The 144,179-nt window shown below is 43.4% G+C and overlaps 1 protein-coding gene across 1 annotated transcript; it reads left to right on the forward strand.

The window, feature by feature from the left end:
- The first annotated feature begins 52,960 nt into the window (after nt 1-52,960).
- KDR (kinase insert domain receptor) lies at nt 52,961-115,185 on the forward strand. The gene is made up of 30 exons (XM_086962638.1): nt 52,961-53,207; nt 66,258-66,333; nt 67,034-67,230; nt 70,029-70,150; nt 72,455-72,623; nt 73,418-73,557; nt 76,305-76,476; nt 77,795-77,909; nt 78,005-78,168; nt 79,854-80,010; nt 84,382-84,505; nt 85,783-85,891; nt 88,089-88,436; nt 89,486-89,632; nt 90,108-90,239; nt 92,263-92,369; nt 92,785-92,920; nt 94,681-94,785; nt 95,608-95,721; nt 96,662-96,750; nt 98,714-98,864; nt 100,116-100,204; nt 101,150-101,272; nt 101,409-101,520; nt 101,631-101,730; nt 105,267-105,372; nt 106,169-106,314; nt 107,679-107,775; nt 107,867-107,955; nt 113,296-115,185. The coding sequence occupies exons 1-30, from the start codon at nt 53,135-53,137 to the stop codon at nt 113,471-113,473; spliced, it is 3,987 nt and encodes a 1,328-aa protein (XP_086818764.1). The 5' UTR covers nt 52,961-53,134; the 3' UTR covers nt 113,474-115,185.
- The last annotated feature ends 28,994 nt before the right edge of the window (nt 115,186-144,179 follow it).

Consider the following 144,179-nt stretch of genomic DNA (forward strand, 5'->3'; position numbering starts at 1 on the left):
GAAACCACAGAGCCTGCTTCGTTGACCCGCCGCTGGACCCGCACTTCTGGGGCCGCCCTGAGACCCTAACTCGCGGACGGGAGGTCTCCCCGTGCTCCTGCTCGGCAAGGAGAAGAAGCCCGTCCCCAGCCGCCGCCGACCGGAGAAGCCCAGCAGCCCTGCCCGCGGCAAAGAGGAGCCGCCGCCTCCTCAAACAGCCGGTAAGTTGTCCGCCATTTAGCCCGTCCCCAGCCGCCGCCGACCGGAGAAGCCCAGCAGCCCTGCCCGCGGCAAAGAGGAGCCGCCGCCTCCTCAAACAGCCGGTAAGTTGTCCGCCATTTTCCCCCGCAGTCTAGCCTGCACCAACCCGTCCCCTGTGAGCTCGTCTCTTCAGGGACCATTGGGCTCTCCTGCTGACTTCGCTGAAAACACAGAGCCTGCTTCGCTGACCCGCCGCTGGACCCGCACTTCTGGGGCCGCCCTGAGACCCTAACTCGCGGACGGGAGGTCTCCCCGTGCTCCTGCTCGGCAAGGAGAAGAAGCCCGTCCCCAGCCGCCGCCGAGCGGAGAAGCCCAGCAGCCCTGCCCACGGCAAAGAGGAGCCGCCGCCTCCTCAAACAGCCGGTAAGTTGTAGTCTGCCAGAGGGTGGTTGAAGGCCAGGGTCCGGTCTGAAATGCTGCCCGACGGTCCCGGTGTGTGAGGGGTAGCATCGATGCCACTGCGGCGGGTCACCCGCCGCGGCCTCTCCTTCTGTGCCCTCGCCGATCTCGCAAGCCACATCTGCCCTTCCTGTCGGCTTCTTGCTCTCTCTGCCCTGGTTTCTGCCCTGGTTTCCCCCGCCTCTCTCGCTCCCCTTCTGAGCCCCCTGTATGTGTAGCGCTCTCCCCTACGCCCTTGCTTCCTTCACCCCTCTCTGTCTCGTTCCACTTCTGATCCCGTTTGCACATCTCCCTCCTGCTGCCCTGTTTTCCATCAGACCCTCTATTCCGCTCCACTTCTGACCCTGTGTGTGTGTGTGTGTGTGTGTGTACGTCTCCCTCCCCTAGGTTATGTCTCCCCCTCGCTATCTTGCTGCACGCCTGGTTTCCGTCTCCCCCTCGCTTTCCCCCTCGCTTTTTTCTCCCACTTCTGAACACCTGGGTATCTCTCTCTCTCCCCTGTCTCTCTCTCCCCCTCTGCCCCCCCTTGTTACCCTCCCACTCCCTATCTCGCTCCACTTCCCTGTGTGTCTCTCTCTGCCCTTGTTTATTTTGTGTTCAGCACTCTGAGTATTCATGTGTTTTCAAGCAGTCTCCCTCAAGTACTTCTTTGCCCCTAGACTCCGGGTTGCTCTCTATCGTATGTGTGCTTCTCCTTACCCCCACCCCTCTTGTTGCACTCTCCCGTGTGCTTCTCCACATGGTTTCCTATGTCCACTGTGTTGCTTCCCCCAACCGCACCCTCCTCTCCCCCATTGTTACTTCCCTCACCCTGCCCTTAGTGTTGCTTCTTCCCCAACTTTTACCACCCTGCGTGTTGCGTCCACATCCTGGTTTACTTTCGCATGTGCCCTCGCCGATCTCGCAAGCCACATCTGCCCTTCCTGTCGGCTTCTTGCTCTCTCTGCCCTGGTTTCTGCCCTAGTTTCCCCCGCCTCTCTCGCTCCCCTTCTGAGCCCCCTGTATGTGTAGCGCTCTCCCCTACGCCCTTGCTTCCTTCACCCCTCTCTGTCTCGTTCCACTTCTGATCCCGTTTGCACATCTCCCTCCTGCTGCCCTGTTTTCCATCAGACCCTCTATTCCGCTCCACTTCTGACCCTGTGTGTGTGTGTGTACGTCTCCCTCCCCTAGGTTATGTCTCCCCCTCGCTATCTTGCTGCACGCCTGGTTTCCGTCTCCCCCTCGCTTTTTTCTCCCACTTCTGAACACCTGTGTATCTCTCTCTCCCCTGTCTCTCTCTCCCCCTCTGCCCCCCTTGTTACCCCCCCACTCCCTATCTCGCTCCACTTCCCTGTGTGTCTCTCTCTGCCCTTGTTTATTTTGTGTTCAGCACTCTGAGTATTCATGTGTTTTCAAGCAGTCTCCCTCAAGTACTTCTTTGCCCCTAGACTCCGGGTTGCTCTCTATCGTATGTGTGCTTCTCCTTACCCCCACCCCTCTTGTTGCACTCTCCCGTGTGCTTCTCCACATGGTTTCCTATGTCCACTGTGTTGCTTCCCCCAACCGCACCCTCCTCTCCCCCATTGTTACTTCCCTCACCCTGCCCTTAGTGTTGCTTCTTCCCCAACTTTTACCACCCTGCGTGTTGCGTCCACATCCTGGTTTACTTTCGCATCTCCCAGCCCTCCACAGTGTTGACTTGAGGTTCCATTTTGCTTCTGCCTCTCATTGCTTCCACTTCCCCACTCACTTTTAAGAAAACAAAAAAAGCTTGGCGCATTCGATTTTCCTTATAGTTTACTATCCAAACTGGATTGGGAACTAAAAAGAATAAGCTCCAACACTATTTTGTAGGCACATGTAACTAAACAATTATTTCTGGTTGCTCCGACAGAGGCTTTTTTTTGTTTTAAAAACTTTAACCATGTAGCACAGCATCGGGGATGCTGTGCAGCATAGTTGAAAACCATTGGCAAAGCTAATAGGTGCCAATCCTAGTTCAACTTGAGTCTATTGGTGTGCTCCGAGATTTATTATAACTAATGTGCTCTGGTGTTCAATGGACATATTACAGAACGGAGCCGTTGTAAAAAAAAAAGAGAATGTGGGCACAAGAGGATGATATTTATTTTATAGTTTGTCATATTAACGAACTGGTCATATGTGAAAGAAAAACATGGATTGAACATTTCAATCTGGATTGATCCAAATGCACTATCAGTATGTTTGATTCATAAATAATATTCAAATACAAACTTAATCTGTAGCTCAAAAGTCAGTGTTTCTATGACGAAACACACATCGTGTCTTCACGATTTCCATTTTGGGAGATAACCATGGGAAACTTAGTGTGACAGTCAAGAAAGGCACATTTTATTCTACTACATCCCTTCATGGACATCGCATAGTTTTTCATACATCCTGGAAAAATACACACTGTTCAATTTTATATATGTAATAGAATACTTAAACACAAAATTTCACAAACTGGAATAACACCTCCGTAGTTCGCAAAAAATAAACACTGAAAAAATTAACCACTATTCGTTACACCCACACATGTTTCTGCTGTTCAAAAAATGTCATAACCCCAAGTCCCCCTCTTCGCTCTCCCACCAATGCACTCAGGATTCCAATTGACAGCACAATCCGAAATTCAATTTGTATTATCAGGTTATGGGTTTCTCACAATGCTTTTCTGCAACTGCGCCTTTTTAAAGGAGTCCATACAATTGTTTTTAACGTACAATTGGGCACATAGTACAAACAATGCCACACCATGCATGTGTTACCTTAAATAGTGGGTAAATCCTATTGAGCTTCAAATAGGTGACTCATGAACATGATTTTTCAAACAATATCTCTCATGCTTGTACCTTAGCTTAGTTTATATTATGTGTGTGTGGGAGCAGATTCAGACGTCATGGTTTTGAATATAGTGACATAGAGTGGTGCAAAGAAGAGTCAGTGGCGCAGAGTAGAATGTTTCAGAGTAGAGTACGTCAAGTAAAGTGGTGCAGTGGCGTAGAGTGCAGTGTGCGCTCCGTTTGCAGTAGTGGCTTTCTCCGTGATGCAAGCTTTCTATGTTTCCCTGTATCCTGTGAGCTGTTTGTCCCGTCCGATTTGTTAGCGTCACCATCCCGTCGTGTATGGACCCCGTTTCCCGGTGTGCCCGTGTCCTGTGAGCTCAGTTTCCAGTTGTGGCTGTCCGGCTTTCTCCGTGATGCAAGGACCGGCAGGTAAGCCATTTTGTATTTTTTGCTTGCATTTTCTCTTTTTGTGTTTGCTTTCTATGATTCCCTGTGTCCTGTTTGTCCCGTCCGATTTGTCTTCGTCACCACCCCGTCGTGTATGGACCCCTTTTCCCGGTGTGCCAGGTAAGCCATTTTGTCTTTAATTTTTTTTATGCTTTGAGATTGCGTTTCAGTTTTCTTCACTATCTCTCACTATACTACACTCTCTCACTAACTCTCTAACTCACTACTCAACTCTCTCTTTCTCACAGCAACACAATATCACTACAACAGTAACAATCTCTCACTCTAACACACTACTCCAAATTCACTCTCTCTCTATCTCACTACCTCTTTATCACTATATTACTATATCTATTTCTATCTCACTCTCACTACCTCACTATATCACCACACACTCTCAAAAAATAACTACATCACTCTATCACTACCTCACAACTTCACTCTCTCTTTCTAAATTACTAATTCACTCTCTCACTACCTCACTCTCAAATACACTAAGTCACTTACACTCTTTCACTACCTCACGATCTCACTACATCACTCTGTTTCTATCTTAATACCTCACAACATCACTAACACTCACTACTTCACTCTCTTTCAATACATCAATCTTTCACTATCGCACTACCTCACAACATCACTCTCCATCACTACCTCACTCTCTATCTACCTCACTCTCTCACTACATCACTCACTCTCTATTTCAATACCTCTCTATCTCGCTACCTCACTCTCTCCTAATGCAATATGTCTAATGCAATATGTAACACATATGCAAACACTTAAGCTATTAACAATAGAAATGACAATAACATTTACTTAGGGATAAAAAAATAAAAAAAATAATAAGCAATGCCAATAGCTCTACCTATAATATTGCCGAGACCATTGCATTGTAAATGCTTGTTTAACGCACTGTTGCGTACTTTGGATATGAACACGTTCACTGTATTTCTCATGGATGCACTGGGAACCGCCAAAAACTGCGAAGCTGTCGTGATTTTCCCTCACGCCCCGGCTGCTGAGGTCAGGTGTCCTAGTTGTGACTTTCCCCGGTGTTAGAGGGGACACAGCTTGGCCGCGCCGCGCCGGATAGGAAGTTTCCGTCTCCTGCCAGCAGAGTAACTAAAACCTCCGCTACTGACGGACCCCGGACGTCTAATTGGAAAGTAAATCACAAATGAAGTCATCTGTCCACTAGCGCGCGCAGCAGACTGACAGGAACACTGCAAATATACTCTGACAAGGGTTGTGTTTTAATTATAGCTCGAATATGAATAGTGTATAATTTAAGACAAGGCGCTGTTTCTCAATAAAAATAAACTTCACAGCGTGACCCGCTATGATGAGGCACTGTGTTTTAGTGTTCGGGAACACTATCAAAGAAATAAATAACATGTTTTCCAGAATACTTCTGTGCTGAGCGCAATCTTTTCGTTTAAGTAAACACGTTTACACAACAAACGTAATTTTTTTAATGTAAATTAAATTCTACTTTTGCAGGGAATTAAAATGTGAAAATCGTGTCTAAGTAAAATGTCATACCCTTTAAGATTTTACTGTACCTTTCAGATTTTAATGTGAGGCGCTATAAACATCATTTGTTCAATAAACCATGTATCAGTTTTTTGAACTGCCACTAACTGCAAGATTCTGGAAACTATAAGGCCATTTCAGTGTTATATATTTTGAAAGCTTGTTGTTGAGGACGTGACAGGACCCCACCCGCTGGAACACATAATTATGTTTCATGAAATCTATTGATCTGTCTTCCAGCCTCCATCTATACGCGCAGCTATTCCCAATTAACATGATATCTTTAGAGCCAAATAAATACCTAGGCGAAACATGAGTATAGCCTTAGCTGCCTGAGTTATCGCAGTATGCATATCAGTTCATAATCTTTAGACTTTTCGGTTCTTGTCATTATAGAAACGAACCAAAACACGGTAAAAAGTGCCTTGTTTAATAGTGAGGTTCATTATAACGTTCCTTATAAATTATCAACAAAACAGTGCTCAAATACTCGCACAAATTGATCCATTTATTTTTAATTTTTAACAGAACGTATATTTACAATCACAAGGTGTCTCTTGTTTACTGACGGACACCGAAGCCTTGAATACTATGCGTGGCAGTGACTTTTGGGGAATATGTCGATCTGCATTACTATTTATGTAGCATAAAAGAAGTGCTAGCTCCTCAAAATTCCGCCAGGCGCTTAAATTTTACTTAAAACTTTTTTTTGCATCGAGTGTCCTGAAATATAATATTGGGTGTTTAATATTGTTTTCCTTTAAATATAGTCTATTAATTACTAAACTGTGCCCTCTGCATAAACACGTGCATATCGTATATTGTAAAAATATTTCAGTTTTAATCAAACTCTTTTCATCGACTCACATTTCAGATTTTATGTTGTTGTTAAAAAAACACAGGCTTTGCATCACTATAAAAAGCACTGGGGCATATTAGCAAGAACCTCGTAAAAATTATCGCCGTTTTAGCGGCAGGAAACTGCCGCTAAAACGGCGATAATGGGCTTGCAAATATGCGTCATAGAATTCCAATAGAGGCCCAGGTTAGATGTGCAGGACATCTAACCTTGGCTTCTATTAGAATTCTATAACGCATATTAGCAAGCCCATTATCGCCGTTTTAGCGGCAGTGTCCTGCCGCTAAAACGGCGATAATTTTTACGAGGTTCTTGCTAATATGTCCCACAGCTATCTTGAGGCACTGTTTGCAAACAGCTCTCCCGGGGAATCATCCATGCCGGGCAAATGCTTAATATGGGCTGAGGAGTCTATGCTATGATAGCTGCCAAATACATTCGCCATAACCACATATGCCAACAGTGTGACATATTTAGGCTATAGAAATTGTTATTTCACAAAGAAGCACCACAGGTGAAATGCAATCGCATACTGGACCAACTTCTTGTACCGCCATACAATATTTAGGTTCAGACTGGGCAGCTTAGGTTCTCCATATTTCTTAAAAGCACACGACCCATATTAAGAATTTACTGTTTTGAGATGAAGCAGAAACATTATTAAATATTCTTGGAGTTAAAACATTTGCCCCTCTTATAAAAAATAGAGTGCAAATTGTTCTGCTCAATTGTTCCACGTATGTAAGGTGCCAGGGAATACTTGATGATATGAAGAGGGTTGGCTGGTTGTTGTTCTCCACTCGTAGACTTGCTCTGTTGTACACAATCCTCTGTCCACGCGCTTCCTCATCTCGGACAGCCATGTTCTCCTCTAGAACGTCTGCCAGCCTCGGTCCTGCTGATTGGGTCACCTAGGCGCCTGCCTGCCATGTTGGTGCGCTCCCTTCACTGTAGAAACGCACCACTGCGTCATCATTTCCTCTCAGTGGTCGAAGTAAATTACAAAATGTTTGGGAACTGTGATGGTGTGCGCAATGGGGTCGGGGTGAGGGAGCATTCGGGCGCAGTCAAAGACATGACAAAAAAACCCCTAAATATTCTGTAACTTTTTTCTGTCTTTCACCTTCAGGTAACTACATATAAATCAAGGAGCAGCTTAGATGGAAGATAAATGCAAGGTAAGTTAATCAGTGGGAAATGCACGATCGTACATTTAGAAACCTCTATTAGTTAACGCACTACAGAGGTCTGTGTGCCTAACCAGAGAGCCACAGAACTGAATCCCGGTTGGTGAAGTGGAGAATAGTTACCTGAGTATTTTTAGTGCTAGGAGATTCCAGTCTGTGATAGAAAGTACTGTGAATATGTATGCCATTATTTTAAACTTTCAATGCGCACAGTACAGTAGGGGTCGGTGGTGGGAGTAGCTGCCGGGCGGTGATGTGGGGAGGGGGAGGGACAGGGTGGGGGGTAGTAATCTATGGATTCCGAAGGATTACAGGTAAGTAAACGTATAAATAAATAAAAACTAATTTCGTTTCGCGTACTGCATCGCATTTGGGGATGCAGTGCGTGCAACAAAATGTGTTTTTATTTATTTATATGTTTATTTACCTGTAATCCTCTGTAATCCATATATTACTAATTACGAATTTCCCATCATCCATCTGAATAGGAAGTGACGTTATTGGTTTCCTGCTAAAACATAATTAAAAGAAGAAGTCAAGCATGAGGACTTGATATTCCTTCACCCATCTGCAGAGGAAATGACATCATGGCACCCTGGGCTCCTCGACCCTCTCAGGACCTACTTAATGAGAGATGCAACACAGACACACGCAGCCGGTATGCTGCTAGTGCACCAAAGATGCTACAAAGACAAGCCCCTCTTTGTCCGTCCGCACCTCGACCACGCAGAGGGCCAGGAATCCTGGTCTGATCACCACCCAACAATACTCTGCAACACTCCTTAGGTCACTGGATGCCAGACGTTCCCCCAACTGCTGCCGCGCCACACCTTACACCACGGTAGGCGCTTTCACCTGTACCCACTGCTGGTTCTCCAGCAGCCACCCACCCACACCCCCCACAATAATACTAACAACACCCCCTCCCAACACACATACCACACAATAACCAACAACGCCTACTCTCCCACCCTACACCACGTGCAACAGCAAACCCTCACATCAACACCCACTCGCATGCGTGCCTCTCAACAATCACTCCACAAACACACCACCAAAATATGAGTCCTTCTGAGCAGCGATGCACCTGACATCCTATCCATCACGGAGACCTTGCTGAACCCCTCATCGGCTTCCGACATTGCTACGACAATCCCAATGGGCTACACGATCGCTCAACAGGACCGTCTTCACAAGTCAGGAGGAGGACTCGCTATCCAAGGAATCCATCAATGGCACAACATCCACAATAGAATGCCACCTCATTTCTGGAACACCTACACTTCAAGTTGCAAATCTCTCAAAATATCACACTGAACAGAACCCTCGCCTACCGACCATCCAGGTCACATGTCACCTTTACCAACCTCATCACCGACTTTGTCACTCAGCTCATCATCAGCCCAAGAGCCCACATTCTCCTCAGTGACCCCAACTTTCACCTGGAAGACCAAAACAACTCCTGCTCTACAGCACTCCTCAAAAGCTTGAGCAACATCTGACTCACCCATCTCATCACAGAACCAACACACACCTCAAGACCTCAAGACCCTCTTTACCACAAGTGACAGCATCAAATACAACTCTACCACCCAGCTCACATGGACCGACCACTCCTCAAGTCAACACCTCTACTAGGTTCAGCACTCCAAGTGACATCTGGGGCAAAATCACAAAAGCAGACGGGCTCAGCACTGATAAGCCTAGCCCTACAGACAGCCTTAGCACAGATATCAACAACTTCAACAACTTGATCAAGAACTGGGCAGACTCCCTTGCACCCATCAAACCCATCAAGCATAGTAGATCAAACAAGCTGGTCAGTTGTAACACAGAAGACCACTGAGACACCAACAACACTGTGAACAGCTAGAAAGGAAATGTAGAGCAAGCCACAACACCACTGATAGAACTACCCACAAGGCTGCACTCAGACATTATCACCAGCAAATTAGAGGCACCAATAAAAAAAGCACTAGTGGACTCCACCGAAGAAAGCTCCAACAGCTGCAAGGAGATCTTCTTGATCGTCAAGGATTTCACTTTGCCCTCAGCCACTGTCAACAACTTTGCTGCCTCCCAACTACTTTGCCACAAGCCTCTTCCACAGCAAAATTGCAAACATCTACAGCAACTTCTAACACCAACCCAACTCTAAAGAACTCATCGCTAACCTACCCAACACCAACTAAGATGGCCACCTGAAGAAATGTAATTTCCGCACCAGAAACAACACAGCAGCAATCATATGGACCATCCACACAGGAGGACCCAATGAACCCCTACTCCCACCACATCTACAACCTGAGAAAATCACCAATCAGCATCACCCTGACCCACATCATCATCACTTATAAAAGGAAGAGTTCTCCCAGTATATTTTAAGGTCCAGAGGGGGGAGAGAGAAATAAACTAAGCAGAGAGTACCTCTGATTAGACCTATATTACTTTGTCACAAGAATCTATCAAAGAGATTATAAAGATGGATGCTATAGAAAAAGAGAAAGGACTTTAGTTACTTTGAAGACATTATTTTATTATTTTTCTTTTTATCTTTTTTGTTTTTTCAATTTGACTGTTTATACATAAATACAATTTATTTTGCCACACGGAAACATAATCATAAATAACAAGCTTTCAAAGACAAAACTTTTTTTGTGAATTTCATAAAGTGCAGTTGAAGCGAAACACCCCTCACAACTTATCATATCCTATTACCATTCATTCTCTCATACATACCTTACATACCTCTACATTCACTACTTTTTCTAAAAGAACAAATATAGACAAATGAACAAAACTTTACATAAGATTAACCAAAAAGTGTCTGAGGTGGACCACTGTAGATGTAAGAGACAGGGGTCCTACCACTTTAATCATAAGCCGATCTATACATTGTTTTCCAATCAGCAAAACATTGTCCAGGTCTTTATTGTGTGCGGCCTATGTACGTTTCGGTGATGATAGATAGTTAGATCACCTTCTTCAGGGCCAGGGAAAAAGACTAACAATTATGGTAACACATATATACAAAAGTTAAAAAGACGGGGAGTTTCTTCAATTTCTGAAAAGTAAGAGAAACATCTGTAAACATTTTTGCTTTGTTTATTGGTATCAGACCAAAATTTTATGCTAAACAGTTTTATAATATAGCATCCTACTATTAAGATCGTCTGTTAGATCAATCTATGTACAAACATCGTAAATTTGACCTGCTATAGTATGAGATCTCATAAAGACTTTCTAAAGACAAAGGTCTGCAAAGTAAAGGAATGAGAGATGACAGAAAGCCAAAGCTCGAGAGGTTGAGCAATAGAACACCCAGTGGAGTCTGGGTAATGGTAGACTAGGTATGATTATAGTGCTGAAAAACCCAGAGATGAGGTTTAGATATCAGATTGGTGAGTATTACTTAGGTAGTGCTAAGGTTGTAATATAGATATGAGGTATTACCTATTTATATTGATGCGAGTAGATCCTAGTTCTTCCACAAAGTGGACTATAAAAGGAAACCTTTTGTCACAGGTGTAGTTACATCTGAAAATAGTGTCAGACTTATTAGAGTTCTGTTTTTAACTTAGACAAACGAAAAGAGATATTGCCAAAAATTCTAGAAGAGTTACCTGAGTGTGGAAATGAGCTGCTGTTATCATTAGTTCCAGGGGTTTAGTGGAAACCAGGTAGATCGTATTATTTAACGAATGAACTTTCTGTTATGGCTTCTTCTCCTATTTCTACATAAAAGAATTGTAATAGCTAGTGTTACAGACCACATTAGCAAATGGTGAGCATTTTAAATTAGTATAACTGGATTCTAAATTTACCTGGTCATAGTTATATTCTTGTTCAAGGACCAGTTATTTGCAAGAGTATCTTCACACCATCTAAAAAATGTAATGGAATAACACAATTTTTTGTTATATATATGGAGGCATTACCGTGGGGTCAACGTATTATTACACAAAGTGTAAATTGTTATGGTATCTATTTTTTCGGTTTGTAAGGCCTGATTGGCACGTTTACTTAGAAAACCTATATCACGTGTGCTCATGGGGTTATCTGTACTAGTACTGTTTTTACGTAATACGGGTTCGAATATTTTTAGATTTCGCTATCTTGTCTTGTTTGAGAGCAAGCGCGTCTAGTCTACGCACTAAATGCGTTGTAGTAAGACATGCGATGCCCGAAAAGCACTGTACACACGTTAAAAACAATATTTCTATGGCATCTGAAAAGCACTTATTATACGACGTTTTAAAACGGCATAATTCCCTATCTTTAAATTAGTTTTGGTTGCTGCGCATGGGCATATTGCCGATAAGTGCACCAAGGAATATCTGTCGACATGAATAAATATTGTGTAAGAGTTACGCAATAATACGCTATGTTTAAGTATTTGGACCTATCCTGGGGAGGTAAAATAAGAACCCTCCCTAGTTCGGTTTTACAAGAGCAACAATGGTGCCTATGTTGCCATTAAACGTGTGCTGCATACACGGAGAGAAACGCTTAATACTACGCTAACAAACTAGATCCAAGAGGAGCTCCGTTCTCTTTAATATCTCCTTACCGTGTTTAACACGACGTGGTCTGTAACAGGGGGTTCCTTGCATTTGCGCACCGTTTCCAAAAAGCCGGGACAACAAACGCCGATATAAATACGAATTTTCCCGTGGAGTCAATGCTAATTAGATGCAGGTGAGATTGAATGCTCCAGCGTGTTTAGTGAAAACAAGGAAATAGGACTACTGCTTATTCAGCGCGGGTTGGAAAAGTAGATGTAGGACAAGTGCTGTGTTTACCGTGACGATTTTGGAAACATAGTATCAGAAACGAGCTATCCTGTTGCAATTTTGAACATAGGTGTTATTACTAACTTTGAAGATATATGTTGCCAATCGGTTTAATTCCGATGAGAGTCCATCTTTATAATCTCTTTGATAGATTCTTGTGACAAAGTAATATAGGTCTAATCAGAGGTACTCTCTTTGCCACATCATCAACACTTCCATCACGTCCACCACTTTCCAGGATGAATGGAAGTCTCCTCAAGCAGCCAACAGCCTATATGAATCAACTGAGTAAATTCAACGCCATTTCACTGTTCCCCTATCTAGCCAAGTGATTGAGAAGGCCATTAACAAACACCTCACAGACCACTTCAAACGTCATCATCTAACAAAATCAGGATTAAGAAAGAACCAAATCACCGAAACAGCCCTCATCATGGCCACTGATGACATTCAAAACATCCCGAACTGAGGAGAAACAGCAGCCCTCATCCTGCTCAACCTTTCTGCGGCCTGCAACACTGACTCCCACAACACCCTCATCAGAAGACTCCACGAGATAGGTATACAAGGATCCACTCTCAAATGGATCTGTTCTTTCCTCACAGGAAGATCCCCAGGGGACAGGCTGCCACCCTTTATATCAGAGACCAAGAAAATTATATGTGGTGTCCTAAAGTGATCGTCACTCAACCCCACTCTTTCCAACATTTACATGACACTGCTCGCCAACATCATGCGATCAAAAGACATCACCGTCATCTCCTATGCTGATGACACCCAACTCATCCTCTCCCCCCCGATGGACAAGACGAATACCAGCAAAACCAACTTCGCTAACTGCATAACCATGGTAGCAGACTGAATGAGAACCAACTGCCGGAAGCTCAACTCTGACAAGATGGAATTCTGTTCTTCGGCAACAAAACAGTTAGAAATGGGGTCTCTAGTTGGCAGAGGTAAGCACCCTGTCCAAGATGGTACCACCACTCTTTTATAAGGGTAGGTGTAGTACACACTAAAATGTTACCTGTGCTCACCCTCTGGTAGCTTGGCACAGACCAGTCAGGCAAATCTAAAGAGGCAATGTGCTAAGTATTTGTGCGCACATACACACACACACACACACACACGCGTGTACACACACACACACACACACACACACACACACACAGTAACACTGTGTAAACACTATAAATGTGCTCCACACCAGTTTAGACAAATAGTCAATATTTGAGTAAAACAATACCAAAACGTCCAAAATTCAATCTACACAAGTCAAGATATACATTTTGCAAGATTAAATCAAAATGCAGTTCTTAGAAGTCATTAGCTCCAAATGTGGCTACCTGGTCGCGCTTGATGGGGGCAAATCCAAAAGTTTAATCCGACCGCGATGGAGCGTGGTCCCAGATACAGGAGTCACACAAACCCACTGACAATACCTTGGATGCATCGACACTTGTGGACAATACGTTGAAATCCGGAGGTGATGCATAGCTGTCGCAGGCAATGTTTCGGTTCTATATTCCTGCAAAGTTGTTGATGTGTCGATGTCAAGAGCGCTGTGCATCATTCCGAGGTGTAGCTGTAGAACCCCCGGCTGAAGGTGATGTACCATTGAGAAGTCATACCAGGGATGCCTTGGAGTCCAGAACGGTGCATCACCAGACGTCGTTGAAGCGGTGTATGAGACTCACGCAGTAGCAGTTCTTTGGAGGTGCTGGTGAAAAGCAAGGCTGCATTGTAAGTCGAGACCACTGCGTTGCACACTCTGCATGCGGTAACTACGGCTTCAGGGCAGGTAATGGCGATGCATCTGCAATGTTGGGGCTGCATTTCTAAGTCAAAGTCGATGAGTCGTGCACTCAGCAAGCGGGGACCAGAACTTTGGTGCAGGCAGCAGCAAAGTGTAGATTTTGCAGATATGCCCTGGTTTCGAAATGATGCATTGAAGTTGATGCATTCATTTTTTAGGTTGCAGCACAAACACTCACTTCCAAGGGCCCAAAACTGGATTTGGCACCACTTGACAGAGCAGGACTCACAGCAGGGGAACCCAGGTGCTGCTAGCAAGATGAATGTGATGTCTTGGATATCCCAGAGACTTCCAACAGGAGGCAAGCTAAACACACCCTTGGAAAACCTTTAGAATTGCAGGATGTGGAGAGCAAAGTCCAGCCCTCTCACTCACATATACCATTATTCACGAGAGGAGTAGAGACACGGCTTGTTCCAGTGCAATACCCCTGACGAAGGGTCCTGCTTTGTTGACCCGAAATGCATTGGGTACTTATGAAAAACTGTGAACAGCATTAACCATTGCACCATAAGATGATTATTATGCCTGCATATGATGTTGAATTTGAACGTGGATCTGAATCAAGTTCTTTGATTGGATAACAAATATTGAACTGAATAAAGTTGAACTTTGTGAAGAAACCTGAGGGAATTTTCTAAAGGTGCCATTTTCAGACCTGCATTTTAAAATCAATTTCACTCTAAGATATGTTTTTAAATTCTGAGTCCAGAGACACCAAACACACTCTATCTATCTTTTACCAATTGGAAGTTACACTTGTGAAGGGTTAAAAAGCAGCTCCAAAACTAACCTATCGGAGAGATAGACCTTGCTGTAGTGAAAAATGAATTTAGTAGTTTTTCACTATCGGGACATGCAACACTCAAAAGTACATGTCCTGACTTTTAACTACACTGCACCCAGCCCATGGGCCTGCCTAGGACCTACCGTAGGGGTGACTTACATGTATTAATAGACAAGGTTTTGGCCTGGCAAGTAGGTGAACTTGCCCGGTTGAAATGGAAGTTTAAAACTGCACCCACAGGCTCTGCAGTAGTAGGCCTGAGACAAGTTTGAAGGGCTACTTATGTGGGTGGCACAATCAAAAACAAGTTAGTAGCATAGAAAAACATATGGGCACCTATGGGGGCCAAACCATAGACTAAGAAAGTGGTATAAGAGGTAAGAACCAAAACAAGACTAATACCCAAGGATGAAGAAGCCCAGGCGAAGCAAGAAACCACCAAAGGTCATTAGCTAGGGACCCCAAGGTGCCTGGGTGTAGAGGGGTTATTTTCTTGTTTCTGGACCCTTTCCAACGGACCCCGAAGACACCAATTGGATCAGGAAAGGTTGGAGAGCCACCCCACTCATGGATACCCAGGTAACCAGGATACCTACACCAGAGAGCCCAGGTGCATAGGGGTTAAGTGGTGTCGGAACTGCCTGTTGAAGCCAATGGTGGATCTTGGAAATCCAGCAGCTGCAGCGACTCCTGGACCAGAAGGGTGGAACCCAAATGTGGATTCTAGATGAGAAGTACCTGAAAGCAGAGGAGACAGAGTCGAAACCACCCGGAGGTGTCCAGCAGGAGCAGGAGCACAATGCCACCTCTTGTCAGAGTTGCACAACGGTCTTGATAAAGCAGCTGTGGAGACCAGGCAATGATGCAGGAGCACTAAAGCCATCCACAAGCTGTCCCTCGACGGATGAATAGTGCAGGAAGGTCAGTGGCCGGCGGACCACCAACAAGTCTTGGCAATCGCAAGAGTTGGTTTAAGGGAAAAAATGCTTTGATGCAGACCAGCAAAGCCTGTGGGACTAACCTAGCAAGGGTAAGTCAGGGCCAGCCCTCAGCATACAGGAGAGCCAGCAGGAATTGTTGGAGCCCCCTCGAGGACCCTCTATCAGCAGGCACTGGGATTTGCTGGGAAGCCTCAGCAGTACACAGAAGATGGAGGCTGTTGGACTTGGCCCTTTTTGAAGGGTCCTCCCTGAACTTTTTGCCTTCCTCCTGTATTTTGTCTGACCTGTTTTTGTTGGTTTTATGACTCTGGGCACTTTACCAATGCTGTTCAGGGTTAAAGTGCATATGCTCTCCCTATGGTAAATTGATGTATGAATTAGTGACTCCATGATCGGCTGATTTGGTTTACTTGTCAGTACAGTGCACTGAGTGTGCCCAGGGGGTCGTAAATCAAATGCTGCTTTTGTACCGCTTTTGGCCGCCATAAGTGTGGCAGGGTATGCTCAGACGTGAGTCCCTTGCTCACTTTGCCACTGGATTCAAGCAAGCCGGGCTGAAGACGGCTGGAATGCCAGAAAACGGTCCTCGGAAGCTTGTTACCGGTCCAGGGAAGGCATGGCTTGGCAGTTCGGGCTGGACTGTTCCCATGAGGCACAGGGTCAGACTGATTTGCATATAGCCATGTCTGAACTGGGGTGGCAGAGTGGGCTAAAGAACGGTGATGGATTAAACCCAGATCTTTTGACTGGGTGTGAGTGTTTGATTGGTTCAGATGCTTCGTCCATTACCACCCCCTTTTGTACCGCTTTTGGCCACCATAGGTGTGGCAGGGTATGCTCAGACGTGAGTCCCTTGCTCACCTTGCCACTGGATTCAAGCAAGCCGGGCTGAAGACGGCTGGAATGCCAGAAACTGGTCCTCAGAAGCTTGTTTCCGGTCCAGGGAAGGCATGGCTTGGCAGTTCGGGCTGGACTGTTCCCATGAGGCACAGGGTCAGACTGATTTGCATATAGCCATGTCTGAACTGGGGTGGCAGAGTGGGCTAAAGGACGGTGATGGATTAAACCAAGATCTTTTGACTGGGTGTGAGTGTTTGATTGGTTCAGATGCTCCGTCCATTACCACCCCTTTTGTACCACTTTAGGCCGCCATGAGTGTGGCAGGGTATGCTCAGATGGGAGTCCCTTGCTCACTTTGCCACTGGATTAAAGCAAGCCGGGCTGAAGACGGCTGGAATGCCAGAAACCGGTCCTCGGAAGCTTGTTTCCGATCCAGGGAAGGCATGGCTTGGCAGTTCGGGCTGGACTGTTCCCATGAGGCACAGGGTCAGACTTATTTGCATATAGCCATGTCTGAACTGGGGTGGCAGAGTGGGCTAAAAAACTGTGATGGATTAAACCCAGATCTTTTGACTGGGTGTGAGTGTTTGATTGGTTCAGATGCTCTGTCCATTACCAACCCCTTTTGTACCGCTTTTGGCCGCCATAAGTGTGGCAGGGTATGCTCAGACGTGAGTCCCTTGCTCACTTTGCCACTGGATTCAAGCAAGCCGGGCTGAAGACGGCTGGAATGCCAGAAACCCGTCCTCGGAAGCTTGTTTCCGGTCCAGGGAAGGCATGGCTTGGCAGTTCGGGCTGGACTGTTCCCATGAGGCACAGGGTCAGACTGATTTGCATATAGCCATGTCTGAACTGGGGTGGCAGAGTGGGCTAAAGAACGGTGATGGATTAAACCCAGATCTTTTGACTGGGTGTGAGTGTTTGATTGGTTCTGATGCTCCGTCCATTACCACCCCCTTTTTTACCGCTTATGGCCGCCATAAGTGTGGCAGGGTATGCTCAGACGTGAGTCCCTTGCTCACTTTGCCACTGGATTCAAGCAAGCCGGGCTGAAGACGGCTGGAATGCCAGAAACCGGTCCTCAGAAGCTTGTTTCCGGTCCAGGGAAGGCATGGCCTGGCAGTTCGGGCTGGACTGTTCCCATGAGGCACAGGGTCAGACTGCTTTGCATATAGCCATGTCTGAACTGGGGTGGCAGAGTGGGCTAAAGAACGGTGATGGATTAAACCCAGATCTTTTGACTGGGTGTGAGTGTTTGATTGGTTCAGATGCTCCGTCCATTACCACCCCCTTTTGTACCGCTAGTGGGTTTGCAGCACTGGTTGTGCCACCCACAGAAGCAGCTTGTAGAAGTGTGTCTCAGGTCTGCCATTGCAGAGCCTGTGTGCAGTCTGGTACTGCCATGCTGACTGGGAAAGTGCACCTGCTTGCCAGTCCCTAAACCTTCCCTTTTCTACATATTAGTCACCCCTATGGTAGGCCCAAGGACAGGGTGCATTGTAAGTATAAGGTAGGACAAGCCCTGATGTGTGTGGCATGTCCTTATAGTGAATTACATCCATTTTCGTTTTTCACTATTGCAAGGCTACATATTCCCCATAGGGCTGAATGGGCAGTTTGATTATTACATCTTATAATCCTAACTGATTCAGGGAACTAGGTAGAAATTCGAGTTTAGCATGCCTGAACTCAGAATGATAAAATACATCTTTTAGTGGAGGTGGTTTTAACATTCTGTGTTTGAAAATACCACTTTTAGAAAGTAGGTATGTTCTTGCCTAACTATCCAAGCCTGCCTCTGCTAGGTTGTTTATTCCTTGTCTGGAGTTTGAGTGATAGGGTGTTGGCGGATTCCAGGAGGCAGCGTGAGTCAGCACAGTGCTGAATAGAGAGATCTGCATCTAGATGGGTGGGAGGAGTTGCACCTGGGCCCTGAATAGGGCTGTGCCTTCCCTCTACATTGCTGGCTCCACCTCCTGTGATGCGTCTGATGTCCCTGGCCTACACTGTGAAAGGAAAGAAGGAGTCTTCGCAGCAGACACCGGCGCATCACCAGGAAGCGTGTCGCAGGGCCTGTTGCGGCCACATAGAACCGCTGAGTCATCGCAGGGCCCCCAAAGCACCTCGCATCGCCGGAGAAGAGGATTGACGTTACAGCAGATGCCGCTGCATCACTGGGAAGCGTGTCGCAGGGCCTGTTGCCGTTCTCATCATTGTTGAAGCACCGCGCATCGCCTGAGAAGAGGATCAACGTTGGTCAGGCGCCGCCGCATCACCAGGAAGCATGTCGCAGGGCCTGTCGCGTTCTGCATCGTATCGTACCAAGAAGAAGACAACATCTTTATTTCTTTACACCAAATCTTCGTCGCATCACGGTGTTGCTCGCCGCATCGCCACGGAAGCGCAGTAAGAAACTGATGCATCACCTCCCCTCGCAGAGAAGAACCGACACATCTCTGTCCCCTACGCAGCAGTAGGGAACCGACGCATCACCATTCTTGCATGTAAGGAACCTACGCATCACCTTCCCTGCAACACTTTTGTTGGATTGCGTTACGCAGTTTCAGGTACATTGACTCAAAGTGTCGCATTTTACATCCAAGAGAGAACTAAGCTAATTCTATAATTTTAATACAGTATTGTGGATGTTGTGTCGTTCGTGGTCTTGTGTTAAATCTATATAGAAGATACTTATTTCTGATATACAACTTGTGTGGTGTCCATCTGTAGTGTTGTCACTGAGTCACTGTATGTGTTCACAAATGCTTTACACACTGCCTCTGAGATAAGCCTGTCTGCTCGTGCCAAGCTACCAAGGGGGTGAGCAGGGGTTATTTTAGGAGTGTACCCTCTTACCCTGACTAGACTCAAGGACCCCTATTTGTCACAGGTACCTACCTATGCCAACCAGAGACCCCCAAATCTAACAGAGGCCAACGGTGCAGAGGAGGCAGGCAGGACGTTGGTCATGGAGCTGGGCAATGCTGGAGGCTGAGGCTACTGGGAGCTTGAAGGTTTTTTGTGAAGCGAGCCAACAAGCTTTGGCAACGGCAGACAGACGCTGAGCCCAGGGAGATGTTTCAGGTCGGCTGGCGAGGGATTACAGTCGGCCAAGTTGCAGGTAAGACTGGTCAGGCCTCGGGTGAGCCAACCTGGGAGATGTCTGTGTTGCAGACCTAGGATATGTCTATGGGACAACAAGATTAGCAAGCCAGCTGTTGACGTAGTGGTGCCTGCGGAAGCTGGGAAGTGACTCCTTCGCATAAAGGGAGATTCCTTCTTGATTGAATGCATGCAGAGTCCTTGCTGACTCAGAGGATGCATGGCCATAGAGTTGCAGAAACTTGAAAGAGTGTGGAGACAATGTTGCAGCAGGAATCTTTTCACCAAGAGCAGTCTTGTCTTTGGTCCTGGTTCGATCCAGCAGCAGAGATCCAGTGTCCAAAAGCAGAAGAGTCTTCAGACAGGTCTTGATGAAGTCCAGGACAAATCTAAGGACCCACCCTTAGGGGAGCCCTTAAGTAACCCTAAAAGGGGGAAGGAAGTCTTCTGCGGTGACCCACCTATCAGAGGGGGTCAGGGACGCTAGTCAGCTGGCCTAGCTAGTCAGATGCCTTCAGGGGCCCAGATTCCAAATAGCAGAATCTAGTGGCCACCTGTAGGAGCTCTGGGATCCTCCCTGGGGAGGGGCTGGACAGGGGCTGGACAGGGGGTGCCTTTTTTGTAGTTTCAAGCCAGAGCAGGAGCCAAGGGCTCCTAAACTGGTTAAAACTGGTTTATGAAAGGAGGGCACCAAATGTGCCCTTCAATCCAGTCTGGCAGCGCTTGGAAGCACCCCTACCCTACCTAATTCTAAAGGAGAGGTGGGCACACCTCTACTTCATAGGAAATCCTTTGCTCAGCTTCCCCTGCCCGAGTTAGGCTCATCAGCAGGAGGCATACCACAGTGTCTGAGGATGGCAGCAATGCAGGCTGGCAGGCATACCCTGTAAGGCTACACAGATAGGTATTGGGTGGTCCTTTAAGGAGCCCCCATTACATGGTATCTTTCAACTAGCACTGTAATCGGTTTAGTTGCATGATTCCAACATGTTTGATACCAAACATGACAAGGTTTGGGTAGCAATTATGTAGCTGGAAACTCGACTTTCCAGTGTCCACTGCTACCTTAAAATGTCTGCCCCACAATTATAAAGCCCAGAGAATGGAGTCTGAGGTTTTTAGGGGTACATCTACTCATGCAGGGGTAACCACACACTAGGGTTGACTTATAGGTTTAAAGTGTAGTGACTGTGAAAGGTGCATGCACCATTTCACACTAGCTGAAATGGCAGGAATGCAGACACTGTTTGCATGGACTCCCATGGGTAGCATCATACATGAGACCTCTCGTGTACCAATGCCTTGGGTACCTCAGTACCATATTATTGAGACTTACGGTTGTACAGCAGTATGCCAATTATGGGGTGTACAAAGTACTTACCATTAATTTTAGAGGAGTGAGCACTGCCACTGGGGTCCTGGTTAGCAGGATCCCAGTGAACTACAGTCAAAACACACTGACACCAGGGAAAAAGTGGAGGTATTTTGCCAGAAAGATCCTACTTTCCTACACGCAGTAATAGGGACTTATCAGTAAATCAAATATGCCAATCATGGAGAAACCAAACACCATTACATTTTAGACATAGAGCACATGCACATTAGCACTGGTCAGCAGTGGAAAAGTGCCCAGAGTCCTAAAGCCAGCAAAAACGAAGTCAAAGATGAAGAATAAAGCAAAAAGTTTTGGGTAACCATGCAAAAAGGGCCATTTCCAACAAAGACCTACTCCGAGAATTCCATGTGATGTAAGTACTGGTCTTATGCAACAAGCCCGCCTCAGGGGATTTAACCTGGTGGCTGTTGGAGCTAGGACCAACACCAACACCCACAGCCACAAACCACTCATGTAATCTAGGGATCATCCTAGATGACAATCTCAACATGACGGCTCAAGGTAACTTAGTTTGCACCTCTTTCATCCACATCCTGGACTACGGAAACACTATGCAGGAATCTCCAAACTCATACACAGAAATCATACCATATAGAATGCAGCTGCAAGACTCATACTCGACCTCCCATGCTGCACCCACATTACATGGCACCTCAGGAAGCTTCCCTGGCTCCCCATTCACAAGCAAAGCCAATCCAAACTTCTCACACACATGTAAAAAGCCCTACATAACACAGGACTACAATACCTGAACAGCCACATACACGATCACCAACCCACCCGACACCTTCGCTCTACCTCACTCTCACTTGCATACACTCCCCCATCCACAAAGGCACAACTTGAGGTCACTCATTCGCCGACATTGCACCCGACATGGAACGATCCCCTCAATGCATCAGAGCCTACTCTTCACTTCTTGAGGTCTGCAAGAAGCTGAAGACCTGGCTTTTCATATAAGCACCTTGGCACCACACACCTTGCCCAAGCACCTGTATACACTTTTGGGTGATTAGTGCGCTATACAAATCAACATAATGATAATACAACATAGCTGTGTCATTTTAATAAAGGAATTTTATAAATGGATGACGCTCGTCCCAGGACCTCAGGGAGCTTGAATGTCATGTGGACATGACCCCCCATTTAAATGCATCCACTTACAAATCAGCTTAAAAAGAGAACACATGCTTTCGATGCCCGCCGTTAAAGCTGGTGAATGAATCACTCGTCATTGGGCGTAGTCCATTTTATTTTCACATTTTTGTGTTCATTATTTGGTTTTTGTAGCAGGTTTAGTTTCAGTGGTATGATTTAGTGTGTGTTTCAGACTGCGCACCTATAAGACGCAAGGCGATATTCAAAACATAGTTACATTTTTAATGCACGGTAAATTCTTCTGCCTTTACGTTTCTCTGTTCCATGTGCTTAGAATCAGGGTAAATGCCACTGTGAAATACCGTTTAAATGCCTGAGAGTATACATTTATAGTAATGAGTATTAGATGCTAGGTGATTGTGAGTCCAATCTTCAGGTAAACAAGGACGGGACGCGTGGCTTAGTAAAGAGAGTGATTTACCTCTCATAGTATATTCAGCTCTGATATGGGGCCCCTTAGCTGGCTTCATTTTTTAGGTCGCGCCTGAGTCAGCGCGCATACGCTGCTCTGCGGAGCTTCTTGTAAGCACTTTAAACTTCTCTGTGTGGGTATGACTCCCCCTACTCATTGGGTTGGCTGTTACCTGTGTCATTTTGTTATTGTAGCCTGCAAATGGCTAAAGGCGGGTGCATGTCCTACCTGTTTTGCAAATGTTCACTCCCACAATGTTTTGCTTGCGGGAGCTCCATTCCTCGTAGGTCAGGTTACTGTTGAAAGTTTGGAACAGGCAGTTCAGATGTCTCAAATATCAGTGGCGATGATACTAGCAAATTGCCAAGGTGCTTAATGATTAGCTTCTGCTAAAGGCCTCAGCAGATGGGTGACTGTTCAGTGTGCAGCACTCGTAGCAGCTTCGCGAGCTGCAAATGGGAACAGTTTTGCAAAGTCTACTTAAATTGGAGATAACATTACTGCCGAGTGCACTGAATCTGAATAGTACCCAATTATAATCCCAAATAGGTCATTTTTAGGCAGTGAACTGATTTCTCTAAAAGACCCATTCCATCTTATTTGAGTCCAGACTAATCTTGTGATGGCTGGATGAGCCACAGGGCCGAAATAATGACACGAGGTGGGCCAGTCATTCCATATCATTTTAATCATATGGTGATAAAAAGCGACATCTACTTCGACAGGACCCTAGTACAATGTACTGCTCACTGTCCTTTGATGACACATAAAACCTTATGGCCGAAGAAGCTGAGCGTAGACTTTGCCCGGAATCGCCATTTTATAATTACATTCTAACTCTTTTAAAAGAGAAAAAAAAGAAACAAGCAGGCCGAGCTGAAACGGCTCCAAAAAGATAGAAGATTCAGAGTCCTGCAACATGGCGTACCCAGGACACATTTACTGGCCCTAATTACACGGGACCATTTCAGTAATTCCGCTCTCTCAATGCCCAATGGCTCACGCACGTGGACAAATCAGCAATCGACGCACGGCTGACCTGCGCCGAAGGCGGTCCTGGATGACCAGTTGCAGTGTCCACCAGTGCCCATGTAATTACTTAAGTTCTTACTCTAACCAGATGCCTAATATTCAGACCTTGGAAGTAAACAGCAACAACAACGGATGCCAGCGGAGTTCATCAAGGCAGCCTCCTGCCTTATGGCCCAGCCTGGGCCATGACTTACAGAGGCCTCCCTTAGAACGTGTTTTTAAGCCTTTACTTCTCCCATGGCAGAAAAGTGTTCTCAGTGCTGCATCACTGTTTACTTAGATTGTTTATCAGGTGGAAAGGCTTCTAAAGCACAGCACCCAGTATAATGTGCTGCATGACTAAACACTTATACGGTCCCAAAGGCGAGACCTATTGGCCATGCCAATGCTTGTTTTTTGTGTGCAGTTTTTATAGAGTGGCAACTCGACCACAGGTATTGGAGCGCTTTTTTGGTAGGTCCAGGGAGATGAGGTGATTTGCCCAGAATCACAGGATGGTGAGCCGGTGCCGAAACTCGAACCCTGATCCCCAAGCCCGTAGCTCTGGCTGTTACGCCACATCCTCTTGATGCATTCACTCGCTTCTTCCTACAGCCGGCTGAGGCTGACTGTAGAGAACGACCAACGGGAAGCGGGTATAAAAGAAGTAAGAACATTAATTTCTGAATGCATAGTGTCCAGGGAAGATCCACAAACCCAGCTTTATTGAAACTGGCTTTTGTTACTCTCATCGATCTTTGTGCACACACATAACCAGTGCTTGAAATGGGAAAATGGAAGTGCAGGTACTCTGGTACTCTAGTCTGTACCAGAGTACCAGCTTGTTTCTAAGAAGTGCGGATACTCCCCAATTAAAAGTATAGCATTTCTCTTGAGAAGTGCCGGTACTCTTCAATTAAAAGTATAGCATTTCTCTTTAGAAGTGCCGGTACTCTTCTATTAGAAGTATATCATTACTCTCCCTCCCAAAATAAAAAGGTGCCGGTACTCCGTACCAGACAGTATCGGCCCATTCAAAGCACTGTAACATGTCTTCAAAGTGTGTGTGTTAGCGGGGGTGGGGGGTAGTGGGGGGGGGGGAGGGGGGGTGTCGGTAGCCATGTGCTGTCCCCGCTGCAGTCACAGACTGTACCTGATGCGCGTCCGATGTGACTACCAATGGCGCAGCGGTCTAACGCAACTTGCGCCCCCCTGCAAACAGCATGGAGTACCCCCCCCCCCCCCCCCCCCACCTCTCCTCCCACACATACGCTCACGGGGCTATTGTTAACGCCGCTGCAATGGTGTGTCGGTGGCACGCGGACCGACTGGCAGCACAGAAGGTCCGGAGCACTTGTTGACAGCGCAGCCCCCCTTATCTCTGAACATGCTCTGCGATGGGTGGGGCGAGAGGGGGGCTTCTCTGTAATCACATCGGTGCCGCCTGAAGCCCGCGACGTCAGGACCTGCGGCGATAAATGCATCTTAATGGCAGGGCGTGCTTGTATGTTACAGACGCTGGTGTCTAGACTTCGGTGGGACTCGTGCGCGTTTATGGCACACGTGACCTGTGTGCCTCTCAGTACGAGTTCCTGCCAGCCATAGCGCTCGGGCTAGATAGGACAGGGCCTTGAGAGGAAATGCAGTGAAGTGATTGGCGAGACTCTTGCGGCTTGAATGTTATGGTCATCTATTCCAAAAGTGTCGCTAAAGACTTCCTGCGTCACTTCTATGGCGTGCCAGTGATTTCTATTGCACCAGCATTTGCCGTGCAGCAATCTGCGGCATCATAATGTTTATCATTTCCGGGGCAGCTCGGCATGAACAGTGTGTTGCGAAGGTATCTTATGTGAACCTGTGCTAGAGATGGCTGCAGGTAAAGACGGGGAACTTGTTTGCATGAAAGTGTGTATGCGGTATCTCCAGGGCTTTAAGTGGGATGAAAAAACTGTGTGTGTGTGGGGGGGGGGGGGGTGTTTCTCAAAGGGGCGTGGTCAGTGTAATTAGGGGCGTGGCCTTAAATCACTTTCGCAAAAAATCTGTGCTTTGCATAGTGTGCCGCCCGACTTGTAATTTGCTGTTTCCGTCATTGCATCCAGATATTTGATACAAGTAACCTCATACCTACAATAAGTAAGTAATATTGGCTTTGTCAATGGTTATTACTTACAGAAGATAAATAAGCTGCAACTATAACTTGTATATAATATTGACAAAGCTTCCAATTAAAGCCCTGGTGACCCTACCACAATGTTGCTGCTCCTGAGTTTCAGAAAGAGAAGGGAAATCCAGAAAGAAAATGACTCTTAAAGGATTTCCCTTCCCCCACAACGCTCCCCTGGCATGACGTCATGCTGTAGCTTCTCTACTACTGAGAAGTGAGCAGTGTGGGCAGCGCACATCCATGTGCCTGGTGCTGTCTCGAAACGGGTGTCTATCAGGCTTTGTTTTGTGCCCTGGCACTTTTACTGCAATGACAGCAAACAGCGGTCATTGCAGTGCGGGAAAAAAACGGGCTGCCTGTCAGGGCTCAAAACAGAGCCCGATAGAGACCCGTTTCGAGGCCCCCTGAAAAAAACTGCCGGTGCTCAGACCTCTTGAGACCCGGCCCACTTAAAGCCCTGGGTATCTCTGTCATGCAAACCTAGACAGATGTCAGCAGAGAGCGCTGTCTAGAAGGAGAAGAGGGCAAAAAGTCTCCATAAAAAGTATGGGGCATATTATCAAGAACGGCGATAACATTATCTAAAGCGGCGATAATGGGCTTGATAATATGCCCTGGAGAATTCCAATAGAAGCCCATGTTCACACCAGTCCATGTTCTGGTGTCAACATGGGCTTCTATTGGAATTCTCCAGGGCATATTATCAAGCCCATTATCGTCGCTTTAGCTGTAGTTTTTTGCCGCTAAAGCGGCGATAATTTGTAACGCCGTCCTTGATAATATGCCCCTGTATTCCTTTAACATGTGGAAGCTTTAACATTAAAGCGTCACATTATAGCACCACACTGACCAATACTTACTAAAGATGACAGTTGAAATCCTGATCAATTAGTGAAATAAAAGGCATGACAGTTGTCATGTAAACCCTAGATTATTATGGAGCAACATTATTGTCTATTAAACAAAGAAAGCACAATAGGTTTTTGCACAGCTGGTATTCTGCACTCATATTTGAAAATGCTTTCAATGCGAAAATGAAGTAAAAGGAACTTTGGTGAAATAGAATATTTGATTAAGATCATATAATTACAGAGAGGAAAACCCCCCCAAAAAACCAACGCAATTTATCCAGATTTTCTGGTTTCACTTCATTCAAATTCTACGTAGGTATCTATTTGTCTTTCCTTTCTTGTGTTAACACTTTGCTTTTACATCTTTGTGCATTTTTCTGTAGTTTTTATTATTGCTCAAACTCGACCCGCAGTTATAGGCATGTTTGAGCACCAGTTACACTGGTGTGAGTACCAGTTATATTACATAAGGTCACATTCGTGTTTTTAATGACACAAGGAGATTAAGGGGCAGATGTATCAAGTCTTTTGCGACTCGCAAAGGCCGAAATTCATTTTAGCATTTTTCCATATGTATCAAAAAATCGCAAAATAAGGAATCGCAGTAATTTGCAATTCCTTATTTTGCTTAAGCATTTAAGGAATCACAAATTTTGCGTTTCATTAAATGAGATGTATGTAACTTTTTGAAATAGCGAATTTGTGTTAAGAAATCGCAAATTACTACCAACTTGTAGTTGGTGGTAATTTGCGATTTTTTTTAAAAATGCCCTATTTGGCATTTGTGAGGGTGGCATGTGACACACATACATGCCCATAGGACACGTATGTGCGCCACATGCACACACACATGTAAATTTCAGGGGTGCAGCAGGGTGTCTTTGAGACACCCCTGCACCCTTGAAATAATTCTCAAATTGCGATTAGCAAATTGCGAATTCGCAATTTGAGAATTATTGCACTATCATTCCTATGGGCCAACAGGCCCATAGGAATGCATGGGAATTATTCCTTAATTGCGAATTCGCAAAATGCGAATTCGCAAATAAGGAAAAATAAGGAATCGCTAAAAAATTGCGATTTTGTACATACATTTCATTTTGCGAATTCTAAATAGCGATTCGCTAAAAATCGCTATTTAGAATTTGCAAATTGAAATCTTGATACATCTGCCCCTAAGTGATTTACCCTGAATCACAGGGTGTGGAACTGACAAGGAGACTCCAACCTAGGGGCATATTATCAAGACAGGCGATACAATTATTGCGGTTTTAGTGGCAGAAAACTGCAGCTAAAACGGCGATAATGGGCTTGATAATATGCTCTATGGAATTCCAATTGAAGCCCATGTTAGATGTCCTTCACATTTAACATGGGCTTCAATTGGAATTCCATAGAGCATATTATCAAGCCCATTATCACCGTTTTAGCGGCAGAACTGCAGCTAAAACGGCGATCATTTTATCGCCTGACTTGATAATATGCCTCCTAGTTTCCCATCTCCAAAGTCGCCAACTCTGGCGATATCAATACATCCTGGGTAGAGGGAGGGTGACAGACAGAAGGTACCTGAAAGCTTGGCTCATTATGGGTTGAGGTTCCAACAGGGCCTCGAGCTGAGGCAGAGACAGGCTTCAGGCTTGAGCCTGGTCTGAGCTTTCAGTGACTCACCCACTTCTAATCGTGAGGAACACCAAAGCTCTGCTGGCCACCAAAAGAAATACAAGTACAAATGAATACATAAATAATATATTACTACTAATGTGAAAAACCATTCACCAGTGCACAAAAAAGAAATAAAAAAAGAAACCCAAAACGAAAGACTGAAATCAGTTCAAGAAGTAACTGATGTCAACACTTTCTGGACACAATTATCACCCCTTAGTGCCAATCCCTCAATTCTATAGTGGTTCAAAACAGATGTGAGGAACACCCTATGTTCCTGCTCTGCAAATCTCTGTTAAAGGAGTACGATCCATAACTCCCAAAAAAGCCACAAAACCTCTAATTGATATTCCTGCAATCTTGCTAGGTAAAGGAACTTTTGCCACCTCAAAAGACAGCAAAATCGTTTCTCTAATCTATGTGCTTAAATACATTTTAAAAGCCCTATTGCTTAGTGCTGTGCTACCAAAAGTGACAAATGTTCAGAGGTGCTGAAAGAACCTATAAGTTCTAGATAAAGCAACATCGCTCTTTTGACATCCAAAAAGTGCAACAACATTTCTACCTGAGAAGAAGGTATAGGAAAAGCCATAGGAAGAAAAAGTCTCCTGTTTTCTATGAGCCAAGGAAGAAATCTTGGGTATCAATTTAGGATTTGACTCCAAAACAATACCACCTTTCAACGCTCTCAATATGGTGGCCAGCACAAAAGAAAAACTCCCAGCTCCTCAATTTTTCTTGCAGATGTTATTGCAACTAAAAATACCACGAACTAGGTCAAGAATGTCAATTCTTTAGTCTTAAGTGTCTCAGAAGGAAACACTTGCAAAGATTTTAGAAGCAATGGTAAGTCACAAGGACCAAAGAAAGGACATGTGACAGCTCCCCCGCTCCGTCCAGCAGGTCTCTAACTTTGCCCGTGTGCCCCTGTGAACTCTCGCTATCACTCCCCCTGCTCGCCACTGCCTGCCGCGACCCTGCACTTTGAAGCTGTGTCCTATGTTTAGCCTCTGTTGCTGTTCCTTTACAGCCCGTGGTCAGTCAGCCTTCTATTCCTGTTTTAGTTAGTTTTTTGTGTCTATTAAGTTGTCTTTTCTGTTGGGCCTATTTTTGCCTTTCTCCTGCTTATTGTAAAGTGATCCGACCCACCTCACCTTCCATTTCCCGCAGTTTCTTTTGCCCTGCACCCACCTCCCACTTCCCACTTCCCACCGCCCAGCGCCCCGCCCCACTCCCAGGACCTACTGCAGTGCCGAAGAACCGCCAAAGACAAGCTCGTCTGTGCCCATCTGCGACTAGACTGCACCCACCGCAGGGAACCCTGGCTATCCTCCCACCTACAGGTACTCCGTCACGGAACTTTGACATCTGGACCAAAGATACCACAATGACAAATGCTGTACCTCATCTCCTCGATCAATAGTGGGACCATTTACCTGCCACCGCTGCCTTTTCACCTGCAACTCAGGTCAGACTGCCCTTACAGAAACACACTCCACTCCCACGCCATGGAGTTCAACCACCTGGGAACCACCCCAATGCCTCCTGCTCAGCGTCTGATCTCAGCATACATGGCACCAAAATCTGGGACATATCAAATTAATTGGAGCCTCAGGGGGAAAGAAGAGGGTGCAGGCCGCCCCCCACTCAAACTGTAATAAACAACAAATGGCCTGTCCCTCCTGACACTCTTATTATTTCTATTTTGTATACCAGGAATGTAGTGGTATGCAACTTTTTATTACCACAAGCCCACTGTTTTTAGGCTATTCATAACTGTACACGTGTCAGAAGCTATCAAGGTACACACAAGATACAGATAAAATTGTCGCAATACCATCACCCACCAAAAGTTTAGTGGAAAAAATGTGGGAGAAAGAGTAAGCCCCTCACGGAAGCACCGCAAATGGGGTTTTCTGGCTAGCAATTGCCAGTATACCCATTTATTATCATCGGTAACTCACTCTTATAATAGTGGAAAGGAAAGACAAACACAAGAAAAAGACCGACAACATAAACAGTGCTTTTTCTTAACATCAGCCCCACAGTCTGCTGATTGTTCTTACCATAGCAAGTTAACATGAACCCTTGCTATTTTAGTGTGCACATACACCAAACCCCTAGTGAGAAATGAAAACGTGAATCTCACACAATTAAAATTGAAGAATTCACTGGCCACTCTGGATTTATTCTGGGCTGTGAGTTCTTCAAATTAAAAACGACTCACACCAAGCAAAATCTTGTGTGAATCATTGTCGCCAACATGTTTCGTTGCTCCTAATTTACGCAACTTCTTCAGGGCAAACGGGGGTTATCCACTTTAATTTCCACTCTCTTGTAAACCACACCTGTGATGGTAAAAACAACAAATCACAAATAAAATGAGCCAGGGGTTCAAGACCCTTACATACCAAGGAGCTGGATCGAGATAGGGGACACGGCTATGGCACTCAAGACATCTGTAGCATAATCACCTGGGGTTAGCGTCTTTCACGCGTACCTGCTACCCCACTGAATTAGTACATCTGTGTCCTGAAGGATCACGTGTCCCTCTGAAGACCCGCTATCGTCAGGTATTCTGTGCAAAAATACAGATACAAAGACCGAATTCAATCAAATTATGGCCATATCGCATTCGGCAATGCACCCTGTCATTGCTATCAATGAACCTAATTCAAAAGGGCGAAAGATCAAATACCCGCCCGTACTCAGAACAGCACACGTCCAGCAAATCAGCCATTTCCTGGCCGATTACCTTTCAAATCGTCCCGGTAGAGATACTAGCTTGCTACTCTTACCGCTTAGGACAGAGCCTCTTACCCACGCCGGATCGCCGGCAACTCTTGATCTCAGCCGCGCCCAGCCTGAACTTCCACAATTGATTATCAAGAGCCGAGGGAGGAATGGGATAAGTTATCAACGCTCAGAAAACGCCAGATTCGAGTAGCCCTGCATGGCCGTTGATGACAGAATATTTACGGGCTGGAGCAGCACCCCCTAGTTTGATAGTAAAACTCAAACCAACATTTTTTCTGGAGGACAGGCAATTCCGTGTGGATTTGAGCTTCATTGCGAACAAATGCACACAGGATTGGCTTATCTTAATTATTAACACTGCTAAAAGACTCAGTAAGGATTTACTTAAAGAAATTCTTGACTTGGAAGAAAACAAAGAATAACTCAGCACTGACAGATGCCAAGGAACAGTTAGACAGGATCCAAAGTGATTTGACTGATTACAAGTCCTATATGGTCAACCAGAAAATAAGGGGGCTTAAAAAGAATTTGGATATGTTCCCTCACGCATGGGCATTTCCATACACTGAGGACCAGCACTACGAAATACAAACAGATCAGTCCAGACAACCGAATTTCCAGAGGAGAGGGTAATATCCTCAACGAGGGGGGGAATAGACAACAGCGACGAACACCAAATGAGTGGGGTAGCAGGTACGCGTGAAAGACGCTAACCCCAGGTGATTATGCTACAGATGTCTTGAGTGCCATAGCCGTGTACTATATCTCGATCCAGCTACTTGGTATGTAAGGGTCTTGAACCCCTGGCTCCTTTTATTTGTGATTTGTCGTTTTTACCATCACAGGTGTGGTTTACAAGAGAGTGGAAATTAAAGTGGATAACCCCCATTTGCCCTGAAGAAGTTGCGTAAATTAGGAGCAATGAAACATGTTGGCGACAATGATTCACACAAGATTTTGCTTGGTGTGAGTCGTTTTTAATTTGAAGAACTCACAGCCCAGAATAAATCCAGAGTGGCCAGTGAATTCTTCAATTTTAATTGTGTGAGATTCACGTTTTCATTTCTCACTAGGGGTTTGGTGTATGTGCACACTAAAATAGCAAGGGTTCATGTTAACTTGCTATGGTAAGAACAATCAGCAGACTGTGGGGCTGATGTTAAGAAAAAGCACTGTTTTATGTTGTCGGTCTTTTTCTTGTGTTTGTCTTTTCTTTCCACTATTATAAGAGTGAGTTACCGATGATGATAAATGGGTATACTGGCAATTGTTGCATCGTTCACTTCACCATCGCAGGACCACCACTACCAGGACTCCTAACTCTTTCTTCCACAGCTGGATCAAAGTGACAGCTGGATCAAAGTGACACAGACCCAATGGATGGACACCCTCACACGCCCACCTTCACAACCAACCCCCCCTCAAATCAGCCAAGATGTGCAGATTCACCAAACATGCCAGGTGGTGCACACCAGCGCTCAGGACAATGCAACGCAGCTAAAAACAACTGGAGATAAAAGGGCACACCAGCAGAGACACCACAGACCTAACCACTTTCAGGTCCGTCCTCAACAAATACTACCAATGCCTCAAAGATGCAAAAAAAATATCACACTGCATGAAGCAAGCACCAACCACACCAAGGAACTCTTCAGCATCGTCAGAGAGTTTTCCTGCCCGACGGCCACTGAGAACACAACTCCCCTGTCACAGGATCTCTGCGACTCTCTAGCAAACCATTTCCACAACAAGATATTCACCATAAACAGGAACTGCAAACTCCAACCCACTGACCTCTGCAGCCTCGCCACCCTGACCATCCACTCATCACATGAGAACAGTTCACCACACACAACACCACTGCCATCATGAATTCCACCCACTCAGGCACCCCTACGGACGCCTGCCCCCAACGGCTCTTCAACTTTGGATGCAAAGAGATCAGCCGCCAACTCACCACCATCCTCAACTCATCCATCTCCACAGCCACCTTCCCAGATGCATGGAAACACACAGAATTCAGACCTCTCCTCAAGAAACCTTCTGCTGACCCCAGCAAACCCCGGAACTACAGTTCCATGTCATTGCTCCGTTTCCTCGCAAAAGTCTTTGAGAAGACCATCAACCGTCAGCTCACCGAACACCTCAAGAGAAACAACCTGTTCAACACCTCTCAATCTGGCTTCTGTGACAACCACAGCACTGAAACCACATTGATCGCCAACACAGATTACATCTGCACCCTCCTCAACAGGGGAGAATCAGCAGCCCTGATCCTCCTCGACCTCTCCGCAGTGTTCAACACTGTATCCCACCACACACTCATCAAGAGACTCCACCACATCGGGATCCAGGGGGACGCCTTCAGATGGATTGCATCTTTCCTCACGGGACAAATGCAGAAAATCCACCTACCCTGCTTCACCTCAGTACTGAATAGCACTATCTTCGGTGTCCCCCAAGGTTTATCGCTCAGCCCCATCCTCTTCAACATCTATATGACACCTCTAATCGATATCATGAAAACCCATGATCCTAACATCATGTCCTACACCTGACAACACCCAGCTCATCCTCTCACTCTCAGAGGACACCTCCAACACGAAGACCAACTTCTACAACTGTATGATGAATGTCACCGAAGGGTTGAAGACCAACTGTCTGAAGCTCAAAACTGGCAAGACCGAAGTGCTTATCTTTTGGAACAACACCTCCCCATGGAAGGACACCTGGTGGCCTGCTGAACTCGGACCTACTCCCACACCGATAGACAAAGCTCGCAACCTCGGCATCATCCTGGACAGCAAAATCACCATGAAATGACAGATCAACGCAGTCTCCTCCGCCTGCCGGCCATTTTTCAAATAGCCCCAATTGGCACAAGGTGAACGGTGACTCAAGCCCCTAGTCACAAGCCTACTGGACTATGGCAACGCACTATACACAGGAACCACCACCCAACTCATGACGAGACTTCAACCATACAGAACTCAGCAGCCAGGCTCATCTTCAAATGACCCAAAATGGACCCACATCTTTCCTGAGGAACCTCCACTGGCTCCCCATCCACAAAAGATGCCAATTTCAAGATGTTGACACACGCCTACAAAGCCCTCAACCAAGAACCAGAATATATCAACCACCGCCTGAACTTCCACCAACCCTCCAAACACCTTCGCTCCTCCTCCCTCACCCTTGCACAGACATCTTTGCATCTGCAGAAGCCACACTGGAGGCCATTCCTTCTCCTTCTTTACAACCAAGTCCTGGATCGGCCTTACCCTCCACCTCCAGACATATCCCTCCCTGGCAGATTTCAGGCAGTGTCACACACACACTCACCAGAGCAATACCGACACCATAACCACAGATAGAGGGGAATCTCCTGACCCTCAGACATTACTAACCAATTACAAAGAGGTGTTTCGGCAGCTAGAGGGGTGGTGAAAGAGGAAAGGTAGCTGCATAAAAGAGTCGAACATTCCTTTTTCCGATGCGGTCGGCATCTGACGATCGGAGAAGGAGAATCATGCTATGCAAACTACATTTCCCATGGGGGAAATCAGAAGTAACCAAGTAGGCCTGAGAAAGGACATACTCACCGGGAAAACCTTCTCTGTACTTAAGTTCCCTGGTATGGCAGGACGCCACTAATTATTTGCTTAAGTAGCTATCATTGGATTCTGCATTTTCCAGTGTTAAGGATCGATAAGGGTGCACTTGCACCAAAACTCTTGTTTGATAGATTCCTGCTGATACAAATAGTGAGGAAGACTCAATGTGTTTGCCAAGTTTGGCTCAGCAGGGGATCTCTGTGGAACCTTTCTGCCCCTACTTCCTAGGAGAAGTGATCTCTGCATGTGCAGATTTTTGTTGATTTATTTATTTAGCATTTGCAGTGCTAAATGATCATGCGAATACCTCTTTCTCTTAGGGAGGAGGCGATTGCTCTCATGACCTTGATAAAACACCAAGGGGCAGAAGATAGTCCAAAGGAAAGAGCTTGGAATTGGTATAGATGGTTTTTCCAAATGAAATGGAGAAAGGGTTGGTGGATAGTGGCAATAGGGATGGTGAAATAAGCGTTTTTCTAGTGTAGTTTGACTAGCCAGTCTCCCTCTAATAGTATATCCCGCAAGGGGGTCGATGCCCTCCATCTTGAAGTGCCTGTAGACCAAATATTTATTGATTTCTCTTAAGTTCATCACAGGTCTCCAACCCTTGTCCTTTTTTTTACAAGAAAGAGTGTGCTTATAAATCTTAAGGCTTCTAAGGGGACCTCTATTATAGCACCTTTATGAAGCATGAAGGAGATCTCTTCCTCAACTATTTTTTGTTGATCTAGAGAGATAGGCATTTCTCTCTGGAAAGAGGTCTGTGTAGGTGTATGAGTGAAATGTATAATAAACCCCCTGACGGTTTTTAAAACACAAAGTACAATCAGTACATTTGCAAACCGCACTACTCACCCGTGAGAGTCTCAAGGCGCTGGGGAAGGGGGGTGGGCATGCAGCTACTGCTCAAATAGCCAGGTCTTGAGAAGCCTCCTGAAGGTTCTTGAGTGATCAAGCTCCAATTCTGATAAAAGTATTTGAGCCTCCCACTTTTTGGAGAAAAGAAGGAGAAGGGAGAGGGGCAGGCACACCCAAAAAGGTTACGATTAAACACTCATATTTTGTTGGGCCTTATCCAAGGCGGTAAATTTAGAGACGTACTTCCCCAGGGTTTTATTAAGGTCTTCCCCAAAGAGTAATCCTTTGGGTTTTGTGAGGGTTCTCTATCAGCCATATCACTGAGTTTGGGATTTGTTTTTGTGAGAATGACTCTTAGTCTTTCTGCGTTCAAGCTTGCATTGGCATTGCCCAGAAGTATTAGTGCCCTCTGGCTCCAGCCCCTGATCATATCGGTGTTAAGAGGTGTGCCATTGATGGGGCTTTCCTCAGAGGAATCAATGATTCTGGCTAACGGTCCCAGTACGTCGAGAAGATGGTCCGGGCACCCTTTCAGGGATCTTTCCATCCCTTTCTTTGGATCACGTCCGAGTTTGAAGAGGAATTTAATCAGTTTGGGGTCTAAGTTAGGTGAATGGCAGGTCTTGTCTTTGATAGAAGGTCTAAAGCATTCAGCTGTAAGAATGTTACGAGTGTCCCTCTCTAAGAGTTTTATTACCCATTTTTTTATGAATTATGTAACGTGGTCTTGGGGGGACTACTCTGAACTTCTGGGGTGTTGAGGGTTTAATAGGGAAAACATTTCTTCCCCCAAGGGGTCGAAGATAATGTCCTTTGAGAATGATGGGAGTTCCTCCTCCGGACTGTAAAATTCTTGATCGTCCTCAAGATCTAGTATATACTCATCAGGTAGATCTGGGGACTCGTAATCATTAAATTAGTTGTCTCCCGAATTGTTGTGAGTACTGTGATATTTTGTGCCGCTAGGGACACCCAGATGATTTGTGCCGCCAAGGACACCCGAGTAAGTCGTGCTGCTAGGGACACGCAGGGAGTTCGAGGTGTGATGAACCTCCATTAGAAGTTGAGGGACTAAGACCTCTCAGATTTGATGAGGTACTAGGACCTCCCATAGTGCTCTTGGGGGTGGTTTGGTCAGTATTGTTATTCTTTTTTAGTCTCTTCCCCCTTATTTTGATGAGATCGTCAGAGGTTTGCGGACACTGGATCTCTATAATACTGTCCCTCCAGGTGGGGAGGGACCTCTTTGAAGCCATGACTTTAGTTAAGTTTCTAGCATGCATGATCTCATCTCATTCTGAAATATTCTCTTGAAGGCTTCATTATCCATGCTAGGAATGGGGACACTAGCTTCATCTGAATCAGTATCAGTCATAGTACCTATTTAAATGGTTTAAAACAGAGGAATAGAAGGTAAAGGTTGAAGTAAATAGTTGGCACCCCTTTTAAAACATTTTTTTTATTTGCTTTAGATACCCCTTTATTGTGTACTAGCTATAGGTGAAAACATGAGTAGCGTGCAAGGCTGTTTTATATTGTAGGAGAGACAGCCAGTTGTCAGTCAGAAAGAGAGAGTTAAAGCCTGCCTTGTTCCGAAATGAGTCAATGTTAAATTGAGCAAAGGGGGCATTGAGGGCATGAAAAACGCTTGAAAAAGTAACGCGAGTATTATTTAAATTCACTGGCAGCTGATTGGAAAGGGAGATTGTAATATCCTGCTATTCTCTATGTAATGCCTTTCTACCACCAATGGAATGTTCATTGATGTAACTATCAGAATGTTGGTGTTCTGCCTGAGATGTACAGTTGGATGGGCTGAGCACCTAGATGGATGCTCCTGGTGGGTCTCCCTATGGTCTCCTATTGAACTTGTACCTGTCTTAACTTAACTGTTCAATAAATCTACCTGAGAACTGTCTACATGTGTGGACTTAATTACTACAGAGATCAACTGTCAGATTGCTCGCGAGCCTGATCAGCTGTAGCCGGTTGCTGAGGGTACTCTCCTCTAATAGTGGCTTCAATTCCACCTAGAGCGGAGAAAAGATCAATTGAGCCGAGGAGAGGCTTAATTTCCTCCAAGAGCGGTGCTGAATGAGCTCATGAAAGAGCTAGATTGCCCACATGAAACGCAGGTGGCATGGGAGGAGAGGCACCTATAGGAGGTGGAGCTCTCCCCCGATTGAAACCAAGAGCGGATATTGCCGATGAGAGGTGAGCGCCGGTTAAGTAGCGTGCGCCATGGGGGATTGAGATCCTCTCATTACATGAAAAAGGGGGGATTAAAGAGGTTAGTAAAGATCAGCGATCGGGCTGTGGTTAGGAGGTTGAGAATATTAAGGTAATCAAAACCGGAAAAAAATCACCGCAAATAGCACAAAATGAAGAATACAGAACTTAAGTAGTATGCATGTAGAAAAACAGTACTTAAAACTAAGGAATATACAGTATAGTAATACATTTTAGGAAGGGTATAGGAGTGGAGAGGGGATCTCCTTAAATTGGAGATTTGTATAGAGGCAGGGGTGGGGATAAGTCACAAGAAGGGTATCTAGGACAAAATAATAGGTAATCATTGGTAGAAGGTAATAGAAAAGTCAACTTATCTGCTTGGAGCCAGATTGTTGATGGCTTATGCCTTTTATGTGTTTTGGAACCTTTTATTATTGTAATGTATGCGGCTGCTAGGACTGCATTAAAAGATTAATGCATAATGTCAGCCTCCGTGTTTTTAATGAAATCCAGATTCTCTAGTCATGGTAATAGTAGAATCGCAATTCCTGCTGATACAAGTAGTGAGGCAGACTCAATGTGTTTGCTGAGTTTGGCTCAGCAGGGGATCTCTGTGGAACCTCTCTGCGCAGACTTCCTTGGAGAAAATATCTCTGCATGTGTGGATTTTTGTTGATTTATTTATTCAGCGTTTGTACTGCACTGAAGGTACAGAATACTCTGGTGACTATACAACCGGGAATAGTTATTCTATGGCATAAAACAGTACCTCTGGATTGAGCATAAGTGACAATTGATGCGACAGTGGATAAATACCCTAAACTTTTTTCAACTGATAAAAAATGATAAGCAATTCAGCATTATTGTTCTGGTAATTGTTTATTTGATTCTTCTGAGCAGGGGGTTCAAGAGGCATCTGTCTGCTTTTCCCCTGTGAAGTGGGCCACTGTTCTTCTATTGGTGGGCATTAAATTATACCATTTGCTAGAGATGGGTTTCTTTTTGTGTAAAGTATGGAGACAGGATATTTATTCATTCCTCCATATAGGACGGAGGAGTTCATTTCATTTACAGGTAGAAAAGCTAGTACATGTTATTTAAGGTGGTTGAGGGTAATAGGGAACCAACTCTTATCTGTACTATTTGTATTGCAGGTCTCCCTTCCAGTTGATCCCTACCTTTTCCTTCCCCCGCTTGATCATCCCAAATTCCTGTGCTATTACAGTTGTTCAGGGTTGGGACTGTCGAGAGGGGGATCCATTTTGAGCCTCGAACCATTCCTGAGGAATGACAGAGCTGACAGGAAGAGAATCAAGACCTGGCTTTTTGACTAAGCCCAGCGACTGAGATCCTCTATGGCCTCATGGGCGAATAGCAGCTCTGTACAAATACACATTGATTGATTGAGAAGTACACGTTTAGTAAGAAAAAAACACTTAAGCAATCTAAATCCAAGATATTTATCATTAGAAAAATGTTTTCATGGCTCATTGACCACCCTTGCAACCACCCACTGAGCTCTCAAGATGGAGACAGCCAACCTTTTATGAATCCCATCAGTAAAGAATTATAACATCTTGATAATATCCCAATCTAAAGAAGAAACACATTTCTCTGAACACCATCCCTCAAAATTCTTCCAATATCTTGAATGATCTCTTAAGGTTGAATAACATCTAGACTGTTGAATAGATAAAACTAAGTGATCAGGGATTCCATTGTTTCTGAGCCCAACCCTTTCAGCTTCCAAGTGCTAACAGCTGAAAAGGGAGACACCCTTGTCTTAGAGGAGGAAAATAAGTAAAACGAATCTTACAAATGGGCTAGTACTATTGAAAAAAAAGAAGTGGAAACCACAATCTACGATGCCGGAATGGAACCACCGCTTTTACATTTGTTGCCTTCTTCTGAAGTTTCAACAAGGTGAGAATTGACAGTGAATGGAGGAAAAGCATACATAAGAAAATAAGGCCAAGGAATACATAAAACATCCACTCCCCCAATCACCAGGAGTTGAAAACTGTAAATAGAATGTTACCAATTGAGAGGTCTCCTTGGATACAAAAGGTGGAAAGGTTCACCAAATCTCCAGCATATCGCTCCCAAGACCATTGAAGATAGGCATAGTTCTCGAGAAGTCACAAACACCCTGCTTAACATTTCCGCTTGAACCTTCTGTTCTCTTTGATGTAACTATCTGAGAAAGAGAGACAGAAGAAACTACTCTGGCCACATCAGATTCATGAATGCTCATCTTGAATCCCCTTGTCTGCTCATATTCGCCTTTGTTACTTGGTTGTCTGATCTCACCGAACAGGTTGCTGATTAAGTTATTCTGAGAAGTGATTCAAGGCCTTCCATATTGCTGTCAGTTCTCTCCAAATTGAAGATTGCTGTCTTTCCTTCATAGACCATTTCTACTGTATGTCATGGTCTAATAATGTAGCTCATCATGATGTCAGACAGGTACCTGCTGTTATACAAAGGGCTACATTCTTCTGTGCAGTCTGTTTGTGTCATGGTCCTTGCAACTGATGCTGAAGGACAGTGAAATGAATCCTGTTATGTCCTCTTCTAGTTGGTCCTACTTCCTGTGTCACACTCAAGGTAAGTATGGAACACCTGATTCTTAAAAGAGTAAAATGGGTGTGCGATTAGAGAGATAAAGAAGGCACTGGTTTCCAGTAGGTTGGACGGTAGAAGACCTGGATTGAACTCTCTGAGATACAGGCTGCACAGCATCACAGAGGCACAATACGGCTCGCTGTCAAGAGAGAAAACAAAAGCCAGTGAGTATCAGATAATGGAGAAAGGTTCTTAGAACAGACAAATACTATAGAAGTACTTGGGGAGGCTTATCTGGTATCAGGCGAGCAGTCATTGTAAATAGCTTTTTGGCAAACCCATTGGCAAACCCAGAAACTTGCCAGAGAACAGAAGACGAGTAGCGCTCCTCTGCACTGGAAAGCTGAATCATAGCCACCAAACAAAACGGGAAATGCAAAGCCAGTTCTAAAACAGGTCCCTAGTCAACTGTGAAACTTCACAGGAGATAACTGGAGCAAGGTCAAAGAACAGTACTGACTCAAAATACCAAGCTCCGTCCAAGAAGGTATTCAGACAGAATATCGAGTTGGAAATGTCGACTTACACAAATATCGAGTTGGAAACAGTCACACAGAAATATCAACAGGAAGAATATTGTGGTCAAGAATATAAAATTGAAAGTAGTCTTAAGGAAAATATCATTTTCAAAAATATAGAAGTCATTAATATCTTTTTCAAAAATACTGTTGTTTGAAATATTGATTTTTTATTTTGTGTTATATATTTTAGTTTATATTTTAAATGTGCGTGATGTATTTTTTGTATAAGTATTGTTTATGTTTTTTAATATGTGTTAAATTGTTAGTAGTTATCAATTTTATTTTAAGTAAATTTTTAGTTTTTTATTTCCGTAGCGGGTTGTGGGTTTATTGGGGAATAGGATCGGAAGTAATTTAATTATAATAAATGAAAGATTCTTTTTTATTTATTAATAGTTATTTAATTGAGTTTTTATAGTGTTAATTGTGGGATGTAATTTATTTGTAATTCATTATTATTAGGTTGTTAATTAATATTAATGAATTAATTGGAAATTAATTATGGTAATTGCGCAACTTTTTTTAGGTGCGGGTTGTGGGGTTTATGAATTAGTTGTTAATTTTTGTTAATTAATTAATTGGTAATTAATTCTGCTAACTATGTTAAAAAAAATTAGGTGTGGGCAGTGGGATTTTTAGGGGTAACGGGTGGGAAGTAATGTTTGATTAATTAATAATTTGTTGTTAATTTATATTAATTAATTGATTGAAAATTAATTGTGGAAATTATGTAATTAATTTTAGGTGTGGGTTGTAGGGTTTATAGGGGTCAAGGGTGGGAACTAATTTATGTTTAATTAATTAATAATTAGTTGAGCATTAAGCTTAATTAATAAATTGAAAATTAAATTCGGAAATTGTGTAATTAATTTTAGGTGTGCATTGTAGGGTTTATAGGGGTAAAGGGTGGGAAGTAATGTATGTTCAATTAATTAATAATTAGTTGATCATTAATATTAATTAATTAATTGATATTTAATTAGGGTATTTATTTATATTTTTTGTGTGTGGGTTTTACTTTAATAGGGGGTGCAGTGTGGGAAGTAAATTAATTTTGCTTACTTTATAATTAGTTGATAAATACTATTATCCCTGGGACCCCGTTATGTTTTAGGTATAGTCTTACAATACCAATCAGAAGAGCGGGCGTTACTATATGGTCAGATCTGTTTACATCAGAGAGGGTTCACTCATGGGAGGTTTGGAAGTTAATGGTAATGTTAAGGTGTCTTAAAAAGCTCGACAGCTGCCCAACAAAAAGGCGTCCCGGGGCTAAAAGAAAGCCTGACAAATCACAAAACAGCAACAGCTAGTTAGTGGGGAAAAGAAGAGTCTTAATGGCCCTCCTGAATTCTAGGTAGCCATTAAGGCCCTGAATCTGTACAGGAAGCGAGTTCCATAGCATGGCAGCTCTAAAACGAATCCGAGGGACCACCACCAAATGTTGGCCCTCTGACGGAAGGGAGCTTGATGGAACATACTGTGAAAGAAGATTGGCCAAAATAGGCGGGGTGGCAGATTTCAAAACCTTAAAAGAGGTGCAAAGGGCCTTGAATTCAATGCGCCTGGCCACCGGGAGCCAATGAAGCAACGGATGGTGCTGGACACGGAGCAGGACTTGCGCAAGCCTAGAAATGTTCTGGCTGCAGCATTTTGTATTCTTTGCAACCTCTGAACCTCAGCTTTATTGGACCCTAAATAGAGGGAACAGGCATAGTCCAGTCTAGACAAGACCATTGCTTGAATAATAACCTGACGTATAGAGGCATCAAAGAAGCCCAACAGTGGCCTGAGCCCCCGTAGGAGTCCAAAGCAGATCCCTGCTTTTTTTTTTGTTTGGACTCGATAGTTTAGAGATGAGTTCAACCAAACCCTTAAGTTCTTTACCACTTGCTTAGGGGAGGGGGGCGTGCCCAGACTTGCTGGCCACCAGAGGTTAATCCACAGACCATGGTCTCTGCCTGCCACCAGTACCTCCGACTTGTTGGAATTAAGTTGGAGGCAGTTAGCAGTCATCCACTTAGCCACTGCCGCAAGATCGCGGGCGTCTTGCTCGGTGTTATTAGAGAGTGCCACCACTAACTGTGTGTCGTCAGCATATCAGACAATGGTAAGACCCCTACTCCAGGCTACAGCAGCCAGAGGTTGAACATAGATATTAAACAGTAGGGGGCTAAGGGAGTAACCCTATGGTACCCCTTTTTTGATACAGTATCATCGGACACAAACGGGGGGCTAATACTGAGAACGACCTCTCATGAAGGAATGAGGTAAGCCATTCCAATGCCCGACCCATAATTCCAACCTCCCCTAAGCGTCTCAACAGACTGTCATGCGATACCGTATCAAACGCGGCACTTAAGTCCAACAGGATCAGCGCCGATGTTTGCCCCGCATCCAAGGCAGACCAGAGATGTTCTGTCACAGCCAGGAGAGCTGACTCCGTGCTGTGACCTGGCCTGAAGCCATTTTGAGAGGGGTCCAGTATGTTGTTGAGGCTAAGAAAATCTGACAGGAGATAGTTCACATATGCCTCTGTTATTTTAGCTGCCCAAGGAAGCAGAGAGATGGGCCAATAGCTTTCTGCTTCAATTGGAGCCAAAGCAGGCTTTTTGAGCAGCGGAATAACTTTAGCCTGCTTCCAGACCCTGGGCACCATAGTAGTACTGAGAGATTTATTAATCACCTGGATCAGGGAGGGTAAGATGGTTGGCAATACTTTCTTGAATTGGTCAGGTTTGAGAGGGTCCGCAGGAGAGCCCGACTTAATCCTGCTACACAGTAATCGCAGCTGATCCACGGAAATCGGGGGAAAATATTTAGCTGCTGACAGCAATGTGCCGCCGACGGATTGCTGTGTACGGTCGGGAAGGAGCTGTAGATATCATCTACCTTTTTAACAAAAATGGTGGCCAGCTCCTAACACTTCTTGGTAGATTTGATAGTAGACCCGCCACAATTCAGCTGCGATCGCAAACTGGCCAGTATAGAAAACATGCTCTTGGCGGGATTAGCGCTATTGCCGATTTGATTAGAGAAGAATGCTGCACGTGCCTGGTAGATGGCTTTATGGTATTTTTTAATTGCTTCCCTATAGCTGTCCTTAGCTACAGTGCAGAAATCCCTTCTCCAGATCTGCTCCAGCTTCTTACATCCCTTATGCATTTCGGCGAGATCAGTGTTATACCAGGGCCTTGTTTTGGTTTCACGATTACCTAACCATTTACTAGGAATCAGGCTGTCTAATGGGCGGGTGATCCATTCTGAGAATAGCCTGTATGCCTCATTGATGTCCTCCTGCAGATCAGGCCGAGTAGCCAGGAGGCCAGCCTCAAATTGATCCCAGTCCAGTTTATACCAAGGTTGCTTCCACAAGGTCACCTGACCCTTGTACTGGGCAGTGGTGACTCCATGCAGGGACATAGAAACAAAATAATTGCCCGTTCAACCCATCGTGGCCGGTGCACCCATAGTAATATGGGATATATTGGTAAAGACCGGGTCTAAAAAGTGACCCACAGTGTGCGTAGTGCCCACGACCACCTGCAGCAATTGACACGCTGCAAGGTCGGCTATGAAACTCGCTATGTCAGTGTCCTCTGTGTTTTGTAAATAGAGGTTCAAATCTCCCAACACCGTAAAATTGGCGGTATTAACTGCTAGTGTGTTAACCGAATCTACAAGGGCCTCTCTAAAACCTGGGGAGGGTCCCGGAGGTCGATACACAAGGACCCCAGAAATAATATAGTTTGCACTCAAGGTGACCTTAAAGAAGGCACTCTTACAGCCAAAAATTGACTGTTGAATGAAGGAGCAAGGATAGCAGGACTTATAAATTATCGCTATACCCCCCCTCTAGAAGCTCTTTTCAATGCCAGAATCCTATAGCCCGCAGGGAGCGCCAGGCCGGGTTCAGCTGTCATGGCATCAGAGCCATGTCTCTGTAAGAAAGAGGGCATCCGGAGAGGCCTCCTCCAACAAGTCAAAAACATCAGCGTGATGTTTGACTAGTGAGCGGCAGTTCAAACTTTGAATGCTTGCATGCAGCCGAGCCTTAAGCTTGCGATGGTCTATGGGGAAAGTATGTGTGGCTTGAAGGCCACACATTAAACAACAGAAAGGGCCTTCAACAATGAGCCCATTAGCCTGCTTACACTCACTAACAGAGGTCCTCAGCTCAAGCAAGTCCTCCCGAATGTAAATGGTAGTACCCCTCTTAGGAGATGCAGCATGTCTGGCGTCTGGCGACGTACTGGCACGGACGGGAGCGGACGGGCTTGCCTTTGGCGCGCCCGCTGCGTGCGTCCACTTCGCGTAATCACCATGGTTCTCCTTTATAGAATGCAGCCGGGATAAACTAGCAAAAGACTAGACCTCCTGCCCCTCCAAAATGGCCACCAAACTCGGACCAACGGAAGTGAGGAGACGGGAACCTAGCTCTCCAAAGCTCCCTTCACACAAACAGCACGAGCTGTGGTGAACCGGGGAGAGGGCGACACCCAGACAGTTAAAATGAGGTAAAAGTATTTATTTTAAATCCAAAAGTTGCTCCAGAGCTCGTAGCAATAAAAGGATCAGGTATAAGACATAACCCCACTCACGCGCTGCTGGCACTAGCAAGTGACAGGTTTCTCATGCGGCAGCGCCATGTTTCTCCTTTATAGAATGCCACCAGGATAAAGTAGCAAAAGACTAGACGGCCCGCCCCTCCAAAATGGCCACCAAACTCGGACCACCGGAAGTGAGGAGACGGAGAACTAGCTCGCCAAAGCTCCGTCCACACAAACAGCACGAGCTGCGGTGGACCGGGGAGAGGGCGACACCCAGACAGTTAAAATGAGGTAAAAGTATTTATTTTAAATGTGGCTTTTCTAGATTTAAATACATGCAATTAGTTTCTTGGTTTGGAGCGGTGAAGAGGGAAATACATGGTGATTGGGAATTGGAGCAATTCCTTCAAGATGCAAACCTTAAGAGCAAGGAAATTTCAAAATGGTATAAGAAGTCCTTGGAGGCAGACAAGAAGGAGTATCACCCACAACACTCAGTATGGAATCAGGTTCCCCTGGATGGTGATAACGAAGAACTATATGAACCCTCTTTGAAGCTTTTATATAAGTACGTTAAACGGGCCAATCTCAAGAAGAATCACTTCTTTGTTATCAACTGATTATACAATACCCCTGTTAGGATAGCAGAGTTTGCTCCACTCTCTACCCCTAAATGCCCAAGATGCGACCTTACTAAAGCCAACGATCTTCATATATTTTACTAGTGTCCCAGACTCAGTGCCTTTCGGAAGGGAGTGAAGGATGCCCTCTGTGGTATCTTTGGAGACAAAATCACCTTAAATGTGACACTGGCCTTTTTTTGGGGATGATGGCACGATAAGTAAGAAGATGAGGTATTCACACAGAGTTTTTTTGCTATATTTTGTTTTAATAGCACAAATGGAAATCTGTATGAATTAGAGAGACCCCTTGCCCCCCAAGCTTGAAAATTGGGTTAAAGCTGCACCAACAATTGGCCGTTTGGACCAGGGAGGAAGAAAAGAGAACTGTTGGAACATCAGGCAGGCCTTTATATCGTGGTGTAGATGTTTGGGACTCGCAAAGCCCCTTTTGGTCCTATGATTACACCAAGCCACCAATAATGGTGCAGGTCTGGTCGGGGGTACAGACCAAAGCGAATACAGTAGCCGTGGGGCGCACAGGTTGGAAGGGCGGCTCTAAAAGAATTTCAGATGCATATTTGGTGATATGAGGATAAAAAGATCAGTTTTTATTTGAAAATAAGTTTTAATTGTGTAATTAATTTTTTTACAGTTTAATTTTAGCTGTGGGTTGTGGGGATTGTGGGGGTAACGTGTAGGGAGTGAATTCATTTTTATGAGTTTTAATTTGTTTTTAATTATAATATTTATTTGTGTAATTAATTATATTAATTAAGGAGTACATTTTTTAAATGTAGATGTGGGATGTGAATTGTGTGGTGTTATAGGGTAGGAAAGAAAAAAGTAAATGTATGTAATAATTAATATTTTTTGTTTCTAAATAATTTCTAATTAGAAATATGTATTTGTTTAAAAATGTGTTTTTTATTTATTGAATATAATATTTGTAGGTGTTTGTCATATGTATTTGACATTATAATATGTTTTTTAATTTAATAATAAACATATTTGTATTTTTTTTTACTTATTTATATATTTTTTTATTATTTTTTTTTAAGTGTAAAAATTTGTTTGTTTTTAATTTTTAACTGACTGGAGTGAGAATATCAATTGTTACCCCTCCACAATCCAACACTTTCCCTACTGTTGCACTCACTGGAGTGGGAATAGTAATTTTTACCCCTCCGCTATTCAACACTTTCCATATTGTTGCACTTGCTGGAGTAGGAATAGTAATTTTTACCCCTCCGCTATCCAACCTTTTCCCTACTGTTGCACTCACTGGAATGGGAATAGTAATTTTTACCCTTCCGTTATCTAACACTTTCCCTCCTGTTACAATTGTTGGAGAGGGAATAGTAATTTTTACCCCTCCGCTATCCAACACTTTCCCTACTGTTGCACTGACTGGAGTGGGAAATGTAAGTTTGAATTTTTTAATGTTTTAATTTATAATAGAAAGTTTTTTAATGAGATTTTATGTTATTGCACACATATATATGTGTATATATATATATATATATATATATATATATATATATATATATATATATATACTACTATTATAAAGGAAGAACTTTGAACCTTTGAGGCGGGTAAACTCGTGAACCACAGCGCCAATCCACACACCCGATACATCATTGTAATCGTCAGGGAGTGCAGATGGACATAGGCTACATAAACATAATAAATATATGTTACTTAAAAAATGTACTGAAAAAAAAAGTAGTCCCTTGGAAGAAGCGCCGGCCGCGACGTGTGTGCCCGACGTGAGGAGCGCGTGGAGGAGCGGCGTCCAGGAGCGTGAGGAGGACCGGCGGACATGGCGCAGGGAGGAGCAGTGAGGAGCGGCGGACAGGCGGTGAGGAGCTGCGGACAGGCGGTGAGGAGCGACAGACAGGCGGGGAGGAGCGGAGGACAGGCGTGGAGGAGCGGTGAGCGGCGGATGAGGTAGGTTATTTATTTATTTATTTAGGAGCGGTGAGCGGCGGAAAAATGAAGCAAAAATGAAAATCGTGAGCAAGAGGAAGCAAACTGAGCATTACAAAAGTGAGCCAAACGGTGCATTACAGGAGTAAAAAGTTATGTGTGCAGGTTACAAAAGCGTACATCGTGAGCAAGAGGAAGCAAACGGAGCATTACAAAAGTGAGCCAAATGGTGCATTACAGGGGGGAAAAGTTACATGTGGAGGTTACAAAAGCGTAGAAAGTAAACACAGAGTTATAGGAGGAAAAAGTGACGTGTGCAGGTAGCAAGAGGAAGCAAACGGAGCATTAAAAAAGTGAGCCAAACAGTGCATTACAGGAGGAAAAAGTTACGTGTGCAGGTTACAAAAGCGTACAAAGTAAACATAAAGGTATAATACTGCAATATATGGAGGAAGGCTCCGTGGGACCCACGGACAACGTCGGGGCGGGCGGGGGCCCTGAAGCCTAATTGCTCCCGGACAACGTCGAGACGGGCTGCTAGTATATATATATATATATATCCTCGCTCCACTTCCTTTCTAGTACACAGAAAAGAAAAACCACACTCACGGGGCTTGCAGGTTGCAGTAGCAGTGTTTATTCAGACGCGTTTCGGAGTGATCTCCTTCGTCAGTGTTAGTTTGCACGAACGCGCTGGTGGCCGCCATTTTTAAAGTACACAATGTAAATACATGGAGATCAACAGGGAACTATCACGCAGAGTGCAGAATAGCACGCTCCATCTTTGGAAGAGTTAATCTCGTATTTCATAGTTCGCACATTGTATCCAATGAAAGAATACATTTTCTCAAAAAATTGATGAAAACGAAAAGCAAATTGTACACATCATGTTATCGATTGAAAAGTTAATCTATTACAGCACAGCAGATCAATCAATTGCCCAACTATTCAATCCATTAGGGGATTTTGTCTACAAGTCTATGATATAACGTGACTCCAGTGTCCTTAATTTGAGAACTCCCCTTACGCTTGATGGTATACATTCTAGACTGAAGTATTGTAACAGGTCCCTGTTACTACTGTGTTTGATGGCGAAAAGTCGCGCCACTGTATAACTTAGATCCTTCTTTGTAATGGCACGCATATGCTCCAAAATTCTCAGTTTTACGCTATGTATTGTACTCCGTATGTACTTAAGCCCACAGGGACAAATCAAACAATAGACTGCGTGTGTGGTCAGACATGTCATAAACTTGTTGATTTTCTTTTTTTCTTTTAATCCCTTGATATGATGGGAAAGGACCCTCTTATTGAACGCACACGCCTTACATTTATCGCAGGGATAGAATCCCTTCATGTCATTCAGGGTTCCCGGTCTAGATGGCAGTTTCTCCAGATGGCTACGTACAAGGCTGTCTCTTAAAGAGAGTGCCTTTCTGTCAGGGCCGGACTGGGAACCAGAACCGGCCCTGGCAAAGCGCTCGGCCAGCCCCCCTCCCTTTCCGGGAGGAGAGGGGAGGGGGGAGAGGTGCAACCGTGCTCTGTGACAGGGCCGGTTTTCGGCCGTTTTTGTTACAGGGCCGTTTTTGCAGCATAACGGCCCTGTAACAAAAACGGCCCCCATGGGCCCAAAACCGGCCCCCAACCATGCGGCCCACCGGGGGATTGCCCGGTGCCCTCAACGGCCAGTCCGGGCCTGCTTTCTGTATGTTATTAGTGGACTAGCTGGAATGTCGGCCCCAATGATAGTGACCATCTCCACAGCATTAATGCTCGAAGGACACCTTTGTACATCAGTGAACTTGGTTCTCTTCTTTCATCTATGGAGTTATTGACATGTTATGAATTGATTTGTTGATTTGTTTGTACATTCATTCATAACTGCTAATATTGGATTTGTTTCTTTTCTATGCCCATGATTTGTACTTTTTGATCAATTCAATACAAAAAACATTTCAGATAAATTTAACTTGCTGTGTGCCTATTTATTTTATTCTCCTCTTCTCTTTAGTGGACTTTCATTGGATGTGTTTGAACAACATAATAATGATTTAGTTATCCTGTGGATACAACTGGGTTCAATTATTTAATCAACCCTAGAGTGATATGTGTCATACTATATGTACTAAGTCCATGAATAAAATCCCTTGTAGCCATTCCTTACCTTAAACTATCCATTGCCCAAGCCTACATGGGTTTATTGGGTTACCCAAAATCTCTTTACACAACTCTTAATTGAGCATTCTTTCTTGCTGTAACAGTTGCACCTTCTGTTGAATTTCTTTCAACAGCCCATAAAATCAGACATTAACGAAAGGCCGATATATGCCTCATATTCACCATCTATCATAGGTAAATGAGCTCCTACATAAGTTTTTATTAATGCTGATTCTGTCTTCTAATGTGTGGGGTCTTTAAGCATGTTCTTTTCAGTCATGTAAGTTCTCCTCAAAAGACTCACCGCCAAAAGAATCCACCATTGCTGATTCAGGATTTTTTTGTATCCATTTCCTCTAATGGATAAAGGTTGGCAATACATCAGGAAACAATACTATTTTCAGGATCTCACGTACAATTACATAAAGAACATGTTGACGCAGTGCAAACTAGGAGTCTTCATACATTGTCTCAATACTTGCTCTGCGGACATACTGGGCATCTCCAGTGTAGGGAGCCCCATATCCCTTAGGATTCTTGCAAGGATTTCAGAATATCGGCTAATAACAGTAAGAATGTATACATGCTAAGTAATGTAAATATTCTTACCATACGTGCGTAACTTTGGACCTCCTCCAAGTTAAACTGAGTTAGACAAGTTCTCCAAGGATCCTTGCAGTCCCCTCCTGGAGTTTCCTTGATGCTCCTTGGAAGGACATCCAAGGAAAGGCTTAAGTATTCAGGCGTCGAGGCCCCTGTTGGCCGGGGGCCTACTATTTCTACTCTCTCGTCTCATTAATGCCTTATAGCAAACAGTACGCTGGGCAGACTAAGAGCCAATAATTCCTACTCACTGTTTTTTGCCTGTCATAAGGATGGAGAACCTCAGGAGCAATGACTATGTCGAGGACGTAGAAAGTAGGAATAATGCGCAAGAGGTAGACCAGGGTGGTCATTCCTGTGTTTTGAAAATCAATTAGTTCAAAATAAACTAAATTAAAAATGGAAACGATCTTTAAACTATTGATCATAGTTCATTAATACACATGGACCCTGTTCCTTCCGTCTTCTTCATTACTTATCATGGCTTCACTTATAACTTCATTTTTTATTCTTTTCACTAGGACAATTATTCAGTTAGTGGAATTTTATTTGCAAACAACCAGCAACAGCCATCATGTGTTTCGTGGTAAAAAAAACTATTTTTCAACGCTGTGCAATAACAAGAGATTCAATTTACTAATCCCTTTGATAACCAAAAATTAAAATACATTTTTTTAAACAAACTTTAAGACCAATATCAAGTAAAAACGTCTTCACAAATTTTTTTAGAGGACATCTTTGCATTTAACATAAGACCATTATCAACCATATAATTCACAACATGATGTTCTTCCTACCTGGTATTTTAATCATTAGGTTTGAGTTCATCATTCATCTCTAACTCTAGAACAAATTAACTTTACTGCCATAAAAAATCAGAAGCTCGAATATAATTAAGTAGTGTGTAAAAATTAGGTAGGGGTTGTAGTTTACTACAGCCTTATTTTGAGTTTGGCAGTCTGATGGAGCACCAAACCTACGGTGGCGGTGTGGATCCCGCCGTACCGGTGGTCCGACTGCCTTATTACAAGTTGGTCTTGCAGCGGTCTGAGGACCCTAATATGCTGGTGGTGCTGCTGCCTCACCACCACAATTTCAATGTTACTAAAGTTAAAATAACTTTAATTGCAAAGAAGCGGTGAGCATGGGATCAGCAATCCCTCTCTGGTGCTAAAAGGAATAACCTTTGATCGAAATAGTCTGATATATAAAGTGTACACATGTTATTTTACTGTATATTGTGTGCAATGTGCAGCAGAATGTTGGTGACAATTACAATACATGACTCTTGGAACCTCTAAGGCTTAGAGGAGTAAAATGAGTGCTAAATCCGGAAGTATCATGAAGGGCGAGCGTTTTAAGGTAGATGGACAATGAATGAAAGATGGAGCCAAGTTGATGGGTAAGAAGAGAGTAGTAAGGTATAACTGGTAAACACTGCGGTGGGGAACCGTTTGGAATTGTCATGTGAGTGTATCAATGTGTGCGAGCTGCTTTGCTGGACTGTTTGTGTTTTTAGTGCCCGCGTGTGTAGATATATTTATACTTGGAGATCCTTCCCAAATCCCATTCGATTTCTCTTCAGCTGGTTCATAGACACATATTTGAAATGAGAGCCGAAAGTAACATCTGGGGATATTATGGGATCAGAGAGGTGTCCTAGCGGGGCGCGGCAGTCATTAATTAAGAGTGTGCCCTCCCCTGTTGCGCATCAGAAGGGGGCCTCCGGGCCGCCACGCAGCCTTCCCCACTCTGTGCGCTCTTTGTTCAACTGCGCCTTTACATACCCAGTTAAACGTAACTAAAGATAAACGGAGGATGAAAATAAAATTTCTTCTCTAGAAACCATGGAAGAACAACTAGCTTAAGAAGGAAGCGCTTAGACACCCCCTGCGTGGCTAGTTGTCGGAGTTCACTGCTTCCACTCTGGGCCAAGAGGGATCAGTGTGTGAGGAAACCCAGGCTCGCCGTTTGGTGCGAGCAGGGGGAGTGACCAGGCGCTGGGGGCGTGGCCTGTCGGCGGGTGGGAGGGGCGAACCGAGCCCCTTTTGCTGTTGGAGCTGCACTCCTCACATAGGACAGGGTGCCCTGAGCCCCGACTGTCACTGCTTGCATCGCAGCATCCCTCATTGGACAGTAGACCCCCGGGCAGAGTGAGCAGCGCAGGACGCTAACTGCGAGAGGAGAAACCCCGTCCTGCGCCCACTGCCCCCAAAGGATAACTTAAGAATCCGGCTAACCAACCCCCGGGCGCTGCCCTGGGTACCGCAGGATGGATATGGCCGGCCGGCTGGCTCTAGCGTTAAGCATCCTCTGCTGCGGGGTGGCATCGCATGGGACTTCTGGTAAGACCATTGAACTTCTATATTCAAGGCTAGAATTATTGACTGGCCAGAGGGAGAGCCACACATCTCTACTCAGGTTAATTGTACTTAATAAATAAGTTATTAATATACTATAATCTTGTCTCATAACAACCTTATTACTTACTACAAATTGCTACAAAAAGTGGGGAAAGTGGGCATTGGAAGTAATTTAGTAACTCAGAAGCAAGTTAATGTATCGTAAAGTTTAGTGGGTGGGCGGTAGCTGTCACTTTGTCCAGCTGAACCGGACTGGTTATTGATGGGAAGTCTCCTGCTGTAGATTTGGGAACCGGGGCACCGGGTTTGAATCTCGGCGTCAGCCCAACGTCTTATGATTCTCGGCAAACGACTTCACCTCCCTGTTCCCACAAAACATGAATGTGCCCTTGTGTAATCTAACTGGTGCTTTTGTTTCGAGGGGCCCTCTGTTCTTCCAAAACACGTCACGGGTTCTGTCGTGGTTCATAAGAGCTGTACGGTCGGGGTACCATTTCGTGACTGTTGCGATGCCCCTTTCGGTGCACACGTTTGAAGCTGTACCGGCACACATGTCACTGGGAGCGTCAGACAGCTGCCGGGCCAGTGTGCTGCGTGGGGATGGTGGGCTGTCTTTGGTCCGGTGAGGAAGGTGCCCAAACAGGGCACGTGTTACGCAAGAGAAAGCGCTATAAGATGTGGGTTTAGAGGAAGTGCGGATCCAGAAACGAATTTAGGGTGCTCCTGGGTCTGTCGCCTCCCACCATGGACAATCAATGGCATCTTTACTCCAAGGGAGGCACGCGAGGTGATCCTCAGAAGCTTGCACCCCCGTGACATCTCAGCCCGAGGACACTGCCGGGTGATGTGCAGCCCGCAGGCACTTCACGCACACAGGCGCAGTACTTGACACAGTAAAGTGCTCGGATAGCCTCGATTAGGTTGCCAGGTTAAATGTACTATAGTTTTCCCTAGGGGGTAGGCTGGGAGTCAATTGTATGAATATAGTTTCTTTAGACTGCATGAGCTTTGCTTCACAACGGGCAGTTTTCAGTCACTTGTCAACGACGGTCGTCAGAACTCGATGGGGAGAGATGTGGTCTTCTAGTTGTTTAAATATCTAAAACCAGGGTCTAGTCCCGACTCCGTCAGTTGTTCGTGTGATTTTGGGCAAGTCGCATTATCCCCTTGTCACGTGGAGTGCATACATTTGGAATACAGGGTGCTGCTCTCGCAGTTACCTGTTGGGTGTTCCGAGCGGGCCACCACATATTGGTCTGTGTACGCCACCTCATGCCCCTGGTATATTAGAAATACCAACTCTGAAGCAAATACCTCCCTAATCGGCAGTTGGTCAGCAGATTAAACTCTTTCCCTTCTGCGTGCTAGTAACACCGCACCTTTCACCACCCGAAAAACTGCTCGCATATAGAGTCGTCGAAATGCACCTTTTCAGTCTCTGCAAATGTCATTTTGCTCTGGGCGACCATTGAACATTCCAGCGCAAAATTGACCGGTCACCAGTGCAAAATGATCCAGTCACCTGCGCAGAGCGTGTGTGGTGCGGTCTGAAACCTGTCTTGTTGCCCAGGCCCCTCGTCCCCCATAGGGGTGTGTTGATCGAGTGCAGTTAATGTACTTAGTGCTAGAACTAACGGTATTTGACTGGTCAGAGGGATGGAATCGTTCATGTATATAATGCTAAGTGTGACTGGTTGGCCTATACTGTCCCCTCTGCCCTCGTCGGATAGTTAAAGCTGCATTTCTTCCAAACCCACTTAACCAGTGGCATGTGCAATGCTGATGGTTCTCCAGGTGATGTAGGACCGCCCCCTCCCATCATAGGCCTGTTTCACAACGCCGGTCCAGCACTCTAATTGAACACAGGTGCACACGTGTTTTGACTGAGTCCATGTTTGGTCCTCACAAATTATGTATTTATATGTGTGTGTGTGAACAAATCTATTTACAAGGGTGTGTTGTGGGTGTTTTTGTGCGAAAGCCCGTGCAAAAGTAGGTAAGCATCACCAACCTCTTGGTTTGCAGATGTTTACTCACTTTGTAAACAATTTAGATACTGAATATGTTCCTGTGCTCCCTCGTGTCATAGCCGGAGTACATATGTATTTGTGGACCACCCTCAGAAATGTTTGTGGGGTAAGAGAGGAGGGGATGCTACACCGTGGAGAAAACAAAAAACGTTTGAAAGTGTGAATGTTATTTTACACGTGTTCAAATGTTCATCACACATATTTGCTCATATGTAACAGATAACTGATAACTTATGTCAGTAACGTGGAATTCATAGCAAGGCCCACAAACTACTCCTGGGAATCTGCCTCTGTTACAGATTCACAGAAGGAGTTGTGTAGCCCTCTGTGAATCCAGTGGTAGTCTAACATTTGTTCCAGACATAAGATAAACTACTCTTTGTGAATTAAACACCAAGAGTCCAGTTCTGCGTGCCCTGGATGGGTCAGGGCGTTATGCTGAAGGCCTGCGTGGCCTGAATGGGTCACAGCATGATGCTGAAGGTCTGAGTGGCCTGGATAGGCCAGGGTGCGATGCGGAAGGTCTGAGGGGCCTGGATAGACCAGGGCGTGCTGCTGAAGGTCTGCGTGGCCTGGATGGGTCACAGCATGATGCTGAAGGTCTGAGTGGCCTGGATAGGCCAGGGTGCGATGCGGAAGGTCTGAGCGGCCTGGATGAGCCACAGTGTGTTGCTGAAGGTCTACTTGGCCTGGATGAGCCACAGTGTGATGCTGAAGGTCTGCATGGCCTGGATGAACCAGGACATGATGCTGAAGGTCTGCGTGACCTGGATGAGCCACAATGTGATACTGAAGGTCGGGGTGGCCTGGATGAGCCACAATGTGTTGCTGAAGGTCTACTTGGCCTGGATGAGCCACAGTGTGATGCTGAAGGTCTGCATGGCCTGGATGAACCAGGACATGATGCTGAAGGTCTGCGTGACCTGGATGAGCCACAATGTGATGCTGAAGGTCTACTTGGCCTGGATGAGCCACAATGTGATGCTGAAGGTCTACTTGGCCTGGATGAGCCACAGTGTGATGCTGAAGATCGGGGTGGCCTGGATGAGCCACAGTGTGATGCTGAAGGTCTACTTGGCCTGGATGAGCCACAGTGTGATGCTGAAGGTCTGCGTGGCCTGGATAAGCCACAGTGTGATGCTGAAGGTCTACTTGGCCTGGATGAGCCACAGTGTGATGCTGAAGGTCGGGGTGGCCTGGATGAGCCACAGTGTGATGCTGAAGGTATACTTGGCCTGGATGAGACACAGTGTGATGCTGAAGGTCTGCGTGGCCTGGATGGGCCAGGGAGTGATGTTGAAGGGCTGTGTGATCTGGATGGGATGGCGGTAATGCTAAGGGTCTGCGTGACCGGGATGTGGCAGGGCGTGATGCTGAAGTTAGCGGTTCATGATGCATGTTGAACATGCATCATGAAACTTCAGGAAGATTATTACACACATCCTGTCTGGGACTTGCTAATGCAACTTCATTACAATAGGCTTCAAAACAGGATACAGAGGAAATCCTTGTTTTGTGTACCCTGATGGTAGTGAAAACAGAGATTGTATCCCTCATGTCTTTTGAGTTCTTTTTCCAGAGGAACCATAAGACAGCTGCACCGTCTTAACACTCACCGCCTCCTGGCGGATGTTCATTTACTCAGAAATGGATGTATCTGCTCTTTAATATGCTAGCCCCACACAGAGAGTACTATAGTGTAATGGAGTGCAAGGCACATATTTTGAATTCTATATTTTGATGCTATTTATTAGGGCCCAGATTTACAAAGGGCTTGCATTGCCATGCTTGCTATGCCATGTCATAGTACATCTGGAGTAACGCAAGCCAGCACAAGTTGCTGCCCAGCTTCACTCTGCCCTGGAAAGGCATTCCATGGAGGAGCATGGCTGCTCTCATGAGTTTTGCGCATTCCCAGATTTACTAACAATAGCATACCAGGAAATGTGTCAAAATGCAGCTCCTTCCCAGGGGAGGCGTAACAAGGAGACATATTTGTATTTCTCCTCTTTCTACGCGTCCTTCATTCTGCAGCACACATAGAAGGAGGAAATAACCTCAGAGGATTGTTTTTGTGCAGGAAGGTGTCCCTTCATACACAAAAACAATTCTGCCTTCTGCCTGCAGTGAAGGCACCCTTGCATCATGGTGCAAGGGTGCCTGCATTAGGCTGGGCAGCCAGTAGTTGGCCAGTACAGAGGGAGAGCAAGAATGCGCCGTTCCTTCGTAGATATGGCGCATTCTTGCCCTCTCCATTTGACACAGTGCAGCAAGTTGTCTTGCTTCGTTTTGCTGCGTCAAATGTCAGTAAATCTGCCCCTAGGTTTCTACTCTTTTGAGGGTATGTGAGGGTCTCATAGAGTGGACTGAACATATTTTGAGGCCAAATGTGGATTTGTTGGAGCTGTGTGAATGGCTGATTGGGGCTATGTGTCTCTTCTTGTGGGTCATGTGTGGGTATGTTAGTGTTGTGTGACAGATTTGATGTGGGCTATGTTGGCGTCTCGTAGGGTTGTTTAAGAGTTGGTAAAGGTTACATAGGTATCTCTGGAGTGTTCTGAGAGTATCTGTTTTTGGGTAAGTGCTGGTAGTTGGGGCTCTGTGAGGAGTGTTTAGGGATGTACAATGGTCTGTTGGTGGTTTATGAGAATTTACTGGGCACTATATGATGGTCAGTTGATGGCATGCAAGTATCTATTTAGAAGTGCATAAGTGCTTGCTGATGGTATGTAAGATTCTGTTGGCACTCTGGGTATGCTGGTCATTTGATGGTATGCTAGGGTTAGAGATCATTTTAGGCGGTTTCTTCTGATGGTTTGTGAGAGTGCGATTGGAGACAATATGAAGGCCTGAAGGTATGTGAGTACCTATTTAGGACTACTTGAGTGCTTCTGGATGGTATGTATTTGTCTGTTGGCCTTATGTGTGTGTGAAGGTATGTGAGTATCTATTTAGGACTACTTGAGTGCTTCTGGATGGTATGTAATTGTCTGTTGGCGCTATGTGTGTGTTGGTATGTGGGTACCTATTTAGGACTACTTGAGTGCTTCTGGATGGTATGTAATTGTCTGTTGGTGCCGCTATGTGTGTGAAGGTATGTGAGTATCTATTTAGGACTACTTGAGTGCTTCTGGATGGTAAGTAATTGTCTGTTGGCGCCGCTATGTGTGTGAAGGTATGTGAGTATCTATTTAGGACTACTTGAGTGCTTCTGGATGGTATGTAATTGTCTGTTGGCGCTATGTGTGTGTTGGTATGTGGGTACCTATTTAGGACTACTTGAGTGCTTCTGGATGGTATGTAATTGTCTGTTGGTGCCGCTATGTGTGTGAAGGTATGTGAGTATCTATTTAGGACTACTTGAGTGCTTCTGGATGGTATGTAATTTTCTGTTGGCGCCGCTATGTGTGTGAAGGTATGTGAGTATCTATTTAGGACTACTTGAGTGCTTCTGGATGGTATGTAATTGTCTGTTGGGGCTATGTGTGGTGGCTATTTGTGACTGTGTGTTTGGCTACTGTTGGAATGCGAGGGCGTACTGGGCACGACTTGAGGGCATTCGGATGGCGTGCGAGTGTATGATGGGACATATATATTGCTTTCTTATGTGAATTAAATACATTCTGCTACATGGTTGCCAGTTCCTTGGCTGACCCTAGGTCAGTGGAAGGCTGCTGTGCCTACTGTCAGACGAGACCCTTCCTCGGGTGTGGAGTATTTATTCAGCCTCAGGTCATCTGTCTGCAATCAGTCTCACCTCCACCAAATCCAGCAGTTATGGAACTATTGTGTTCTACTCATAAATAGTACCCAGATGACGGGTTGTACATAGTCCCTCGTGTTGTTAGCCAAGAAGAAGGTGCTCACTTGCACTTGAACATGTCTATATAGCTCACATACGTGTCCATTGCTAGGATCTGCGGACCAGGCTTAGGTATGTGCACTGCATTCCTGTAGTACAGCGTGAAATGTTGAAATTCGTAATTACATTTGGACATAAGGCCATTATAGCTTTATTTCTACATCTCAGCGAGTTCCAGCTAGTCACCCTGAAGCTCACACTTGCAGGGACCGCTGCCTCTCCCCGGATTTGGGTTTGTCTTGTTTTTTCGGCACTGCTTATCAAACCTGAACATTTTACTTATCATGATTTTGTATTAGCTAGTTATTTGAAGACGATGTTTAATGCTGCCATGAAGCCTTGTACACAAAAATATAAGCCTGACAGGCTGTAGGCCTAGAAATGAAGGAAGTGCCCACGCTTTTTGCGTATCATTCCAGCTTGAGTAGTGCCCTAGTAATGTTCCGCGTTTAAGTCAATGCGCTGCTTACCGAATGTGCCATCCTGTGCTTCAAAAGCATAACTGCGCACTCTAGGCGCTAGCTTTCGAGGCACTCCTGTAAATAACGGGGATCTCGCTGCCCTCTGCGTCAGAGCCCTCCTGTGGAGAATGTTTCCACACGCTCCAGTCTTTCGCAATATGCAAACGCCTCTTCCTCTAGGGGGGACCAGACAAGCACAGCGTGTACCGTGGTTTAGTTTGTTCAGGAGTTTTCGAGTCACGTGGGAAACACACGGCAAAACAGGGGGGAAAAATGACCGGACAGGGTGTGGTGCCTATATACTATTGTGTGGCTCGGTAACGTGAAGTCATTGTTTACCAAAATCAATTAATCATTAGGCCTTGCAAAAAAGTAAAAACTGTCGTTTTATAGAACCAGCAAATGCGTTGTCATTTTTCCTAAGTACGTGAGATTGGACATCGGCTCATGATATTTCTTTGCCCCACGTGCTTTAGCAGCACCTCAAGCTGGCAGAGCGCACCGACAGGAACCGCACCCTGGCCCTGTGAAACGAGGAGCTGGTTTCTAGCTCTAACGGCTTCCTGTTATTCACGATGTCCTGCATAGAACGGCACAATTTATATTTCATAGTACAAGAGGGGAAAAATAGCAAAAAAAACTCTCTGAGGCCCACGTGCGATTAGCAGATTTGTCTACTCGGTTGATGAATGGAAAGTTGTCTTGCTGGTTGAGGGCTTTCTGTCATTGACAATGCTTAATTTGTAGCAAAAAAATAATAATATTAAGTGTCAGGGCCCTCGTCAGGAGGCCGTTGCAGCTTGCACCACCCATTGCCCCTACCTGCACTGCCAGTGTCAGAAACAAAACTACTACCCATAACACCCTACAGGGTTGACAACTCACCCTATTCCAGGCCCTAGAAGCTATAACAATGGCTTGGGCAAGAGATAACAGTCATTTTAATGTATATCGACTTAAAAAATAAATAAAATTACTGAGTTTTATATAGCGCGAACTTGACCTGAATCGGGTGTCAGAGTTACATAGCATCAGTTGAGTTACATGAGTACGCATTCATTTTTTTGTTAGGTACGGGGAGATTGGAAAAGCAAGAGGGTAGCAAAGCGTGCCATTAGGGCCCGGCACCTGGGATCCCCACCACGCCCATTGGAGGTTGTGGGAAGTGCTTCCGGGGTAATGCCCCGTAACGTATTTCCGTCCTGGGGCTCAGTGCAGGAAAAGAGGGAGGAGCTATGACTATTTAGTCCCTTGACCCACAAGGACGGCCTTCTTTTTCTGCGCCGGGTCCCAGGAGTGTCTGCTACAACTTCTGACTCCCACCCACCCGTCCCGTTATTTAAGATTTGTGGGGGGCTGGCGGTAAAGAGGCCACAGTACATTGACTCGCAAGGTTTTAAAGGGAATCCTCTTTACAATATCCCTAGGCCAGCACTGAGGGGATGGACGGTAAGCTCTCCGCTGGGAAAATGGGGACACCGGCTGGGGAGGCAAGGGCGCCAGGTCACAAATTGGGGCAGGGGTCAGCGGCCCCTGGTTATCCCCTTCTAGCCCCCTTAGCAGCCTGGTGGTGAGGGGTGGGCACCAGAAAATGGAGTACAAGGTCCAGATGGCTGGGGCCTACCTCTCAAGGACGCAGGTGGGTTGCGCCTTGCGTGGTTCTCAATTTGGGGGAGCCGAACCAGAGGGCCCCTCGGTGCTGGGAGCAAGCAATAAAAACATGTAGAAGTTATGATTATGATTTGAATGTTGATGTAAAAATTGTCAGGATTGATTTATATAAAGTATGCAATATATGTTATCAATATGCATAATTATTTGTCATGTTTATGTGTTATGTAATATTAAACATGGCCGTTTTTACCCACAACCTGAAAGTATTAACTGGTGTTTTGTGGGCAAGTAGGGAGCGGGGATCATTATAGGGGGTACGGGTCCTATAAGTGATTTTCCCAGAATCACAGGATGTTCAGCTGTCTTTGCTGAAACTCAAACTGAGTTCACCAGATTTGCGGTGGACCGCCCTAGCCCTTAGGCCAACTCCTCTCTCCTAATAAACAATAGTTGTGGTGTTCACTTCTAGTTCAGACAAACAGTGTCACCCTGTGGCAGATTGTCATAAGTGCTGGAACCGAGCACCGAAAACCACCAGCTCAAATTAAGAGCTGGTTGAATATCTCTGAAAATAATGGTAAGCGCCTTGAGCATACGTGAGAGCAAGTGAAGATCACAGTGCTTGTGGAAGGCCTTGTCCCACGACTGGGACCCCTACTTATGCTGCATTCATTCCACCACAAACTGCTCAGGTCAAAAGCACTGAGTGCGAGAAGGGCATGAGCTTCACTCACTTCGAAGATGCCCTGGGTCCCGGTAACATCCGCTATGGCATCCGGTGACAGAATACCATGCCACATGCTCCCCTGAAGTGGAAGCTGCTCCTCCGCAGCAGCCTTTAGATGACTGCCAGGCCTGCTGTTTTTGGGAGTGTCAGCGGGCTCGCTGGGAGTGAAGTAGATGTCCCGGGGATAGCAAGCCGGGAGGAGCTCCATCGAGGAGCACCTACTCCTCGGCTATTGTGCCACATCCATCTATCCATGCATCCATGCATCCATCATCCATCCATCCATCCATCCATCCATCCATCCATCCATCCATCCATCCATCCATCCATCCATCCATCCATCCATCCATCCACAGGTTCTTATATGAACTTGTTTACTTGAACTAACCTCTGGTGGAATCTTGACATTGGATTGCATAAGAGTTATCAGTGCTATTATGAAATGTTTCCTTCTGATACAAATGTATTGCATGATGAACATGCATAAAGTTATCATCAACATCTATTAGAACTATCATATCCCTATTGATTATTTATGGCTTTGCTTTTCTGGCCACATGACACTGCTGATGATATCTTCTCGCTTATTGCTCCTTCCGGTCATAGGAAATATAGAACGATGGAAGGCATCTGGGGTAGAGGAAAAGTAGGCAGGTATCCAAAGAATAGACATGGTTGGATAACACCCAGGAAGTAGACATAGAGGGTGGGCTTCTGGAAATAGACAAAGTGGGCACCCACATAGGGGATCGATAAAGAGGGGAGGCACCTAGGTCTTGCATCTGTGCCAGGGACCTACTTGAGGCAGCGTGCGCTTGGAAGACAACAGCTTATCATTGTGTTCAGTGAGGTTGCACGTCTCTGGCTCTGTGCTTGGTGCAGAGGTAGGCGCTTTTTCCACCCAGTCCAAATCGTAATTTCTGCAGTTGTCGTCACCCAAAAGGGTGTTTGGGGGCTGCATGGAGTGCCACCATTGATGGACGATGGTTGGCACTTGGAAGGTCAGAAGGAAAGCGAGATGTCAATCTTGGGGCTCTTCTCATGCTGAAACAATGCCATACTCCCGAAGAGGTAGGCATGATTAGCCTTATATTTGGCCTATTCCAAGATTTTGCGTTTTCATAGATTATTGCCAAACCAAGATGGAGCTAACCTTTTCCCGGTGAAGATATTTCCTGTGTAAGGAGGCATTGATAGGATATGGATGCATCGCAACATATTACATACCTTATTTTTTGTCTCGATCATCACAACATTTTATGTCCATTTCCCCCACTTTTTCTGCCTCTAGATCCCAATTGTATTCTTTATTTCAGAAAAATTAATGCTTGGCTGTTTTTCTACCATATTTTAGGGAATGTTTGGCGCCTTGTTTCCCTATATCTGTATTACTCTTAATCTTCAATCATGTTCCTTTACGATTACCGAGGATTTAATTTCTTCCTTTTTGCTTCTTTTGGGTCCTTCTCAAGGAGACAGACACTTGGGACCCTTCACATATACATTACATGGTACCGTAGCTACAGAGAGCACTCCCCCTCTCCAGAGTCAATCATAAAGGAAAACCTCATAATGCCCAGTCCTTGACATTAGGTGATGGACATAGTGGGAAAACTCCTAGGGAACAGATAAAATGGACAGGCATAAAAAGAATAGATAGTATGGAAAACACCCAGAGAGAAGACTACGTGAGAAAGTACTCAGGAAATCTCCAAGTAGAGCAAATACCCAGGGAACTGACAGAGTGGGAAGCCATTGAGAACAAAGAGGGTCGTACGGCAACACTAATTACCTAGTTTTTAGAACCAACTCAAAATTTCATATGTGGAGTGGTCCTTCAGCTGTCCTTTACCGAGTAGAGGAAAACGATTAACTGTGGCATTGTTTTGGAATATGCATGCGACCAGTTCTATAAAGGTACAAAATATCATATAAGCAGGTGTTGAGAGGATCGTTTTGCACTAGAATGATGCTTTTATTTTGTAGAGTTAAATATCATCGAGTCACCTAGCAACACAAGTTTAATATATTTCTAATCTGATAATTGGTGAAAGAATTCAATAAATTAAAGTATGTGGCCTACTGACTTTATTTTGCCAGATTCTAATGATTTTGTCCCAGTTGGCTCCTAAACACCACAAGAAGCAACAGTCACATTTTAAGAAATTAGTTTGCTTTCTGCAAAGTTGTGAAACTTCCTTACTTTAAAAAACATGAAGCATAAAAATAGTACAGGAAGGAAAGTCCGGTGGACCAAGCCAAACAGGAAGGACCCGAAGAATTCATCGCACTTCACAAAAGCGTGCATGCTGTTATGCACACTACCCTTTCCATCACGGCGAGCATGGAAAGGCACTACGATGGAAAAGATCTGGAGGATGTTAAACTAGCGGATGTGGCCTAATGGCCAGAGCTGCTGACTTTGAAGCTGGGGAATCAGGTCCGAGCCTCAGTGTCCGCTCAACACATCCTGTGATTCTGGGCAAATTACTTAATCTATCCCGTGCCTAACAAACGATGAACGTGTCCTTGTGTAATGTAACTGGTGCTCATGTAAAGCTCTCCCAATACTTTCTGGCCCAGTTCCCACCATATAAAACTGAAATAAAAAATCAAAGACATTCAGATGTTCAGGTCCATTTAGCTACGCTATGAGACTCTTAAATATCAGCTAACTTATGTGTTCTGGTGCCGTATTATTATCATTGTCCTTGTCTATGCTTCTGATGTTTTTCCTATGGAGGTTTATTCAAGCGCTATACAAACCCGCAAATAAATAAATAAATAAATTCAGTAACACAGCTCAAGAACACCCGAGAGATGGTCTCACCCAGAGGACGTCAGGTCTCTTCCTGGGCCATGCGATTGAAGCTTGTTTGGTCTGCAGATCAATTAACTGCCATGGCACCTGAGCTTTATCAAATACAACTTCTGATCAATAGAAGAAAATGAAATGGATGAAAGAGTTGGTAACAGTGAAAGTTTGCAATATCCGAGATATGCTGTTCAAATGCCCGCTAGTGGAGGAGGGAGGCAGCAGTGAGTAAGATGTCAGTGAAATACGTGATAGAACTCCACAGTCAATAAGAAACTGAATATTTATGAATTCATGAGAAGTCGAGTGAGGTGTGAGGGTGGGCATCAGAGTCAGTCCCATCTTTCCTCCTCACAAATAGGCGGTAGTTCATAGACTGACTCTACCTATCAGAATGCAAGCAGGGGGGTAGCTTCAGGGTGGGAGTGTTTGGGGTGTTACACCCCTCTAATAAATGTATTTTCTGGTAAATAGTTGGGTACAGGTGGCTTCAGTCGGAAGTGTCACTCAATTTCACTAGGCATTTTTACATACACTCAGACACATGCTCTTTTGCTTTCTCTGTTTTGAAACTTTTCAAAAATGTGGGTAAGTTTACAAAATACTGTGTTTTCCCTCACATAGCACCCCTACCAATCTGCATTTCTCTCCCCTTACACTGCCCCTTAAGCCTCTCTCGTGCATCCTGCCTTCGTATAATGTATTTTAACCTTATATGTTAGTGTGATTGTGTGAAAATCTGAAGCTCACACCTCCGCAGTCTTACTGACCAAGCTACGCCCCGGGATGCAAGCTCGAGCATGGAACAAATCCTACAAAGTCAAGGATTATGAGACCACACTAATGTCAGAGGAGTGCTATACAGCTGTCAAATAACAATAGAAAGACAACACGTTGTAACACTACTTCTTTTTCAGGCTTGGCCTTGAGACAGTTTTAGCTGTCTCGCCAGCATCCTGTTTTGCAAAAAATCAATAAAAAAATATGTATGCATACATTAACGGTTCGGCCATTTCCTACATTGGTCTGTTCAAGTGTCATTTACATTTTGATTCCTGTCAACACAGCACACACCATGGGGCAGTGGTCAGTCCACTTCATCCGCTGGCTGTCTTGCACCACGAGTGATGGCATTTTACTGGATCAAATTTGCACAGCCCTCTAAAATCGAGTACATTTTGTTGCGCGGGCTGGTGTTCCTGGGTGCTGGGCCCCTTTTTTTTGGTATACTTTTGCTGTTTTTTGTATATTGCATATGTTTGCATAAATAAAGGCGTAAAATAATGTGCACACCTTCTACAGCCAGATCTATTGTCTTTGGCAATGCTTGTTTAAGTAAGGAAACTTTCATAGTGTATTCTAAATGCAATTGAAATGTAAAGCATTGAGAGCAATTTGAGGATATTCCTGCTCACTGGCTTGATTGAGAGAGCGTCAGATTATGAAATACTTTTTTGACCTCTCAATAATAATTTAATATATAAGTAAGTCGTGCTATGTTAATTTGCAGTTTCTTTTCTTAGGTAATGGGCCAAGCCTCAGCATTCAGAATGGCACACTGAGAATATCCACTAATTCTACCCTTTCCATTTCCTGCTGGTAAGTTACTTCAGCAGCACATGTTAGTGAGGTTTGATGGTACATATTGATTGGGGAAAAGCTGCTTGGAAATACTGAACAGAACTTAAAAGGAACAAACATATCAGTACATCATGTGTTTTGGTTCCTCGGTCTGGAGTACCAGGAGCTCACCACACCGCAGTTATAGCAGTTTTTTTAGACTTATTCCCCTTGCTTTCATCATGGCCCATGGGAGCCTTATTGCACCGCATGATTGAACTTTGCTAACCTACACTTTATTACAATGAAGTGGAGCTGGAAACATGAATCTGACCACATCTCTTGATGAGTCCAAATTCTGGGGGATGATGTACAAAAGGGCCCCCGCACTCATGGTAGAGGCCCTCAGTCGTGTTGGGGGGGAGACAACCCTTATGGTAGAGCCCCCAGACTCGTGGTGGGACCTCCTCAATGGGTATCTTCATTATTCGAATTCCAGTAGAAGGATATTAAATAAATGGCAGTGGAAACATGTTCAACGGTTTTGATTTTGTGCAGTCCACGTTCAATGTAATTCAGTTGTGTTGATACTAAACTTTATTTTCATTGACAATATAATTTCAAAATCATATGCCAACATTTAGAAAGGCAACCTTTGGAGGATGTGCATGGTGTGATGGACAGCAGCCTTCTTTTATCGTTCAAATTCATAATGCTCTGACTAATTATGTATTTTCAGGGGACAGCGATCTGTTGAGTGGGTCTGGCCCAAAATTAAGAGCAGTAGTGAAAACCGTATTGATGTGCTTGACTGTAGCGATGGCCCATTCTGCAAAACACTGACGGTGAAAAAACTGAGAAATACCGACACTGGAACGTACAAGTGCTTCTACAAAGAAAGCCATGCCTTTACAAGTGTTTACGTCGATGTTCAAGGTAGGTTTGATTAAAGGCATATGCCTTTTCCTATCGCTTACTGCCATTGCAAGAAATGGTACTTTGAAAAGAATAATACTATTGTTGAAAAAGCAAGTGGAGCTCCTTCAGATATTTATTTTTATTTATATAGTAGAAAGGTTATATAAAGCGCGACCATGACCCCAAAGGGTATCAGAGCTCTGTACAAACAGTATGTAAGATGAACAAGTAAAGGTAATACATTAATGCATGTAGGTAGTCAGGGCAACAGTAACATGAGAAAGAGCAAACCAGGCAGGATTTATTAGCAAAACATTACAAAAGCATCATTGAGTGTTAGGAAAACAAATAAATTATACACTCAGAAAATATTATTGCACAATCATGTAGATGAATGATCTTTCGCGATGATACCTTCTCAGAGCCATGATGTAGGCTGTACAATATGCCCAGGCGTCCATTCTGAACATGTCTGCCACTAGTCAAACTTGACTATCCACGAAAGGATGTGAGGTGTTACCCACCCAGCCGTGTAAACATAGTGTCTTGTGTTATATTTTGTTATATTTAGACAACTCTGATTGGGTCTCATGCCTTCATCTAACTTTGAAAAAATTCATGGGGTGCTTCATGGACATTGTTTCTTTGCTGCTACATAATATGTGTATGTGCAAATTATAGACATTTGATTGTCAATCCAAAATAGTTTGTACTTAGTGTAAACTTTGTATTCATGGATGAAACTGGACAACTGAAGGAAAAGTGCCTACCTAAAAATGGTGCAGCAGAAGAAATAATGGCCCTCAAAGAATAGTGTTTCTGGCATAAGATGAATCTTATCTTGTCTGATGTTCTCTTCTGCCCATCTCAATGCCATGCACATGAGACTGCCATTAGTCTGCCAACCAAGGAATAAGCTGGGTGGGTGCAGCGGCTACCAAGTGTCAGATTTTAATATGGTCTGGAGAGGACCTAGTCATGAATGCGCTACTGAGGTCATAGCAGCCACTGTGGCCCATAAAATCGTACACAGGGGAGGGCATTGTAGAGATCTAAAAGAGGAAAAAAAGGTGTTACAAAGATGACTTTTATATAATATTCCTAATTGTCATACATTTTAAATACTTAACTAAGCACAGTTGTGCAAAATATACGAAATGCTAATCTTGACGTTTAATATTCCTTTCAATGTTTTTGTAGCTTTTAGTTTGAATGGCTTTTATTACATTTTTAAAGTGCCTTTACTGCTCTGGTATCGTGGAGTTCAAAATCTAGATCAACCAATAACCCTCACCGGTTGTTTAGTCTGATTCCCATTGCTCCCCGAGAACTCTTTCATGGTCTCCAGCCTTTGCCAGAAGGAGGAGGGTGTATTTGCTAGGTATGGGCTGCAGAACAGCAAGTATTCACTGTTTCCCACCACAGAGTGCTTATGTGACTACTCCTAAGTGCCAGTACCTCCCTGTAAGCCTCCTTTCATGGAAGCCGCCTCTGCTGAAGGAAAATCCACCCTCGAGACCCAGCTCGTTTGTCTTAGACTGTAAGTCCACATAAATCAAAGACATTGTTAGTAGCAAACTCCTTGTTATCTCTTAGAGAAACCTTGCATCGCTTCCTGAAACCCCATTGCTGCAGCAAAATACCCAGTCGTGTTTACATTTGCGCACATCCTACTGCCGCTCTGTGATGGCGGATGTCAGCCTCTCTTTTGATTTCATTGACGTCAGCTCTGCAGTCCGGGTATGCTGAATGCTGAGTGAGGAATGAAAACAAGCTAACACCTTTTCTGGATCGTTTGACGAAGCAATTCTGTTAAGAAGTTTGAAAGTCAGAGAGAGACGTCTTCTCTATTCCGACTTCATTGTATTTTCTTTCAGTTCAAGAAGTTTGATTGGATGTCTTATAGGCTACAAAAAATCGTTACACTGGAACAGGCAATTGCAATGCCTTGTCTACGTTTTAACTGGTGTTGTCACTCATTTGGTCAGTTGCAACTCTGCAGTCTAAAAGTCTTTGTTTGCTCACATGGGTGGGAGATTTGGTAAACTACAGGAAGATCTTTGGCCTTTCAGGATTCAATGATAGCTCAACTTGACACTGATAATAGAATAATGTTTGGATGTTCATTCCCAAGTACAGTACATATGTCAAAAGTAGATGGAAAATATGCATGTATTTATTCATGTTTCTGTTGAGCCTGGACCAGACCATGATAGGCATCTAGGAGCTGTGTATATGTCATCTAAACATGTAACAGCGTCAGTGATACTTATGGGTGTAAGTACAGAGTGTGGGAGTTGTAACGGAGTGTACTTCTAAGACTTGTTCTTGCAACACTTCCTGGGACTTCCCGAATAGAGGCCCTATTTCATAAAGAATAAAAATATCACAATAGAATATAGATTTTGTGAACATCATACCAGATTTTATAGATGATATTCTTAAATAGTAACTCTTCTCCATTTAAAAAAAATAACACTTTTGTAAGCGAGTAGAAAATATTTGACTTTTTTTCCACTTTGCACATGAATAAGTACAAGTTCCCTAGAGAGATCAGGCGGCAGGGGCCATGGTCAAAATAAATGCTCTCTGTGTTAGTTAGGCAATGTAGTTCCATGAGCAATTTATAGCCACACAATTCACACATGAAAATGCAAATAAATGCAAACTACATTTGCACATAAAGTAAATTAACCAAATGTCATCAAAACTTTGTGAGCCAACGGATCTAGGACAAGATTAAAAATATTTGTTATTTGAGCTCATATGTGGTAAACATTCAATTTGTCTTTTAACATTTGACATTTGTTTTCTAGATAGTTGCTCTCCGTTTGTGCCTTCTACCAATGAAAATCTTAACTTCTTTTACATCACTGACGTAACTGTAACCATCCCATGCCTCAGTACTGTGCCTGACTTGAATGTGACACTCTGCACGGTAAGCTATTACCCTACCTGCTTGATTTATCAACTCTGTGTTTAGATGGGATGTTTTTCTTGGAAATCACAATATACATTACAGATACTCTTACTGCACAGAATTAAATCCAGATTCCCGCTGAATCCCTGCCGTCATATTGTAAGTTGTGTTTTATCTTATTGCTAAGAACCTATTGGCAGAGACTTCTATTCTTTCCTTTCATAGACCTTAGTCCCTTCCCAGCTAAATATCTAGAGAAGCACATTAATACACAGTTGTCTAAACATATAAACTCCCTGCTAGGTCGGTCCAATCTGGGGGTTGCCTTCTTCACAATACAGAGTCTATATGGTTGCTTTTTGTGGATGACTATATGTTGGTAGTGTATCAGAGAGGATGCGCATCTCTGATCCTACTCGTCCTGTCCACAGCATTTGACAGTGTGTTGCATACATTTTTGTTTGCTCATCTTGCAGTTGATGTTATATAAGGTAAAAGCATAGCTTGACTGGCATCTCTCATTGACCAATGTCTACAGACCTTGATTATTTGCACTTTCCATTCTGAATTTCATCCTATATTATGTGGGGATCTTAAAGACTCTTAGCAGAACCCTACCCTTTTTTAATATATACTTCACCCTTTTCATTCAACTCATCTGTTCACATGGTTTTACCCTGCTTTCGTATGTGGACAATACTCTATTCAATGACTCCACAGGGTTAGAAACACTGATTATTATATTCTGAATAAAACAAGACCAAAATGACAAAAATATAATAAATAGTCAAGATATTAATTTATAAAGAATAAGTGTCAAAATAGCGCTCTGAAGCAAATAGTGCTGAAGGGGTTATACAGGGTCTAACTGGACCAGGACAACGTCAAGAGATCAGACAGCCCGCAATGGAGCACAGGCAGGCTACAGGACCCACGCAAGGCCTGCTGAGAAAGTCACTCCCTTCTAGGAAAAGTAGGGTGTCCCTCTCCTCAGTAGGGTTATGTTTCCACAGACTGGCTCCCTTATCTCTCTCAGGGATCTTGTGCATCTGCAAAGCAATCTCATATGCCTCAAACCAGCAGTCTACAGTCTATGTCATCTCCCACTCCATGATCAGGCACTAGACCCGTGGTTATGTGCACTCTCTTCTCAGAGGACACTCAAGATAAGCTGCCAGCAGCTTGGTTGGAGTCAGCCCTCCTGGCCCTTATGTCCAGCTCCCTCAGGCTCACCTCTTGGGCCAGAATAAGTGAGTTCCACTGTTACCCTAAAAGAGAGATAGGCATTGCAGTACTGAAACACAAATTTAAGAGTATCTCACTACCAGAACATGTAAAACTTAAAAGTACATCTCTCACTTTTTAAATACACTGCATCCTGCCCAGGACCTTCCTTAGGGGTGTTCTATATATGTAATGAAAAGGAAGATTTGGACCTGGCAAGTAGGTTAACTTGCCAAGTCGATATGGCAGTTTAAAACTGCACACACAGGCTCTGCAGTGGCAGGGCTGAGACATGTTTAAAGTGCTACTTAAGTGGGTGTCTCAATCAGTGCTGCAGGTCCTCTAGTAGCATTTAATTAACAGGCCCCAGGCTCAGGCGGTACACTTAACAAGGGACTTATAAGTAAATCAAATATGCCAAATATTGATAAGCCAATGTTACCACTTTTTAGATAAAGAGCACATGCACTGTAGCACTAATTAGCAGTGGTAAAATTCTCAAAGTCCTAAAACCTGCAAAAAGGAGATTATAAAAAGATGAGGAGGAAGACAAAACATTTGGGTCAACCATGAAAAAAGGGCCATTTCCAACACATTTGAACTAGCAAACCATTTATTGAATAGTGTTAATTATTACTCTTGTTTTTAGTGGCATTCTACATTTAAGTGGAAGTAAATGTTCCACCTTTCTATGAAGTGGTTGTACTGCACCAGAGAAGCTTTACTATTTCTTGTTGATTATATTGAATATGCCAATATACTGTGAAGATTAGCACCACTGAATTTAATTTCAATTACATCTAATCAGGTTTAAGGAGTAAACAATGGGAAATGTTTTTATAGTAAATATTGAAAAGACTGTGATCTGTTATATAAATAATGTATGCATTTTAAATGTTTTTAAACTTTGTAACTATTTCCCTTTATAGAAGATGATTATGACAATTTGTAAGTTTATTAATTTAAGCTCATAACACATTTGTTCAAATTACTTGAGGAACAAACATTCATATTATTAACAAACGCATATGTCTGAGATAGTATTTTCTTCACACATTTCTTTTATGCGCTAACTTTGTTTTACACTATTATTTTTAGAAGTATCCCGAGCAGGAATTCGTTCCAGATGGAGAGACAAAATCTTGGAACAGTCAAAAAGGTTTTACAATTCTGAGTGATTCAATCAGGTCTGCAAGCAGCGTCTTTTGCAAAGCTATAAGAAACGAAGAAACCTTTTCCTCTCCAATGTATTATCCTTGGGTTGTAGGTATGTCAGCAAAAGTTTGCTTTTCTACAAACATTTATCTTTAGTGAACATTTGCAAAGAACTCAGGCAAAAGTTCCTAGGAACATTGATCCATGGTTCTTATCATAATGCCATCAACTGTTCAGTTGTGAAATCACCAGTGATATAGCAAAATAGCAAATAATGCAACATTAATTTGCAATGCACAGAACGTATTGGAAAGCACAATGCCCTAACTAATACAGAGTTGTGTGTGGAGCGTTATGAAAAATGTGTATTACAGAAAATATTTTAATTCAGGTATAGATCCTAAAGAAAACATTTGATTTTGAAATGAATGATGCATTGTATAAAAAACTATGAACAAGTTTAAGGGGATGATATTTTTGGACTCAGTATATTTCATTATTATGTTGCATGTGTTGTTTGCTACGTTCAAGTCGGAACCATAGTACTAAAACACTGGTAAAGAAATGATGCCTCATTATTTTTAAACTTTTTGTTTTTGAAGCAGGTCCTCGCAATCCATGTGATTTGTAGTTCTATTTAAACTGGTGTTCAAAAAGCCAAAAGAAATAGCCAAATAATGAAGATTACAAATAGACTGTATTGACATTTTCCAAATGCTAACAAGATTTCAAAATGTGCATTGAATAAGACATATTGTATAGTTCTCATGACTTCGTGTTTGGTTGTTGCAGTTATTGGGTACAAACACTGTGTTCGCTTCTGTCTCTGAAATAGCTTTGTCGAATTCAAACACACTAGGGTTTGATTTAATACTTGATTTATCTTCTTTAATTTGTTGCAAATAGATTTCCAAATCCACGAAGTATTCATAAAACCCTATCCGGTGGTGGAACGGACCATAGGAGAGCTGCTGGTCATTACCTGCACAGCCCGCACTGCTTTCAACGTTAGGGTTGAAATTACTTTGGATTATCCATTAAGCAAGGTGATGATTATCAGGATATTTTTCAAACACTATCTTCCTGTCTGCTTGTTGTGTTTCAGTATTTCATGAGAAATGTAATGAATACACTTTGAATAGTTTTCTAACTTTTATAAACGTACCGTATTTCTCACTTGTGTGAATGAGTGTGAATTTGTTTTTGCCCCCTAAAATTTTTGGGCAGATAATTCTCCTACTAAAAATTTTGTTTTTATATTTCTACCCATAAAATTTACTATAGCAGGAATTGTCTCTTGCAATCTAAACTTTGCAACCTTGGCAATGTTTGCAAAGCTTGGAAAGTACTGAAAAAGCTGGAAACATTGTAATCTTACACTAGTTTGGGCAATATGTTGCCTCTCATACAGGATATGTTTTTTAACACTGGGAATTGTGGATTTAGACTCAAACTTCCTGATTCCTAAAAATGAAGCTGCACCTTTTCAATGGTAAAATGCTTCTTGTAAATATGTGGCTTCATTGGTTTTAACACAGTAGCTTATTTGCGATAGTGATAATCTAATAGGGTGGCAAGGCAAATGTGACAGGATTGCGCTTTCTTCTTTACTTTGCATGGACTCCCAAAGTAACTGGGCATGATCATGGGAATCAGCTGATACTAGCAGACCCTAGTCTGTATCCCCACATCACTTGTGGGGGGCACACTGACGTATCAGGCCTGGAGAACTCATACATCTCACAGCATATATTTATATTTTCACCACTGAGTAATGAATAGCAAAATAAATATGACCTCCTCTGCTCATGTATTTCCTGTTTGGTTAAGTCCAGGATCTGCAATTCAGATTTGGGACTTTCGATCCCATGCCTTCACTGACACTTCTACTAAGGCAGCACATTGCTTGTTCAGTACTGCCAAAGGAAGGAGTACAGAGGCATAGATATTAGTCCATTTAATTTTACCTGAGGCAAGTATTTTAATTTGCACCTCACACGCCCTTTAATCGTCCCAAGTGCAGGTTTTGCTAGTTGTGTATCCACAACACAAACTACACACAAACACCATATTTTTTGCAATGCCTCATCAGTTCTGTGAATTTGCGCATCCATAACGTGCCTTTTTCTGCACTTTATTAATGCAGGTTTGAGAATTTTCTTTAAATGTCATTTTGTGAAACTTTCTATAGTACAAACAAAATGAACTCCTGGTAAGGGATGTTTCACAGAGTTTGTGTTCGAGGAGTGGAATACATAGGTACACACATTTCTCGTTTTCTCCCATTTCCTGACCTATGCATTTACTTCAAACTCTTTCTTCGCACTTCTGTTTGTCTGTTATTTTGTTTAAGTTATCTTTCACCAGCTAATATGACTACGACCATAAGAAATATCATAAAGGGACCTGCAGAGATGCTCAAAGCTACCAGCTTACTGAAAAACATAAACTGTGTGCCTCTTTCACACCTTATCATCCACCAGTGTCCCATAACACAATAACTACACATCTGTGGTCCATACGCACATCATGAAAACACTTTCCACAAAGAATCCATACAAAGACAACACTCTTCCAACCACATACCCTAAGTGGTGTAAAATGCTGCCCATGTAAGCAGGCACTTCAATGGTCAAGCACTATAAAAATGTTGCAATACAATACATTGCAAACACAAGCAGATAACGTACAGAGTGCTGAAACTTTTCAGACACTCACCCCCAGTCACAGATCTGGGTTGAATCCATCAACATTCTTTAGCTCACTTTGCCACCTCAGTACAGACCCAGCTATGTGCAAATCAGTCTTGACCCTGTGTCTCATGGGAATAGCCCAGCCCGAATTGCCAAGCCAGGTGTTCCCTAAACCGGAAACAAGCATCCTGGGACCGGTTTCTGGGTAGCGCCCTTCATAAGCCAGGCTAGTATGAATTCAGTGGCAAAGTGAGCAAGGGACCCACGTCTGGGCACACCCTTCCAATTCGGGACAAACAAAGCAAACACAAGGATATAATGGACGAAGCGCCTAAACTTTTCAGACACGCACCCCCAGTCACAGATCTGGGTTGAATCTATCATCATTCTTTAGCTCACTTCGCCACCTCAGCCCCTTCATCAGCCAGGCTAGCTTGAATCCAGTGGCAATACATTACATTTCGTCTCTCCATTTTCTATCTTAACTGGCATCCTGTTTCTCTTCTTTTTAAATGTTATTGCTTGAGTTACATATTTCAGTGGCTGCCTTGCCCCGTGTTTACTGAACAGATTATGACTTTTACGCTCTATTTATCTCAGTATTCAAGACTGGTTTATTCTGCTCTCCCCTTCAACATTCTGGGAGTTGGTTCTTTGGGATTGCGATTTCCACTCTTCTCACCCGTAATTTCTATAATTTTGATGTCAAGTTCTGTTCAGATTATTTTAAAAATATATGCCTTTTATTAATTCGTGTTTTCAAAACAGCAGCACTCACTGAACAAGTTGTTCCTTTGTATCTGCAATTACAAAATTTATTGGATTATTTTACTGTTAAGCGCTCATTGACGAAATTGACCGCCTTTTCAATGCATGCAAGCGTTCTTTCAATGCGCCCTTGACCAGTGAAGCACTTTGCATCTCTAACCGTTTTTGTCATGATTTCATATCTCTACAAAACCAAACCTAAATAAATGCACTTTTTTATGCTTAAACAAATTAGTCCCTCCTCAATCGAATAGGGTTAAATCAGTTTTATCCTAATAAGACTCGAATTTGTGATCACTCTAAGCTGATTAAATGCTCTTGTTTTTGTATAGGAGAGAAAGTTAGAAGGCAGAGACAACACGAAGAAAGAAATTCAGAATGGTCTAGAGTTCTCAAGAACTTTTGACGTGGACAGTGTGACCCAGCGGCATTCGGGACTCTACACTTGCATAGTTTTCAATTCGGAAAAGACCAAGAGCATTAGCAGCAAAGTGATCATCTATGGTAAGAGCCCCTCTCGTTTACCTACACAGGATGTTGTTGTTCTGATGTTACCCGTACATTGCATTCAACCCTTCATGCATTTATCTTGGTGTACACAGATTCATGTACATATCATTTGTTGCAAAGTTACATGGCACACACGCCATCTTTCTGCTTCAATAGTTCATAGTAATACCATTTCTCATATTCAGTGGTCGGTTTGTGCCCCAATTGTTCCACTTTATATTTAATATCCTTTGTACTAAAAAATGTTCAGTTACTTTATATGTGAAGTAAGTAGCCTGAAAATCATGCTTCATCATACCATTAAATGACAAAGTAGTGCATAAAATTATACATGCTGGTACGTTAATATTTTATAGCGTGGAGCCATAGTGCCCCCCAATGTGAATATAGGACTGTACGAAAAGGAATATATTGTTAATGGTATGAAAACCAAAGTGCACCTACCTGGTCACTTTAGGTGACTTCCCTTCATTATCGTCGCTGCCTTGTAAGTAGTAGTGCATCTGTTTGAACAAAAGGCTCACAACTTTGTTAACTTCTCTTGTTCACTTAAATATCTTTTGTCACGACTTTCAGAAAAACTAAGCTTTAAATCCCTAAATTAGACACTTTTTCCATTGTGCGGTCTTCCATATGAACAAGTTCTGTTCTTACAGCCCTGTGTTTCTGGTGCTACAAGCAGCGACACCAGAGCCTCTTCTATTGAGTAAAGTTGGGCAGGGCTTTGCCGGCTGGCATATGCTAATATTTGGTAGTTCCCATCTTTGCTTCCTGTTAAACAGCTGGAGCATCCGTAGGTCTCATGATGGATTCCTGGTATGTCACCACAGTTTTACACCCACCTCTGTTTCAAATCCAGGACCTACATTTGTACTCCTTGTATTCCTTTAACCCATGTTGTAGGGATGTCTTGGCCACGCGAAAACGACTTATCTCTTGGTGCCTGGGGCAGCACATACTGAATCCGCTCCTCTGCTTCACTGCGGAGAACAGCAGTGTCATTCTCCCAATGCTTGCACCTAAGCCCAGATAAAACCTGTTCTGATCCACAAACAGCTCCTCAGCATGGTTGGTGAGACTAGTTTAGGGTTGTTGTTTTTCATAAAGAGATCACTGACAGTGGTTGATGTCTTGTAGTACGATGTTGCATGTAGTTCTAAAGACCTGAATGGAGCATGACTGTGTGGTAGCTGTAAGGATTTTACCAGTAATGTTGTCTATATGGGGTTTCAGCAAAAAGCATAATAAATGTACAATATTGGAAAAAAGTATTTGAATTTAAGAAAAGTGTTTCGTATTATTTCCTTTACAGAAAAACCTTTCGTGTCTTTTGATGAAAATATGGAATCTGTCATTGAGACAAGGATTGGGGATCGTGTACGGATCCAAGTGAACTACACGGGGTATCCTCGACCAGACATAAAATGGTAAAGTATGAATCACCAATATGAAGTGTTTGTTTCCATCCAAAGCTGTAAAGGAACAATGACTGAACTGTGTTGTGCTTCTGACTCTCTTGAAGGTGGAAGGATGGAAAGCAGCTCAGTTCCAATCACCTGATGAAAGTGGGTTTCAACATGACTATCATTTCCGCAAGTGAAATGGACGCTGGAAATTACACTGCTGTGCTCACCAATCCCTGGACAAAGGAGCAGCGTAGACACACAGTCCGCCTGATTGTGAATAGTGAGTATACCATCCAGAAAATGTATTTGTTTATTTTTATTAACGCCCATACTTGAGGTATTTCACCATGTTGTTACAGTTTCCATAAAGAAACAGCGACGGCTCGTGGAGGGAGTTACGGTGGGGCAGGAGGGTGGGGAGCGGGAGGGGCAGGGGGGAGGTTGCTAAAAACCGGCATATGGATAATTGCAGGTAAGTAAACAATTTAGTTAATAAAACGAATTTCGTAGTGCGCCTTGCATCGCAAAATGCAATGCAGTGCGAGCTACGAAATTCGTTTTATTAATTAAATTGTTTACTTACCTGCAATTATCCATATGCCGGTTTTTAGCAACCTCCGCCCTGCCCCTCCCCCTCCCCACCCTCCTGCCCCACCGTAACTCCCTCCACGAGCCGTCGCTGTAAAGAAAGACTTCTCCAGTTCACGTTTAAGTACATTAAATTGGGCAGGACTTTCCCGCTAAAATTGAGAGAATTTTTTGAGCTTCATTTTTAAGTTACAGCCACTAAAGAATGAACCAGTATAGGATGGGCAGATACATGCCTGAGTTTCAGGATATTAACAAAACTAGTGGCGGCTCCTCCGTTAAGGCGGGGGAGCATCACCACTGTCCAAAAGGAAAAATAAAATGATAATACATATTGTTATTATCATTGTATTTTTCCTATGGAAGGAATAGCTCACAGAGCGGGGCTGGCAGTGCAGGGGGAGGAGTAGCGTAGGACTGCTCGGCCGGCCTCTTGGGCTGGCCAAGCAGTCCTGCCCACTTTGCATGTTCTACATGAGGCTGCATTACACAGCCTGGTGAGGAACATGCAAAGCCTCCCTGTCTCCGTCTGAGCACTGAACCATGGTGCTCAGACCAATCACAGCGCTGCATTGTAGCATTGCGATTGGCTCAGGAGAGCCTGTGTGCCTGGGTGCTTCCTGCTGCTGGTCAGGACTGAAGACTGGAAGATGAAGAGGACAGCGAAGAGGCTGCCTTCCGTCCGTTTCGGTCGCTTCTCCTGGCACATGTACTCTAGTAGCACAGGTGGAAGCTATTTAAATAAAGTATTCTCTTAAATGTGTCAGCGGCGGCGGAATTTCTGCCGTGATGGAAGGGCCGCAATGTTCCCTTTAATAAACCGAAAGATGCAGGGGTCTAAACAGCACTCATAGACACACTCATTGGCGTATGCCTCCATTTTGTAATATGAATGACCTCGGGATTTTTATTTTCCTGTGGCATTTCAGAAAGTAAGTCGATTTGTAAATCTTTCTCCTTTCTGTTTTAAAATGGTCTCATTTCCATGCCTTGCTGGGACTAATTACTCACGTGTTTATCCTCCACTGAGATTTACAATGCATCTTACCAAATCTCTGATGTAGTGCTGTGCCCACAATCTTATGTCCTGTACACAATGCCTAGCCCTGAAACATGTGGTCGCCTTGTCGTCACTGTCATCACATTAGATGTCAGAGAGTTGGTTAAAAATTCGCAAATGAGAAAATGTCTGGGGAAATACTTTCTAAGGCTATTTATTGACTATGACCCATGTTACTTGAGCAAGACAATTGTATGTGTTTACTTGCAAACTGTGTCTTCATTTAAATGTGGGCCATGTTTTTCAAATGGTTGTCCCCTAAAGCGACCAATCCATGCTGTGCCTAACTTCTGACCTTGTTTGTTTTCTCCTGCCAGTTCCACCTCAGATATGGGAAAAGGCTCTGTCGCCCGCCTTGGATTCTTTCAAGTATGGCAGCACGCAGGTCTTGACATGCACTGTCTCTGGAGTACCCACGCCAGTCAATATTCAGTGGTATTGGCAGCTGGAGGAAGACTGTGATTTCACTTCTCAGTAAGGACACATTTTGTACCTCCTTCTTTGTACAGTGGTTCCTTTAAAAAAACTTAGAAGTAGATCCCAATGAGGTGTTTCATTGGATGTTATCTATTATAGCCTTAAAGTCGGCCGCAGTAGGCTCTACTGGCCATTAAAGGCCCTCTCCAGTGTTAATGGCCCGAGCTAAAGGTGAGGACCTTTAACAAGGGAGCGGACCTTTAATGGCCAGTAGAGCTGTCTATGGACGCTCGAAGACTATAAGAACATTCCTCTCCAATAGGGGAGAATGTTCTAATTTGTAAAACAAAAGTCTCACGGAGTTCAAGCTAGTTAAAATCCCCTTAGGCTCAATCAGGCCTTTGTTAAACATTGGAATGTTGATGCTCTGGACTTCTACCAGCAATTAGAAGCCTGGAGCACTCCATTGTTTTCAATGGAGCGCTCAACATTCCAATGTTATAATATACATCAGTTCACCAGAGTGCCTCAGGGATATGATTGATATCTCATATTTCACAGATCTTCATTGGCCTTTCATCTGGTTGGGGGCCCCATATGGGTTGCCCCCGTGCTGTTGGGCTGCAGGGACCTGTTTTACACTCCTGTTCATCTTCTTAGAAGGACAAAGCAAAAACGTTTGATGTCAGATAGAGTTTACCATCTAGAAACCAAATTGCACTGTGTAAAACTGGAATATCTGGGAATAATCCCAGCTTCCCTAATTGATGCAATTTGGTGCTCCCCGGCAAATACAATATTTCAACAAGACTCCTTTCTACGCTCATTATCACATATGAGAGCACCTTCAAGCACGTAAGTTCAAGCTGTGCGCTGTTCAAAAACCTCTCTTGCGTTTGATTGTCTAAATTATTGCCCCACATCTAATTGAGTCTACATATAGGATACACAAGGCAACAAACTTGCCTACTAGCTCACAAATAGCTGTGTGATCAGGGTGGGGGCAGGAATGTTTCTCAGTGCATGCTTAACATTTCTCACTTTTAATAAATGTCTCTCAAATCAGTGATATTAAGTGATGTACTAAGGTGAAACAATTCCAAACTTTAAATAAATACATATTTTTTTTAATTGTGAAGACACATCATCATATTCTAACATGATATTTGGGCAATTTACACAACAAATATTTTCAAAGCTCATCAGGTGCACTGGCTCTGAGAACTATAGCCGAGTCACCTTTGACTCAGCTCAGCTCTGTTATTTTGTTGGCTCGCTCACCTCACCTCTACTATGCATGTCTTTGGCTGACGGGTCCATATTGGGATTAATTAGACTCCATTAATATTCTCATGGGATTTTGTATGGATTACGTGAAAAAAGTAGACATTTACCAAATAAAAAGTTACATATTTAATAATACTGTTTTCCCGTGATTCTGATGCGAATTATATGGAACTCCGGGCTGTATATCTGTAGTGAAGTAATAAATGTTCCACTTCATACAACACAGTCTATTATATTCCATTCCGTATACTGTGTTGGCGCCACCTTTAGGCCAAAGAGGAGGACTGCATGCATGAATCCACCTCTTGGTAGCTATCCTTCCCTTATCTGAATGGAAGGCGATCCAGAGGAAGCGAGCCGGTTGATGTCAGCAGTGATAGCCACTGGTGCGTCTGCCCTATCAGCACACGGCTAGGCTTATCTGGGTCAAACACCAGGGCGCACTTCCGTCACACAGGCTCCACCTATTCCATCTTCCTGTTGTTGTTTTTCACAGGGCTTCCGCTAGCTTCCTCCGGTGCCCGAGCGCTTCCAACACAATAACAGCCAGTGGCCTCAGGACAGTCCTGAAGGAGCCAGTCATTCCTCTGTTCTCTCCTCCAGTTCCCGTGCAGCCAATTAACTTAACTGCTGAAGTCTTTATGAATGGGCGTCTGTGCCAAGAATAGCTCCTTTTACCGGTCCACAACTTTGATGAGCTATGGGAAAACTCAGTAAATGAGAATAACAAGCTGTGTTTATATTATTTTGGGGAAACCAGGTGCAAAGAAGCAACACACAAATTAAAAAAAATAGTATTTGTCCTGTTTTCGCGTCATTTGGACGGAAGCTCTGATTATTTCCTGTTGTATGTGGGATTTATGACTAAAAATGCATATGATTTACAAAGTTGAAAAATAGTTGTGCAAGTGTGTCACGTGTGTACACAGCATGCAACAGAGGTCTATGTTATGAACACTTAATACTGAAAAAAGTGTGGAATAGTGGATGAACCAAGCAAACAAGAAGCAAATATATGTAGAGGTGGGCAAGCCAACAAATTAACATTGAGGGCCGAAAAATAGCAGAGCTGGGTCTAACTGAGTTCTGTGGGCCCATGCACAAGCCAAGCCATGAAACTGTCATGTAAACGATAAAACAAACATCACACAAACATATGGCAGTCCCTTCAAAATTCAAAAAAGTGCCTTTCTTTAACATATGGAAGCGTTTCACCTTAGCACAACAGATTGTATCACTGCATTTCGTAAAAGTGATAGTTGTTAAACATAAACCTAGACACGTTCATACCTCCCACCCTGACAACAATGCTGTTAGTGAACTAAGAGGCAAGCCAGTTGTCATGTGCAAAATATATTTGGTCTAGATTCTTATTATAGATGGAGCAACACCATAATCTATTTAAAACAAGAGAGGTGTTTGTACAGCGCACAATGTAAACTCATGAATTTCAAGGTGTACTTATAAGTAATAATAAAGGGAAAAGAGGCACAGTGTAATAAACTATTTGCCTGGATCACACAATTTTGGCCAAGCAGGTGAGCTGGGATTCATGTCAGGGTTTCTCGTTTTTTGATCATTCAATTCAGCCTCAGATGGTTATCTATTTCTCTCCTACTTTACATCAACTGTTAATGCTTTGTTTTAATTCTTGGCACATGAGGTTTGAGTGCGGGTGTATGCTGAAGACGTAAAAGTTTGGGCTGTTTTGGGCTACAGGGTCCAAGACAACCTTGATCTGAGCCAGATTCAGGCATGTTGAGCCTGACTCAAGCCTGAAGCTAAAACTTCCCACACTGCACTTTATTTTCTTTCTTTATGTATGTCTTATTGAACTTACTCTATAGTGTCAACTACAAGAGAAAGCACATATTAGGATGCATTTTTAAGTTCCTTACAATACATTTTGTATTCAAAATGTAATTGATAATAAAACACATTGTTGCATAAAACATATTTTAAATATTAGCATATTAACATTAAAAGGTATAATTTTATCTTTCTAAAGAATACTAAAATCAATTAATAAATCATGCAATATAAATAATTATATAATAAGTAACGTGTAATATGGCTTTATATTGCCATCTTGGGGTTTAGGTGCCATTTATAAACCACTCAACTTTTGGCCTAGTTATTTGTAAACCAGGGCCAGGCTGGGAACCGAAACAGTCCCTGGCATGTTGATCGGCCGGCACCCCTGGGGGTGCGGCCGAGCTGTTTGCTAGGGCTTGTTTCGGGCGATTTTGTTACAGGGGGCCGAAATTGCTGACAGCCGGTAACAAAAATGCCCCCCTCCCCTCCAGATGCCCAAAACCGGCCCCCACCCTGCGGCCCACAGTGGAAACGACCGGTGACTGCAACGGACAGTACGACCCTGTTGTAAATGCCACTAGAATCCCTCATTGGTAATATAGCAGTTACACGTTACGTATGTATACATAATGACAACAATCACACATTATTTAGAACAAATGAACTTATAAACACAGATTCATACAGTTATTACTACAGTCAAAACATGTCATTACCTTTATTACCACAGTACAGTGCAAACAACTTTAGAAAACACTGATTAATAATACCTCACAGATTACATTCTAGATTCACTTTACAGAAGAAAATACATCTGTGAACATAATCACAAAGCTATCTATAGTGGTTTTATCTTAATGCCACACAAGAAAACTGCATGTCATAAAGCATACATGCATGCTTAGAGTTCAAAATGGTATGTATTACCAATGTTGAAGGATGGTAGGGGCATCATGACCCACTTGAGGCTTTGCGTCTTAAAAATCTTAATCTCTCCCCACACACAACAATTACAATAATTACACTCTGAATCTCCTTGTGTACTGCGCGTTCGCACACACACACACACCCATTTCACCCCCACACACACACCCATACACTCACATTCTCAGACATTGCAACACTCATATTTTATGCATGAGTTGCAAGGGATTGTAAGTGAATAACTGAATACTGATTGAACTAACTCTCAGTTTCATAGGTAGTTTCAGGCTTTCAGAAAGCCACATGTTTTTTAACTCTCCAGTTTGCTCATACTTTTTTGAATCTTTTACTTTCTTGAATAATTCTAACTGCATCCCACCTTCTCTTGATTATGTACTGTAGCCATCAATCATCAAGCAGCAGTTCCTACACCTGCAAAACCTGGAAGAACATTACTGATCAAAATGGTGGAAATTTGATTGAAAGAAATGAAACCCATGTTGGTGTCATAGAAGGAAAACTAAAGGTATGTTTATGTTCAAGACACCCTAAATACCTACTCTAGGTAGGGGTCACGCCTGAGCCAGAATTATCAGGTGCCATTATATTGCGATTAACATATCAATATGGCTTCCTTAATATGAATATTATATAAGTAATATCAGTTCAATTAGTACCTCCTGGCATACATTTAGCTTACCAACCATTTGGAGTGAGGGCACATGAGAACTTTCAGGCTTTATAGAGGCATTTGAGGGAAATTACTCTCATCCGGCTTAGGGAACATCCTTAGCAACGCTTAAAAAATGGCATGAGACTTCTTCATCAGCTCAGTCTGACCACAGGCAGCCCATGCACATCATTTTTCAAGATACAGTTTTTATGTCAACTCCTGGTTCTTATTCATGCACTCACCACATCTAAAGTGCATGCTGTCTGCAATTTGCTGATTAACATAACACTGTATCCCACTGTGCATGTGTATGTGCACATGCCTATGTACTTGCTAGCGTACGTCTGTGTTTTTTACAGATTTATACATATCTGTATCAACCATATTAACTTTCTAGCTAAGGATACATAGCTGATCCTTTATTTGTATCTACGTTATACAGATACAATACGTCATTAGAATTTTTATCAAAACACATTTTAATATAGTATTAAAGTAATTTAAATGTTTGTTAATGTTTTTCCCAGAGGTCGAAATATTTGCTAAAAATGCAACAGTGACTATACATTTTGCTTAAAGTTTGAAAATGTAAAATTATTAAAATTTGTTAAAACAGTTTTGTTTAAACTTGTGCAATTGCACAATTCCACACGGGCTGTAGGAATGCTCTAAACGTTAGATTAATCTACAGCGGTATTAGGAGGTGTAATACGTTTAAATTGCTGAAAACTATTTTTGCAATATTTTAGAATATTCATGTAAGAAAATTGGAACTTCTTGACAAATAACTTGCGAATACTACAACTAGTAGATGAAGCATGTTATGGATTTCTCAAATAATTTGATTTAATTAAAATGTGTTCATAATATATTTGAAGAGTTGGAATTCATAGATAAAAAGCAGTAAAGCTGTTTTACATGACACATTAATTTGGGGGGTCAGGTAATAACTGCATAATTCAATAAGTTAAAAAATAATGAGGCTGTTTAGCCAAAATTGGACACTTTTAAAAAAAAAAGCTGACAATGTTAAAAATCTTTTATGCATGAGTGTTTATTTAAAAGTTCAAAATCAGAACATGCATTGTTGCTACTGTTATAAATGATGCATTTCCTTCTTTTCTTTGCAGATTGTAAGCACACTTACTATTTCCTCTGCCAATGTATCAACTGTATACAAATGTTTAGCCACAAACAAAGCGGGCCAAGATGAGAGGGTGATGTCCTTCCATGTCACAAGTAAGTCACGCTTGAGGCTACGTGGTCTCTCTGACGTACAAGAGAGCTCACTGGTCCATGAGGCATGGTGATAAAAGACACATTAAGAGGAATTACAATTTCATTTCCAGCCTGTTTGCCTTGTAACAAGATGTCCAAAGTCACAAGCAACAGTACTTGGACCCCAATTCATTGGTGATGAGCTATCAAAGGCACACAAGTGTAAAGATAATGATTGTCTACTTTTAAATGCCTTTGCTTCACCAGCGCGCATGAGGCAGCATAAGTTGTCATGTAGAGAAGGCAGGCAGGCACGGCCCGTGCCGGGCGTTATACTGGGCGGTGACGTCAGGCAGGGGAGGGTCAGGGTGGGGGGATGTAAAATACGAGATAAGGACCATTAGAGGTAAGTATCGAAAAAAAAAAAAAACGAATTGTGTTGCCCACTCTGCATCGCCAAATGTGATGTAGCGTGGGCAACGAAAGTTGTTATATTTATGTTTTTCGATACTTACCTCTAATGGTCCTTATCCCTTATTTTACATCCCCCACCCTGACCCTCCCCTGACTGACGTCACCACCCCATTATAACGCCCGGCTCGGGCCGTGCCTGAAGGCAGGCATTCCATGGGAGCCACAAATCATAGTAACTTAATGTTATAAATAACGAGTGTCCTGATCTCCCTGCTGCTGTTACAAGAGCTCTGAGATAGTCCAGCCAGTCATGAAAAATACTACCTGATTATAATTTAGAAGAGAAAGGGGGGCGGTCGGTCTTTTCGCACCAAAGCCCCTGCCCTGTGGAATGCCCTCCCACGTCCGTTAAGGCTCAATCAGAACCACTTGTCCTTTAGGAAATCGCTGAAGACCTGGTTGTTTACCATCTAAATGTCCTGCTATTCATCTTCTTTTCCCCCAGGTCTGTCTTTCACAGTTGTGACTTTTGATGAAACTAGCGCTAGGATGCCCAGTTGCTGAGACAGCCACTCCCTTTACAAATCACATAACATAACACAACTTGGGCATTGATTTAGTAGCATATCAAGGGTATTGGGACATCACACTACCTTTGAAACCCGATGACATCTGAGGTTGATCCCTGCGCCCACACTCAGCCCTCTATAGTTGTCAGTTTGTTGCTGATGTTTTATGGCATTTTCGCAAATTGTAAACTAAAGAAAGAAAAGTGGGTTATTTTAGCTCTTCTGACTTCTTTTAACTTTCTGTTACTGCCGCTGCCTTCATGACCCATGAGACCCGTTGCAGCATAGGCAGGGTCAAAGGTACCAAATATCAAGCCAGTTGCTACTTATTCGATATTAGTGGTGGGCCATCTGAAATAAAGAATCTTCCTCTTAATGATCACATCTCTTCCTTTCCTACCCCTTCGATGTGTGTGGGAAACCACTCACACATTCTCACTCATGCACTTTTGTCACTTATACTCCAAGATGAGTTGATAACTAGAAAATGTAAGTTGACAATGCTCTTGCCAGTGTAGGTCATGGTTCGTTATCTCTTCTGTTATGTCGCACTACAAATAAAATGTTGCCCCATAATTTGCTGAACTTCTGAAAAGATGATGAATTAATAACAGCTACTACTACCACTGCTACTTCTACTACTACTACTGATAATAATCATTATAAACATAATCATAATAATAACTTCAAAAGAACAACACCAACCACAAAAACAGTAATAGAGGTAGTAATACTATTACTACTACTGGGAGAGGTACGTCTACTAATACTACTAATAAGAATAGTAGTAGAAGTGAATATGCAGTTTTTATCCCTACCAATAGAACTCTGAATTCTCTCTGAACAATGTCCTCAGTTATGCAAATGTGCATGCATTCCCATAACTGCTTATGCCACAGTATGACCACAACCTTTCTGAGTCACAGCGCATTGTAAGGTTCATTGGAATAAACTGCAGATGGAATACATCTGTGTGTATGTTTAGGCTATTATCTACATATCATTTGTAAAGACATATCTTCCTAATATTGGTAAAGGGGGACATGCGGACTTTGAAATTCCTTAAACAGGACTATATGATAATGAGACATTAATATTTGTAACTTATTTAATTCACTAGTCGGTGCAATAAAGTAACCATACCTCTCAGTGTACAATGATATGTTAATCTATAGTGAGAAATTGCTTGTCGCTACTTACAATTGTAACAAGCCTTGGGTGTACTCCTATTTTAGGGGGTCTTGAGATACAGCTCAATCCCGGCAACAGAGTCATTGAAGAGGATCCCTTTTCACTAAGATGCATTGCAGATCGACTAACATTTGAGAAGGTAACGTGGTTCAATCTGAGCTCAGGATCACCCCGAAGGTATAACAGAAGCTGGCTGGTATCCACGGTGTGCAAGAATCTGGACGTGAAGTTGAAAATGAAAACCACAAGCGTGTACACCAATGGTGGGAATGTGACGTCAGCGATTGACATCAGTAGCGCATCCCTGCACCACAGTGGAGAATACATTTGCACTGCTGTGGACAGAAAGACTCAGAAAAGACACTGTTTGGTGAAACATGTGACTGTTCTAGGTAAGTGAGTGCTTAAAGATGACCTCATTAAGGTAACTTTTATGTATTATGCTGGGAGAAGGACAAGCAACCAAAACCTGTACTCTGCTCTCTGGCATATTTCATTTACCAAGTACATGTCATACCTTTGATACAGAGACAATGACAATTTTACAAGTCTAACTTGGTTTTGACAAGTGCCCAGCGACGGCTCGTGGAGGGAGTTACGGGGGGGGGCAGGAGGGTGGGGAGGGGGAGGGGCAGGGTGGAGGTTGCTAAAAACCGGCATATGGATAATTGCAGGTAAGTAAACAATTTAATTAATAAAACGAATTTCGTAGCTCGCACTGCATTGCATTTTGCGATGCAAGGCGCACTACGAAATTCGTTTTATTAATTAAATTGTTTACTTACCTGCAATTATCCATATGCCGGTTTTTAGCAACCTCCGCCCTGCCCCTCCCCCTCCCCGCCCTCCTGCCCCACCGTAACTCCCTCCACGAGCCGTCGCTGCAAGTGCCGTATCTTATATTTGAAATGGGGGGGGGGGGGGGGTGATACTTTTGGAGAAAATACCCACCTGATTATTCCTGCTACCAGGCTTGATTACTACACGTGGTTTCGTTTCTGCTAGCCGTGCCTTATCTGTTGATAGGGCTGGGAGTTATTCCCACACCCTCACCACTCTCCTATGGCAGTGTTAGACAGTACTTCCCTGCCTCTCTGCCACATCCGTAGCTATGTAACCCTTGAGTGATTACCTTTGGCCCCTAACCTTCTATTGTTCATAATTGGGGCTCTGAGAACACACTTTATATCTTTTCTAGTTTTAAGATTGCATGTATGCCCATTGTGTTTTTCCTTGAAGACAACGCATAACAAAAATTTACAAATAAATGAGAGCTTAAGACCCTTGTTCAAAAATCACTCTATTTTTTTTATTTAAAACAAGAGCATTGTCACACAATATAGCCAACATATGGTTATATGGAATTGTAGCTGGGCTTTTTTTTACGTCAATAACGGGTAACAATAATAAGAACACATTTCTACTTTTTCCACACAAACAGCACAACGAGGGCCTACAATTGAAAAGGAATTACAGAACCAAGTGGCAAATATCAGTGAGACTATAGAAGTAACCTGCCGCCCAGATGGCACTCCCATTCCGCACATCACCTGGCTCAAAAACAACGAACTGCTTATCGAAGGCTCTGGTACGTAATCCTGTAAACACCTTCTTTCATCATTACAACATGACAACAGATTTTACAGACACTTGGTGGTTTTTCTTTAGACATACTTCACTAGCTAAAACATGACAACATTTTTGATAAATGCAACTCCTGATGCGCAGTGTCCTGTTGTCCCCAAGCTATATATGTGCTAATTAAAACCACACATATGCACATTAAATTACATAAGGTTGCTCCAGGTTATGATCAGATATGTTTCTCAAATTAAAGCACAATAATTGCCACACTAGACTTCTGCCATCCACACATCAAACCATATGTAATATTTTGCTCGGAGGTAATGGCAGCAAATTGTCTATCACAGTGTAATATGTTCATTATTGTATTGTATTGTATTGTATTGTAGGAACATGCTGTGCAGCTTTAACCAATGAGGTAGAGTTCAGCACACAACTACAGAAAACATCCACAAGTGACAACTTCATTTTCTTTACAGGCATTATTTTCAAGAATGGGAACCAAACTCTAACTATACAGAGAATTAGGAAAGAAGATGCTGGGGTTTACACCTGTGAAGCATGCAACGACGTCGGCTGTGCGAAAACAGAAGCAATTTTCACCGTGGAGGGTCAGTGTGCTTTAAATCGAAATCTACTATTTCAATTGGGTCAGCAATACTAACAAGAACAAGAGAAGTAGACCACATGATAGGCACTGCCATTGCCTCTCTTTCTAAGAGTGGCTGTCCACCTTGCAAACATTCATGAACTGAAGCTAGGTTGTATTCCAAGTTAGGAGGATTTCCCTATCTGAGGGTATTTGATTCTGCAGAGAGAAATCTCTTGTAGTCTGCTGCTTTCCTAGCGAGGATAACGTGAGTCTGGCGGAAAGAGGAAGTAAGGTCCCAGGACCCCAAAAGAAGTTGATCCCGCCTGATCCACTTCCAGCAATAATGACACTCTGCGGCTGTGCCTGAGATTGCATCACAAGCTTTTACAATGACATATCGTTAAATCAAATAACTTTCATGAATCACAAGCTTTCTGCATTTTGAATGCTTAGAGTACAAGATGGCAGCTCTGGGCTCCTGGACTATAAGGGGGACATTCACAAGAAAATTGCGGAGCGTGGCGTTAAGCCACATTTGGAAACGCCACAATCAGACATTTTTCAAACTCAGGGATGCACCACAGTAACAAGAATATGGCACACCCCTGTGTTTCCCTTAGCTCTGGTGCTAAAAAAGCTGTGTATCACCAGCGCAGGCACCCTTGCACCATGTTTTAAGGGTGCCTGTGCTGCAGGGGTAATTGTTTATGTGCAGGAAGGAACACCTTCCTGCACATAAACAATCCATAATGGTGATTTGCTCATTCTGTGTGTGCTGCAGAATTCAGCACACATGGAAAGAGCAAAAAACGAGGAGAAATAGATAATTTCACCTCGTTTCGCCATTCTAAGATGTCATTGCCCCACCTTTGTAAATCTGGGGCAGTGTAAAAAAGCAATGAGTGTTGCAGTTGAACGCACAGTCTGCTGCGGCCTTCCCCTTTGCCGCAGCAGACTGTAGTGGTACGGGGCATATTTACACTGTGGCGTTAGCGCCACCTCGTAAATATGGGGAATGGCACAACACCACCGGAGCATCAAAAAAATGATGCTCCAGTGGTGTCAGGGGCTTGTAAATATGCCCCTTAGTTTCACAACCACACACCTTTATAATTATTTCACCCCAAGTCTCTATATTTTCTGCTGACCTACTGTTGTCTAACGGCTCCAAAATACACCCAAGCATGACACTGTCACAGGCTACTCTAAGACTCAGTGTCCTACCTACAAGCCAGTACCACATCCCTGCTCATCTCAAATGTGCTTATTTTCAGAACACAGTGTTCCAATCCTGCTTTGCCAAAAGAGCCACATTCACCTCAGACAGAAACGTCTACCACTCTTTCCGACAGGATGAATTGTCCATCCTTTCAGAAATCCATCACCAAGAAACAAAACATTCCATTCTAGGCGCAGTCACTGCAGCGGGCTGGGGGCATTCTGCAGGGAGGCTCCATTCAGCATAGGGCTTAATAAATCTGGAATTTACGGGGGTTCCAGTGGCTCCTCGCCACATTCTGCGAGGGGGTTCCTAATTGTATGTTACGCCACTGTTTCACCCTTTTTTCATCTGTTGCCTGTACTCCTTATCTTGTTGGCAGGAAGTATCATTGTATTCGGAATGCTCCCGTTTTTGTTTTTATTAATTTGCTGATTCTTTCAGTCACCAATCAGATACTTTCTCCATTGTTAAGTTATTTCTAAAGTTGCCTAAAAGCCCACATGTAAAGAAAATTGTGCTCAGACATTGTAATACAGGTACATTTCACTTTGCAGCAATACGTAGCTATAAAACCCAAAGGTCAACTCGCATTTTCTTTCATAATGCCATCTTGCACTTTTTATGCATACTTCTTGTTTTGTGTAAGAGTAAACCAAAGAAGAAGAAAAAATACCTGGCTAACATAAAATGGCGTTGATCAGTAGGAAAAGATCTCTTTGCTAGAACTTTTCCCAGAAGTTGCCTTGAAAATATGAACTGATAACTCGAATTATGAATCAGTTTTTGACTGGCACTGACATGCTGAATGGTTCCTTTGTAGGCAATGAAGAGAAAACAAACCTGGAGCTCATTATTCTGGTTGGCACCGGGGTGATTGCCATGTTCTTCTGGATGCTTCTTGTCATCATCCTCCGGAGCGTGAAGCGGGTAATGAAACCGTTGGCCTTGCCGTCCTATGGACATTTCTCTTGCATGACAAATTAGAACTGACTGCACTTCTTTTGTGTTGATTGCCTCCATTGTTCTTAAATCAACAGGCGCATTTTTCCTTGAATGCCGTCACATTCTTGCATGGTTTTCGGAGGGTCACTTAATTTGGTTTTAATTGAGCGAGATCTCAGAAAAAAAGTGGCACAAACTTTTCCCTTGTGAAAGCCTGATAAACTGTTTACAGTCGAAAACATATTCTATGATGATCCTGGGGCTGCGCGGGGGAGCCTTAGGCCTGCGTTGCTGGGATTCTTTTGCACCAAAAGAATGATCCCTTGTATATGGACTTATCTGCTTTTCATCCTGGATGAGTAGTGTTTTGTGTGTGACTGTGATTGTTTTTGTTTTTCAGCCCAAAGATGACGATTTGAATGGTGGGTACTTATCCATCATCATGGATCCCGGCGAAGTCCCACTCGGCGAGCAGTATGAGCGTCTCTCCTATGATGCCTGCAAGTGGGAATTTCCCAGAGACCGGCTGAAACTTGGTACGTCAAAATAGTTTATCTTGGCTATGATTTTACTTTGAATACCTTAACTCAGTTGAAGGAAGTGTCTCACCACTTTTGTACTAAAGCAAATGGTGTGTTTTCAAGTGACCAATCATACTGTCCTTGCACAGCCGGAATAGCTGAATTTATGCGCCTTGTACTGTGGTAAAACCAAATATTTCACCTCAATAACCACTGTATGGCCTCATGCAACCTATATTTCCAGCAATGCACCAGGGAATAGTCATTAACCCCTTCCATGCGGCCGCGATTCCCCTGGTGTGCTGTAAACAACACGAACAGGGGCGGGTTGTGACGAACCCCAGCCGTCATCAGCACACGAGCACCGTAGTGCATGACGGCTGGGGTTCATCATCAGCATGGAAGGGGTTAAAAGAGGTCTATTATGGTCCTGTCAAGACAAGAAACATTGCACCTGGGGCTCGTTGAAGGATAGAACGTGCAGGCATTTCTGATTGTGCTGCTAATAAAACCTGGATCCTCACACAAAATAGATAAATACCTGGACAATACTGTCCACTATGTTTGGAACATGATATGTCACTGATATTTTCACGATTTAGGGCCTGATTACGAGTTTGACGGACGGGATACTCCGTCACAAATTTGAGGAATATCCTGCCCACCAAATTACAGTTCCATAGGATATAATAGAACTGTAAAATGGCGGATGGGATATCCGTCACATTTGTGATGGAGTATCCCATCCAGCAAACTCATAATCATGCTCTTAATCTTTATAAGTGGGGAAATTTTAGAGCTGATGATGCATTTCCATCCTGAATTGCAGGGCGATATCTCACTTCTGTGATAGATTTTGTTTTGTTCTTGCAGTACCTGAATGATACGTGGTCATTGACACACAGAGATTTCTCATACAACTATTAGCAAGACTCACAAATAAAAAACGTAAATGTACTTCCACATATTTACTCCAACTTTTGGGAGAAAATTTTAAATTTGGTTGGAAATTCACAAAAATCCAGGTTTACTTTTCGGAAACTGAAACATTTCTCACAACTCACATGCGTAAGCATCTACTCTTGCATTATTGTATATGACACGCATTTACACTAGTGTTCATGCTCTAAAGAGTGCATTGAGTATCCTCTACAGGGAAAATATTTCCAATGACAGCAACCTCAGCAAGTACACGTAAATCAATGGAGTTATTTACATCCATTGCTACTCTGGATTCAGATTTTAACTTGCTCTTATCAGAAGTAAATCTTTGACCATACCCAGAATGGGTCTTGAAAAGGTTTGTGAAAACTCCCCAAATTGCAAGTTTGTGGGTGTCTGCCATCTTCCCAGGCATCCCCATCTCTGACAACAGATTTGGTTGCACATAATCTTACACCATACTGGTGCAAAATTGCATGTGAGTAAATCCTGTTATGAGTGTAAATCCATGCTTTCGTTTTATTTAAACAACGTGAAAAACAAGCTGTTTGTGCAGCTTAGGTGTAGAAACAACTTAGTGAAACAAACCATACATGTTTAAGTCAAAGCATCAAGGTAAGCTCATCAAACGTAATCTAGTGGGTAGACAGAATGAAACATGTATGTGATTGAATGCCTTTGATGAGCCAATTGGGGGAGTTATAAGCCCACAAAACAATATTGAATACATTTTATTTTAACTGAAGGTCGTGCGGAACAGCTACAGAACCAGGAATGTCAGATGTCAGGAGTACCATGTAAATACATGTATCGTTTTTCTCCACTTTCCTTAGGTAAACCACTCGGCCGTGGAGCGTTTGGACAAGTCTTGGAAGCAGATGCATTTGGAATCAACAAAATTGATACTTGCACAACAGTGGCTGTCAAAATGTTAAAAGGTATTCTTAAACATTACATCATATTAAACTAGTTTTAGTTGTAAACATCCAGACATTAAATATACATTTTTGATATCAAACAGACAGTTTGCAGACTCATTTCTATACATTCGCCATTTGTTAGTGACATACCATCGAGAAGTATTGTTATAGTTCCATATTTATTTTTACTAGATCGTTAAGCCTATCACCTCCTGAAGTACAGATTGTACACTGGACAAACTTAAATGTCTGTATCACTGGATTAGTGGTTCTTTCTACTCAGTCTAGCATAGTTCTTAACCTATTTATTTTAGCTGATTAGTGCTTTTTTAAATTTTATTTTGTGTTTTCAGATTTGTACTTCTAATTCCATGCCAAATTTCTGGCAGTTGTATTGTCTCAGTACATGTTGCTGGCATAGACCAAATTAATGGACACTATGCTAGCTCCAAAGAATGTACATTTTCAGTGGTTAGTCAACAATTATATTTTGTGAAAGATTTAATTCTTCAGTCACCAACCCTAGATTCTGACTGTTAAACGATTTTATTTGTTGGGTGATAGGTCATGACTTATATTTATGGTCAAACCCAGACACATTTTTAGCAGTTGGCTTTTAGGCTTCTTGCAGTACCAATGCTGTTTATAACATTTTATTCTTGGGGTGGTGATTTAATTCAGATACGACAAACATGTCCTCTCTTCTCTATTCATCGAGCCATACTCTGGGACTGTTTATAGAGAGTAGGTGTTTTTGAAAATATTATGCCATATTTTGGTAAATGCACATTTTCTTCCTGAGTATATGGCATGAACAAGGTGCCATTATTTGTTTTACAGAGGGTGCCACGTCCAGTGAACACAGAGCCTTGATGTCGGAGCTTAAAATTCTCATTCACATTGGTCATCACCTCAATGTCGTCAACTTGCTGGGCGCATGCACCAAACCTGGAGGTAAGGGAGTGATGTTCACCGGCAGTTTGGTGCCTTCAGGATTTTGAGTCTGAAGTTTTGGGAGATGTAAATATTAATACTCTAGGGCCTGGGTTGTGAGTTTTGTAATAGGAATCACCCAGAGCAGATTATACATGAACTGCCTTATGCTAGTCAAGTGCTCACCTACCCATGCATTTTTATTCACCACATCCAGAACAGTCGTTCCATAGCTTCTTCCTCTGATGTAAATGTAAATGGACACTTGTATAGCGCACTAATCACCCGCAAGGGTCTCAAGGCGCTTGTACGAATACCGCTGTGGAACCCATCCTGGCTTTCCCTGTGAGGCGTCCACTCCTGGGCACCCCCAAGGTGGAGGCCAGGCATCCTTAGCGTTGTGGGGGCCGTTGTGGAGATTAAGCAAGCTATTGCCCAGAGTTGCAGAGTGGGACTCCATGATTGGAATAGGCACCGAGGCGAGAATTATCAGGTCCGTGGAATTTTTGAGCCCAAGACCCGCCGAGGCGGGGAATTGAACCCTGGTCCTGGGCTAGACCTCTGTATCAGGGTCTGCCGCTCTAACCATTGAGCCACACTTCTCCATCAACTGGCTTAAGGTACTCGCAAGCTTTCTAGATGGACTAGCCTGGATCATACCATTTGTTCAAGCAAATTGAGTCAGGAACTTTTGGCCACTACGGCAAATGTAATTTACTCCACTGACGAACACATTTCAGGAGAAACATTTAAATCATAATGGTTTTACAGGTGTTAATTCGACAACCATGATTTTGAAACACATATTCTACTGAACTTATTAAAAATATTTTACTTATGCATACCGTGATACATGGGAGAATAACATAGGGCTGTGACACTTAAGGTGAAACAAAGATCTCACGTTACATGGCAAAATAAGGTATGGGTATAATACGTTGTGAATGTTTTGTTTATACAGGTCCCCTAATGGTGATTGTGGAGTACTGCAGATTTGGGAACTTATCAAGCTACTTGAGAAGCAAGAGGAATGAATTTGTGTCATATAAGGTGAGACTTTTTAATCTTTTATGTAATTAAATGCACATTTGTAGTAAAACAAATGTACAGAAGAATAGCCAGGACTCATAGTAAAAAAGGTATTTATTTAAGGGACGTCTTTAAGAAATATATTATGGTAATTTTTACTGCTATTACATTTCCAGAGAGCAGGTGAATCCTTATACAAAATTTGCTGGCCACTTAATTGTCATGTAACCTCTAGAATGAATTGCGACATGGCACCCCTAACCCTCCAGGGAGCTATGTTGTCAACCAGCAGAAACACAGAATTAGGTTTGTACCATATGAACAACACATGCTAATATTATTTGGTTTCAAATTGGGCTAAATGCAAATATAAGTTGGGCTTCATATTTTCATAACGGGTCCCTCCGTGTCAAGGACCTCTTCATCTTGTCGGAAACGTATCAATGGATACCGAAAGCACAGTGCTGGTGATTTGAAATGTGCTTCACTTTGCATTTGTCCATCAGTGAAATGCATCTATTTCCTAGTTCGGGTTGTATGAGACTTTAAATGCAATATATATATAGTGATAGATGGGTAGCAGTGAAGCAAGTGGATGTTTTTAACCTGGCGTTCTGAGTGACATTAAATAGACAACGAGAGCCAAGCTCGAGTTGTCTATGATGTCACTCTGAACCCCAAGGTGAAAAACATCCCTGTAATTCACATTTTACCCATCTATAATTTTGCGATATGTATGGCCCCCAAAATCATCCGCTCCTACTTTCAACTACTACGCAGAGGCCGAAGAGTAATGGGTGAGCCTTATAAATCATTGCCTCCCTTCTGTGTCCAAAATGTAAAAAAAAGAGCCTGGTCTCTTGCCACCCACCCCCACCACTCTCTGTGCCCTCTCCTCCAGAAGCTGTGTTCCATTTCCAGCACTGCTCTGACAGGCTCTGAGACAAGGCCGGACTGGGCGTAGTTGGCATTTCGCCGGTAAACTGGAAGGGTGGGGGCCCGTTTTGTTACTTGGGGACGGTTTTGCAGCAGTGCGGCAATATCGGCCCCAGTAACAAAATCAACAGTGCTTCAAACTTGCACCCCCAACAACAACCCCCAACACCCTGGGGGGCTGGTCCAACAAAATTGCAAGGGCTTCTTTGGGTTCCAAGTCCAGCCCTGCTCCGAGAGTGCCCAGCCAGAACAGACTGGAATGCTTTAGCGACGTAGCAACAGTGGGTAACTGTTACTACGTCATAGCAGTGAGTTACTGGAGTTGAATTTAGTTATTTGCGCTAGTGGCTCCTTACCAGAGCCATACATAACAATGACAATTGATGATGTTTGCCTCCTTAACATAACATAACATAGCATAACATACACTTTGCATATTAACCCTGAGATCTCTTGACTCTATTGACAGTTAACAGTACTACCAACACTGTACCTCCATAAGTGAAAGGGAGTGGTATTTGCCTTCAAGGGGGATTTGCGCTAGGCAATCTTCATTTTGTTGCAAGTCAACTAATGGAAAAAAACTAAACAAAAAGTGGAAGTGTTACACATTGTAGATGACCGGGCTGACTGGAAACTCATTATAATGCTAGTTCCCATGGCACCCCCAATTGGGTGCACTCTTTATATTTTGCACCCTATCACTTTAAGAGGCAGCAGCCTCTAAAGTGCCATTCTGCTCATCAGATGGCAGGGGTGGGGGGTGGTGTGGGGTGCTGTCCTTGTGAGATGGGCAAGCGCAAACAACGTAACAAAGTTTTCTCAGGAGCGCTCGCTATTGTAAACCCTCCCACAGGACCAAATGTGTTCATTTTTGATCTTGTACCTGCCATTGAACCACAGTTCTTTAGAGGGCAGCTGTGACTGCATCTCTTGCTTTATCATGCACACTTCGATGTTTCATTTTTATTCTGGGAAGGGGATGCACAGTGATGTACTCTGTAAGTTTCTTGCCATTTTAATGTGTGAAATTGCTATTTTATTGTAGAACAAAGCAGGACGAATTATAAATGGGAAAGAAATCTATGTTGCTGATGTCCCGGCTGAAGTTAAGCGTCGTCTGGACAGTATCACAAGTAGTCAGAGTTCAGCCAGCTCCGGCTTTGCAGAAGAGAAATCCCTCAGCGACGAAGAGGAAGGTAGGGCATTAACTGAAGGGTCTTGTTATGAACTTAGCATTTAGTTTTTGCATAACCAGTAAAGGAATTACTTGTACCGAGGCCTCTGCGGCCTCACGGATATCCTGCTACGATAAATCCATAGAACATTGAGCTGGTCTATTCATAACCTCGAGCCTCTTCCATTCCACCCCTTTCTGCCACCCTGCCTGAATCTCTTTCTGCTTGTATGATAGTACAGGTGAGTTAATACTTCCTGAAACTGAACTAATCACCTTTATCCGCTTCTTGTATCCTCAATCCCTGAGCCCCTCATACTTAGCACAGTCATGCAGTTCCCTAAACCACCATTGTTTCTGTACTTCTGTTTCTGCTCTTTCCTACAACACAATCAGCTTTCAGTTTTACCCATGCGAACTGACCTTCTCTTTCTCAAGCATCATTAACTCCACCATATCATTGGTGTAGTTTAATGCATATTACAAATCCACGCCTTAAATGTGTGTAGTTCGCTGCTCCACCTTATTGTTATGCCCCATTTTTTCATCTAGCTTCTTTGAATCAATGTCATTCGTTTTGCCTGCTTACCAGCTTCTTCTACTCTTGTTTGTTTATGTTGTCATGTATTAATGTTTCTTGTGTTACATCTTTTAGTTTTCTCCCTATTCACTTTTGCTGAGTTCAGTAATAACTTGTTTGTACACAAGTGTCACCTCTAACATAGCACTTGTGTCAAAATGTGCCTCTTGTCAATATCATGAGACCCATGTCAGCCCTAGGTTGCAGTCCGCTCATGTAAAGCTTTGTATTGACAGTCCATCATCCAGCCACGGCCCGATATGGTACGCGAGGTGGGCTGGGTGGGGAGGAGGGGGGAGGGGGGGGGTGTTGACAGACAATGACGAGGGAAAATAAAATAAATAATTTTCCCACATCATCGTCTGTCAAAATCCCCCCTAACCCGGCCCCACCGCTCTTACCTGCACGGGACGCGTCTGCCATCATAGCCTGCACTAAAGTTACACACCAAGGGGCAGATTTACAAGCCCCTTATGCCACTTTTGCTTCACTTTTAACATGGGAAAAGTGACACATCTGCCCCCAAGTGTACCCATTTTTAGCACTTCTTGACTCTGTGTGGTGTGTATCACACTATGTTAAGTACCAAACTCATTCCCTTGTTCCCCAAAGACATGTTTACAGTATGCAGGGCTATGCAAAGAAGATGTCGTATGTTACTCACAGGTGACTTTATTTCTATCTCTTCCAAAGAAAATGGCAAAAATCCACTGACAATGGAGGACCTTATCTGCTACAGCTTCCAGGTGGCCAGGGGAATGGAGTTTCTGGCATCTCGCAAGGTACTGTATAGTTAAAATCAACATTCAAAATATTCAGCTAAAAGCAAATTGATATTCCAAAATAAATCTGCATTTAAATATTATTTACATTAACCTTCGCGTAGAATTTAATGAGAAAATAATATGCCACAGTAAGCAAGCAAGGAAAAAAAGGGTGGATTGTGATTTCGGGAAGAAACTTAAATGAATGAAAGGGAATGAAGTGGAATACCTGCGGTGTTTAAAGCACTATAAAGGCTGCACGTCCAAGGAATGCATGATGAATCTGACATTATTGGTTCTGACTGCTAGGGCAGTGAATGGAATGCAGAGGAATGAGGAAGGGAGAATGTGAAACAGAAAACAAATAGAGCGGAATATTAAAGTGGAAGGGAATTGAGAAGGCTGAAAGCAATAGTAGACGCAAAACTGGTGGAACCACAACAAATGAATTAGACAAAAGTACTGTTCAGGTCGATTCTGCATGTAGGGCTCAATTTTTTTGCTTTTTCCATGTATGATACTAAAGTGTTGACAAAGTGTGTGTGATATCTGCTTTTTCACTTCTTTACATTCACATATTCAGCTTAGGTGTTAATTGCACAGGATGGTGACCTATTCACTGATTACAGGAGTTTGCTTTAGTTGTGCATAATCTATAATATGATAACAAAAACAAATATAAATTCCTTATTTTAGAATTCTCGGAGTAACCGAACTGGGAAGTAAAGTCAAATATGATTTTCAAAAGACTTTTTGTTTACTGTGAACATGTAATGTCTCAATATCACTTTAAGTTAGTAGGTTGGGTGATGTTTTTGCTCTGAAGCGGTTTTCTACAGCAGTTATTTTTGCATGCATCAATAATCAGCTGAAACTGAGGGAATTAAATATATGAAAGAGGTTAGCTGTTGATGAGAAAAGTCATAAAAATTTGACAACCTTTATTTCCTCTTCTCATTGCAGTGCATCCACAGAGACCTGGCAGCGCGCAACATACTCCTGGCAGAAAACAATGTGGTCAAGATCTGTGACTTTGGTCTAGCACGAGACATCTACAAAGACCCAGATTATGTCAGGAAAGGAGATGTAAGTTGTCACATAAACTTTTCAAGGGGATATGGATTTTTTGCATTGATTAATACTCAAGCAAACCTTCCAGCTATTCTTCTGCAACCTGCATGGATCCCTCCCTTTATCTGATCAGTCTTTTTTCTGTTTTCAGGCTAGACTTCCTCTGAAATGGATGGCACCAGAAACCATCTTTGACCGGGTGTACACAACTCAGAGTGATGTATGGTCCTTTGGGATTTTGCTATGGGAAATATTTTCATTGGGTGAGTACCATTAAGCGTGGATTGAAACGTGGTTAGACTTGACCTAAATATCTCCACTGTTTGCGCTTTGGATGGCTGTGTTTAACATAACATTATTTTAAATATTTCAGGTGCCTCTCCTTACCCAGGTATACATATTGACGAGGATTTCTGCAGAAGGTTAAAAGACGGGACCAGAATGAGATCCCCTGAGTATGCAAGTCCTGAGATGTGAGTAACTGAAATTCATGTACAGCAATTTAGGGAATTGTTCCCAGGAAGTGTCAACACCTTGGTTAAACCCTTTCCCTCATAAAACATATTGTCTCACATTACTGCAACATAGCTTCCGTCACATGTATTTTTATCACAATGATATCCCCAAGTGATGGTAATCACCACAACACAGGGAAGACCCAACGACTTCTGGTGATTATTATATATATGATTGTTTCCTCAGACCATGAACCGGAACCTTATTTGAAGGTTGTTAACAATCCAAACCATAGGTACCTTCTCACTAAGTTCCGATTGAACAAAGTCCACCTGTTAATTTCTGGCCGTCCTGGCTGGACCAGGGACTTGGAATTGAATATATGTAACTGTGATGGTTACTCAATCATGGATACTGCCCATTACCTGTTCTTCTGTGCCCACTTCAAAGACATCAGGAAAAAATTCATTATTCCCCTTTTAAAGGGGAGACGGTTTAGGCAGGTTAAACCAGCTTTATTGTATCTTCAGATGTTAACAGATATCTGGGAAATCTATAACGTGGCCACATTTTTAACTATTGCAGTGAGACTGGGTAAAAAGATCAATTGGACGTAGAATACCCACTACAAATATCGCCTATTGTATATCTGAATCTAGTTTTTTATCTTGTAATGCTTTTATTAACGCTTGTCTCTTTTTAACTGTAGAATGTAACTTTTTTAATGTTGTATTGTGATCCCTGGACCATTTTTTATGTGTGTCTTGTACTTTTATGGTTTTTGAAAATTGAACCGAATAAAGTATTTCTTGACTTGACTTGATATATATATATATATATTTTAAATCACAGAAACACAAGTAAAAGCAGTAAAGTAATTAATAATGGCATCAGCCACTAAACTGGAATTCACCTTGAAAAAATACTTGGTATAATCACGGGTCTGAAATAAGGGAGGTGGGAAAAGATTACTGGGTAAGATGGCTCAGCAAGTTACACAAATATAGACCTAGCCAATAAGTGCCGCACCTGATACATTCAATAGTTTTTGCTGCTTAACCTCACAATGATCAGAGTCCCAGTCAACAGTGCTAATAAGAAAGATTTAAGCACTTTATCACTCAAAACAAGATAGAAGCAACCAAAAAGGTTAACCTAAAAGACTGGACACGCAAATGCTAAACAGTTTTAAAATGTAATGAAATGTCTTGCAGTTATTTACATAATGTTATTTATTTACATGATTAATAAAAATATATTGTACCAAGCCAGTATTTGCAGCACGAGTTTAAGTTATATTTACAATGCATCTTTCATAAAGTATTTCACAAGATGCCCAAGGAGAAGGATCGCTTGCATCAAGCATTTATTTATACCGTAAGACATTTGAAAATTAATTAAACTGCTCTTGCTGGCGAACTACAACAACGTCACTGCTTGGAGCATTATATCAAACAAAATAAGCACCAATTAAAGATTATCATAAAAACTAATGTTACACACATTATATATTCCTTTCTATAACGGTCAACATATTTAATAAACATTTTCTTCCATTAGACCTGCATATGAAAACTGTGAAAGAATTTCGAATGTTAATAAGACAACTGTTTATTATGAACAACATTCTTTTCTTCTAAGCAATCTGCAAACTCGTTTTTAATTAACAATGTGCGGATATCGGAAATAATGGAACAATTAGACTTTCCCTAAAGACAAGTAACTTTTTATTTAAAACATACGTTTCTGTGAATCATAATTTGAAATTTATAAGCATAAATACGATCTTGTAGACTGGTTGATATCCTCTACTAGCGTAAACTTTAAATGATTGTGAATGGTTTACACTTTGAAAAACACAGACCATGCGCCATTTATGGAAGTTAGCGCTACCTGCGTTACACTAGCATGCTTAGCCATTAAGATACCATACACACACGCCAGAAAATATAAAGCCACGTAGCCGCACACCAGTGTTTTCATTTTGCAGTATTTTTTCTGCGTGCGTTGCAATTCTATCCTTTAACATAAAGGCTCCTAGATAAAATATTCTCTGAAGAGTTCAAATTCCTCACAATAAAACAGCAGACCTGGTACAGAGGCAGCCCACAGTAATAAGAATATTTGCTTAGAAGCTGACAAAGTCGCTTATCTAGAAATAATAAAATATGTGTACGAAGGAGCACATGTTTGAAACACACCAACAGGGATAACGACTTCATTTATGTTGTAAAGCCTATCGGTGAAGCGAAACCCAAAAAGACGATCTGGGGGCCCAAGGAAACTTGCCTCTCAGATTGCTTATGCTAGTCTCAAACAGAGCATATTGTCTTCATGGCAGAAGGGCTACTGGCGTAGACACCCGCAATCATGCAACGAATGATAGCAACACAAACCTGGTGAAATGAATCACTACAGTTACTGCCACAACATTTACTAAACCAAGTGTGTATTTGGTGTTGTCAAGGCAGATCCTGTAATGCACTAGTGCAGCACGCATGCGCTATCGTGACGAAAATAGCTCTCCGATACCAAAGGGGATGATGGGCGGAGCGCTTGAGCAAATCAAACACTCACCCCCAGTCAACTGATCAGTGTTTAATCCATCATCATTCTTTAGCTCACTCCACCACCCCAGTTCAGACATGGTCATATGCAAATCAGTCTGACCCTGTGCCTCATGGGAACAGTCCAGCGCAAACTGCCAAGCCATGTCTTCCCTGGACCCGAAACATGCGTCCTGGGACCGGATTCGGGTTCATAACCCTCATCAGCAAGGCTATCTTGAATCCAGTGGCAGAGTGAGCAAGGGACCCACTACTTTTAGTTCCAGAATATAAAATATTTTTGGGAGGTAAGAAAACCTTTTAGGACGGGGACACATTTTATAAAGTATTACAAATGTATAACAAACTTCCAAGACAGCATAGGAATCTTCTTCTAAAAATGAGTTGTTGTGGTGCTGAAAACGTATCTATATTTGTTCTATTAAAAGATTACTTGCAATAGCCCAATGAAACAAACATTCAATCCACAGAAACAGAAATGTTACAGGAATGCAAAATTCTGTTAGCAAATTTTGCTAATATTGAGCTTGACAGTATCTTCCCTAAATGTAGCCCAAGCTACTTTTAATATTCTTCTGCCTAAAGCTGCCTCTTTTTCTTTAATACTTAACATTACAACTGCTCCAAATCTATGGTCAATCCCAACTGAAATTTAGCTCTAGTTCCAACTCTTGATCCGAGCATCATGTGTGGGTACATGGGACTCAGGAGTAAATTTCTATTTAACTGGAGAGGATCCTACCCACAGCAGAAATTATACAGAAATATCAGACTGTGGTAGAACATTTGCTGACCTTCCAAGAGAGAAAAAAGAATGTAATTTCTTGAAAACAGGTTTTACCATATTATAGAAACACACACCTGTATAAATTTCAAACTATTTTCAAACAGTCTTTGGACTGTGTAATGAAAGGAAGCATTGCTTTGTATGTAGCTGAGTCGTCTCCCTATTTAATTATCAATGTGGATTTTGTTTTTTTTCTCAGCTATCAGACAATGCTCGACTGCTGGTACGGAGAGCCAAAATTAAGGCCTGTGTTTTCGGAGCTGGTGGAACATCTGGGAAACTTACTGCAGGCAAGTGCTCAGCAGGTACGTGAATGTTGACAATTTGATACAGCCACAAATTGTGGCAGAGCATGTTTGTGCCTTGTTGTAAGATGTCTGTAAACAAATCTGAAACTGTTGTTTGCCTTAGTCCATCCAAACTTTTGATATCTATCAGCGCTAAACCATGACACATTAGAGGAGTCTTAAAGAAATTGATTTTATCTCAGCTCCAAGGGGCAATCCGTACCAGCAAATGTACCACGGATAGGATAAAAACTGAAACACCTTCTGAGTGGCCTCCTTCTGAATCTGCGTTCCTCAAATGTCTGTTTTTCTAGCTGAGTTTTTATGCACAGGATTAGCTCAATGTTATCCACGCCAAGGTAGAAAGGGGCAAACCTTTTGCCACTTTTACAGTAAAAACTTTAAGCATAGGTTTAGCTAGTGCCATTAATACCGAGCTAAAAAATGACAAAAGCCTAATACCACTCCAGGCACTGTATTACAGCTTTAGATTGGTAAAATACAATGCAAGGCAATCTGGAATGAATAAAAGCAACCCTTTGCTTAAAAACTCTGCTAGAAAACCAGACATTTGAGGAAAGCAGATTCAGAGTGTCGGTGGTGTTATAGGGTGCTCCATATAGAAATATGCATATATAGATATATCTAGTTGTACATGTCCTCAAATTCACTCAGTCGTTTAAGCTCTTAATTCATTTTTGTTTGTGAAAATCATACATGGAAAATATTTGTGTGCCTACTTTATGAGCTCTGTTGAATTTTTCTGCTGAGGGCTTGAGTATGTATTCTCATGGCTGTTGATTTCATATTGTAGGACGGTAAAGACTACATCCCAATGGGAGTATGTTTAAACATAGACGAAGACTCCGGGCTCTCCTTGCCAACGTCACCTGTTTCCTGTATGGAGGAAGAGGAAATGTGTGATCCTAAATTCCATTATGACAATGCAGCTGGAATAAGGTACTGCTCTATATTTGGGAAACATCCTATCAAGTATTGCGGATTTGAAGGGGGAGGTCAGAATTAGGAAGGAAGGACACTTCACCTGTTTTGTTTCTCCTTGAGTCTTTGTTTTGAATGTTGAGAAAACAAAGCAGGCTTCCTTAATATTTCTTAAAGACTTTTTCCACTTTGTGAACAATTGTGATAATCCTGATATTACTGTTGAGAATCAGTTTGAAAGGCATTCAAGAATGTCTTTAAAACAAAGAAATTGACCAGCTTCAAATAAAAGTAAGAGCTTGTATGTTGAACGTTGGCTCACTTTTGCATGGCATGATCAGGTCTAGATCAGGAAATGATTAGATATGTTTTAGAGCAGAGCTGAACTATACCTTTAGTTGATCGCTGCTTCCACATGTCAGCAGGACAGCCATACTCTTACCTTTTGATGGGACAAGCAGACCATTTTTCAACATGATTATCACTCTTTTAACTGTGATGTAGCAGCAGGTTTTTAGAGGAACCCCATACTTAGGCACAAAATATTATATGTCCTGCACCTTGCACCTACTGCTCTTGCAGGTGATCAAACATGCACAGATATTACAAATCTTACATTTTACCATATCACATTTCAATGAGCAGAAGAGCCCTCTCTCATTTCACATTTATTCCAGATACTTTTCTCAAATCGACTTTAAAAAGATGATCCCGCTAAGTACTGAAAACCCCAGCCACAGCTGCCGTACTGTAAAACTTTTCCTACAGAGCCAACTCAAGAAAATCCCATTCTAAGGTTTACATTTCGACTGTTATCTGTGAATGGAAAAAATAAGTATATGCTCCATGACAATGATTCAGGGGGATTGACTGGTTGACATTGACTCAAGTCACTCAGCCCCCGGTGTATGGGATCAGGTCTCCAATCAGGAAGACCCAGAAGAAACAGTGCTGCGGAGGGCCCGTTATCCCTTTTCAGGCAATGTTTCAAGCCTGCATTCTCTATTTCCCATTCTTGTGACTGCTGGTGCTGCATTACATAGCTCTAACCACACGGAACATGGCAGCAACAGAGATTGCGTCAATTACATGGTCCTAGTGGAAGATTGCCGCTATAATGGCATGTTAGTGCATTACACCACAATGATAACACTGATATAATTAAAATTCAGCTGTGCTGAAGAGATCCTCCAAGTGTTTAAAGCTTTAATGATGGGTGGCAGAGGTCCTCTTGATGTTAAGGCAGATCAGTCATTAAAGAAACATTTTATTCTGCATTCTGCAGAATGCTTCATCAATTCACCAATGAATTCTTGTTTGAAAATGATTAAGTTCACTTGCAAAGACATAGTTATTTAGCTGGGCTTTTCTTTCATTTGCAGTCGTTACCTAGAGAGTAGTAAACGGAAAAGCCGGCCTGCAAGCGTGAAGACTTTTGATGATGTCCCACTGGAACCGATAGTCAAAGTGGTTTTGGAGGTAAGATCATATATATATAAACTTTGACTCTTCATCTGTTTTTTAATGAACACATTCTAATCCCTGATCCTCTGATATATCACTTTAATAGGACTATCAAACAGACAGCGGGATGGTCCTTGCTTCAGAAGAACTGAAGACCCTGGGAAACACAACAGGCAACCCATCAAACTCCTTTAGGTGAGTCTTAGCTGACAAGCTGATGTGCTCAGTAGAGGTCCACATGTAGATCTCAATAGGGATGGGACAGATATTGCCTGGTTATGAGTTCAAATATCTTGGCAACACAATAGTCTTGTTTTTAGCTAGCAACAGCAAACTTCTAACTAAAGTGGCAGAATGTATCTCTCTATTCAAAAGTCAATTAATGATCTTGACTTGTAATCTTACATGCTGTTCCATAAGTTTGCCAAAGCTGTAGAAATGTGCAACTAGTAGGCCACAGGTTTGAACTGTGTAAATGTGACGCAAACTCTCATTCTTATGAGGCTTATGAGTATGACTTGGTTGCTTGATGGTAAGACTAGTTAGATAAATTGCAGAAGACCTCAGGGAAGGACCGGGGACCTTGAGAAGGTGGCTGGAAAGAAACCGAGTACTGCAGTATGCTCCATTGGCTCCCACTCTACAGTGAGAAAACTGAGAATCCTACTTGTGCACGAGTGGAACTTTCTCCCCTACCTTTCATTTAACTAGAGTCACTAGGGCTGTCCACTAGCTGCCGCAAAAGCTAGTCAGCGAATTCACCCATATCACTTTCTGCGTCTTGCTTCCCTTACTGCCAGCCTCCTGCAAGATATCACTGGTTCACATGGTGCTCGGTTTTCAATTAGACCACTCTGAAGCCATCTGCAGTCCAAAAAGAAGCCCAGAACCGTGCAGCTGCACTCCATTTTTGATTTTATTGTTTGCAAGTGTATCTGTACCTCTGGCTTTAAAACACTTCCCTTGGCTCCCTGTCTAGAAGAGCCCAAACTTCACAACCCTGGCCTCGGAGTGAGCTATAGTAGCATTAAGTAGCTCTCTATGGGCCAGATGTAGGTCACCAAATACTGGTCGGTAACAACCGATTTCGGCCGTTACCGACCGGTATTTGGTGATTGAGATGTGGGTGCCTAAATTTTACTGAATCTGTAAATTTACCGATTCAGTAAATTTACCGATTCTGTAAAATAGCGAATCGGTAAATTTACCGATTGGGTAAATCTATATGTAGGTGGCACTGCAAATAGTGCCACAGGCCCCTGAGAATTCGTTATTTACCATGTAATACTATTGCATGGTAAATAACAAATTCCTGTGTACATGCACATCTGTGCATGGGATGTATGACGTTACAACGCATGCTTTTACCACGCATGCCTTTACAACGCGGTTTTTACAACGCATGCCTTTACAACGCATAGTGCTTTGGGGCGCTGGATAGTGAATAGTTTAATTTACTATTCCAACTCCAGTCCCCGTGGATAGTAGGGAAGGTGTTGGATTGTACATTAAACCTATTCCCTATCCTAGAGCGCCCCCCAGCGCAATGCGTTGTAATGGTTTGCGTTGTAAAAGTTGAGTCGTAATGGTAGTACATTGTAAAAGTTTCGTTGTAAAGGTTGTTTACCCTGTGCATGTACACCTGTGCCATGTGGCACACAGACATGCCAGAAACAGGGGTGCAACAAGGTGTCAGAGTGACACCCTGTCCCCCTTGGCAATTCGGTATTTTTACCGATTCGGTAAAGGCCCATAGGAATCAATGGCAAATACCGATTCGGTAATTACCGAATCAGTAAATACCGAATCCTACTGATTCGCTATTTGTTACCGAATAATTACCTACATCAGATTTACCGATTCATGAATACCGAATCGGTAAAATTCGGTATTTATGAATCGGTAAATCTGATTCACCTACATCTAGCCCCAAGTCCTTCCAACCACATCAACCCTCCAGAAGCCTGAGGTCAGCATCCCAAACGCTACTTGCCACCCAACCATTCTGTTAAGAAATTGCTATGGTTAAAATCTCTCTCCCCACTTGTGGTATGAAGCAGTCTCCTTGACTTTTCTGGGAGGCCTGAGAATCACTTCTTTCACTAAAATATAGACACGAGTATACAATAGTTCTTTGTCTTTGATTTACCTTTTTGACACTACATCCAATTCAGTCAGATGCCCAAGATTGGCCCCTCCACTGAGCCATACAACATCTGATGCCTGTCTACCAGGGGTCAGCATTTAATGCTTTCTGCTGTACAAACTGCAGTTGCTTTGGAGGATGACAATGCTCTAATACATGACAACAGTCCGATCTCCCTTCGTGACAATCTCCAGCTTTCACTGTACACCTCTGTACCGCTTAGAGCGCTTTGGGGCAGCTTCCAGCAGCATACCGTGCACATGTCTACCGAGTGACTGCTCTTGGGGTCCGAGTCGGCCAGCTTGTCATTCAGTCCGTCACTCTCCCGACTAACAACAGCGGCACTTGCCCTGCTCGTATTCGTGGCAGGAAGGCGGCCCGACCCGCCATTGTCTTGTCTTGAATAGCGGGTCCTTGACCTCAGAGGTCAGATGCCACCGCAGGCTGGCCACAGAGCCGCGGGCGCAACGCTCAGGCCAGTGCGCCCAGGGGGCAGCCACACAGAAATCCTGTGAGCGCGCTCAGGGCACTCAAGTGTGGAAAGCGGAAATGGGAAACTGGAGAGGCCAGTCAGGCGGAAAACAAGGCGGCCAGTGTCCACTTCTGCACTATGGTTGCACAGAGGTTTGGGTCAGGTCTGCCGGCATTTCTGTGTATCACTGCGACTGGTCCTCAATCCCAGCGTGCACAGTCTATCGCTCTGACCTGCTTTTTTGTTTGTAAGTTTGAATTCTTGTAATTTTCCTTCTATTTTCAGATTACTTGAATATATTTTACACCACTGCGCTTCACACAATCACCTGTTTAAATGGCTGCACATCGTTGCACTGACTCTAAAGGAATTGTGCGAGTTTGTATTTCCTTTACTTCATTAATGTTATTATTTGATTTAAAATCAGAAAGCGCTCTTACAGTCAGATAGCACAGGTGGTTTATGCACCTGCTATGCAGTCTTCTGACCCTCACCAGTACAGCTTCGTATTCCATCTAGATTGACTCAGCCTTTCAACTCTCTCCTGTTGATCCGATTATTGCCAAAACTACGTAGTTATATATTGATAATTCTATACTTAATAAAAACCAATCTGCAGTGCACTGAAAATAAAATGAAAGCTAATTTTGACTGAAAAGAATACTTTCGTCAAGGTATTTGCACACGTAAGTAACACTTAGGTGCAGGATTTTCTTAATTTACGAATATAAATACAATTTAATGATTCAGAGAACGCCAGTTTGCCCTCTTAAATACAGACAATGATACTAGTTCGGTGAAAGTGCCTCGTGATCAAAGCTTTCCGGAGGGATAGGTTTGTGGGTGTACCATGGTGAGTGCACATGCCAAACTAGGTAAACACTAGGGGCCTCATTTATGAGGCCTTGCTTCAGTTTTGTGCTTCTGATGCCTCACTTTTTGTGATGCATCAGCGGCTTAAACCATGCCTCCTGTTGCGCACTATTTACAAAGTGACACATCTAAGCAGATGCGTCAGTTTGTAAACCCCTGCGCTACATTATACCTGCGTCAGGTATAATGTATGCAGGGGCGCTTTCCCCCGCAAAAAGCCTCGTAGAAGTGACGTAGTGAAATCTATGAGATTTCACTGCGTCACTTCTAGGACGCTGTTGCGTCAAAATCTTGCGCCTGCCTCACAGCAGGCGTAAGACTGACGCAGGCCCTTTCACATGGGGCTTAGCCCATGTGAAAGGACGCATTGCTGGAAATGCATCACTTTTGTGACACACTCCAGCAATGTGTCACTTTTGAGCTTACAGATACGTTAGAAATACTGACGTATCTGTGACCCCTTGCGACATGATGCGTTTTACATTAAATAGGACGCATCAGGTTTGACGCGAGGAGTGCGCACTGAGAAGTGACGCATCGCTGCTTTCACGCAGCGATGCGTCTTTTCTCATAAATGAGGCCCTAGGTTTGTTAGTATACACAAAATGTTGTCTGAGATTTCCTGCTCCGCTAAGGGCCATATGTATCATCATGACCATTTGCGATTTCTAAATAGCGATTTTTAAGGAATCGCTATTTAGAAATCGCAAAATGGTATGTATGTAGGAAATCGCTTCTTTTTAGCGATTCCTTAACATTCCTAAATTGCGATTAGCAAATTGCTAATCGCAAATTTCCCATTCATTACTATGGGCCAGGAGGCCCATAGGAATGAAGGGGAAATTTGCGATTAGCAATTTGCTAATCGCAATTTAGGAATATTTTCAAGGGTGCAGGGGTGTCACAAGAACACCCTGCTGCACCCCTGAAAATGACATGTGTGGGCATATGGCGCACATACATGCCCTAAGGGCATGTATGAGCGTCATATGGCACCTTTGGATTTTAAATAAATTGCTTTTTTAAAAGAATTCGCAACTTACCATCAACTAGAAGTTGGTGGTAATTTGCGAATCCTTATGGGCATTTTTGAATTAATTTTCCTTTGATACATTGCATTTAAGGAATCGCACAATTTGCAATTCCTTAAGTGCAATCGCAAAATAAGGAATAGCAAATTTTGCGATTCCTTATTTTGTTGCCAAAATGTTTCATACATGCCATTTAGCAAATAAGCATTCGCAAAGGCCGAAATTCTGCGAATTTCGGCCTTTGCGAATGCTAATTTGCTTGATACATATGGCCCTTAGTGATTTGCTTGTTGTCAAAGGTAGAGTACATCTGGTTTCAGCAAATAGAAGAAAAGGAAGCACCTCTAAATTTGGTGGAATGGAGAAATAAAATCCTCTTTTGCACTGCAAATGTAATTTACATGACATTTCTGCATATAGGGATGCACTGTGCAAATGTATCTTTCTACGTGCAAATATTTCATGTGTAGAATTACTCTATGGATTTTGACAGTTTCAGGATCACAGGAAACACCTCCGCTTCTTCGACAATTCCAAACAATTTGTGTATTGACTCAGAATATAGACATAGGACTATATCCGTAGATTTCTGACTTATTGGGAATCAAAGCTTTATATTTAGTCAGTGTAGTAAACATAATCCAGCAAGCTTTTTGTGTACAAAAGTGAATCTAGGAAGCAAGTCTAAAGGTTGTGCAACGTTTTTATTACATAATCGAAGTACAATGTAGATTTCTAATATTGGCCTATTCATAGTTCGGCGAGCTTCCTACTTTTACTATGTTTATGGCCTTGTGCCATTTTACTAAACAAGCTGGAAATATTTCCTTGCGTGTGCTAGTAGTCTCTGAAAATGGGCGTTCATAGTATTGACAATAATTATGACAAATTCAGGAGTATTTTATTTTCACACATTCATAATATTGTATCTACACAAGTTGGAGAGGGCACTGGGCTATCTTAGGGAAGTAAGAATATATTATTCTGACATATTTCAACTTTTTTTTTTACAGTGGCCTGGTGTCCAGCAAAAGCAAGGAATCTGTCATGTCTTCAACTTCCCACCAAACAAGTGGCTACCAGTCGGGATATCACTCGGATGAAATGGACACCACAGCTTTCTCTAGTGAAGAAACAGAACTATTGCATCAAGAGAACAAGTTTCAGAACTGTTGCACGCTTTCCGTGTAGCGTGACTTTGTGATCCAACCGAACTTAGTTTCCGTTGACAAACCTGGAAATCACTGGAAATTTGTTTGGTCTTGAATGTGTGCCTTTTTGGATATGCATGCGTTTGACAATCAGCCGGCCTTCAGTGAAGGACCGCAAAGCAAAGGGGACCTTTCACTGTGGACCATAAGGACTAAATGAAGGACTTGTGAAGGAGCAGTGCACGCCCCGGGGCTGTAGAGTATTTTTCATTGACTTAAGGATTTATATATGTATATTTTTCTATAATTTAAATAGGTATTTTTATTGACACTGAGTGTCTACCATTTGCCAATGATTGCAGATAATAGCATTGTTAACGTAAAAACAAATGAAGGATTAGGTCTGAGCTATTTAGAGAAAATGTATATATATAATAGTTTGAGTAATTTAGAAGCTTTAGTAAAAGAAACCACTGTGACCATTATTATTCGAACATTTGCATCAGAAGCTGCAGGTTTCTCATAATGGATGGAGAAGAGAATACGTACATGCCTTAGGTCGTCTCTCCAATGATGTTTTGCTCGCAGTAGGTTGTACAAAATTCTTACTACTGATAGTCGTCTCTTATTCCCCTGCTGACATTTTCTTGCACTGAACATATTTTACTACTGTACTTTCACCTACACTCCTTTCTCCCAAAAATATCAGGCAAAATATTTTGAAGTGCCCTTTTGAGAGTTGTATCAGAAGTTAGAACAAAGACATTCACAGGAGAAATGGTCCATCAAGTCTATTTAGTCCTTCTGTTTCTCTGCCTGATGTGGTAACCTATAGACAAAGCGTGGTTTCGAGCTCTATCTTCATTTCATATGAACTGCCTAATCTCTCGGTGTTTAGCGCTTCACTTTTTTGTATTTCACCATCTTTTCTGTGGTCGTTTTAGGTGCTCTGATGCAGTAATATTCAGTAATGTTCTTTTAAAAGTCACATTGCCCGTGTACTCATACTTTATGGGTTTTCGTATTTTAATTTGTCAATAGAAGCCGTTCACTGTGGTAGCCCACCATATAAATGTGTTGAACTTAATTTCATGCATGCAATGAAGCACTGGTTAACTAAACTAGCCGGGCCTGGGCACTTCCATAGACATAGACTGCACAGTTGGATACTTCTAGGACTTAGAAGAAAATCTTCAAGAATTTGTCGTGCTACCGATTCCGATCCAAGAGGAGTCCATGGTTACGCTAATGGGTAATTGTTCTTGGTGCAAACACACGTATAAATGAGTACAAGCAAGTAAATAAAAATATACAACATCGACATAAACCTTTTAGAGGTGCTCTGCATCAGCAAGCACATGAAACTGACTGTCTATCTATTCACTTTATGGATGCATATTTGTTTATTTATTTCCTTCTTTAGTTAGCCCTGTCATTACAACCAGATAACATATAACATGACAGTGAAAAATGCACGTAAACGACGTGTCTTGCAGCAGGTTAACTTGTAGTATAAAGTAGTTGTTTTTTAATAGCGAATGTATTTTTTTATGGAACTCAGGAGTTGGGAGCCAACTATGCCATGTCAATTATTTATAACATGTTCACGTAGAGTAAATGTAATATATGACAGTTCATCTTTATAAATATATTGTATATAGATAAAATGTATATATATATATATATATCATGACAGTGTTATGATTTTCATTTTATATCAGTATTAGTTATCAGTATTGCGAAAGATAATAAAAAAAATGTGTCAATATGGAGTGTGTGCCCTTTTCCTTTAAAAAAAAGTGAACACTCTGAGGCTTTTGGCTTTATAGATTGAGTCATATATGTTTTTAATATGGCCACTTCAAATTGGTGACCTTGTCGGGGTACTTTGATCTACCTCCTGGAACACAGACTCCCAAAATGCCACCAGGTTACTCTTTCTTAAACTCGCAAAACTACACAGGGCCAAAGCATACTCAGCTAACAGTGCTTGTAGATTGCCATTTGTTGTGTGGTAAGGATCTTGGTTAGGGTTCTCCAAAGTCGGTTCCGGAGCGATGGATCAATGCCAGATTTTTAGTCTATCCACATTTAGATAAATGTAGTTATCTGAAAAATCGGGCATGGATCCGGCTCCCCAGGACCGGCACTTGGAAAACCCTGATCTTGGTCATCTGTATCCTGGTGTGAAAGTTCTGCAAACTGCATGTACTCTTTAGTCTCAATAACAGCCACCCTCATGGTGAGTTTTCAGGAATTTTGATTCCTTTGTGAGGTCCGACTATGTCTGGTGTTTCAAGATCCTGAGTCCTTGATTTTGCCCTGTACAAACAGTCTACAGGAACAATCTAGCTCCAGAGCAAACGTTTGGGCTGGTGAAGGTACTTTAGCTCTTGCAAGGTGACAGTCCCTTTCTTATCTTGTATCTATTGGCTTTCAGAAACTTTACAAGTGATGTTCAGACTTCCTATGTTGGGCTGTAAAGCAGCGCATGGCTATGAGTTTTGCTGATGAAGAAAATGAGGTCATCAAAGTTTTTGATGATGTGATGCGATACTCCGAGCAGTCTTTAACATCCACTCTATTGCGAGTAGGACTGCTCATCCGAAGGTTGGCATACCTTTATTCTAGCTACAGCTGTTTTCTACGTTTTTTCTACGAGGCTTTCAACTTTGTGTATTTACTTCTATTCATGGCGTGAGAACATTTTCCAAACAGTATTATGGGCAAAATGTGTCTGTTTATATTTTACTTAAACAATCTAAAGTGGGGGAAAGATATCCTGAATATTATGTACGCGTCATTACCTATCAGTGGTGGATGCCACACAAGTATGCCACACTGCAGAACCACACAAAACCCTATGGAGAGAACTAGTAGCAGGGGTCATGCCTGAGAAGGTAGTCCAGCCTGGTACCCAAGAGCAATGATTTGATTTGGACCTATAGAGCGCATGGCTGCCCTGGAGCGTCCCAGCGCTGGACAATGGGCATGTTCATCTGAGTGTACATCCTCTATTTTCCAAACATCAGTGCCCGTATTAAGGAGTGGGCAGTATCAGCGCTGCTGACCATAATAGTGAGCAGCACTACAGGTGTAAGTTCAACCCTTTACGGAGAGGGGAAATGCCACCTGTCGATAAAACCCATTATGCCAAGTTACCACTAGTGGCTATTTTTAACTATAGGTCGGTCAATATTGGTAAGGGATCAGTGCTTATGCCGATTTGTTGGAGCTTGTGGTCAAAACATGCATCAAACCACAGTGTTGAGCAGTAAAATGAACAATTAAAAACTGTGAATGCTCGCAACTTTTGTGAGCATGCTAGTGGTGTGAGTAGGTTATGGATTCATGCTGCACCGATTATTCAGTTGCCGCAGTGAACATGGCGACGTGCCTTCGCTAATCAAACTGGCATGCTTGTGGCCTAATGGGTGAGCAGTCAAAGAGAGGGGCTCAGAAGCGATCGCCGCGCTCAAATTTGTAGCAACCATTTAGAATGTCCCCTGCAATGCGTGAGACTAAAAGGGCCATCATTAGGCGATCAGGTAGCGCATCTAGGCATACGAAAAGGTATTTAAGTGAATCACGGGATCCAGTGCTGGAAGAGCTTCTAATTGGTACTCTGAGAAGGAGAGGGGAAGTGCGTATTAAAATAATAAATTATAGATTAGAAAAGGTCAGGGCTTTGTATTTACATGGTACCTGTACGGACCACTTCGCATTTTAAAAGGAAAGTTCTTACTTAGTCTCGGTGCTTCTCCGCTACTAAACCTACTTCGGCGTCCACTGGAACGGGATGACCCCGCTATCCATAGGGCCCCGGTATAAGAATGCTCCTTGGGCGGGAGCATTGAAGGCGAATTGGTGGCACCCGCGTGCAGGAAAACTGGAACGTTGAACAGTGCTCAATGCGCCGCATATCGAGAGCCGGGACCGCCGAAAGTGACACACCCGTGATGACTTATACGAAGTCAGTGTCTGAGTTCTTGCGAAATAAGACTAGAATGTTAACTGACATGTGCAGTATGGTCCGGGGAAAACGTTGCCTATGGTTACAAACATGTCGTGCGTGCCCGTGATGTTCGCAATTAAACATGCAGTGCCCGTGATGCGCAGGGACAAGGAACGTTATTAAATACAGAATGTATTTTAAATAAAGAGATTGGAACACAGTATTGCAGACAATAGAGTCGTGTGGTGATCGGCTGGGAGCTTGACTTAGGTCTATTCATTCTGCACCATTTTTTAGAAACTGTAGGATTCTAGCAAGCAATACTGTTTATACGGGCTCTTAATTAATCAGACTTTTTGTGTTTAACACCTTGAATGCCTGAGTTGTTGCTAGCCGGGATGAACCCCTATGTTGTTTTAGGGAGTCCGTGTACTTGTAAGTTTCCTCATTCAGTGAGACTATATTATATGAAAACTAGCTATGAAAGCTATTTAAGATGGAGTCTTTCTATCTGAGGAGCGCCAAGTAATCAGTGCATATTTCTTCTGCCATGGGTCTTTGGATATAAATATTTTGTTCAGATCCTTTTGATAAGCCCATGTTATCCCTTAAAAAGCTTGTCCTGTAGTTACCAAACTGTCTACGTAGTCAAGCTATTCCACGGGACATTGTCATTTAAACCTCTGTGATGGGTATATAATTGGTAGATCCAACTTTGCTCTTTTTCTAACAACTGTTGTTGGATGTTTGCACTCTTTGATTCACGTACATACTTTTTCGTATGCCTAAATGCGCTACCCGATCGCCTAATCATGGCCGTTTTAGTCTCACGCATTCCAGGGGACATTCTAAATGGCCGCTACAAATTTGAGCGCGACAATCGCTTGACATGCTCACCGATTAGGGCCACAAGCATGCCAGTTTGATTAGCGAAGGCACGTCACTATTTTCAATACGGCAACTGGATAATCGGTGCAGCATGAATTCATGACCTGCTCACACCACTAGCATTCTCACAAAAGTTGCGAGCACGAACTGTTTAATTGTTCATTTTACTGCTCATCTGTATGATTTCTGATGTATGAGTGACACCGGTTGTGTATCTCACCTTTGGACATGACTGTAATTACATACATGTTTTTATATGTTACATGTTGTTCTGTCTTGTTACTTTTCTCTCTACAGGGATTTTGTACAGCTGAACCAGCAATCATGGTTAGTTCATAATCGCATGATAAACACACCGTAGCAAGTGTGTAAAAATGCGCTACACACGTGGTTAATTTTTACCACCCACTTTTTCACTCTTATTTATTTATTAATTGAGCTTGTAAAGAGCGACAGCTACCCAAAGGGTTTCTCGGCGCTAAAAATGTCAATCCAGGTACCCATGGAATTGAACCAGGTACCTGATTGATAATGTGTTGAAGGAATGAATAAATAGCATAAGCACACTTTGGATGTAACATTGGTGTGTTCCATACCTGATCAATTATTTGTTTAACATTTGTTGTTCTAATGAATCGATAGACTCTGACCATTTTTATTGTAACTGCTAAAAATGTCAAAGCAGCAGAGCACAGAATGATATGAATTTATTGCTTGAAGAGCCAGGCTTTAATGGCTTTACGGAAACGAACATAGCAGTTCTCAGAGCGAATGACAAAGGGAAGGGAATTCCAAAGTCTGGGCACTAAGAACGAGAAAGACTTACCACCCATTCTGGACAATCTATACTTGGGCACCATGAATAACTTTTGAGAGGAAGAACGAAGAGGGCGTAACGGGGAGTAAGGTTTGGCAAGAGATTGCAAGTAGCTGGGAGCATTTCCCATCTTGATTTTGTGCATGTAACTTAGAGCTTTGAATTTCACTCGGCTCTCCACCTTCAGCCAATGGAGATCGCGGAGGCGTCCTGAGATATGGTCCAATTTGCGACAGCCTCAGAGCAAGCGTGCAGCCGCATTTTGCACTAATTGGAGGCATCTAGTGACTGCCTTGGTCGCCCCCAGGTAGAGTATGTTGCCATAGTCCAACCGAGAGGTTACCAAGGCGTTCACCACGGACCTCTGGGTGCCAGTCGGCAACATCCAAAAGATCTTCTTCAGCCAACGCAGAATGGTAAAACAGGTGGACAACACTTTATTGGCCTGCATTGTTAAGCCATTGTCTATGATCACCCCCAGGTTGCGCACGTGCTCAGATGGAAATGGGAGCGGGCCCAACTCGGACGGCCAGTGCCTACAACTCCAAAAGGCTTGTTTTTGCCCGAGGACCAAGACCTCAGTCTTCGCTCCATTCAGTTTGAGTAGATTTAGATTCATCCAACTGGATATCTCAACTAGGCCGATCCGAAGGAGGGAGGTAGAGGCCAGGTCAGATTGAGATAAGGAGAAGACAACTTGCGAGTCGTCGGCATAGGTAAACAGAGTTAGCCCGGCACATTCCGCAATACGAGCCAAGGGAGTGACATAAAGATTGAAAAGAAGGGGGCTGAGAATCGAGCCCTGAGGTACACCATGAGGTGATGGGTAGGTTTTGGAGGTAGCCGAGTGGGAAAAAATTTGAAAAGTCCGGTCAGTCAAGAAAGATGCCAGCCAGTCCAGGGCTAGACGACCACCGATGCCCATGGTGGCAAGAGATCTAAGGAGTATGCTGTGGGAGACAATGTTGATAGCTGCACTGATATCAGTACAGCTGTGTCACCCCTATCTAACATGAGACGAAGATTCTCCGTGACGCCCAGGAGCGTGGTTTCAGTAGAGAAGCCTGGGCGGAAACCCGACTGAGAGGAATGCAATAAATTGTTAGTTGTAATAAACTGCGACAGATGGTGATGAATGTGCCTCTCTAAAACTTTAGAGAAGGCTGGCAACAATGAGATGGGACGAAAATTGGAAAGAACCTTGGGGTCAGAAGAGGGCTTTTTCAACAATGGCGTGACCATTGCATGCTTCCATCTAGCAGGAACAATGGCAGTTTTTAGTGAGAGATTGAGTGTGGTGCAGATCAAAGAGAGCTGCGGGGTATCCAATAGCCGGAGTATAGGGATGGGCAAGGGATCGGTAGGAGAACCAGATTTTACTTTGCGTAGAATCTCAAAAAGGGCAACTGGGTGCAGATCGGGCCAAGAGAGTAGCGGAGTATGGGAGGGGATAGGAGGATAACTAATATCCTCTAGATTAACCGTAGAATCGAGAGAAGTATTGCAACCGCTTTGGTCAGAAATGTCTTGATAAATCTTATAAATTTTTGTAATAAAGAACTGAGCAATTTCATCACACTTGTTGCTTGACAAAGGCGGAGTTTTAGCTGTAGTGTGAGAGCCAGCGAGATTTTTAACCAGACCAAAGAGTACGTTGGATTTATTTACAGCTTCAGTTATCGTTTCAGTAACATAGTTGGCCCTAGTCAGGGCACAAGCTTTATGGTAACGCTTCAAAGCATTTTTATAAGTAGTGCCTGTCATGGGGGAGTAGTCCTTTCTCCACAAACGTTCTAGTTTTTCATAGTGGGACTTTTCCACTTTTAATGCTTCATTGAACCAATGTGCCGGTGTATTATGGGTTGCCTCTTTCTTGTAAGAGGAAGGAAGGCAAATATCAATAGCATCAAGGAGCCAAGAGTTAGTCATAACTGCTGCTGCTTCCACATCAATCGATTTGAGCATTTCAGTAGAAAGATGTGTTGCAAGAACATTATTGAGACGATATCCAACTTTTTCCAATCTCTCCTGCTAGTGACTGGTGGGGCTCTACAATGCGGCAAAACATTAGCGGCAGTAAACATAAATCTGATACGGTAGTGGTCAGACCACTGAACAGGTAAGTCAGGAGAACAGTGTAAGTTCGAGACATTGGAAACAATGGGGTCCAAGAAATTACCAACTTTGTGCGTGGGGCCGCAGTTGTGTAAAGAGATATTCATGGCCTCAAAATCTGCGATTAAGTTTCTGCCAGTACTGTTCTTAAAATCTTCCAGATGCACGTTAAAATCCCCCGCAACTATAAAATTACTGGAATTAGCAAGGGTAGAAGCTATAAAATCTGTGAGTTGAACTGCCCAGGCATTAACCAGGCCGGGAGGGCGATAGACCAAGAGGCCAGTAAGAGTGACCTTAGGATGAAGGGCCAGTTTAAAACACGCTGCCTCGCAATTATTTAAAGTGATAGGGTCGAGCTGGCATTGGAAAATGTTCTTGAATATAATCGCAATGCCACCCCCAATTTTCTTAGGTCTGTCGCTCCTGACAATAGCGTAATTAGAGGGTAGTGCTTCTGCTATATCCAGTCCGGAACTTTCATGAAGCCCCGTCTCGGCGATGAAAAGAGCGTCAGGCAACTCATCAGCTAAAAGGTCAAAAATCTCACGTTTGTGTATAGGTAAAGAACGACAATTCAGGCCAAAAAATGTAAAAGAGGGTTTAGGGGAAATAGTAGCACATGGCGCACAGCTACGACATAACTGTGGGACATCCAAGGAAAGTGTGCAGTGCGAACAGGACTGAGGGAATTGACTAGTCATGTGAAAGATAGTACAGTCCTGCTTAGTTAAGGGTCTGTGTGCATGCAATTGATCAGCATCGCAAGTAAACTTCAATAACGGATTTTGACCAGGGGGTATGGCCCCATGGCCCATATGGGCCCCTGGGCCCATATGGGCGCAGAAGGGCATGCCTTTGGCGCGCCCGCTGCGCGGGCGGGCAATAGCTGACATTTATACAGGAAGAGGGTGGGAGGGTCCAATCAGCTAGTCTGTAACCCTGAGCCTCCGAGCAATTATTCACTATATTGATCCTGAAGAAAGCTCAATTGAATTTTTCTGATGAACTGAAACCTGTCGACCTGACCTAAGGATAATTCAGACACTATAGTCCTGTAATTGTATCCATCTCATTTTTTACCATACCCTGGGCCACTGGGAATAAAGTATCATATAGTGAGTTTCCCAGAGGTATTTTTAACATCACAACTTGCACTATATCATCACACAAAAAAACTAAAACCAGCACCACTGTAATCAGGTGTCGTAGCACAGTTGGGTGGCATTTGGCCACCCAACTGGGAACCCAATAATATTCCTTAGTTGACTATAACAGGTTTTTAAAAGTCATCAACGTGATTAGCAAACATTTGAAACTGCTGCTAGCTAGTGCGGCCAATTGACTCATTAATCAACATTTAAGTAGAAAGCAAACTAAACTGGAAAGGGAGGGGCATGGGGAGATAAAGAAGCAAATTAAGTTACTGAGTTGCACAATTTCCATTATAAAATCCTAGCCAAAGGATGCCTAACCTAACAATGTACAAACTGGAGCATACCCAGACAATGTACAAACTTGGAGCACAAGCACATCTCAATCCAGAAGAGGCCAGGCCACACCATCTCTCAGTTTTGACCAGAAATCCATTCCGCCCCAACCTAGACAACAGTCGTTTCCCAAAAAGAAGCCAAATGGACTTTGGCAATAAACTTTACCAGACTCCTATAGGTAGTACTTACCGGTTTCGTCCAGTGGAAAGAGATGCATTATGCCCCTGCATAATGCTATGCATTTGGCAGAGATGGAGTGCCTTTGTCCCTCAAGGGATCCCACTCTAAAAAATGCTCTATTCTAGCCTGCTGATGCACCATAGATCTGACAGAAAGGCCCTCTAATTTTGTCCGATTAGCTGTGACATTAAGGGCCTTATCACAAGTTTTGTGGTATGTGGACTGTCAAATCGGCAGTGGCAGTCCAAGCATGATGAGCTCTGAGGTCTGATCAACATATTATAAGTTGTCACGTTGGCTTTGAGAAGACCAATGCTGAACCGCTGACACCGCCAACCAGCTCTGACCGCGGCAGTCACAAAGTGAGCCAATGAAGCCTTGGGAGGCTCGGACCACCAGTGAAAACGCCCAACAATTACGAGTTGCCTCACAGCCAGCGTGACCGTTGCGGTCCAACCACCACATCTGAGTTGGCGGAAAGGGCGGGATATAAGGCTGAAACTCACCTTTACTCACCTCTACTCCACTTCTAGCGTCATGGATCCCATTGTTCATGTCCTGCCGCTCCTCTACTTCCTCGACCACCTTGAAAGCCCAGTCCGTCACGGACGGAATCGGCAGTAAGTCATACAATTACCTGTTGCCATACACTCATCAGCATAACGATGCATCGCCATAGATTGGGCAAGAGAGGTGGGGGCGCAAAGTTATTTACATGTATACAGTGACCCTGTCTGGGATTGTGCCTCATCAATCATCTAAAATATATCTGTTGGATGGCTTCCTGGGCCAAAACACTGGTACTGCACAGGCACACTGTACACAAATGGAAAAGTTCCACAACACCACCTCCTCGCCAAGATCACACCTAATAATGTCCTGACAAACATAACTTTAGCCCTTTCTCATTTATCTCCCATGTCACCAAAGATATGTCCTTATAATGCAGGATATCATTTGTCAAGTGTTGCTAAAGTGACATTTGAACTGATTACAACTACCATGAAGCCATGTGAATGTAACTCTAATCAATATGAGACACTCCGTTTGGCCCTTCTCAGTTGTCTCCCATGTCTCTACTGATCTATTCTTATAATGTAGGTTGACATTTGTCAAGTATTGCTAAATTGACATTGAATTGACAACTACCATGAGGCCTTGTGAATGTAACTAAAACCAAGATGCTACACTTCTATGGTCCCTTCTCACTTGTCTCCCATGTCACTACTGATGTTACCTGTTCATGCAGCTTACCATTGCTCAAGTTTTGCTAAAGTGAGACTGCAGTGATTACCACTGCCACGAAGCCTCGTCACTCCTACTCTAACCAAGATGCTACACTCTTGTTGCCCCTTTTCATTTGTTTCCCATGTCACTACTGATGTTAACTGTTCATGCATCTTACCATTACCCAAGTGTTGCTAAAGTGACATTGAACCAACTGCAACTATCATGAGGCCTGGTGAATGTAATTCTAACCAAGATGCTATAGTGAATGCGACACATTCACATGATTGCACACATCCTAGGTTCTGTATTGATGTTAAAGAAACATCTGTATGGATGTGTCAGTAAAGTCACACAAACCTTCTCTGATACAACTCTGTAGTAGACACTCACACTCACCCACATGAAAAGGCAATATTTATTTATTTATTTATTTTAAAAATGTATAAAGCGCAACATATACCCGTGGGTGTCTTGGCGCTGTGACTCTGCTAAAGATCTCTGATTAAGCGTTATCTACCTTCGGAAGTGATACCATGGACTATTATTGGTCAAACAACCAGGTTTTCAGCAGTTTCCTAAACTGAAGTAGTGAGGGTGAAGATTTAATTGCCTTTGGAAGAGTATTCCAGAGTCTGGCCGCGGTGTTAGTGAAGCATCTATCACCCCATGTGACCGTCCTGGTACGCGCCACTGCCAGTAGATGCATCTGTTCAGATCTTAGTGATCTGTTGGGTAGATAGTAGAGAAGCTTTTGTTTGAGAAACGCCGGGCCATGACCGTTAAGAGCTTTAAAGGTGAGGCACAAGGTTTTAAATCTGATGCGATTTCTCACCGTTAGCCAGTGGTAGTTCTTGATTACTTCCTTGATGGAATGAAATTTAGGAGTGCCGGATAGCAACCTTGCTGCAGCATTTTGGATAAGTTGCAGCTTGGCTACCACCCGTACCTGCGCATTTGCAAATAATCCATTGCAATAATCCAGAGAAGAAAGTACCAAGGAGCTCACCCCTGTTTTTCTTGCGTTATCTGGAAGATAGGGTAGGATTTTTTTGAGGAGCCTAAGCTTGTAAAAGGCTGATGAAGCTACCTGATTGGCATGGCTGGAAAAGTTGGGCTTATCATCAAAAATGATTCCTAGGTTCCTAACCTTCTGCACAGGTTCTGGAGGGGCTCCGAGTGGAGTAGGCCACCAAGTGGAAGACCACTGTGGAGATAACTTTCCAAAAATCATTACCTCAGTTTTCTCTGAGTTAAGTCTTAGACAGTTCTCCGCCATCCATTCCTTGATTGCCAACATGCCTTCCTGAAACCGAGCTGATACTTCCTCGCCATCATTCTTAATGGCAATCACCAACTGGGTATCATCAGCGTATGAGGTCAGGCTCATCCGGTAGTATTTGATAACCCTAGCTAAGTCCGACACATAGATGTTAAAAAGTGTCGGACTTAGGGATGAGCCTTGCGGAACGCCACATGGGAGGGCGAGATCAACGGATTGAAATGATCCCAATGTCACTGCTTGTGTTCTCTTAGACAAAAAAGAAGACAGTAGTTCCTTGGCCCTTGAGTGGATGCCCATTTCTTCGACACGGTCAATTAAGATGGAGTGATTGACCGTGTCGAAGGCCGCAGAAAGATCCAACAGGACCAGCACCGCTGTTCCTCCCTGGTCCCTGATGGTCCTAATATCATCGGCAGCCTTTATGAGTGCAGTCTCTGTTCCATGCAGTTTACGGAACCCAAACTGAGAATCATCAAGAAGGCTGTTTCGTTCGATGTATTCTGATAGTTGTTTATTCATGGCTTTCTCCACTACTTTGGCCAGGAAAGGCAGGCTGGCAATAGGTCTATAATTTTTTTTAATGGTTTTATCTAGACCGATCTTTTTAAGGAGGGGTTTCAATAAGGTATTTTTTAATTTGTCTGGGAAGACCCCTGAATGGAACATGGCATTGCAGATTTGAGTGATAACTTCGCTAACCAAGTCAATTACAGGGGTGAAAATTTTTGGGGGGCAGGGATCTAAGGCTGAGCATGTTTTTATCTGCCTCATAAGATCTATTATCTCCTCTTTCGATACCTCCCTAAATTTGGAGAATGAGCAATTGAGGGCTTTGCTTAGTTGTTTAGGTTCCATATTTGTATCAGTTTTAATTACTGAAAATTCAGAATAGATGTCATTTACTTTTGAAAAGAAAAAGCCAGCCAGCTCATTACAGAATTCCTGTGATTGGGGAGGACTCAAGTCTACCGATTTCCCTGCCAGTGTCTTAACTACCTCAAACAGTTGTCGACTAGAGTTTTTGGAATTTTCTATTTGCTGTTCGAAATATTTCTTTTTTTCCTCCTGAATCATTTTTTTATAGATGGCTACTGTGCCCTTATACCTGGACTTGCTTATATTGTCGTAGGTCTTTCGCCAGATTCTTTCCTGATTCCTACAGATCTGCTTTTGCTTTCTAAGGGTTTCTGAATACCATGGGGCTGAAGGCACTTTCCTGTTTTTAGAGATGGATTTTAGTGGAGCATGTGCTTCCACCGCATTGCCTACCCAATTAAGAAACTGACCTACTGCTGCGTTAGGGTCTGGCTGAATATCTGGACGGGACTTGGACAGAGACATTCTGAAGGTTTCGAAATCGATGTCCTTCCATACTCTAAACTTTTCCTGTGAAGGATGGGTCCGTTTAGGAGTGTTGATCCGATTGATCGGAATTTGACACAAAATGGCATGGTGATCGGTCCATGTAAGGGGCAATATGTCAGTTATCACCAGCTCATTGATGTTGGAAAAGATGCCATCTAAAATATGTCCAGCATCATGAGTTGGTGCATTTATGTACTGGTTTAAACCTAACGTCTCACATTCTGCTATTAAAGATTGAGTTTCCGATTCCTCCGTCTTATCTAAATGGAAGTTTAAATCTCCCAGTGCCATGAAGGAGTCATCAATGGCTAATGGTTCCATCCAGGACGTAAAGGAGGATAGAAACTCCGAACGAGGACCTGGCGGTCTATAAATAAGCACTCCTTTGAGATTATATGATGGGGTCAGATTGATAGCGAAATGTAACGCCTCACATGCTGGCGACGGTATAGGAGGATTCTGACCGGGAAGATCTTCCGGGCAATGATTGCCAGGCCCCCTCCTCTTTTTCCTCCCTGTCTGTCCAGCCGATATACCGCAAAGCCTTGTGGTACTGCTACCTGTAAATCAGGCTCAGATGTTTCATCCATCCACGTTTCGGTTATGAAAAGGACATCTATTTTTTGGTCCACAATTAGATCAGCAATCTCCTGCCTATGCCTAGCCAAAGAACGGGCATTAATAAGGGAGATGGTTGTGATGTTTTGCTTGGTGGTGCAGACATCAGAGAGGTTGACCTTATTCTTGATAAGCGGAAAGGAAGACTTACAATCCCCACAACCGATTTCGGTTCGGTCTATAAGATCTTCAGGATTATGTTGGAAGCAGGTCACCATGTGTCCTGGATTCCACTTCAGCATTTCAGCTGGGGTGTATGTGATCCTTTCTGTATTAAATGACACAGGGGGTATGGCGCTAGGCGCGGGTCCGGCGCGGACGGGCGCAGACGGGCTTGCCTCTGGCGCGCCTCTGGCGCGCCGCCGGCGCGCCCGCTGCGCCCGCCCGCTGCGCGGACGAGGAGGCCGTCCATCTTTATCCAGTGCTGAGGAGGGTGGGAGGCGTCCAGCTACTGGACCGCCACCCTTCCTACCTCCAATATGGTGCCTGCTCAGCCTGTTCTCCCCGCGTCAGCACGTATTCTGCTGCGCGGAATATCCGTCAATGCGAGTACATAGAATCATCGTGAGATCTATTTGAGCAGCCCAATGGAAGCCCTCTCTGTAGGATAGCTATGTCTATCAGGAGAATCTTCAAAGGCCTGAGTCCTGGGGCACACTACAGGTTGTAGATGCCTGACAAACTCCATGTGCACTGGACCTAAGAACTAAAGTTTATCAGGGACAACCAATTGCATACTCAAGTTCCATGCATGTGTAGGCAATGTGTAAGTGCATCTTAGGAAAGCAAACACAGTACTTACTGCATGTGGCACACATCTACATAAAGTAGCTGTAAACCACACACTGCAAATGGACACATGTTCATTCAGAACTACATATTGTTTTGGACTGTGTTCTCCAGAAGCTGACAATGTGATGTGTGTCATATGTGTGTTTACTTAGCTAAACTCTCTGTGTTGGTCTGTTTTAGGTACCTTCACCATGTCATCTTCATGTGAACATTTCATAGTTGTGACATTAGCAGGTATATGCTGCTGTTCAGATGAACTAAGTGGACATGGATTGCTCCTGGGAATGTCTGTCACGGAGTTCGGGTGTACAAAGACGGTACTAAGACAGCTTGTACAGCGATAGGATGGAAGTTACCTAGCTTCCACCGAACTTGTTCTTTGTGGTGCATTGGTCGGAATACAATATGTGTGCCATCATGTGATCCAACACAATGTTGTGTTGTGCTCAATTCATGCCTTACTGCCTTAACCTTGACTAATTCCTCATTGTCTATGAACTATATGTGGCTGTTAATGTGTCTCCTCATTGTATCTCAAAGTGCTTGTAGCACACCACTGACATGTGTTTGTGACTTTCCACCAGATGATAGTAACACTGGATTGAAATGACCCTGTGGTCAGATACTGTTGTGCTTACATGTGTCTGTTTTTTTGTTAATTAGATGTAAGATTACTTCATTTCAATCTAGCTATTCATAAGGCACGATTATATGAAATGTTTGCGGCTAAATTAGCGGAGCAGATGGCAATCTTTCGCTCTCAGATATATGAAATGGGTGAGAATTCAGGAAGGATACTGGCGAGAAAAATCAGACAAAGAGAGGTTTATAATACCATAAACTCATTACAGGATGAGACAGGACAGCTACATAGTAAATCTGAGGCAATCCTAGAAAATTTTAGTCGGTTTTATACTAAACTTTATCAATATGACACTGTATCCTATTCGCCAGACCGTTTTTTGAATTTTGGGAGAACACTTCACTTATCTTCTCTTTCTAATGCTCAAAAATTGGCTTTGGAATCAGAAATTACATGGGAAGAAATCGAAAAAGCATTATTGTCACTAGCGATAGGGAAAGCCATGGGTCCTGATGGCATTCTGCTGGAATTCTATAAAATATTCAGGAATGTCATAAAACAAGATATTTTGATCACTTTCCTTGCGGCACAGAGAGGGATACCACCATCCTCTTGGGGCCAATCCATAATTATGACATTTCCCAAAAAGGATAAAGATCCTCTAAACCCGGCATCATACAGGCCAATCTCCCTAATAAATGCTGACAGCAAGGTATACTCAAAAATATTAGCCTCCAGAATATCACAAATTATACCTACAATTGTATCACGCTGGCAACACGGATTTATTCCAAATAGAGATACATCAGATCATATTCGGAGAATCATTGCTCTGATGGATTGGGCAGAAGGTACCAGTACACCAATCGGAATCACCCTATTGGATGCTGAAAAAGCATTCGATAGGGTGGCCTGGCCCTATCTTTGGGATTTACTTTACATGAAGCGATTCGGTCCAGGAATAATTTTAGCTTTGAAGGCTCTTTATCAAAATCCGACATCTTCTGTTAAACTGGGTGCTAATAAATCTACCTCATTTCCTATCCAGCGTGGAACACGTCAGGGATGCCCATCCTCTCCACTTCTTTTTGCCATTTATATTGACACCTTTCTCAATAAATTAAATCAGGATGATGAGATAATTCGAGTAGAGGTTGCAGGCGTCAGTTACAGAGCATTGGCATATGCAGATGATGTGGTAGTCGTAACTAAAGACATTGATGAGGCTTTTACTAGGATTGAGGAGTTGGCGGCAGCATTTGGGCCCTTCTCAGGATATAAATTAAATCTATCCAAAACACAAATACTCTTTGTTGGTCAAAATCCTCCGCCCGAATTAATATAGTTTCCAAAGCGACATATTTAGGTATTAAGTTAACCACCCCAATTAATAATATTCCTAAAATTCATTACAATCCAGTATTAAAAAAGGCCAATACTACATTAGAACGTATTGACCATCTACATTTATCATTATATGGGAGGAACAACGTTTTAAAAATGCTAATCTTGCCAAAATTCCTATACCTATTTAGAACAGTGCCACTTTTATTCCCGTTAGATTTTTTTTAACAAACAGAAAAAATGATAGGGAGATTCTTTTGGGGCTATAAGGGCAATCTAAAAGCCTATAAAAAAATGATCCTACCAAAGGCTAAAGGAGGATGGACTACCCCACATCTTTTGTTTTATTATTTGGCAGCTGTATTACAATACATATCCCCTTTAAATGTTGGTAATAAATCCCTGATGTCATTTGCACACACCCTGTCGATTTATAAATTTGCATTAGGAATTAAAGCTAGAGGTCATCTTTTAAGAATAATAGAACCAAGCTACTACAAAAAAACAAAATTTAAGATTGTAGCTGCAGCAGGGCCGGTTCTAGGATTTGCGAGGCCCTGGGCTAAAAGGGAACGTGGGAGGCCCCCTCTAATTTACATAAGTGGCCCCTTGCAAGGAGACCATTCACAGACACTGTGGGGGCCCCATTGTCCAGCATTTTGGCGCCCCTACAGTTTTAACTTTACTCCACAAGCATTTCTCACACCTTCATAGGTGTGAGAATTGATTGTGGTCTAAAAGTTAAAACTGTGGGGGCGCCAAAATGCTGGACAATGGGCCCCCCTCAGTATCTGTGAATGGTCTCCTTGCAATTGAGGGAGCGTCTCCGTCTCCCTCCCCTATGCCTCCTGACACCATCCATGAGAGGCCCAGGGAGGGGGCCCCCTCCAATGGACCTTAATTGCAGGTGACACCTTTCTTTGTGATAGATCGCCAGGGAAACAACAGGACACATCACCAGTACGTGGCCCCATTCTGGTGGGCTGAGTGCGAGGCCCTGTGCAGCCGCCCACGCTGCCCATGCCTAGTGCCGGCCCTGAACTGCAGCATATAAAACGTGGAAAATTATCAGAAAACTTGTAGGGATCCCAAAACTAGTGAGGTATACTCCACTAAGCTCATCACAATGTTTTCCCCCCATATTTAGAGATCCTACCATGAACAGATGGAGTAATCACGGTATTACTTATCTGGGTGACTTATGGACAGAGAATCGCATATCTTCATTCTCTGAACTCCAAACTAAATTTATACGATTATTTTAAATATTTGCAGATATATAGTTTTTTGAATTCAACATTGTCTCAAGATCGACAAGACCTCCAAAAGATCCCATTGATTGAGAGTCTTTTTCTAAAAGGAAAATAGGTTATTTTTATGATGTACTTATGACTTTCCTTCCTGATGATTTATCTGTGATTCAACAGAAATGGTTAGTGAAATTGGGGAAAAATGTATTGCTAGAAGAATCAATTGAGTTAGCTAATTCTATTCTATTTACTGGTCGATCACGTACACAACATTATATGGTATTGTTTGATCTGTATTACACACCAGCTAAGGTTATGAAATGGGGTGCCACAGCCGGTATTTGCTGTAATCGGTGTACTTTGATAGGAGCAGATACTATTCACATGTTATCTTCTTGCCCCAAACTCACTATTTTACTTTCAGAAATTCAGAAATGTATTCACATTACATTAGGTTATACATTAAATCTAACTTCGGAACTGTTATTATTTGGACTCTCATCAGACACCCTAGGAAAAGAACAACAGTCTTTGGGGCATATTACCAACAACTAGCGATAATTATCGCTATGTTGGTTTAGCGGCGATATTTTTATCGCCGAGCTGCGGCGATTTTTATCGCTTAGGAACCTTGCTATTATCAAGGTATATCTCCTAAGCGATAAAAATCAGCCGAAATGCATGAATATCGCTGAAAAGTCTGCGATATTCACGCATTACCGAGCTAATTCTCTTAGCCATGTTATCCACCTACCATTGGATAACATGGCTAAGAACTGCTATGGGGCAGTTGTTAGCTTTTGGAGATATTCGCGCTTAGCGCGAATATCTCCAAAAGTTGGTAATAGGAGATAGCGATGTTAGCGACTGTTTCCAGTCGCTAACATCTTGGCACGCCCACTTTGCATGTCATTAGTGATAAATATCACTGACATGCAAAGCGGGGCCCAAGATGGTCGCTATCTCCTACTAGCTGTCGCTAACTGATGTTAGCGACAGCTAGGTAATAGGGAGATAATTTTATCTCCGCTTTCTTGGCTTTTAAAGCCAAAAAATCGGAGATCAACCCCCTTGATAATATGCCCCTTTGATTTTTATTATGATGTCTGTATTTCGGGCATGTATCACACAAGAATGGATTAGTCCTGATCCACCTTCCTTTTCTATGTGGAGAGGTCGCCTGCTGGCTGAATTTAATTTTGAACTTGCTATCTATGCAACAAAAGGACGGAAGAAAAAACAATTGGGGAATAAAATTTGGGCTCCTATACAACAATGGACTCAAGGAGAAATGAATCGATAAACAAAAGACACTATATTTCTGTTCAACTTTAATTTTATTACTTCTAATGTAAAATGTTCTTTATTTGATTTTGGACTTATTCTGCAAATGCTATGATTTATAATGTAAACTGTTTATAACGAACATCTTAAAGCAAAAAGCTTAATTTTGTGTTTTTTTATGTTGTTAATCTGACTTGTTTGCAATAAAAATAAAAAAGTTAAAAAAATAAAAAGATGTAGGATTACTTTCGTGAGGGAGGTAATATGGCTCCAGCTGATGATGGAGGCCTAATTGATTGTTGCCTATTATGTAGGGGACTGTCAGATCTATCCCCTCCTTCCATGTTGTGAAAATCTGCAAGTGATGATGTAATCACTGACCCAGAACGAGTCATGTATTATTTGCTATGTTTCTGACATCATGTCAGACTATGATTTTATCAATGTAATAAAGATGTTCTGCAATGTATTTAACACCTGCTGGTGGGAGTTTAGGTACAGACCATTTGCATAGTCAATTCTATGCATAACCAAAGAAGAGACTACTGTTTTCTGTAGATGAATGGGTATAAAAGGAAGGATCTTTTTAATTAATCTCAAAGTATGAAAAGCAGGTGAAGTTACTGTTTTGGCCTGACCTAAAAAGGAAAGAGAATCGTTAATGATTAACCGGCAGATGGAGATGGCCTAACTCTGTTGGCTACCCTTCTGGAGACCAGAAGGATGGTGAAGGACCGAAGATGAGCACCCCCAACTTTCCTGAGTTTAGTTTCAGACAGTTCTTGGTCATTCACAAACTCAACGCTTCCATACAGTTGCGAAAACTTGAGCCATCTACTACAGCGCCACTATCTAATGGACGACAATCTGAGTGTCGTCCACATAGTGATCCTGAGTAGCACATTGCTTACATACAACATATCAATGCTTCCTGTAATCTCTAGTTTTGAAATTGCCAAGTTCACCTGGTACTACATTCCCATTGTTATATTTAAGAATGACAACAGGATTCAATGTTATTTTTTGGGAGGAGTTTTATATACCGCAAACTTAATCACAGGATGTTGAGCGTCCCTGCCGAGACTCAAACCCAGTTCCTCCGCTTCGAAGTCGACCGCTCTAGCCGCAAGGCCACATCCTTTAGTGACGCATGTTTTTAATGAAGTGAACAAAGTCAAATGATGAACATGAAATTAAACAGTGCAAACAATAAGTGAAGTCTTCAGTCATGGTGGATGACACCATTCTAGTAGAGTCCAAATGATCTTGAGTCCAAAGTCCAACTCCTCCTACCGGATGGGGAAAAGTAGGCAGAAATAGTCTGATAAAGTGAATGTGTAGCACATACATGAGGAAATTAGGTTTGAGGTTTCTTACTGGCAGTGATGGGTGTCTTGCCATTCTTGGTTTTTGAATGGACGTCCCCTCTTCTTTCTGCCAGATGGGAGATCTGGAGCTGCTGCGACAGGGACACTTGCAGGCATGTCATCCTCTGACAGGGCTTCCCTTCCTGTAGCTGAGGCAGATTTTGATGGTGAGGATGAATTTGGATCACAGTAAGGGGTGGATACAGGTGGAAAAGCCCTGCACAGGGTGGTATTAATGTCCTGTAGCATCTTAACCAGGGAGGCCACCTCGGAACGGAGGCCAGGCACCTTAGTGTGGATGCCAGCAAACCTCAATGTGGATGCTGTCCTCCTAAGTGTGGATGCTGGCCACTTCTGTGTGATGTCAGCAACCTCCCGGTATGTGTCTCTGTAGCACCTTCATTTTCCAGTTTTTGGCCACTACCTGGCTCTGGACACTTTGGGAGTCCTCGTAAACTCCCAAGACTTGAGTGATGGCAGCGTGGTGGACCATGGCTTCAGTGCGTTCACTTTGGGGGCCCACAGTTACCCTTCCACTATTTCTGCCCCCACGGCCCTGTGCCCATGACACAGACTGCACCCTCCCACTGGGTCCTGGTTCCTCCATTACTGGGGTGGTGTTAGCCATCAAAGAATCCAGGATTTGGGGGGTCACAGGATGGGACTGACTGTGCTAGGTGCACACGTTGAGGGAGTAGTGGTTGGCTGTGATGTTTTAGCAGTGGTGGGAAGTGTTGTAGTGGACACAGTAAGCTCCACTGTTGGAATCTGCCCAGATGGGCCAGGACCGTCATCCATGTCCACCTCTTCTTGAGCGTTGTTATCGCTGAGGGCTTTGTTCTGTGGTGGAGAGTGACTCTGTATGGTTTCCAACCTCTGTGCATGTGCAGTGGTGGAGATAGAGAACATTGTTAATGTTGGAAGTGATTTATATACAATGTGGCAAGGTAACTGGGGACCTGGAATAGAACAAGAAAGATAGAGCTTAGTATTGTCATTTATTTGGTGGAGTTGAAGTTGGTTACTAGACATTTGTAGACATTCAATAGATGTAGTAGATTTCATCAGCTCATTAACTGTGCAGATATGTGTGATTTAGGCGTTAACCCCTGCCAGGCTGATGACGAGCTGGGCTCGTCATGGAGTAGCCTCCTCGCACGCTGATGACGAGCCCAGCTCGTCACGTAAAGTGCGTTTTCGCAAATCTCAGCGTGCGAGCGGAATAACGCTAGCGCGCATGAGGTTAAGGATAGACCTGACATCTCCAAAACTCTGCTACAAACACAATATGGTCTTAACAGTGTATCTATCCATTCCAATGCCTACTTACATCAAATACACCCAGGCACCCAGCTTGGTTATGTATTTAGCATTGTGCTTCATGTGAGATGGGCAAAGTCAGGGGTCACCTAGCACTGCTGATCAGCTGGGTTTCTTTAATGGCTGACATATCTTAAGGGTACATTGTTATGGTGTCACTGATGCCATCAATAGCTTGAGTTGATGGCTCCAGGACACCTTCAAGCACAGTATCCATGGATATATGTGAGTGGAACATTGTCTGTACATTGTACAGTGCATGAACAGTTAACATCAGTAGTGACAAGGGAGGAAAGTGAGAAGGGGCAAGAGGAGTGTAGCATCTTGGTTAGAGTAGGAGTGGAAAGTCCTTGTGGTAGTGGTAGTCACTTCAGTCTTACTTTAGCAACACTTGAGCAATGATAGGCTGCATGAACAAGTAACATCAGTAGTGACATGGGAGACAAGTGAGAAGGGACAACAGAATGTAGCATCTTGGTCAGAGGTCCAATCACAAGGCATCATGCTAGTTGTAGTCAGTTCAATGTCACTTTAGCAACACTTGAGTAATGGAAAGCTGCATGAACAGTTAACATCAGTAGTGACAAGGGAGACAAGTGAAAGGGGTTAACATAAGTACTGCATCTTGGTTACAGTAGGACTGACAAGGCCTCATGGTAGTTGCTGTCACTTCAATGTCACTTTACCAACACTTGACCAACAATCAGTATAACATAGCTGTTGGCAACATGCATTTGGGATGGTTCAAATATGACCATTTTCACACATATCATGGGTCCTGGATAAATATTGTAATGGGAATGCACTTACAGTTAGCATTGCAACATTTGGCATGTCCTAGATACGTGATGAGTTGGATACATGTGGTCCTATTTACAACAATACACATTTCCATCGACAAACCAACATTTCAGATCCTTTGAGTATTGTACATTAGGAAAGTAGATATAGAACAGATTAAGAAAAGCAGAGTTGAGAGCAAACAGGACATTGTGATATTGTGGCTGTTGTTGAAGTGTAACTTATCAGAGTTTACACCCACCTCTATTCCTAACGAGCCCTCAGTATGCAGGATGGCCATGGTCTTTTCCTCCCAGGGTAAGAGTTGCAATGGTGTGCTGGGAGGGCACCACCAGTCCTCTGTGCCTCCAGCAGGTGGCTGTTGTGCTTGGTACAGAACTTCAGCCAGAGATCATTCCACCTCTTCTTAATGTCTCCCTGTGTATGTAGGGTATTACCAACAGCATTCACTCTGTTGACTATCCTGTCCCACATTTCTGTTTTTCCTACTGAGAGGATTCTGCTGGACTTGGAAGCCAAAAATGTGTAGCTCTACTCTAATGATTTGATCCACCATGAGTGTGAACTCTTGCTCAGTGAAGCTAGGTTTTTTTGCAGGCATGGTGAAAAAGACAAAAGTGTGAGTGAGTAGGTGGATGAAGAACAAACAAGTGATTGTGATAAAAAGGTGCAAAAAAGTAAGAAAAATTGCAGGTGGTGGAGAGTGCTAAATGAGACGCTAAAAAAAAGGGGTGCTGTAGTATTTTGCCTTTATTACTGTGCACTTGATATGTTTACTTTTCTCTGTCCTAGCATTCCTTGAGAATGTTCTCATGGAATACTGATAGAGCCATAACAGTTTGTCTAACAGCAACAACCTGTGTGGATGCCTGTTGCTGTGTCGCTATCAATAAACCTGGTATTTACACCTCTTCTGGATTTGGACTTTCTACAGGTGCCTTCTCTATAAAGTGCAGTAAATGGCTATCTGTCTTGCTGTGCTGCAGTTTGGAAGAAAAGAATGCTGGTCAGGGATGGGGTGTGTTTTATAGTGTGATTTGCAGGTGTGCCCACTTGCCAAAGTGCTACAGGTGTGTAGTTTTTAAATCCATCTAATGGCCAATGTTTTGTTGTTTTTTTAGGGGCATACCACAGAGGTCGACCGCTGCTGGGTAACCACCATTTGCTGAGCACCGCTGAGAGACTGGAGAGAGGAGGAGAGGAGAGAGGAGTTGGCCCAACGGCTAGGGCAGTCATCCTCGAATCTGGGGAACTGAGTTTGAGTCTCTGCAATGACGCTGAACATCCTGTGATTCTGGGCAAATCACTTAATCTCCCCGTGCCTAGCCAAAATGAATGTGTGTCCTCATGTAACGCAACTGGTGCTTTGTAAAGTGCTCTGATACCCGTTTCGGGTCAAGTTTGCGCTATATAAAACTGTGCAAAAAGAAAAAGACTGCAAGTATGACTGTGTAATTGTAATATGCTCAGCGGCTGGACTGCGAACCTTTCAGCATCGATGCACGTACCGCCGACATTTCAGACTGCCGTGGTCCAACCAAGTAGACTGCTGTTGCCGCCTTCAGCATTTCACACAGCACAACTCGTAATATGGAGGCTGGTACAGCAAGGTTATAGCTATAGCTGCCCAGCACTTAGCTTCCCCAAGCACCCCACGGCTCTATGAGTGTATCGTTTTACTACATAGTAAAACCTCGGCATACAGACGTTCTGTATTTAGTATCTCTTTTTGTCATAAGATACACAGAACATTTATGACCTTTTCTAGAATCTTGTAGATGTAACATTGGTTGCCTTTGCATTTTTCACTTCTTTCTACATGCCTAGCCTGCTTGGTACTTTGTTTTCTGCTGTTCAAATCTATTCTTGGGTCATATTTTATCTACATTTTATTGTGTTTTATCAACGATCTTTTTTATGTTGATACAAATGTCAAAAATGAAATGCATGATTGTAAAGGTTTTAATTAACTGAACAATAAACTCAACTCAACTCAACGTTTATTTTTAGAGCACTGGTTATGCTTTATTGTGGGAAAACAGACTCCAACTACTTTCATCAAGCTGCCTTCAAAAAATAAATGTTAGAGAGAACTTTCAATGTTTCTGCTGTCAACATTCACGCTTACACCAAAATCATGCTTCTTTGCTGCTGCCACTGAATGTCTAAATGTTCAGTAATAAGCATTGCTGCATGCAGGCCTGCCTCCCTGAATTGAGCGTTCCGCAAATCAAACAGAGCTTTTGAGCGAGAGCCTAGCATGAAGAGGCTTGCACTCAAGACCTATATCTCAACATTCTCTAAATTAGGACTATTTAGATAATCTTTCAACCAGATAGGGTGCAGGAGATATTATCAAACCTCACAAATCAGCCTGTGGAAAACTGGGAACATTTCCCCATACTTGTGGGCGTTTCTTTCAAGGACTTTTCACAAGAGATTTGTTTTCTAAGGAAATATTGTAACATGTTACTCGTGGTGATGGAAAAGATAGGAAGTTAACCTAATGAGTACCATGCAATCTTCAGTGTGTTTAACTCTTTAGCATCATGTGAATGTGTCTGCTTTTTTAATTATTTATCATCTCATCTAGTGTGCATGTATGTATGTATGTGGTATTTCTATAGGGTGAACCTAGTCAAAAGGCAGCCGAGTGCTGTACACAGTCAAAGACAAGCATGAAGTCAATGAGTAATAGAGGGGAAGGTGAGTTGTGACCGATTAATGAATTGTGGTGTATCACAAATCTGGATATCTCTTGAATCTATGAAACTGATATGTGGAAACCTGTCATTCTTTATGCAGAAGCACCTGAACACGTTATTGTTATAGGTGCCACGTGAAGGCACAGTGCAGATACAGAAGTGTGTGGGGCATAATATCTAAGGCCTTCATTTAGGTTTAAAGTATTTTATTAAGTACAGTGGTACAGCAGTGAAGACATAAGTGTAAAAGGCAATAAAAGACAATCAATGACAAAATAAATCAACGCTTCCTCCAGGGCTCGCCGCTACCTATAGAGTTCAACAGTCCCAGCCTTGTCAGAGCCGCCCTGGGTGGCCTGCTTGTGTATTGTACTCGAGCGTTGGACTGTATGCAAATAACAACCCCGCTGTACCTCTCTTTCAACGGAACAAACCATCCCAACAACCCCCCTTACCCACCCCACTCCCCTTCCCACCCCCCCTCTGTCCGGTGCTGCACCAAGTAGAACGCAGACACTAGCATCTCCCATCCGCATGCGCTCCCATTTCACGTGTGCGGTTCTCCACCCTTCATCCTGACCTTTCACTGTATTGGTGGTGTAAGTCTCAGTAGCCTCAGGTATCTCGGGCAGGTAAGCTCCTTGAATTCGGCTGCCAGTAGCGTATGGAAGGGTAGTCACAGCTCTTGGAATTGATCTACTTCCCCAGCCAGTGTAAGTGATATTTTTTCCATTCCCAGAACATGCCACAGCCTATGTAGCCAACCCGTGATGGAGGGGATGGTGGGTGTACGCCAGTGTATTAAAATGTTCTGTATCGCTGAGCCCAGCGCAATAGCAATGTGCCTCCCCCTCCGAGATTTCAGTGGGTACATTAAGGCATTGGGGAGACCCAGCAGGGTATAGGCCGGGAAGCGGGGCAACTCGATACCGAAACATGCATCTATCTCATTGATCACCTCTGTCCAATAATCCTGTAGCAGTGGGCAGTCCCATAAAAGATGTGTTAGTGTGCCAACGGGCCCGCAATTACGCCAACATGCAGTGTCTAGGAGCCGGTTCATTTCATGGAGGCGCTCCGGAGTGTGGTACCAATACGTAGAGACCTTGGTGAAGGTTTCTGTGAGCCCTACATGATATGCAGAATGTCGTGCTCTGTACGAGATTTGCTCCCATTCCTTGTGGCTAAGTGTTCTCCCCAGTTCTCTGTTCCACCTCTCCCTACCGGGGTTATAAAAATGAGAGGGCGGTGGTTGCAGCATTTTATACAGATCAGATATCAGTTTAGCGTCCGCCGTACGCGTCGCTAGCCACCTTTCATAAGGCAACAGGTTCCTGTCTGCTGACTCCCGCACCTGCGGCTGCAGGGCCCAGTGTCGAACCTGCCAATACCTCATCCTATCTGCCTCGGTCAACTGGTAATTCTCTTTGAGAGCCTCAAAGGGGAGGACCCCGTCCTCACCGTATACATGAAAGAGTGCCCTACAACCCCCCCCGCCAGTGTGTATAGGCTCCCGGTTCCGTCCCCGGCGTGAAGTCTGGGTTGTCCACAATGGGCGTGAACGGAGAAGGGAACGTGGTGAGGCCAAAAGGTTTGTTAGTGGCGTCCCAAATCCTCAGCGGCACCCTCGTGATATAGGATGCGTAAAGGTTCGGGGAACGGTGCGGTCTGCGCAGGAACGGTATTTCTTGCAGGGGCCGGCCCGCCACCGCCTGATCCTGGAAGAGCCAGTGCTTGTCTGACTCCCACCTGCTCCATTCCACCAGGTACCTTAGCTGTGATGCCTGGAAATACTTTTGAAGATCAGGGACCCCCAGTCCACCTGCCTCCGGCGCTAAAGTCGTCAATGCCCTTTTCATTCGGGGTTTGCGGCCCTGCCAAACAAATCGGGACAGATCAGTCTGCATCTGCCGTATCCAGCCCCGAGGGGGCTGTAGCGGAAGCGCACGAAATAAATACAGAATCTGGGGTAAGACTGTCATCTTAATCGCCGCTATCCTACCTAGCCAGGATATCGTCCCCTTGCCCCATCTCCCCAGCTCCTCTTTAACTTTCTTGCTCAGCACCTCATAATTAGCCGCCACCATCGTCTGTAACGTGGGAGCTAGTAGGATACCCAGGTATGACACGTGGTGCCGTGACCATTGAAGCGGGAAACGCCTCTGCAGGTCCTGTCTCGTCGCAGGCGTCAGGGAGACGTCCAATGCTGTAGATTTCCCCACATTCATTCGAAACTCAGCTGCTCCCGCGAAGGCATCGAGCTCCTCCATACATGCGGGTAAGGCCCGCCTCGGGTCCTCTAGCGTGAATATTACATCGTCCGCATAGAGGCTAACTGTGTGAGTGTACCCTCCCATCCGCACCCCGATCGCGCCCGGATTCTGCCGCACTCTCTGGGCAAAGGGCTCCATGTATAGAGCAAAAAGAAGAGGGGATAGTGGGCACCCCTGTCTCGTGCCACGTTCAATATTAAAGCGCCTCAAACCACAGCCATTGACACGTACCGTAGCCGACGGGAACTTGTAACAGTTAAACACCATGCTCCTAAATTTCTCCCCTATGCCCATCCGTGCCATCACCCGCTCCAGATACGGCCAGTGCACCCGATCGAACGCCTTTTCGGCATCGACCGAAAGTAGCATCCTCTCCCCTGGGATCTGTGAGGCTTTTTCCAGTATATGCACTAACCTCTTAGTATTATCTACCGTTTGCCTGCCAGGTACAAAGCCGGATTGGTCCGGTTCAATCAGCCCAGGGAGATACTGTGCCAATCTCGCAGCCAGGATCCCTGTATATATTTTGAGATCGACATTTAGGAGGGAGATTGGTCTATACGAGCTACACTGAGTCCTGTCCTTCCCTGGTTTAGGTATAACTGAGACAGTCGCCTGCAGGAGATCTGGCGGGATAGCACCAGGGCTGGCAAAGGAATTAGACAGCTTGGTCAGTATGGGCGCTAAGATCGTGCAGAACGTTCTGTAGAAAAGGGAGGTGTAGCCGTCCGGGCCCGGGGCCTTCCCGAGTTTCAGCCTGGAAATTGCCGTAACAACCTCCTCAATCCGAATCTCACGTTCTAGGTAATCGGCCTGAACCGGAGCCAGGGACTGGAGAGCCACCGAGTCCAGATACTCATCGGGCTCACCTATCATCGAGTCATCCCCCGCGTAAAGCTCAGAATAGAATTGGCGAAAACTCTCAGCTATTTCAACGTCTTCGGTGACTGACTGCCCCCCTGCCACCGCAATTTCCTTTACTCGACGGCTTTGGTGCGCAACTCTGAGCTTAGCTGCCAGTAATCGGCCACAGCGAAACCCCCCTGTATAGTATGCGTGTTTTAGACGCAGTGCCGCATACTCAGCCCTGTCTAAATCCAAAGCTGAAAGGAGTTTCCTTGCCGCTTTCAGCTGTTTCCAAATTCTGGGAGCCCCAGTGCGACGATGTACTTGCTCCAGTTCCCTGACCTTCTGCGTGAGCTCCTCCCGCTTAACCTTTCTCTCTTTGTTTTCGGCTGATGAAATTGCTATGAAGTCTCCCCGCAAAACCGCTTTGAGTGCTCCCCATTGAGTCGCCAAGTTGGTGTCGGGGTTGGAGTTATGCAGTTGAAATTCCTGCACGGACTCTGTTATGCGCTGCACCACAGTCTTTTTGTGTAGGAGAGTGTCCCGAAGTCGCCAGACCCCACGTTGTACCGGGGTCGACGGGGGGAGGAAGGTCCCCGAGACCGGCGCGTGATCCGAAAGAGAGATGACCCCTACATCGGAAGCAGTGGCCATGTCTCGAACCGGGCCAGAGACCAGCAGATAGTCCAACCGAGCGTATGTCTTGTGTGCGTGTGAGTAATAAGAGTAGTCCCTATCTAAGGGATGAAACCCCCGCCAGAGGTCATGTAAATCCAAATCAGCTAGTTGTGTTCTCACCGTGTTCGACAATTCCTCAGTCTGTGGGTAACGCTGCGCTGACCTATCCAGAGAGGAATCAAACACCAAGTTCAGGTCCCCTCCCAAAATGATGTGTCTGTCTGGTGACGCCGTGACATCCACTAATGCAGAGTGGAGGAATCGGTTCTGGTGCTCGTTTGGGCTGTAAACTGACCCTATGGTAAACTGCAGGGGGCCCAATTTAAACCTATAGGCTAGCAGCCTCCCCTTCTGCTCTACGAGTTTGTGTATGACTTCCCCTCTAAAGGATTTAGACACCAGGATAGCCACTCCAGCCGTTTTTGTGGTATTGGAGGAAAAGAACTGTGTGGGGAAGGAGCGGGACCGTAACCTATGGCAGTCTCCGGCTAGCAGGTGCGTTTCTTGAAGCAGACAAATGTCCGCCTGAGAACCCTCTAATAAGGAGAGAATTGCTCTTCATTTCGTGGGATTGTTCAACCCTTTTACATTCAGGGTCACTACTTTCAGCCCCGCCATACCAAATCAGAGTCACCTCGCCTCAGCGGCCGGCCTGTAGCAGGGAGTACCAAACCATCGATCGAATAGGCCTGCGAGCTCTGGCAATGCTGAATGGACTCAGCTAAAGCACCGGACAGATCCGTCCCCAACTCCCCCCTCCCGGTTCCCCCGACCCCCAATCCCCAACTCCCCAACTCTCCCCCCTCCCGTGCCCCAACTCGAACCCCAAACTCCCCCCACTCACCCATCTCTCTCTACCCTCCCTTGACCCTCAGTCCTGATAGTCCCAGTCCTGCCCTTACCGGACAAGTCTGTGGTAAATTACCTTCGTGGGCGACCTGCCACAAGCATCCCTCCTCTGCCCCCACACCCCCGCCTCCTCCCGAGCCTGCTCCAACAGTAATGCGTAGTCATTCTCTCCCCGGAGCCAAGTTATGCGGTCAGTGCCACTTCATCCTCGACCGCTGAAGACCTGGAAACAGTTCGAATTGCATCTGCCATCTCCGCCCTAATGGTGGGCGAGCCTGGCCTCCGTGGAGCGGCAGACGACCTGCGTCTCGAAACTCTCCGCCAGCCGCTGTTGGTAGGATCTCCCCTCCTTGGCGTGGAGGATTCCTCCTCTTCCGCAGTGATCCCCAGCACTTCGCATACGTCCAGGAGAGACCGTAGCTGGTGTGATTCTCCATTCCATTGGAAGATGAGGCGAAAAGGGTGCCCCCATGAGTAGGGCGTGTCGTGTTGCCTCAGGAAGTCCGTCGCAATCTTAAACGCCCTCCGCTTCTGGAGAGTGGTCGCGGACAGGTCTTGATACAGCGCCACTGGATGACCTCGGAAAGCGATCGTCTGCTTCCTCCTCGCCTCAGTCATGATCCGCCCCTTCAGCGGATAATCTGGAAGGAAAGCCAGAATGTCCGGGGGAGGCCCTGTCGCCCGTCGTTGCGGTCCCACTCTATGGGCTCT

This window comes from Lissotriton vulgaris, chromosome 3_1, assembly GCF_964263255.1.
Source record: "Lissotriton vulgaris chromosome 3_1, aLisVul1.2, whole genome shotgun sequence".
NCBI classification, from domain to species: Eukaryota; Metazoa; Chordata; class Amphibia; order Caudata; family Salamandridae; genus Lissotriton; species Lissotriton vulgaris.

Bases quoted from the DNA above. Each gene is read 5' to 3' on its own strand.
- KDR (XM_086962638.1), top strand. From the start codon at position 53,135: ATGGATATGGCCGGCCGGCTGGCTCTAGCGTTAAGCATCCTCTGCTGC. The intron at 73,558-76,304 runs GTGATGATTATC...GTTTTTGTATAG, and splicing joins TGGATTATCCATTAAGCAAG to GAGAGAAAGTTAGAAGGCAG. The intron at 105,373-106,168 runs GTACGTGAATGT...TTCATATTGTAG, and splicing joins TGCAGGCAAGTGCTCAGCAG to GACGGTAAAGACTACATCCC.